The 144,179-nt window shown below is 38.8% G+C and overlaps 2 protein-coding genes and 1 pseudogene across 5 annotated transcripts; 2 read left to right on the top strand and 1 right to left on the bottom strand.

Annotated features, from left to right (window-relative positions):
• Positions 1 to 34,785: 34,785 nt before the first annotated feature.
• On the top strand, positions 34,786 to 34,887 carry LOC112799497 (small nucleolar RNA R71; annotated as a pseudogene).
• Positions 34,888 to 58,168: 23,281 nt separating this feature from the next.
• Positions 58,169 to 66,547, top strand: LOC112796738 (transcription factor TGA3). Of its 4 annotated transcripts, none has more exons than XM_025839323.3 (9): positions 58,169 to 58,309; positions 58,825 to 58,988; positions 59,237 to 59,311; positions 60,525 to 60,584; positions 60,664 to 60,741; positions 60,818 to 60,881; positions 62,433 to 62,704; positions 63,301 to 63,528; positions 66,117 to 66,547. In XM_025839323.3, exons 2-9 carry the CDS (start codon positions 58,866 to 58,868, stop codon positions 66,159 to 66,161), a joined length of 945 nt encoding a protein of 314 aa, XP_025695108.1. In that variant the 5' UTR covers positions 58,169 to 58,309; positions 58,825 to 58,865; the 3' UTR covers positions 66,162 to 66,547. The 4 variants fall into 4 exon arrangements, with proteins under 4 accessions (XP_025695108.1, XP_025695107.1, XP_072091624.1 ...); XM_025839322.3 differs by having other exon boundaries at positions 66,113 to 66,547; XM_072235523.1 differs by having other exon boundaries at positions 58,180 to 58,324; positions 66,113 to 66,547.
• Positions 66,548 to 97,577: 31,030 nt separating this feature from the next.
• LOC112794848 (uncharacterized) lies at positions 97,578 to 98,039 on the bottom strand. The gene has a single exon (XM_025836822.1). The coding sequence runs from the start codon at positions 98,037 to 98,039 to the stop codon at positions 97,578 to 97,580; it is 462 nt and encodes a 153-aa protein (XP_025692607.1).
• Between the last annotated feature and the right edge of the window lie 46,140 nt (positions 98,040 to 144,179).

Here is a 144,179-nt window from a genome sequence, read left to right as displayed (position 1 = left end):
CGCCCAGAATGGTGCACATTCTGGCGTTTAACGCCCAAAACTATACCTCTTTGGGCGTTAAACGCCCAACCAGGTACCCTGGCTGGCGTTTAAACGCCAGTCTGTCCTTCTTCACTGGGCGTTTTGAACGCCCAGCTTTTTCTGTGTAATTCCTCTGCTGTATGTTCTGAATCTTCAATTCTCTGTATTATTGACTTGAAAAGACACAAACTAAAAATATTTTTGGATTTTTAATAATCAAAATGCAACAAGAATCAAATAACAATGCATGCAAGACACCAAACTTAGCAGTTTGTATACTACTGACACTAACAAAATGAAAATGCATATGAGACACACAAAACACTCAAGTCAATTGAATTCAAAGATCAGAGCACGAAAATTATCAAGAATTACTTGAAAGTCCTTAAGACACATGAATGAATGCATGCAAGACACCAAACTTAAGATGAGACACTAGATTCAAACAAGAAATATTTTTGGGTTTTATGACTTTGTAAATTTTTTTTGTGTTTTTCGAAAATTAAGTGGAAAAAGGTATCAAAATTCTTAATGAGAATTCCAGGAATCAGTGCAATGTTAGTCTAAGACTCCGGTCCAGGAATTAGACATGGCTTCACAGCCAGCCAAGCTTTCAAAGAAAGCTTCGGTCCAAAACACTAGACATGGCCAATGGCCAGCCAAGCCTTAGCAGATCACTGCTCCAAAAGCAAGATTGATAAAAATCAAAAAGCTCTTGTGATGATAAGTTGAAACCTCGGTCCAATGAAATTAGACATGGCTTCTCAGCCAGCCAGATTTCAACAATTCATCATGAAACTCTAGAATTCCTCTTCAAGAATTTCGAAAAAATAAATACCTAATCTAAGCAACAAGATGAACCTTCAGTTGTCCAAACTGAACAATCCCCGGCAACGGCGCCAAAAACTTGGTGCTGTTGCCGGATCTTGGCACTGATGTTACCGGACCAAAAGCTTGCTCAAAACTTGAACAATCCCCGGCAACGGCGCCAAAAACTTGGTGCGTGAAATTGTGAACAATACTTTTCACAACTCTCATAATCCCCGGTCATGAACCCCAAGAACTTGGTGTTCAATACCATGGCATTACACAACTTCGCACAACTAACCAGCAAGTGCACTGGGTCGTCCAAGTAATAAACCTTACGCGAGTAAGGGTCGATCCCACGGAGATTGTTAGTGTTCCGGGGGTTACCTGAAGCGTGCAGCTCGGTCGCCTTAGAGTGGCCCGAGGTGGGGGGATTGATGACCCGAGCTTGATATGCAGAATGGTTGGTGGTTGTACCTGCAATGACACTCCGATGCTTAAGTTAGCATGGGTCCAAGCAGATATTGAGTAGAATTAGAGTATGAGTTATACCTGGGTGCTCCAGTGTATTTATAGTAGTTGGCCGTGATCTTCCCTGGATAAGATATTCTTATCTTATCTTATCTTTTGGGAGTTTTATCTATATCTTTGTGGAACCGCCTTTCCTAGGCCTTTTCGGCCTTTAGGTTTTGGGTCGCGTTTCCTTTTGATGGGCCTTTTTAGCTTTATAGTCCGAGGTCCGACCTCAGGCGTGGGCCTTGGGACGAGGTCGGACCTTTCATGGATTTCGCCGAGTTGGAGGAGCCCGGTCAGGGTATGAACAGTGCCCCTGCCCGAGTTCGTTCTTTTTGGGAGGTCGAGCTCGGGCATAGTAGTTTTTCAAAATTCGAAAATGGCCGTTCCTGCATTTATTGCATTTTACCGTTTCTCCTCGATTTCCGTTCGGGCTTTTGTGAAGGCATTATTTATTTGCCCCTTTCTTCCTTTTCTTCGTTTATTCTGTTCCCTTCCAGTTTTCTGAGTTTTCGCCATCTCTTTTTCGAGCACTGCTTCTTCTTTTCTCTTTGTTCTTCTTCCCCGAATCTTTCCGTGCGTTTTTCCGGGGTTTCCTCTGCGCCGCCGTTCCGTTCTCCTTGTTTCGGAGCTTGTCGTCCTCGTTTCTTTCTTCCAGGTTTGTTCCCCTCTTTTTTCTTGTGCACATATGCTTCTGTTTCCTTTGTGTGGCTCTTTGTTTGTTTCTTTTTCTCTATGCTTGGGTTGCCCCGAAAAGAGGCGCCGCCAGTTGTTTGTACATGGGGGGGACTCTTTTTTGTTCTCTGGTATTTTGCTCCGGGTTGCTGTATTTTCTTCTAAGAGATCTTTGTTTTTTGCTTTGCTGAATGGGTTTTTGCTGTCTGCTTTTATGTGATTTTGCTTGCTGTTGTATCCTTCTTTGTAGGCAAGAATTTTATGTCTCGAAAGGTTCTTCAAGCGATGTCGACCAAGATTCCAAGTGGTCTTGGTTGGGTAGATCCTGTTCCTCTAAGAGTCCCTTCTGTGGTAGATTCTGAGTATTTAGCTAGGTTTCGTAGGCAATGTAGCATATGTGAAGATAGAGAGTCTGAGAGGGATTATGAACTAGTAGCCCCGGACTCCGAGGAGAGAGTGTGCTTCCCGCCCTTAGATAGTTCCGAGAAGCTCTTCTTTTATGCTTATGATTGCTTTTTCTCTAAGCTGAGTGTCCGACTTCCTTTTACCGACCTGGAGTCCGAGGTGTTATGGTCTTGTAACCTTGCCCCTACGCAGCTCCATCCAAATTCTTGGGCATTTTTAAAGCTGTTCCAACTTTTGTGTCAGTTTTTGGGTGTCTCTCCCTCTATTTCTCTTTTTTCCTATTTGTTTGTGTTGACGAAGCCGGGGTCGGGTGGAGGGAAGGTATCCTGGGTCTCTTTTAGGGCTAACCAGGGAAGAAAGTTTTGTACCCTGTATGATGAGTCCTTTCATGATTTTAAGAACTTTTATTTCAAGGTCTGGGCTACTGGAGACGTCCGACCTTTCTTTCTAGATGAGAGTGGGGAGCCTTCTTTTCCTCTTTGTTGGCAGGAGAATGTAGTGTCTGTTAAGTATACCTTTGAGAGTCTAGATGAGGTGGAGCAGGCTTTTGTGGGTGTGGTGAGCAGTTTATGGGGTCGGGCACCTCACTTGGACACGAAGAAAATGTTGGGAGATCCAAGCCTTCTCCGTTCCGAGTTAGGTAGTTCCCGACCTCTTCCGAAATTCATCTTTTTTAGTATTTTGGTTTTGCTTGTTTTTGGTAGAATTTCTGTTGTGGTAATCCTTTTCTTTATTTCTTGCAGAGATGTCTTCTCAGGCGGATTCCATGAAATTCCTTCGTCGGACGAAGAAGTCTGTGGCTGCTCGGAATATTGAGGCCGGGGAGGCTTCTGCCCGATCTTCTCCGCAGAAGACTACTGTGGGTCTTCAGACTCGGTCGAAGACTATTCCGACTCCCCAGTTTCGAGCTATAAGTCAGGATCCTCCGACCTCTGGGCCTGCTACTTCTTCTCCTCCTCCGTTCTCGGGTCCTCCTCCCAAGAAGCAGAAGACCTCTCAAGATCTTGCCGGTTTCAATGATAAGGACTTTGATGCTCTTGGTTGGATTGAGCAGCATATTCTCCCTCAGACCTTTATTTCTACTGATGATGTGTCTATGGAGCATCATTTTCAGTATATGGCACGGAGCTGTGTCCGGATGGCTAGTCTTCATGCCGCTATTGCCCGGGAATTCAAGAAATCCCCCATTGGTGCGACCAGCTCCCGACTTGAGAAGGCTCAGTCTGAGCTTGATAAGATTAGTCAACTGAAGGCTGCCAGGATTACTGAGCTGGAGGCCTCCTTGGAGAAAGAGAAAACTAAAGCTACCGCGGCTGTGGCGGCAGCGAAGACATCTGAGGAGATGGCGAAGGTGGCGACGGAGAATTATACTCGGTTATATGCCGAGCTTGTGGAGACAAAGGAGAAGTTGCAATCTGCTCGGGATGATTTTTACGAGCTAGAAGGTCATGTGGCCAAGGGTATGGATGCTATGTTTGAGAATTTGAAGGCTCAGGTCCGAGTTCTTGCTCCCGACCTAGATCTGAGCTTATTCAGTACGGATAACGTCGTTGTGGAGGGAAAGATTGTTCCTGCTCCTACCGAGGATGAGGTTCCGATGTCCGACCCCAAAGTTCCGGTTGAGAACCCGACTTCACCTTTGGTCGGGGATGGATCTGGTGTGGAGGTTTCAAACCGGGATGACGTTGCTGTCGATGCAGTCCCGATATCTATGTTTCCTCCGCAGCCTGCTGTTGATGTGGAGTCCGGAAAGGACCTTGATCCTCTGTAATCTTTTTGGTGTTTTGCCCGGCCTGTGGGCTTTTTTGTTTTTGGATGCTTTGGACACCTTTTGCTTTATTTAGCTACTTGTAGTAACTTTATTATGCGGTGTTTTTGTTCGCGTTTTGACTTTTTGTTTCCGCTTTTGTGCTTTTTAGTTGTTTTCGGATAACAACTTTTTAGCTAGCGTTTTGAAACTTCCTTTGATTTCGTTCTTTCGCTTTGTACTTTTTAGTTGTTTTTTGCAAAGCAACTTTTTAGTAAGCGTTTTCTGGACTTCCTTTGATTTCGTTCTTTCGCTTTGTACTTTTTAGTTGTTTTTTGCAAAGCAACTTTTTAGTAAGCGTTTTTCGAAATCTTGGTTCTTGCCGTTTTAAGGCTTCTTTCTTGGGTCCGAGCTTTTTCTCGGACCTCGGGTGCTCGAGTACCTCCTTTTTGTTGGGTCCGACTTTGTCGTTGGTCGGCTTTTTTAAGTTATTTCTGTAATCTCTTTTTATTTGGCTTTTCGAGCCATTTCAGAGTTACTTTATAACTTTCCCTTTGTTGGGTCCGACCTTGTCGTTTGTCGGCCTTCTAAGTTATTTTTGTAATCTCTTTTTATTTGGCCTTTTGAGCCTTTTCAGAGTTACTTTATAACTTCTCACATTAATTTGAACCTCGTCGCTTTATCTTTGCCGACCTCGTATGGTCTTTTGGCAAATGATTTTTTGCGTTTTGCCGAGCATAAATTAATGTGCCTTGGTGGGGTACTTTCTAGGATTTGTTTTATCATGAGGAAGAAGAAAAGAAAATAGAGAAATTTGATTAGTATTTAAAAAGAAAGAATATTTACAGAGTGTTTACCCTTTGACTAGGTTGGGTGTCTTACTTAACCGGGTGTCTCATTAAAAAACCCTTGTAGGGAAAAAGAGTACACCTCGGGTTAAGTTTTCTAGCTGTAGTACCGCCTTAGATTACAGGCGTGCCAGGCCCTGGGCAGCTCATTGCCTTCTAGGTCGGATACTTTGTAGTAGCCTGTCCCTAAGACTTCTGTTACCTTGTAGGGTCCTTTCCAATTTGCAGCTAGCTTTCCTTCTCCCGACTTTTGTGTTCCGATGTCATTTCGGATTAGAATCAGGTCGTGAATGGAGAAGCTTCGCTTTATTACTTTCTGATTGTATCTGAGGGCCGTTCGCCGTTTTAAGGCTTCTTCTCGGATTCGGGCTCTTTCTCGGACCTCGGGGAGGAGGTCGAGTTCTTCCCTTTGTGCCTGTGGGTTGCCTCCTTCGTTGTAGAAGATGACTCTGGGCGACCCTTCATCTATTTCGATAGGAATCATTGCCTCCATCCCGTAAGCTAGTCGGAATGGGGATTCTCCCATTGTAGAGTGTGGGGTTGTCCGATATGCCCATAGTACCTGGGGGAGTTCCTCGGCCCATGCCCCTTTGGCCTCTTGGAGTCTTCGTTTTAGCCCGGCCAAGATGACTTTATTTGCAGCCTCTGCTTGTCCATTGGCTTGTGGGTGCTCGACTGATGTGAATTGCTGTTTGATTTTTAGTTCGGCCACCAAGTTCTGGAAACTTGTGTCTGTGAACTGTGTTCCATTGTCTGTTGTGATGGAGTAGGGGACTCCGAACCTTATGACAATGTTTTTGCATAGGAACTTGCGGCTTTTCTGAGCCGTAATGGTGGCTAAGGGTTCAGCTTCGATCCACTTTGTGAAGTAGTCGACCCCTACTATGAGGTATTTGACTTGCCCTGGTCCTTGTGGGAACGGGACGAGTAGGTCGAGTCCCCATTTTGCGAAGGGCCATGGTGCGGTGATGCTGATAAGGTCTTCGGGTGGTGCCTTGTGAAAATTGGCGTGTTTTTGGCAGGGGGGCATATTTTCACAAACTCCGTTGCGTCTCTTTGCAAGGTCGGCCAGTAGAACCCGGCTCTGACTACTTTCTTGGATAGTGCCCGAGCTCCGAGATGGTTCCCACACATGCCTCCGTGGACTTCTTCGAGGACGCTTTTTGTTTCTGAGGTTGGGACGCACCTAAGGAGGGGGTTTGAGAATCCTCTTCTGTATAATACGCCGTGAATTAGTGTATAATTCTGGGCGTCTTTCGTGAGTCTTTTAGCTTCCTTTCTTTCGGCGGGGAGAGTTCCCGACTTCAGGTAGTTGAGTATGGGGGTCATCCACCCTTGCTGTTGGTTGGATATATTTAGCGTTTCTTCCTCTCTTAGCACGGAGGGAGATTGTAAGGTTTCTTGGAGGAGACTTCTGTTGTTGCCTCCGGGCTTGGTGCTGGCGAGCTTTGAGAGGGCGTCTGCCCGGGCGTTTTGTCCCCGAGGTATGTGCTGGATTTGTATTTCTGAAAAGTGGCGCAATTGTGCCTGTGTTTGGTCCAGGTATTTTTTCATAGTTGGGTCTTTGGCCTGGTAGCTTCCATTTACTTGTGACGTGACGACCTGGGAGTCACTGAAGATTGTGATTCTCTGGGCTCCGACTTCCTCGGCTAGCTTTAGACTTGCTAGTAGGGCCTCGTATTCGGCTTGGTTGTTCGAAGCCCTGAACTCGAATTTTAGGGATAGTTCTATCCGCGTTCCTTGGTCGCTTTCGAGTATAACACCGGCTCCGCTTCCTGTTTTGTTTGAGGACCCGTCGACATACAGGTTCCATGAGAGTGGGGTTCCAGGGGTCTCAGTGTATTCTGCGATGAAGTCGGCTAGATAGATTTTATGGCAGTCCAGGCTTCATAGTGGAGGTCGAACTCGGATAGTTCCACCGCCCATTGTAGGATCCGTCCTGCCAGGTCTGTTTTTTGTAGGATGTGTCTCATGGGTTGGTTTGTCCGGACTTTGATGGTGTGGGCTTGAAAGTAGGGACGGAGCCTCCGAGCTGTGAACACTAGGGCGTAGGCGAATTTTTCTATTTTCTGATAGTTTAATTCGGCCCCTTGTAGTGCCTTGCTTACAAAGTATATGGGGTGTTGTCCTTGGTCATTTTCTCGTATTAATGCTGAAGCGACTGCTCGATGTCCGACCGAGAGGTATAGTACGAGCTCTTCCCCTTTTAAAGGTCGGGTTAGGATTGGTGGCTGCCCGAGGAATTCCTTGAACTCTTGAAAGGCTTTTTCGCACTCCGGGGTCCACGAGAAGGGTTTCCCTTTCTTTAGGAGTGAGTAGAGAGGTAGTGATTTTATCGCTGATCCTGCCAAGAATCTTGATAGGGCGGCCAGCCTTCCATTCAGTTGTTGTACTTCTTTGACACACGTTGGGCTCTTCATATTGAGTATCGCTTGGCATTTGTCCGGATTCGCTTCGATGCCCCTTTGAGTCAGCATGAAGCCTAGGAACTTTCCGGCTTCTGCGGCGAAGGTGCACTTCGTCGGGTTAAGTCTCATGTTGTGTTTTCTGAGGGTGCTGAAGACACTGGCGAGGTCGGTCAGCAAGTTTCTGTCTTCTTGTGTCTTTACCAGCATGTCGTCGACGTACACCTCCAGTTGTAGTCCGATGTGCTCTGAGAACACTTTGTTCATTAGCCTCTGGTAGGTTGCCCCTGCGTTCTTCAGCCCGAAGGGCATTACTACGTAGCAGTAGTTTGCCCTTGGGGTTATGAACGAGGTCTTTTCTTGGTCGGGTCCGTACATCGGGATTTGATTGTATCCCGAGTAGGCGTCCATGAAGGAGAGATATCTATAGCCTGAGGCTGCGTCTACTAGGGCGTCGATGTTTGGTAGTGGATATGGGTCTTTGGGGCAGGCTTTGTTGAGATCCGTGTAGTCGACGCACATCCTCCATTTTCCGTTGGGCTTTTTTACCAGGACCACGTTTGCGAGCCATAGGGGGTATTTTACTTCCCGAATGAACCCTGCATCTAGTAGTGCTTGTACCTGTTCTTCTATTGCTTGCATGCGTTCGGGTCCGAGCTTCCTGCGTCTTTGTTGGACAGGTCGGGATCCTGGGTACACTGATAGCTTATGGCACATCAGGTCGGGGCTTATGCCTGGCATGTCGGAGGCTTTCCAGGCGAAGAGGTCGGAGTTTTCTTTTAGGAGGGTTATGAGTTCCTCTTTTAGGCTTGCTTCGAGGTTTGCTCCTATGTTTGTTACTTTTTCAGATGTGTTCCCGATCTGGACTCTCTCGGTTTCTCCCTCTGGTTGTGGCCGAAGATCTTCTCGGGCTTGAACTCGCCCGAGTTCTATTGTGTTGATCTCTTTTCCTTTTAGGCTCAGGCTTTCGTTGTAACATCGCCGTGCTAGTTTTTGGTCGCCTTTTAGGGTGGCGATTCCTTTTGCGGTAGGGAACTTCATACAGAGGTGTGGGGTCGAGACTATAGCTGCCAGTCTGTTTAGGGTTGGTCGCCCGATGAGGGCGTTGTATGCTGAAGTGACGTCGACTATAATGTAGTCGATGCTTAATGTTTTAGATTGCTCGCCTCTTCCAAAGGTAGTGTGTAGCGAGACGTATCCTAAGGGATGGATTGGGGTATCCCCTAGCCCAAATAGGTCGGTGGGATAGGCCTTTAGTTCTTTTTCTTCGAGTCCGAGCTTGTCGAAGGCTGTTTTGAACAGGATATCTGCTGAGCTTCCCTGGTCGATCAGGGTTCGATGTAAGTTGGCGTTTGCTAGGATAATGGTGATTACCATTGGATCGTCGTGCCCGGGTATTATCCCTTGAGCGTCTTCTCGGGTAAATGAGATAGGAGGTAACTCGGGTAGGGGACTGTCTTCTCGGACATGATAGACTTCTTTGAGGTGTCTTTTTCGCGAGGATCTGGATGTTCCTCCGCCTGCAAAACCTCCATTTATCATGTGAACGTGCCTCTCAGGGGTTCGCGGGATTTGTTCGGCCCGATCTTCGTTATCTCCCCGCCTTCTCTTCTTGGTCTCTTCTCCTTTCTCTGCTATGTATCTGTCGAGTTTTCCTTCTCTGGCTAGCTTTTCTATAACATTTTTTAGGTCAAAGCAGTCGTTAGTAGAATGACCGTAGAGCTTGTGGTATTCACAGTATTCGGACCGATCTCTCCCCGCTCTCTTGTGTTTTAGAGGTCGGGGCGGTGGGATTTTTTCGGTGTGGCATACTTCTCTGTAGACGTCTACTAGGGAAACTCGGAGGGGAGTGTAGCTATGGTACTTCCGTGGCTTGTCCGAGTTGGATTCTTCTTTCTTTTTCTGTTCCCGATCTCGATCTCGGAGCGGGTAGGTTGATTCCTTCCTAGAAGAGTCTCTTAGCTGGGAGGTTTCCTCCATGTTGATATATTTTTCTGCCCGTTCCTGCACCTCGTATAGGGAGGTCGGGTATCGTTTGGATAGGGATTGGCTAAACGGTCCCTCCTTTAGGCCGTTTGCTAGTCCCATGATGGCTGCTTCAGTGGGCAAGTGTTGTATGTCCAGGCAGGCTTTGTTGAATCGCTCCATGTATTCTCGGAGAGTTTCTTGGTTGCTTTGTTTGATCCCGAGTAGACTAGGGGCATGTTTTGCCTTGTCCTTTTGAATGGAGAACCTTGTTAGGAATTTTTTGGTTAGGTCTTCGAAGCTGGTGATTGATCTTGGTGGCAGGTTGTCGAACCACTTCATGGCTGACTTGGTGAGAGTGGTGGGGAAGGCTTTGCACCGAATCGCGTCGGAGGCGTCGACTAGGTACATTCTGCTTCTGAAGTTGCTGAGGTGGTGACTTGGATCGGTGGTGCTGTCGTAGAGATCCATATCGGGTGGTTTAAAGTTTCGCGGTACCTTCTCCTTCATGATCTCTTGCGTGAAGGGATCATGGTTGCCTTCGGGGGTGGGGCCGCGATCTGTCCGATCTTTCAGGTTGTCCTCTATTTTCCGCAGTTTTTCTTCTAATTCTCTGCGCTTGCGAGCCTCCCTTCTTAGATCTTGTTCAGTTTCTTTTTGCTTCTTTATGTCCTCTTCGAGTTGTTTCAGTCGGTTTTGTTGTGCCCGGACTGCTTCTAGAATTTCCGAGCTCTTTTCTTTTTTCGGGATTTTGTGGGTCTTTGTTTGGGAGTGACGTCTTTGGGCGATTCTGTTTGTTTCCTCCTAGAGTGCGTGGTGATAGAGGGCTGTCCGGTCGTTCTCCGGTGTCAACTTCCTCCTCTTGTTCTGATGCAGCGTGGTCATTGTTGAGAGGGTCGTCTGCCATGGTAGAGGGATGACTTCCAGGTCCCCGGCAACGGCGCCAATGTTCCGGGGGTTACCTGAAGCGTGCAGCTCGGTCGCCTTAGAGTGGCCCGAGGTGGGGGATTGATGACCCGAGCTTGATATGCAGAATGGTTGGTGGTTGTACCTGCAATGACACTCCGATGCTTAAGTTAGCATGGGTCCAAGCAGATATTGAGTAGAATTAGAGTATGAGTTATACCTGGGTGCTCCAGTGTATTTATAGTAGTTGGCCGTGATCTTCCCTGGATAAGATATTCTTATCTTATCCTATCTTTTGGGAGTTTTATCTCTATCTTTGTGGAACCGCCTTTCCTAGGCCTTTTCGGCCTTTAGGTTTTGGGCCGCGTTTCCTTTTGATGGGTCTTTTTAGCTTTATAGTCCGAGGTCCGACCTCAGGCGTGGGCCTTGGGACGAGGTCGGACCTTTCATGGATTTCGCCGAGTTGGAGGAGCCCGGTTAGGGTATGAACAGTTAGTATGAAGCAAGCTATGGTCATCTTGTAAATCTTAGTTAGGCAAACTCAAATGGATGTATGATGATGAACGAAATAAACATAAAGGTAAAGATAGAGATACTTATGTAATTCATTGGTAGGAACTTCAGATAAGCGCATGAAGATGCCTTCCCTTCCGTCTCTCTGCTTTCCTACTGTCTTCATCCAATCCTTCTTACTCCTTTCCATGGCAAGCTCATGTAGGGTTTCACCATTGTCAGTGGCTACCTCCCATCCTCTCAGTGAAAACGTCGCCTATGCTCTGTCACAGCATGGGTAATCAGCTGTCGGTTCTCGGTCAGGCCGGAATAGAATCCATCGATTCTTTTGCGTCTGTCACTAACGCCCCGCCTGCTAGGAGTTTGAAGCACGTCACAGTCATTCAATCATTGAATCCTACTCAGAATACCACAGACAAGGTTAGACCTTCCGGATTCTCTTGAATGCCGCCATCAGTTCTAGCCTATACCACGAAGACTCTGATCTCACGGAATGGTTGGCTCGTTTGTCAGACGAGCACTCGGTTGTCAGGCGATCAACCATGCATCGTGCAATCAGGAATCCAAGAGATATTCACCCAATCGAATGTAGAACGGAGGTGGTTGTCAGTCACACGTTCATAGGTGAGAATGATGATGAGTGTCACGGATCATCACATTCATCAAGTTGAAGAACAAGTGATATCTTAGAACAAGAACAAGCGGAATTGAATGGAAGAACAATAGTAATTGCATTAATACTCGAGGTACAGCAGAGCTCCACACCTTAATCTATGGTGTGTAGAAACTCCACCGTTGAAAATACATAAGAACAAGGTCTAGGCATGGCCGAATGGCCAGCCTCCCAATGATCTAAGAACTAAATGTCCAAAGATGATCTAGAGATCTAAAGTGATCAAAAGATTTCTAATACAATAGTAAAAGGTCCTACTTATAGAGAACTAGTAGCCTAGGGTGTACAGAGATGAGTAAATGACATAAAAATCCACTTCCGGGCCCACTTGGTGTGTGCTTGGGCTGAGCAATGAAGCTTTTTCGTGTAGAGACTCTTCTTGGAGTTAAACGCCAGCTTTAGTGCCAGTTTGGGCGTTTAACTCCCATTTTGGTGCCAGTTCCGGCGTTTAACGCTGGGATTTCTGAGGGTGACTTTGAACGCCGGTTTGGGCCATCAAATCTTGGGCAAAGTATGGACTATCACATATTGCTGGAAAGCCCAGGATGTCTACTTTCCAACGCCGTTGAGAGCGCGCCAATTGGATTTCTGTAGCTCCAGAAAATCCACTTCGAGTGCAGGGAGGTCAGAATCCAACAGCATCTGCAGTCCTTTTCAGTCTCTGAATCAGATTTTTGCTCAGGTCCCTCAATTTCAGCCAGAAAATACCTGAAATCATAGAAAAACACACAAACTCATAGTAAAGTCCAGAAAAGTGAATTTTAACTAAAAACTAATAAAAATATACTAAAATCTAACTAGATCCTACCAAAAACATACTAAAAACAATGCCAAAAAGCGTACAAATTATCCGCTCACCACCATGTAGTGCTATATATGCTTGGAAAGCTCTGGAATCCTACTTTTCAATGTTTTTAGAATTACCTCATTTGGAGTTTTGTGGCTCAAGTTATTCTTGTTTGAAGAAGGCATGGTCAGGCTGCCAGGTGAGACTTTTGCCTACGTTAACTTCCACGTTAATGTAGTTAATGTGGCCATTAACGTGGGTCTTTTTTGCTTCGCAAATGTTAGTGGAGTTCCCCTTTTTCACTAACATTGGCATCTCCCTTTTCTTCCACGTTAACTACCACGTTAATGTAGTTAACGTGGCTATTAACGTGGGTCTTTTTTCTTCGCAAACGTTAGTGGCACTCACTTTTTCCACTAACGTTGGCGTTTCCCTTTCCTTCCACGTTAACTGCCATGTTAATGTAGTTAACATGGAAGCTAACGTAGGCCTTCTTTGCTTCACAATCATTAGTGGCATTCACTTTTACCACTAACGTTCCATGCTCTCCTTCTTCAAAGTTAATGCCACTAACTTTCTCACTAACTTTGGGGCTTCTCTTTTTCTTCCACGTTAATGGCCACGTTAGTGGCACTAACGTAGCCACTAACGTGGCTCTTCTCTACTTCTTATTACCTGAAATCAATCAAACAAAGTGCATCAAAGTCTTGCTCTTAATCATGGGATCATGTATCATCCAATTTATCATTCAATTCATGTATAATTCTCATAAAATCATTCAAAATTCACAATGTTTGCTTGAATCATGGTATGATTGCATTTTTAACCAAATACTTCCTTATTTCCTAAGAAAATGCATGAAACCAACCTAAAGCATACAAAAAATGGCTAGTAAAACTAGCCAAGTTGCCCTGGCATCATGGGGCCGGAATTGAGAGAAAGCTTCAATTGGCGGAGTTAGAATGTTTGAGATTAGAAGCCTATGACAATTCTAGGCTTTATATGGAAAAGATGAAGGCTATCCATGATAAGAACATTAGGATAAGAGAATTTAGACCCGGTGAACAATTCCTTCTTTACAACTCAAGGTTGAGGTTATTACCCGAAAAGCTTAGATCAAGATGGGAAGGACCTTATCAAGTAGAGAAAGTAGAACCCTACGGAGTCTACCATTTGCGCTATCCCTCAAGTCCGGATATTTTCAAGGTAAACGGGCACCGTCTCAAACTGTACCATGGTGAGCAAAGAAAGAACACCAAGGAGATTGAGGTATTCCTTTTGGAAGATGTACCTCTTGACAAAGAGCATTGAGCTAGTGGAAGTCCAACTTAAGGACGTTAAACAAAAGTGCTAGGTGGGAGACACCCCACCATGGTAAGATCTACTTTTGCACCCCATTTGTATATAGCCATTGAACTCTTCTTTGATTGGTGACTGCTTGGCCCTTGACTTGGTTAGTTAGAGTTGATTTTATTGCCCCTAGAAGTTTGCACTATGAACCACTTGAATGATAGAAAGCACCTCCTTTCTAGGTCTTTGATGAAATTTTTTTTAGGTGTTCTATTCAGCATTTATCTAAATACCTGCTAAAGTTGTGCATTCTTCTTTAAAAAAAAGAAAAGAAAAGAAGGGGGGAGAGACGCGAGCGTACACTTTGCGCACACGCGTCCCTAGCATGAATGCAGGTCCATATATTTTTCAGAGAGTTGGGCCACTCTCGAGCCAACGTTAGGCCCCCAGCATACCATCACGCACGCGTGCGCACACCATACGCCTGTGCGTCCCTCTGCTACGAACAAAATAGACGGGACCGTGCACAGGCCACTCCCGTATCGATGATCCTGCCGCAACCTCTGGCATATTTTCCAGAGAGTTATGCCAAATCTAGGCCTATTTTGTGCCCGAGGCATCAAACTACTATCGTGCGTGCGCACTTTTTGCTGTGCGCGCGCCAACCTGATTAACGTAGTCACATGCGCGTCCGCACACTGTACGCGCACGCGCCGCCACCACTGCAGCCAACTTCTTATACATTCTCCAGAGAGTTATGCAACTCTTGGGATAGCATTGTGCTACTGGCACAACCACACGCACGCATGCGCACACCTGGCACGCCCGCGTCCCTGCGGCCCCTCTTTCCTCCGCGCGAGCGCGCACAGCGCGCGCACGCGTCGACCTGCAGCGTCAAATATAAGTCCGCGCACCCACATTCCCTCCCCCCACCTCTTCTACCATTCTCCCTCCCCTTTCTTCCAACCCCTCTCTGCACCACTCCAACCACCGCCTAGCGCCACTTCCGGCGACCACCTACCTCCGGCGGCCCCCACATTTTTTCTCTCATCTAACTCTCCACTTCCTTTCACTCCCTTCTCTCACTTACATCTCCATCTCCTTTCTTTCTCTCGCAAGGTACTCTGACCTACTTCCCCCTCTTGTTCTACTTCTGTCATCCCTTCCTTAGGTAGATGATTTTGCTTTCTTTTAGGTAGCTTCTTTTCTTTTTAAGTTCTTCATTACTTAGTTGTCTTTGTTCTTCTTTTTACACTTCTTTATGGGTGTTGTGATTATGACTTCTTTTGCATTGGTGGATTAAATTGTTTTGCATGATTTCTTTGCAATCACAATGAATTATGATAACTAATGTTGCTTTGTGGGATGTTACATTGCCCTTCTCTACTCATTTGCTCACCACAAAATGAATGCACGCCAAGTGTTTGATGCAAAGCACACATGACCTTTTAAGCTCATTTTGACTCACTACTTTTCAATTAAGTGCTTTTCTCACTAATTTGCATATTTTTAAGTGCATCGGGCATAACACTTCTCATATCTCACATTTCATTCACTCACCTCACTATGACTTGCTTTCCATCATGGACATTTGGGTGTACACTTCTCATGCCTCTTACTTGCATGCCTATACCGCCCTTATATCACATGCTAGTGATTTGCCTTGTTTATAAATGTTGCCTTAATTACATGTTGCAGTTGTCATGTAGTGAGGACACTTACCCCCTACGGCATACTCTTTCACTCGCATGCCTTCCATTTATTTGTGTTTCTTTGGGTTTGATGTTTCCCTCCCTTTCACTTTTACAGGATGGTTATCAAGAAGGACAAAGGGAACCAACCGCCAACATAGCGTGCCAAGAACCCACGGCCAAGCCCCTCTGGAAGAAGGTTAAGGGCCCCTCCAACATTGATGTTTTAGAGAAGGACAAACCTCCAAAAGACCCAAACAAGTTCCCTAACCGCTATTGCGAACTTGTTTACCCCGGAATGACTGAGCAAAACTATCACCCGGAGCCCCTTCTAGTCCTACCGGCTCACATCGCTCCGATGGTGATGCCCCGCATTGAGTGGAGGCACTGGAGGTTTCTCATGAGGTAACCAAAGGAGGTCAACCTATCATAGGTGGTGGAGTTCTACTCCAACTACCACTCACCCCTTCTCACATCAATTTTTGTGCGCCGAAAGTAAGTACCGGTCATGGTGGAAGCCATCCAAGGAGTACTTAAGACCGGATCATTAGCGGACGGGCATGACGCCTATCAAGAAGTTCTGTCGGCACGTTGCAAACGTGGGTTCGATTGGAATGCGATTCTCCAAGTAATAGCTTTACCCGAAGCCTCTTGGATTCGAGGGACTATAAAGCAAAGACCAAAAGGTTTGGATGCACATTTTCTCACTTAAGAAGCCGCAGCATGGGCCCAAATCCTAGCTCACTACGTGCTTCCAAGCACTCATGGGTCATCCATCACCGCCGAGCTTGTCTTATTGGTTTGGTGCATCCTAACCGAGAAGCCGATCGACATCCCACATGCCATCCGACAATCTATGGGGCGCATTCATGCCAAGGAAAACTTGCCCTTCCCCGCCATGGTAACCGAATTAGTCGTAGCCGCCGGCGTTCACCGCGAGACCAAGGATCGGAGGGCCTTAATCTTGGTCGAAGGTGATGTTGTTCTGATCAAGAGGTGCCTTAAACCTTCGGTGGTTACCAAGGACCTTGGCATGGCCACTCCTACTTGCAACCCTACCACTTCATCTGCACCACCAAAATCATCCATCCAACGCCTTGAAGACCTTCACAAGAAACTGGATCGTTATGAGCGGCGCAACCAACGCTGATATGCTCACATGAAGAAGCTTCTAAGTATCGTCACCCCACCTATGGAGGAATTAGATATTTCTACATCCACCGCAACATCAAGCGGAAATAGCACTAACGAAGGAGATGACGGACATTCCGGAACCGGCCACCCATTGCGCATCACTTATAGCATGGAGGACCGTGCTAAGTTTTAAGTGTGGGGAGGTCGGCCGACCGATCTCCGTAGGTAACACCTGAATAAACTTTTGAATCTCTTTGTAATTAGGATAGGTCACATGATTAGGTTTCCTTTGACACCATTTGCATGATAAGTCCACTTGGTTGAAACAATGAATTCTTTCCTAGGACACCAAGAAATTAGGGCAACCGCACCTTACCAATTTTGAAAATTTTGATGCTAAGCTTGTTTGAAGATTGTACTTTGGAACATGGATTTTGAGTTAAGAACACAAGCTAGTGAGTTTTAAGCCTTATTGCGTGGCTACATCTTATAGTCACTTATCTCCCTTCTTGTGTGCATTGTTCTCTCTCTATGATTGTGATCCTCACTTTGTTTGACTCTATATATCCATTGTTGTATGTGTGAATGCATGTATAGGATTAAGGCCATTAATTCACTTAGCCACTACCCAAATAGCCTTACCCTACGAAACCCTTGCAACCAACTTTGAGCCTATGCTTAACCCACTTATTCTTAACTTTAGCACATTACAAGCCACGAAGCGAAAAACCATGAATGCCCCTATGTGGATCTTTGATTGGCTTAGACTAGTGTGTGTATCATTCAAGTGTGGGGAAAATAGGGTGGGACATCGGTTGAGGGAAAAGGATGTTTGCATTCTATATTTCCATATTTGGGAATTGAGTACATACTCGTGTATTGATCAAATGATAGACCTTATGCATTGATGTTCTTGTACAAAGATGAAAGAAAAGAAAATGGAAGAGTTGAAAATAATAATAATAATAATAATAATAATAATAATAATAATAATATGAAAAAAATAATATGAAAAAAAAGAAAAGTATGTGAAAAAGAAAAAAAAAAGAAAAAAAAGGGGGACAAAATGCTCCAAGGAAAAGAAGTAAGGAATCAATGCATAAGTGTTATGAAAGGAAAAGGAAATGCAAGAGTATGTGGAAAAGTGAGGAATGGTAGCTAGATTAGCGTATAATTGTATAGGAGATTATATAGGTTGGGTGGGAAGTTTAGGTTAATCAAAAGATCCCATTTTAGCCACTTAGCCAAATATATATATATATCCACCTTGACCCTAGTCCCATTACAACCAAAGAAAGACTTCATGATACATGTGCATATGCATGTAACAATTGTTGATTGTTAGAGAAAGAACAAATGTTGAAAAAGCATGAAATAGGGGAGAATAGTGATTAGCCCGATACACCGAGCAGATAGAGTGCAAACACTTCCAGTGAGGGTTCGACACTCAAATCCTTGTCCCTGGCTCTCACGAGCATTCTTCATGCAAGTCGCATAGATTTCACTTGATGATCAAAATTGGTAAGTTCGTGCATTACCTACCATCTCGCCCATGTGCTCGAAAGTATCTTAGGAAGACCGATTTGCTCTTAACCAAGTGGATAATACCACCCATCTTAGTTGCATTCATGTAAATAGATTGCTTGTCATGAATCTCTTGCCTTTGTGATGCTTTGCTCTTTTACTTTTCCCTAAGCATGAGGACATTCTATAATTCAAGTGTGGGGAGGTTGATAAACCCCATTTTTAGGATTTATCCGGTATTGATTTTGAGGGTTTTATTAATGATTCAACACAATTTTCATATGAAAATACATGACTTTGTGTTCCTTTCCCAATTTTTGCCTCATGGATGAAAACATGCTTCTTTTGCACTAAATTAGATATATTTCTAATCCTTATCTATGCCATTTGATGTCATGACCCGTGTGTTAAGTGGTTTCAGAGTTTATAGGGCACAGATGACTTGGAGAAGAGAATGGAAGCATATACAAAGGAAAGGAGCATGGGAAATTAAGCTTTGGAAAGTTCAGCACCGACGCGTGCGTGCACGTGACGCGTCCGCGCAGGTCTACGCCATTAAAGCCAAAGCTATGAGCCAAGCTACGAGCCAGCGTGTGTAGCGGCTAAATCATGAGCCTCATGGACGCGTCCGCACAGATTGCGCCTACACGTAGATTGCAGTTTTCCCAGGGGTACGTGCGCGTGCTGTGCGCGTACGCGCCGGTGGTCACACATGATTTTTTTAAGAGAGCACGTGATCAGAGCGTGAAGACAGTTAGAGACCCTATTTTGGGGAAGTGCATTGGCGGGAAAAGCTTAAAGAGGCAAAGGGTTGAAGGGTTAAGGGACTTTTAGCTCATTTACATGTTCTTAGATATTTTTCTTAGAATTGATTACGTTTTGGGTAGGGAGAGAGACTCCAACCTCTCTCTAGGGTTTCATTCTCCACATTCTCCACTACAATTCTCCTTTGATTTCTCTTGGTGAGATCCATTGTAATACACTTTTACTTTGATGCAATTAGCAGATCTACTCTTCTCACATTCTCAATTAGTGTTCTTTGATCCTCTCACTTTGGATCTACCTTTTGCCTTTGTTACCTGGATTTAGAACTAGTGAATTAAGGTACTTTCATATCCATTACTTGTAATTGTTCAATTCTAGATAGTTGTGTGATTTAGATCTCTTCATTTCAATTCTTCATTCTAATTTCTTAATGCCTCTTATGAATGCTCATCATATGTTTGATAAAATGCCAACACTAGTTATGGAGTAAAAGTTTCTCACTTGGCTTAGGGTTTGGACCATTAGGAAAAGTTGAATAGTGGATGTCCATTGTTGATTGAGAATTAAGGATTGCTAATTGGCTTGGAATACACTAAAGCTAGATTCCCTTAGGGTGAAGCTAGGACTTGTGACTCAAGCTAGTCACTTTCACTTGACTCTCCTCTACACCTAGAGGTTGACTAAGTGGAGCAAGACTTAATTGTCATCATCATTGAAGGAAACTATAGTGAAAGAATTTCTAGTGCTAACCCTAGGCCAAGTCTTTTAATATTGATTACTTGTCACCTAACCTTTGTTAGTTTGAATTAGTGCACCGACCTTCAACAATTACAACAAGAGCTTCCTAATCGATAACATGCATTCTCTAGCAATTTCAAGGGAGGACGACTAGGGAGATTAATACTCTCGATTGTAGATTGTAGAATTGTTTGATGCAAGGTTTGAGTGTCGAGTAGACTATACTCATGATTGTATTCATTATTGAATTCTATATCGACATACAAAATCTCGTTTATCATGTGTATCATTCAAGTGTGAGAAAACTTGGGACATTGTTGTATCTTTGTTGGAAACATTGGGAATTGAGTACATACTCATATGTTGATTAAATGTTTGAACCATATGTATTGAAATTTGTATATAATCACATCAAAAAGAAAAAAAAGAGAAAAAAAGAAAAAAATATATATATATAATATATAGAAAAGAAAAGAAAAAAAGAAAAAAAGAAAAAGAAAAAGAAAAGCAATAAGAAGGGGACAAAAATGCCCCAAAGCAAAGTAGTAATAACAATGCATATGGGTTATGATCAAAAAGAGAATGCATGAGCATGTGATAAAGTGAAGAATGGGTAGTTAGGTTAGCACTTAATTTGTATAGGTTGTCATAGGTTAGGTGGGAAGCTTAAGCTAATCAAAGATTCAAATCTCAAGCTCACTTGACCATATGCATCCTCACCTTGGCCCTATCCCCATTACAACCAATGAAAAGACCTTATGATGATTGTATGCATGCATGAAATAATTGTTGATTGTTAGATGAAAAACAAATCTTGGAAAGCATGATTAGGGGAGAATTGAGTGAATCAACCCTATACACTTGAGCGACTAGAGCGGATACACATCCAATGAGGTTTCGATTGCTCAATTACATGTTTTCACCTAGAATCATCACTTTTCTTACAAGTTTGTAAAAATATTCAATAACTCAATTCAATTGTGGATTTGATTTGATTGCTATTGCTTTAGCCCTAGTGCTTATATATGTTCTCTTGGAAATTAATTTATTTTGACCAAGTAGTTACATTTTAAATAGATTGCATGCATATAGGTTGCATTTAATAAGTTTGCATTGAATAAATGTTGATACCCTTTGTTTCTTTCTTGATTCTAGCATGAGGACATGCTTAGTTTAAGTGTGGGGAGATTTGATGCACCACTATTTCGTGGTACATCTTGTGCTTAATTTGGGTGGATTTTATTCACTTTTTTCATATTTATTCAATAAAATAGCATGGTTTCATGACTTTCTCTTAATTCGTGCTTAAGTGTAAAAACATGCTTTTTAGGCCCTTAATGGTTTGATTTTAATTCACCTTTGATCCCACTAGATGTCTTGATATTTTTGTTAGTGATTTCAGGTTGAAAAGGCTAGGAGTGGATCAAAGGAGCAAAGAGAAAAGCATGCAAAGTGGAGAATCCATGAAGAAACGAGGATTTGGGATGCTGAGATCGACGCGCACACGCAGTAGACACGCACGCATGGAAAGTGAAGTCGCATGGCGACGCGTACGCGTGACATAATGCATACGCGTGGATAGAAAATGCCATCGATGCATACGCGTGACCCATGCGTACGCGTCGGTGCTCGCACGTGACCCACTCAAAGTGAATCTGCTGGGGGTGATTTCTAGGCTTTCCAGGCCTAGATCCAACTCATTTTTGAGCCTATTACATGCAGAATTCAAAGGGGGATCAACACACATTAGCACAGAGTTTAGTTTGGGATCATGCTTTCGTTAGTTTCTAGAGAGAGAAGCTCTGTCTTTTCTCTAGATTAGGGTTTTTAGTTTAGATCTAGATCTACTTCTTCTCTTTTGCTTTAATTCTCCTTTTTCATCTTTAATTGTTCTCTTATAGTTGTAGCATTCTACTTCTCTTGTAGTTCCTTTGTATTGTTAGTTATAGTTTATGAATTCCTTTGTAGGTCTTCATTTTCTTTCAATACAATTTTTGATTTCCTTGTCTTCTTATATTTGCTTTGGTTTTCTATTGTTAATTTCTTGCTTTTGTAGTTGTAGCTTCCTTTAATTCTTACAATTTATGATGTTTACCTTTATTGCCTTTTATGTGTTTGATGAAATGTCTCTTTTAGTCATAGCTTAGATTTTTCTTCTCTTGGCTTGAGTTGAGTAATTAGTGACACTTGAGTTATCAAACTCTCTTGTTGATTTATAATTGGAAGTTGTTAGTCAATTTGAATGCCACTAAAGCTAGTCTTTCCTAGGGATTTGACTAGGACTTGTGGACTCAAACTGATTATCTCCACTTGACTTTCCTTCATAGTTAGAGGTTAACTAAGTGGAGCAATGAACAATTCCTGTCACAATTGATAAGGATAATAAGGATAGGATTTCTAGTTCTCATGACTTGCTAAGAGCTTTCTTAGTTGTTAGTTTGTTTTCTTTTTCCATTTACTTTTCACGTTTCTTATTCCAAAAACCCCAAAATGTACTTCCTAACTAATAACAAGAACACTTCCCTGCAATTCCTTGAGAGATGACCCGAGGTTTGAATACTTCGGTTTATTTTTATTGAGATTTGTACTTGTGACAAACAAATTTTTGATTGAGGAATTGTTTGCTGGTTTAGAACTATACTTGCAACGAGATTCCATTTGTGGAATTCTTTACCGATAGACAATTTCCATTCATCAGCTATGTTGGAAGGTTTGAGGAAGAAGGCACTAGAGAGCTACACCCGTGTCATCGGGGAGAGGCTCAACCTCGTGTAGGAGCTGATTAAGGCCTGGGGCAAATATGCAAAACTCAAGGAATCTGTGGCTGATGGAACAAAAAAAATATTTGCAAATCTAAAGGCCCAGTTCCAAGTTATTGCTCCCGAGGCGAACTATTTTCTGATCATCCAAGATGTAAAACCCAGTTAATTAATGACTAATTAAACCATAAATTAGAATTTATTCTAGAAAGCCAAAAATATGATTTTTATGGCTTAATATGATAGAGGAGATTGAAACAAGAATTTCGATACAAATTTTATAGAAATCGGCCCAAGATTGGACCGAACGGGCCAAACCGGACCAACAGGACCCATATTGGGCCTTTGACCCAACCAAACTAAACCTAAAACCCTAAAAACAGAACTCTCTCTCCTCCCTAAACCCTCTCACACGTTGAAAATGGGAAATGATAGGGGAAGAACACTCTTCCTAAGTTCTACCCTTGCTTGATCTTCAAACTACCATAACTTTTGATCTGAAATTCCGATCGCCGTACCATTTGCGGCCATCCATTCACTGCGACGAGCTCTACAAAACCCACTACTTTGTTCTTGAGGTAAGCAACGATTTTAGTCCATTTTTCTCAGCCTTAAATTCAAATTTTTGGATGAAAAGTGTTAAGATTTTGGGCTCTTTGATGTTACAGGACCCAACTAGCTTGAAGGAGAGGCTTAATCTTGTCTCCCTGATCCTTGGGTGTGGTAAGATTCTCAACCTTAGTGAAATTTTTTTGTTTATGATGTTTGGGTATTGAGTTGTTGTGCGTGGATGTGATAATTGTGGCTTAGGTAGTGTGTATGTGAATATTGAAGCTTGATTGAGGTTTTGGAAAGCTTGGAAAAGGGCTTTGGTGTGTTAAAAATCTATTCTTGGAGGTGTTGAAACCTTGAGAGCTTGTTGAAAAGTGATTTGGAAGTGCTCCGGGTTGAGTGCAGAAATCGGCTAAGGTATGGTCTCGATTTCTTGTATCTAAAATGTAATGTAGTGTGAAAACTTAGGCTAGAGGCCCTAAAATAGGATTTGAATTGTTGATGTTGTTGAATGGTTGAAATAAATTGTGTGATCATAAATGTGATTATGAATATTGATGTTTTGATTGTATGATGCATGACAGATATGCATGTCTTGATATATGCTTGATGATTGGTTGAGGTTGAATTGTGGGTGAAACCATGTTGATGCTGAGGATGGTATTGATTGTATATAATGATGGTTGATTGGAAATGGTGTTGTTGGAAATTTTGATATGGAAGAATATATGACATGATAATGTGTTTGAAATTGAGTTATTCGATTAAGATGGGTTAAAATAGTGGGATGGTGGTTTGTGAATTTGATAAAAATGTTAATGTGTGAGTTGAGGAGGCTTGAGGTTGATTTTTGGCATATTTTGGTTGATTTTGAAAAGGGTTGGAATTGGTTTGTTTTGAAAATAGCACTTTGTGTTTTGTATGAAAATGTGATTTTTTGGCATACTTTGACGGAGCATAACTTCGACTCCGGATCCCCAATTTGTGCCGAACTTGCTTAGAAATAAAATTGGATCTGGGATGTTTGTACGGCTTGACGAACGGGTGAAAAATGATTTGAAATGGAGAAGTTATGCCTGTCGGAAGATTGGGGTTTGAAATTGTGAAATTCTGTAGCTTTTGACTTAGTAAAATTTTTGGCAGAACGCACTCCCACGCGTATATGATGAGTGGATAATTTATATGCTTTTTGTCATTGTTTTTAGGTAGTTTTTAGTATGTTTTAGTTACTTTTTAGCATATCTTTATTAGTTTTTATGAAAAAATCACATTTCTGGAACTTACTATGATTTTGTGTGTTTTTCTATGATTTCAGATATTTTCTAGCTGAAATTGAGGGACCTGAGCAAAAATCTTATTCAGAGGTTGAGAAAGGACTGCAGATGCTGTTGGATTCTGACCCTCCTGCACTCGAAGTGGGTTTTCTGGAGCTATATAAACGCAATTGGCACGTTCTTAATTGCGTTGGAAAGTAGACATCTTGGGCTTTCCAGCAATGTTTAATAGTATATACTTTACCCGAGATTTGATGGCCCAAACTGGCGTCCAAACGCCTACCAGAGACCCTTTTCTGGTGTAAAACACCGGAACTGGCACCAAAGCTGGAGTTAAACGCCCAAACTGGCACCCAAGCTGGCGTTTAACTCCAAGGATGGCTTATGCACGTGAAAGCTTCAAAGCTCAGCCCAAACACACACCAAGTAGGCCCCGGAAGTAGATTTCTGCACTATCTACTCATTTTCTATAAACCTTGGTTACTAGTTTAGTATAAATAGCACTTTTGACTATTGTACTTGAGATCTTTTGGGGGAATAGCTTTTTGATCACTTTAGATCATTTTGCACGTTTAGGGGAGGCTGGCCATTCGGCCATGCCTAGACCTTCTTCTCTTATGTATTTTCTACGATGGAGTTTCTACACCTCATAGATTAAGATGAGGAGCTCTGCTGTTCTTCATGAATTAATGCAAGTACTATTGTTTTTCTTTCAATTTACGCCTACTTCTTCTCCAAGATATACTCTCCTACTTAAGTCAATTAAGTCAGAATGAAGGGGGTGACCCGTGAAAATCACCCATTATCTTTATTACTCGCTTAGCCAAGATCTGCATGCCTAACAACCACAAGCGGTCTACATGATGTTCAATGTAGTCATTGGACGACAGCCGCAGTATATTCTCTTGGGTCTCTGATGCATGGGAATTTGTCTCTCAACAAATTTTCTTCGGTAAGCATACCGAATTGTCGTCAAGTAAAAACTCACAATAGAGTGAGGTCGAATCCCACAGGGATTGATTGGTCAAGCAATTTTAATAGGAAGAATGCTCTAGTTGAGCTAAGCAGAAAATGGATGTAGAATTACAGAAAATTAAATGGCGGAAAAGTAAATGACAGAAAATAAAGTTCAAAATCTTAAATTGGGAATTGGGGTGATTAGCATGAAAGTAATGATAGAAAGTAAAGAGAATAGGTAAGATCAGAAATGGGAAAATCATTGGGTTCAGGAGGTATTGCATTCTCCGAATCAAGTTCATTCTCATCTCTTCCTCAATCAATGTATTCATTGATCTCCTTGGCAATCTTAAGTGATTGAATCCCAATTCCTTGGCAATCCAATCTCTCTAAACATGAACAATTGCCCAATTCCTTGATTTAATTGCTCATGAGAAGAGATGATGTATGGTCACTGATTATACCACATGTATTTCCAAATCAAAGTGATGGTAGGGTTATATGTCACTATACCCATCCAAACCCCAATTTGGTCCAACATGAGAAAGTATTTCTACCATGATCTCCTCATCCCTTTTCCAAGGCTCAGAGGAGATCCCATTATGGAGAGTTTCTTTCCCAAGATAACAATCCAATTAGATGAAGATCGAAAGCTTTCTAGTAAGATCAAGAGAAAAGAAAGAAGAAGAATAATGAAAACTATGATTGATCCATCAAATTACAACAGTACTCCCTAACCCAATGAAAGGGGTTTAGTTGTTCATAGCTCTGGAAAATGGAAATGAAGAAGAAGAAAGATACATTCTAACTCTAGAAGTTGCAGAAAAGTAAAATATACAGAGTGTAATTTTCTCCAATATGCCAATCTCTTTTCTAGTTCAAAACTACTCCTATATATACTACTCTTCCTGGTCTTCTAGTCAATTCTGCAAGTCTTGGATATGGGCCTTTGATCTTAAGTTGTAGCAGTTGAGAATCTTCAGTGGGCTCAGCTTTAGTTGTAGAGAGAAAGTGATGTAAGCATGAACTTTGGCTTGGGGCGTTAGTGACGTTAACGCTGAGTGACATTGTAGGTTCGAGAACGTTAGTGGCAATCACTTTTCTCACTAACGTTCCCACCACATGGCCCACGTTAACACCAACGTTAGTGGTACTAACGTGACCACTAATGTTGCCTTACAAACCTTCGCAAGCGTTATTGGGACTTACCTTTCCCAATAACGTTGCCTTGTGCCCCTAGCCCCCACGTTAGAGCTCACATTAACTAAGTTAACGTGGCTCTTAATGTAGTTATGTCTCATCTTCACAAGCGTTATTGGGACTCACCTTTCCCAATAACGTTGCCTTGTGCCCCTAGTCCTCACGTTAGAGCTCACGTTAACTAAGTTAACATGGCTCTTAATGTAGTTATGTCGCATCTTCGCAAGCGTTATTGGGACTCACCTTTCCCAATAACGTTGCCTTGTACCCTTAGTCCTCACGTTAGAGCTCACGTTAACTAAGTTAACGTGGCTCTTAACGTGGTTATGAATTCCATCCCAACGTTAGTGACAAAGGTGAGTGTCACTAATGTTGGCTCATCAATTTCAACTCCACGTTAACTTTCACGTTAGTGGTCTTAACGTGACCACTAACGTGGGGAATGCAAGCTTGATCCAACGTTAGTGACAAAGGTGAGTGTCACTAACGTTGGCATTGTTCCTCTCTTCCACGTTAGAGTCCACGTTAACTTAGTTTACGTGGCTCTTAACGTGGTTCATTGCCACATCTTAGAGCGTTAGTGGTGTTCACAATTACCACTAACATTGGAGTCCTTTTTTGTCTCCACGTTAACTACCACGTTAACGTAGTTAACGTGGCAATTAACGTCGCTCATGATGGCTTCGAGGGCGTTACTCGTATTCACTTTTTTCATTAACGCTGCAAGCTTATCCCTATTCCATGTTAGTACCTACGTTAACTAGGTTAATGTGGATGCTAACGTGGCTCTTCCTTGCTTCCTTTGTCCTGAAATTACACAAATAAAGTGCATCAAAGCTCTAATCCAAGTCATGAAATCATGTATTATCCAATTTAACATTCATTCCTTGCATAATTCTCATGAAATAATGTAAAATTCACAATATTTGTCTAAATCAAGATGTAAGTGTTCTTTTACCCAAAACTTACTTATTTCCTAAGAAAATGCATGAAACTACCCTAAAACAATAAAGAAAAGGTCAGTGAAACTGGCCTAGATGCCCTGACATCACAACACCAAACTTAAAGCTTGCTTGTCCCTAAGCAAGTATTGAAACATGAATGATGAATGAAAAGGCAAGAGGAATGAATCATTATTGTGGAAGTCAAATCCTTAGTTTTATGGAGTTTCATGCATAGCAACTTAGGTTCGTTCCTTTACCAGGTTTCAAACCTTTATCATACCCTTGAACACTTGCTTGTTTACATCCCCTGAGACTTCCTAGTTATTGATCCTTCCTTCTTTTGTTTTCTCAAGATTTATTACATTCTTCCTTTGGCTAAATGCTCTGTAAGAGGGCGACTCTTTATGATAAGTTTTCAGTCAACACTCTCGAACCAGTTGGTTCAAGGTGCTAGGTGTTGAGACACCCCTAAGGACTTACTCCTTCAAGTCTCTTTCCCTCATACATACACACCACAGGCACATGGTTTGTTATTTTTCTTTCTTGAGACTTTGGTGTCCAGCACCTCTTTGGGTTACTAAGTGTTCTGTAGCAAGGGTTACTCTTGATAGTGGACTTTCAGCTGATAATCCTGAGTTAGTTAACCCAAGTTACCAAGTGATAAGGCACTCTTGAGAGCTTATTCATTCAAGTATATCCCCTATACATGAGCACCACAGACACATGCCTCCATCTTAAACCCTTGGTGCCTATAATTATTTCTTATTGTGTGCCCTTCCTTTTTTATTGCTCTTTTTCTTTTCTTATTGGGATCTTATTATTTAGTTAGTCTCATAGGATGTGTTTCTGATGCATGAAAACTTGTCTCTCAACAAATTTTCCTTCGGCAAGTATACTGAATTGTCGTCAAGTAAAACTTACAATAGAGTGAGGTCAAATCCCACAAGGATTGATTGGTCAAGCAACTTTAGTTAGAAAATTATGCTAGTTGAGCTAAATAGAATTTAGATTGAGATGCAGAAATTTAAATGACTGGAAAGTAAATAACAGAAATTAAAGTGCAGAATCTTAAATGGGTATTTGGGGTAATGAGCATGAAATTAAATGGCAGAAAGTAAAGAGAATGGGTAAGATCAGAAATGGGGAAATCATTGGGTTCAGGAGATGTTGCATTCTCCAGATTAAGTTTATTCTCATCTCTTCCTTAATCAATGCATTCATTGATCTCCTCGGCAATCTTAAGTGATTGAATCCCAATTCCTTGGCAATCCAATCTCTCTAAGCTTGAACAATTGCCCAATTCCTTGATTTAATTGTTCATGGGAAGAGATGAAGTGTGGTCACTGATTATACCACATGTATTTCCAAATCAAAGTGTTGGGAGGATTACATGTCACTATATCCGCCCAGACCCCAATTTGGTCCAACATGAGAAAGCATTTCTAGCATGATATCCTCATCCCTTTTCCAAGGCTCAAAGGAGATCCAATTATGGAGAGTTTCTTTTCCAAGACAACTAATCAATTGAATTAAGATCGAAAGCTTTCTAGTAAGATCAAGAGAAAAAAAAAAGAAGAAGAAGAATGAAAACTATAATTGATCCATCAAATTACAACAGAGCTCCCTAACCCAATGAAAGGGGTTTAGTTGTTCATAGCTCTAGAAATGAAAAATGGCAGAAAAGAAGAATCCATGCTAAAAGTGCAGAAAAGTAAATCTATAGAGAGTAGTTCCCAAAAGTTCCAAGCTTCCCTATTGTTCAAAACTACTCCAATATATACTACTCCTCTTGATCATCTAGTGAGTTCTTCAAGTCTTGGATGTGGGCTCTGGATCTTGAGTTAAAGCAGTTCTCATCTTTAGTGGGCCCAGCTTGCAGAGAAATATGAATTAGGCTTGGGTATTTAGTGAGATTAACGTTGAGTGCCATTGTGGGTTCGAGAACGTTAGTGGCATTCACTTTTTCGTTCCACCCTCATGTATCCATGTTAAATCCAATGTTAGTGGTTTTAACGTGACCACTAACGTTGCCTTTTCAATTTTTGGCCAACGTTATTGGGACTCACTTTTCCCAATAACGCTGGCTTGTACCCCTTCGCGAACGTTAGTGGGAATCACTTTTCCCATTAACGTTGCTTGATGCCTTTTTGTTCCTACATTAGAGTTCACGTTAGTGTAGCTAACGTGACTCTTACCATGGGTGTGTTTCACCTTCGAGAGCGTTAGTGACACTCACCTTTTTCACTAACGCTCCAAATGCCCAAATTCTCTACATTAGAACTCACGTTAACTAAGTTAACGTGACTCTTAATGTAGTAGTGATGCCATTTCCCAACGTTAGTGACAAAAGTGAGTGTCACTAACGTTGGCTCCTTGATCTCAACTCCACGTTAACTTTCACGTTAATGGTCTTAACGTGAAAGTTAACGCAGCCAATGCTAGTTGGTCCAACGTTAGTGACAAAAGTGAGTGTCACTAATGTTGGCTTTTGTTTTCCTATTCCACGTTAGAGTTCACGTTAACTAAGTTAACGTGACTCTTAACGTGGATCATTGTCAAATTCTCCAACGTTAGTGGTGTTCACGTTTTCTCTTAACCTTGGAGTTCCCTTTTGCTTCTACGTTAACTACCACGTTAACTTAGTTGACGTGGCAAGTAACGTGGGCTATGGATGGCTTCGCAGGCGTTATTGGTGATCACTTTTCTCATTAACGTTGCAAGCTTTACCATTCCACGTTAGTGTTCACGTTAACTAGGTTAACGTGAATACTAATGTGGTTCTTCCTTGCTTCCTTTGCCCTGAAATCAAGCAATTAAAGTGCATCAAAGCTCTAGCCAAAGTCATGAGATTATGCATCATCAATTTATCATGCAATTCTAGCAAAATACGCATGAAATCATGCAAAGTTCACAATAGTTTCTTGAATCAAGGTGTGAGTTTATTTTCATCCAAAACTTGCCTTATTCACTAAGAAAATGCATGAAACTACCCTAAAATAGTAAAGAAAATGTCAGTGAAACTGGCCTAGATGCCCTGGCATCACAACACCAAACTTAAAGCTTGCTTGTCCCTAAGCAAGTACTGAAGCATAAGAAGAATGAAATGAAAGAACAAGAAGATAAAATAGAAGTAGCATTCCTGGTTTATGGGGTTTCATGCATAGCAACTTAGGTTCTTTCCCTTTAGGTTTAAAGCCTTTATCAAATCCTTAGTCACTTTCTTGATTGCATCTTTGAGACTTCTTTCTTATTGATCCTTCCTTCTTTTTCAAAGTTTATTTTTCTTTTTGCTAAGTGCTTTGTAAGAGGGCGACTCTTTATGATAAGCTTTCAGCCAACACTCCCAAACCAGTTGGTTTTAAGGTGCTAGGTGTTAAGACACCCCTAAGGACTTACTCCCTCAAGTCTCTTTCCCTCATACATACACACCACAGGCACATGGTTTGTTATTTTCATTTCTTGAGACCTTGGTGTCCAGCACCTCTTTGGGTTACTAAATGTTTTGTAGCAAAGGTTACTCTTGATAGTGGACTTTTAGCTGATAATCCCGGATTAGTTAATCTAAGTTACCAAGTGATAAGGCACCCCTAAGAGCTTATTCATCCAAGTATATCCCTTGTACATAAACACCACAGATATATGCCTCAATTTTGAAACCCTTGGTGCCTAGCATTGTTTCTCTTCTTATTATGTTTCTTTCTTTTTCACTTTTATTGCTCTTTCTCTTTTCTTATTGGGATCTTATTGTTTAGCTATTCTCAACGGATGTGTTTCAAGTAAAGGACTTAGGATAGATAGTTGCTTTCTTTCCTTCTTTGGTGAACCAACTTAGCTTACTAATCATCCTACCACAAACATTCAGAATGCACTTCACAACATAACTCCACTCTTGTTCTTTTCATAACATTTTCTTTTTGATTAACTTAAAGAGACAAGCATACATGTAAGAAAGGTGAAAGTGAACAATCAAGACATTAAGCTAGCACACTTAACCTAAGCAACGAAACTTAAATGCAGAATTGAAAGTCCTAATTACTCATGGAAGCATGTTTTATTTCATACATGATTTTTCTTATTTAAAGCTTTGAAAAAGGTAAACTAAGAAGGAACTTCACCACCTTTCACTTATTGGTATGCTCATGTTCTTTTGCTCCCTTGGGATTCTCCTTGATTACTTGAGTCTCCATTCCCCTTGCGCTTCCCCATCAACTTTTTCCAGAAACCGGCATCCTCCATCTTCTTCTTTAATGCTTCCTTTTACTGTTTCACCTTCCCCTCTTCTTGTTCTATTAAGTTCTTGCGAACTGCCTCATAACTTGGGATGTCGGGGTGCAAGTGATGCATATGCTCAGTCATATAGTTTAACCTTGCCTGAGTGTTGACGCTGAATTCTTTTCAATGCAGTTGCCTTCCTTCATTGAGCACACTGAATTTATTGAATGCTTTCATCTGAGTCATCTGGCGTTGATTGAGTTCCTGGAGGCATTTATCTTGGCTTTCTTGCCTTTTAGACACTTGACTGATGGCTTGAGTGAGCTGAGAGTAGTGCTCTTGTTGCTGCTCCATTAGTTGTTTCTGCCATTCCGTTTGTTGATTCATCCAATTTGTTAGCATTTCCTCTTGACGATCCATTCTCTGAGATTGAAATTGCAACTGTTGTTCTTGTCCTTCATGTATATTCTTGATAAATTGTCAATGGCTCCTCGGATGTGACCCAAATTGATGTTGGTTGGGTCATAATACCCTTCTTGATGATGTTCTGTTGGTTGGGTTTCTTCTTGGATAGGTTCTTCCTCTTGTGCTTATTTTGATGTCCTCTTCCTTAGATAGGGTCTTTTCTGCTATTGAGCTGGAGTCACATGGGTTATGCGTTGGAGTGTAAGTGATCTCCCAAGACCTACCCAAGTTGGATTGCTGTCTTCAAAGACTACCTTGGCTTTAATGCATAATCTAAGGATGGTGCTGGGGTACCAAAGTCTAGCACCCGAATCACTCTTCTCTACTGACTCTTGAATTCCCTCAGCTATGATTTCGTGCACATTGATGCCTCCACCCCTTATTAAGCAATGTACCATAGTAGCTCTAGCGATGTTGACCTCAGAATTGTTTGCAGCTGGGAGGATAGATCGTCTCACAAGCTCAAACCATCCCTTGGCTTCCGGGATGAGGTCTCCTCTCCTGATGAACCGGGGCCTCTTATCCGAATACCTTTCCCAGTCAGATCCCACAATACATATGTCACCTACAATTTCTTCCAGTTCATCATTGTCGGGGCCATTGTTCATTCTTTCTTGGTACCCGAGCTCAACAAAATGTGGTGATTTCTGCTGGAGAGCCTTTGTTATGGCATTGGGGCTGAAATCCACCTCTGTTCCTCTTACGTAGCTCTTGAAGATGGGGGCCATGGTCTTGTCTTCTCTAACCACATTTGCATAGAATTCCTTGATGAGGGTTGCATTAATCCTTGTTTCTGAATTGGTGAGCTTTTGCCAACTCTTTTGCTCAATCTTCTCTCGAATTTGTGGACATTCATCTTCATTGAACTGGAATGTCAACTCAGGCAGTATCTTTTTGTTCTATATTCGTTCAAACTCGAGCTCATGGAAGGCCATTTTGAATCTCCCTCCATCAAAAGGAATGCTCTCCACTGGTTCCTTCCTCTTTTGCTTCTTAGAGCTTGATGATGCCATAAGTGAGAATTGGTTTGTGATTCACAAGATGATGCTTATGAGAGTGTGTATGACTCTTTAGAGGAAGAGGAAATGTATGGTGTGTATTTTGAAGGTGATAAATTGGAATGGAAAGTTATTGGGTGAAAAGGGTTATATAGAAGAGTAGTGAGTGCTTGAAGGGTGTAGATCAATAGTACGGTTTTGATAGTGGACGGTTGGGGTTTGGCACAAGGTGAGCACAAGGATCATCATATTTATGAACTGATTGCTTCGGTTTCCAAGATGACCCTTTTTCATCCTTGCATGGCAACATTTTCCAAGGGGTTCTCCTTGAAGACAAGTGTATAACCCCCCTAACTGAAGTGGCCGAACCTCCTTCAATTGGTTGTTCCATCAATCTACTCCAATCCCCCTTTTCTCATTTCCTATACAAGACAAAAGGAATACAAAAAGTTAATAGAATTTTTGGTGGGAAGATTTAAAATATGAACTAACTACCGTAAAAATTTATATATATATATATATATATATATTCACTATAGATATGATCTTTAGGAAGACAAAACAACTGACTTCTTTGATGCTCATATATGCACATTGGTGACACCAAACTTAGTTTGTGATCATGTGGTGTTTAAGGGTTTAATCAAGACTCTTAGCCCAAAATGACATAAGTTGTGTTCATGCTATCTTAATGTGCCTTGAACACCAAACTTGTTGTTCACTATATGTTGCATATAAGGGTTCTGTTAAAGGTTTTCAAAGTTGTTTTGAAATTCATGATCTTACTTTATTAACTAACACTAAAGAATTTAAAAGAAGGGATAAGAATCGTGGGTTGCCTCCCATGAAGCGCTTCTTTAACGTCATTAGCTTGACGGTTGACCCTTGTCAGGGTGGTTGGTGGTGCTTCAAATCCTCCCCTCTTACAGTGTGTTTGTCTCCAGTGGCTTTGTTGAGAAGCTCCACATGTTCCAAGGATAAGACTTTGTTGATGATGTACACTTGAGGTGGCTGAGATGGGATGGTAGGAAGATGAGGTGGGATGGTTGGATAGTGAGCAGAGATCACTTCATCTCCTAGGGAGAAATCCTCTGTAGGGATCTTCTTGTTTCTCCATCTTCTGGGTACTTTCCTCCTTGTTTCTCTTGATGCTGTCTTGCTTTCTATAGATTCTTTCTCTAAGGGATCCTTGTTGCTAGCTTTGCATGACTCTAGTGGGCTCAGCTCCCTTTGAGTTACCTTTGAATGTGGTTCTTCTTGAACATATGGCTTTCCAACCAATGAGGTTTCCAATTGTGTTGTTTGTGCTTCACTGCTTGTTTCTTGCATCAGTGCTTCATTATGCTCTTCTCTTGATTCTTTATTTTCTTGACTTGCTTCTTGCCATGATTTGAAGACATTGAAGGTGAGTTGTTCATCATGTATCCTTAAGATTAGCTCTCCCCGTTCCACATCTATAAATGCCCTAGCAGTGGCTAAGAATGGCCTCCCTAAGATGATTAGATGGATATGACTTTCTTCCATCTCTAGGATAACAAAGTCTGTGGGAAGATAGTAGCTCCCAACCTTCAGCAGCACATTTTCAACTACTCTTATTGCCTGTTTTTGAGTTTTGTCAGCCAATCTGATAATTACATCAGTAGGAGTTAGTTCATTGATTTGGAGCTTCTTCATGAGGGAGAGGGGCATTAAGTTGATGCTTGCTCCCAAGTCACAAAGCCCTTTCTCAATCTTTGTTTCGCCTATAGCACAAGGGATGTGGAAGCTCCCTAGGTCTTTTTTTTTATAGGTAGCTGTGGTTGGATGAGAGCACTGCACTCCTTGTGCATCAGTATTGGTTGCTCCTCTCAAAAGTATAGAAGTAGTCATTCTCAGCTACAGTCTCAATGACATCTATGGCTTCTTCAATGGTCTTCTTCTTGTTCAAGGATCCTTCGGATGAGTGGTCCACTGCCTTCTTTGATTCATACGAGAGTCCCTCATAGAAAATATGCAGCTGTACCCATTCATTGAACATGTCCGGTGGGCATCTTCTTGTAAAATCCTTAAACCTCTCCCACGCTTCGTAGAGAGTCTCACCATCTTGTTGCCTAAAAGTTTGTACCTCAGCTCTCAGCCTGTTGATCCTTTGAGGATGATAGAACCTTGCCAAGAATTTTTTCACTACATCTTCCCATACTGTTAAACTCTCCTTTGGGAAAGATTCCAACCATTTAGACGCCTTGTCCCTGAGTGAAAAGAGGAATAAGAGAATTCTGTAAACATCTGGGTGGATGCCATTAGACTTCACAGTGTTACATATTCTTAGGAAGGTGGTTAAATGTTGATTTGGGCCTTCTTGGGCACTTCCTCCGAATGAACAGTTGTTCTTAACAAGGGTGATGAGCTGGGGTTTTAGCCCAAAGTTGTTAGCATGTATGGTTGGCTTTTGGATGCTGCTTCCACAGTTGCTTGGGTCTGGGTTGATGTAAGATCCTAGAACTCTTCTTCCTGGCTCAGCATGATTCACATGGTCATCTTTGGGATGGTTATGAGCTTCTCCTTCATGGTTATCCTCCATGATTGTTTCAAAGAATTCCTCCTCTTCTTCTGCTCCAACAACTCTTTTGCCTCTTGCTTCTCTCCTTTTTCTAAGGAGAGTCCTCTCAGGTTCAGAATCAAAGGGTGTTAAAGCTCCACTTCTTTTACCTGTCATACAACCAGCACAGCTCACAGCAAGAAAGAAATTGCAGAAATTATAATGGTTAAAGTGGTAGTTAATGTGAGTGGTGCAAATTATCAAAAAGTTAGTGGGTTAGTGAACAGAACTGCAAATAATGCGGGAAGATAAAAGGGGAGATAAGGAAAGGGAAGAAGTAACTATAACTGAAAGTAAACAGCTAAACAAAATGAACAAAAGAAAGAAAAAAATGCTCAATCTAGTGATCTTCCAACTTAATCATTGTTGATTCAAAATCAATCCCCGGGAACGGCGCCATAAACTTGATGCATGGGAATTTGTCACTCAACAAATTTCCTTTGGCATGTATACCGAATTGTCGTCAAGTAAAAACTCATAATAGAGTGAGGACGAATCCCACAGGGATTGATTGGTCAAGAAATTTTAATTAGAAGAACGCTCTAGTTGAGCTAAGCAGAAAGTGGATGCAGAATTGCAGAAAATTAAATGGCGGGAAAGTAAATGACAGAAAATAAAGTTCAAAATCTTAAATGGGAAATTGGGGTGATTAGCATGAAAGTAAATGACAGAAAGTAAAGAGAATGGGTAAGATCAGAAATGGGGAAATCATTGGGTTCAGGAGGTATTGCATTCTCCGGATCAAGTTCATTCCCATCTCTTCCTCAATCAATGCATTCATTGATCTCCTTGGCAATCTTAAGTGATTGAATCCCAATTCCTTGGCAATCCAATCTCTCTAAACTTGAACAATTGCCCAATTCCTTGATTTAATTGCTCATGAGAAGAGATGAGGTATGGTCACTGATTATACCACATGTATTTCCAAATCAAAGTGTTGGTAGGGTTATATGTCACTATACCCATCCAAACCCCAATTTGGTCCAACATGAGAATGCATTTCTAGTATGATCTCCTCATCCTTTTTTCAAGGATCAGAGGAGATCCAATTATGGAGAGTTTCTTTCCCAAGATAACAATCCAATTAGATGAAGATCGAAAGCTTTCTATTAAGATCAAGAGAAAAGAAAGAAGAAGAATAATGAAAACTATGATTGATCCATCAAATTACAACAGAGCTACCTAACCCAATGAAAGGGGTTTAGTTGTTCATAGCTCTGGAAAATGGAAATGAAGAAGAAGAAAGATACATTCTAACCCTAGAAGTTGTAAAAAAGTAAAATATACAGAGTGTAGTTTTCTCCAATATGCCAATCTCTTTTCTAGTTCAAAACTACTCCTATATATACTACTCTTCCTGGCCATCTAGTCAATTCTGTAAGTCTTAGATATGGGCCTTTGATCTTAAGTTGAAGCAGTTGGGAATCTTCAGTGGGCTCAGCTTTAGTTGTAGAGAGAAAGTGATGTAAGCATGAACTTTGGCTTGGGGCGTTAGTGACATTAACGCTGAGTGACATTGTGGGTTCGAGAACGTTAGTGGCAATCACTTTTCTCACTAACGTTCTGACCACATGGCCCACATTAACTCCAACGTTAGTGGTACTAACATGACCACTAATGTTGCCTTACAAACCTTCGCAAGCGTTATTGGGACTCACCTTTCCCAATAACGTTGCATTGTGCCCCTAGCCCCCACGTTAGAGCTCACGTTAACTAAGTTAACGTGGATCTTAACGTAGTTATGTCTCATCTTCGTAAGCGTTATTAGGACTCACCTTTCCCAATAACGTTGTCTTGTGCCCCTAGTCCTCACGTTAGAGCTCACGTTAACTAAGTTAACGTGGCTCTTAACGTAGTTATATCTCATCTTTGCAAGCCTTATTGGGACTCACCTTTCCCAATAACGTTGCCTTGTGCCCCTAGTCCTCACATTACAGCTCACGTTAACTAAGTTAACGTGGCTCTTAACGTGGTTATGAATGCCATCCCAACGTTAGTGACAAAGATGAGTGTCACTAACGTTGGCTCATCAATTTCAACTCCACGTTAACTTTCACGTTAGTGGTCTTAACGTGACCACTAACGTGGGCCATGCAAGCTTGATCTAACGTTAGTCACAAAGGTGAGTGTCACTAACGTTGGCATTGTTCCTCTCTTCCACGTTAGAGTCCACGTTAACTTAGTTAACGTGGCTCTTAACGTGGTTCATTGCCACATCTTGGAGCGTTAGTGGTGTTCACAATTACCACTAACATTGGAGTCCTTTTTTGTCTCCACGTTAACTACCACGTTAATGTAGTTAACGTGGCAATTAACGTGGCTCATGATGTCTTCGAGGGCGTTACTGGTGTTCACTTTTCTCATTAACGCTGCAAGCTTATCCCTATTCCACGTTAGTACCTACGTTAACTAGGTTAACGTGAATGCTAACGTGGCTCTTCCTTGCTTCCTTTGTCCTGAAATTACACAAATAAAGTACATCAAAGCTCTAATCCAAGTCATGAAATCATGCATTATCCAATTTAACATTCATTCCTTGCATAATTCTCATGAAATAATGTAAAATTTACAATATTTGTCTAAATCAAGATGTAAGTGTTCTTTTACCCAAAACTTACTTATTTCCTAAGAAAATGCATGAAACTACCCTAAAACAGTAAAGAAAAGGTCAGTGAAATTGGCCTAGATGCCCTGGCATCAGTCTTTGATTCATGATTCGCATCGTCTCTCCTGACAACAGAGCATCTGAATTTGAGATTAGAACCTTCGTGGTATAGGCTAGAAATAATTGGCAGCATTCCTGAGATCTGGAAAGTCTAAACCTTGTCTGTGGTATTTCGAGTAAGATCTAGGATGGGATGACTGTGACGAGCTTCAAACTCACGACTGTTGGGCGCAGTGACAGTGTGCAAAAGGATCAAGGGATCCTATTCCGACACAAGTGAGAACCGACAGAGCCCTGCGGTAGCTGTGCCTGGTATTTTTCATCCGAAACGAGAAATTCGATAGTTGATTAGCCGTACAAAAACCGTAGCCAGACCATTTTCACTGAGAGGATCATACAGCTTGCCATGGAAGGGAGGACACATGATTGGATGAAGACAATAGGAAAGCAGAGGTTCAGAAGCAACAAAGCGTCTCCAAACGCTTATCTGAAATTCCCACCAATGAATTTCATAAGTATCTCTATGTTATCTTCCGTTTTATTTATCTTTTAATTATCAAAACTTCATAACCATTTGAATCCGTCTGACTGAGATTTACAAGATGACCATAGCTTGCTTCAAGCCGACAATCTCCATGGGATCGACCCTTACTCACGTAAGGTATTACTTGGATGACCTAGTGCACTTGCTGGTTAGTTGTGCGGAGTTGTGAAAAGTGTGATCACAATTTTGTGCACCAAGTTTTTGGCGCTTTTACTGGGGATTGTTCGAGTTTGGACAACTGACGGTTCATCTTGTCGCCTAGATTGGGTAATTTTATTTTATGTTTAAGCTTTTATTTTTATTTTCGAAAACTACAAAAAAATTAATAAAATCATAAAAACCAAAAAAATATGCATTGTGTTCTTCTCTGATATTCAAGTTGTTCTTGATAATTTCCTTTGTTCAATCTCGTGATTTTCTTGTTTTGTGTTTTATGTTGTTTTTCATATGCATTTTCAAAATCATAGTGTTTGAACATTCAAAATTTCTAAGTTTGATGTCTTGCATGTCTTTCTTTTCTTAAAAATTTTCAAAAATATGTCCTTGATGTTCATCATGATCTTCAAAGTGTTCTTGGTGTTCATCTTGACATTCATAGTGTCCTTGCATGCATTACTTGTTTTGATCTTGCATTTTTATGTTTTATTTCATTTTGTTATTTTTCTCTCTCTTCATTAAAAATTCAAAAATAAAAAAATATATATATATTCAAGTAAATAATACAGAGAAATGAAGGTTCAGAACATAAGGCAGAAGAATCACATAGAAAAAGTGCTTACTGGCATTAAAACGTCAGTAAAGAGGCAATTTGGGCGTTAAAAGCCAAAATGGCTATCATTCTGGGCGTTTAACACCAGTAAAGGTACCATTCTGGGCGTTAAATGCCAGAATGGGCAGCATTTTGGGCATTTAGAAAAACTCCCAGTAAAGAAAGATTTTTGGCGTTTAACGCCAGCCAGGGTATTTGGCTGGCCGTTAAACGCCTAAAGAGGCAGCCACATGGGCTTTAAATGCCAAAATGGATATCATTCTGGGCGTTTAACGCCAGGATGACATAAGGGAGGTAATTTCATTTCCAATTCAAATTTTTTCAAATTTTCATGTTTTAATTCATAATTTTAAAATCTTATCTTTCCACATTTTCAAAAATCCTTGCTAACAATTAATGTTTTGATTCAAAAATTTCAAGTTTGTTACTTTCTTGTTAAGAAAGATTCAATCTTTGAATTTTAGAAACATATCTTTTAGTTTCTTATTAGTCATGTAACAACTCCGTTTTTTGAGTACGTGAAATCTTTTCAAAAGGCACAGATTTCTCCGGAAGATCAGTAAAGGGAACACCTCTTATATATCATAAAGTATCTCAATCCTCATTGTTATTATGTCATTTTTAAGCTAGAACCTTTTTTAGGCAAGCTTGATAACGCAGTGATGAAAAACCTAGTTTTTGAACTGTATCGGTTAGGAGTTTTGATTCTAGTTTTCGTAAATAGTCTCAGTTTGATGAACCAGACTAGATTCATGAGATAAGAGAGATAATAGTATAATATTATCATTACATTAGTATTTAGAATATGCTTGAATGATATTATAAGGTTACCTGGTCTGTTTTAGTTAAAAACAGGAAATCGGTTTAACCGGGTTCACAGTTTACTGGTGCAGCTTAGCACCGGCACTCTATGATGACTTTAGCAATGCTAAGGCCTCATTATACTTGTTTTATTCTCATAATAAATATGTTACTAGTGTCATTTATGCTAGTAGCTCAGAAAATAATTTTTAGAGATGTTTTCACAAGTGTTCCGATACATCTAGTTTTAGTAGTTATATACCTGAGATATTTTAATATTATTTTAATCCACCTCCAAGCCAACCAATCACAACTCACCTTACACCCTCAAGACACTCCAAGTCTGGTCATTTACTCCCTTTGGCCGAAATTGAAAGGAGAGAAAAGAGAGAAAACTTCATGAACACTTAATCTTCAAAGCTTGATTTCTTCTTAACTAAAACTCAAATCAAAACTCCGATTTCACCAAAATGATCCTTTCTTCTTTCTCTACATGATCATATGACTTATCAAGGCTGGAAATAAGGTGATATGGCTTTCTCCCTCCCTCTTCAATTTAGTTTCAAGGAAACATGCTTAAACATGTATTTTCTTGATGTTCTTCCTTAGGAATCATGCTTAACTTGACTTGAGGGCTAAGAAATGTTAATTTCCAGCAAGTATAAGGTGATATATCCCTTCCTAATGTTCTGAGAGAGATTTGGTTAGTTGAGGGTTTTTGGATTTAAAGTTGTTCTTGATGTGATTTAGGAGGAAAAAGTGCTTAAGAACCACCTAAAAGTCTAACCAATTTTCGAGCAGCAAAACCAGGTAGGGTGTGACGAATTTAATCTTGATTGATTGTGTTTGAGATGTGTGATTATGATATGTTTTGGTTATGCTTGAAATTGATTGCTTATATGAGTTATTCTTGGTGAAAGTTTGTTGAAATTTTGATGAAATTTTATGATATTCAAGCTATGAATGTTGTTCTTGAGGGCTGCTGGAAAAATGAACCCTAGAGCTTAAATTGGGGATTAATTTATGTTAAAATCATGTAGAAAAGATGGGGTTTTAGTGACTGCTAATTTATTATGAATTATGGTAAAAATCGGTTGCTGAAAAGACTGAAAAACGGGTAAAAATAGAGAAAGAATCTAAAGAATTTACGAAGAACACTTTGAGTGTGGTGAAGAACATTGAAGAACACCCTTTAGATCTTAGAAAGGGCAAGGAAGTAAATATTTTGGTGTTTGAGGGGTTATTTTGTGATTTCTGAAAGTTAGGGTGGTTAAAGTAGAAATATAAAAAGTTATGTGCGGTAAAAAGTGAATTTATAAAGTAAAAGGTTAAAGGAAGGTAATTTTCGAAAATATATTAATAAAATAATAAATAATAATAAAATATTAAATAATAATATTTAATTAAATATAATATTTTAATAAAAATAATAAAATAATGCAAAAAAAGGCAGTTTTCTATAAAAGCTTTAGAAAGACACCTTTAAGCACGGAATCTCATAATTACCTTCATAAAACACTTAGGGAGAGGTAAGAACATATTAGTGAGGCAAAGATAAAAGAAAGATAAAAAGTTGAAGAAAAGATAAAAATCGAAGAAAAAGTCTGTAAAGTTTTAATGACAGAAAAACAGACAGAGATTAGTGAACGAACTAGGGCAACATAGTTAGTTCTTGAGTTCCGACTAGGGTTAGGTATAATATGAAAAGTTAAACTGTTTCAGTATAGACTTAATGAACTTATACTTGGAACAGACAAACTATTCATACCGAAATTTACATAAGCTTTAAATACATATGTTAAGCATAGAAATCAAAGCAGAGTAAAGTAAGGAGGTAAAGAGAAAAAGAGTAATATCGATACAGAGAATAGAGTAATCAAAAAAGAGTAAAGAGACTAAGAGAAAAGAGTAAGCAGAGTAGAGTAAAGCGACTAAGAGAAAAGAGTAATTATAGCAGAGTAAAGAGACAAAGATAAAAGAGTAGCAAAACACACGAACTGATAATGTTAAATACGGGGAGTACCCACGAACTGAATGATCATTGGTCTCGGGGAAACCTATGAACTATTAACTATTTCATGTGCGGGAAAAACCCACGAACTGATAATCATTGATTATGGGAATAACCCATGAACTGATAATCTTTGATTACGGGAATAACCCACGAACTGTTGTATGTTGATCTCGGGTATAACCCACGAACTGAACATTACTGTATTGTTGAGTATTGATCTCGGGTATAGCCCACAAACTGAGGATCGTGTTTGTTGTTGTATGTTGATCTCGGGGAAACCCACGAACTGAGGATCATTGTTTTGTTTGTGAATTGATCTCGGGAAAACCCACGAACTGAGGATCATTGTTTCGTTTGTGAATTGATCTCGGGGACGCCCACGAACTGAGGATCACTGTTTCCCCTTGTCCGTATATTATGGGGTCGAGATTTGTGCCGACTGTCGGTAGTCACAAAGGAGTGGTATTCTTACCACCGACACGTATGCACTAAGGACACAAAGGGAAACCAAATCTGGGACTTGTTCCTAGGTAATGTCGGGCTGCAGGATGTAAACTGACACGTGAGCTCATGGCCTGCATAGGACAGACATGCATCATACTTGGTTGTGCATTTCCTTTGCTATGATTGTTGTATGAATGTATGCTCTGTTTGTTTGTATTATATTCCTTGTATTTGCGTTTTATTTTCTTGTATTTTTTCGTTTGTGTTATGCTTTTTTCTTTCTCTATTTTCTCTATTTATCTGTCTTATGTTTACTACTTCTCGGTATTCTGCTATTTGTCTGATAAACAACACGAAATTAACGAACTTAACTAATAACTCTGACCCTACTAAGAACTCCCCAGTTCTTACCCCTTCTCTTTCCCTTCCTCTTCCAGATGGAAGCAAGAGTATCCTTCCGTAATCCACTGATGATCGTTCTACAAAAGGGTTCTACTCTGGGTAGTTTTCTGAGTCTAGAGTGAATTCCATTATCTGTTTATATGTATATACTGTGAGGCCAACCAATGTCTGCACCCCGCTTATCTACAAACTTTAGCCTATGTCCTCCTTACGATGTTGCTGTTATGTGGCCACTCGATGAAGTACTTGAGAGTCGTCATATGGAAACGTCTGATCGTGCAGAGGAGTAACAGATGATGTTCTACTTTTTGATGACGTTCCACCTGACTTGAGTTTTGAAGACTTAGAACGTACTTTCCCTCGCTTTAGTACTTTAGAGGGACTAGGTGAGTATTGAGTCTACGCTAGCCTGGGCACCAGCTTAGGGACTTCTTGAACAGATCAGTGCCTAGGATGTTGTATGTATATATATGTATATAGTTATTATCTAGCTATATCTAGGGGTGTTCTAACTAAAAGTCTATACCTAAATAAAGGCTAGATCACTGAATGTTATTAACTGCCTGTGATGTATTTATGTGTGGTTGTTTATAACTGTTTTATCTGTTATCAGTTGTGGAATGATTATGAATGATTCCATCTATTAATCCAGACGTTTTCAAATAAAAAAATTCCTTGCAAATTAACTACATTTTTAAAAATGAATCAGGCTCATATAATAAATAATAGATCATAATTAGGAAGACAAGTTGGTAGCGCTCAGTTTCTAGTACGATCATGACGTACCAGAAATTAGGTCGTTACAAGTCAAGTCATCAATTTTAAAAAAATAAAATCTTTTTCAATCATATTTTTTCAATCATATCTTTTTAAAATCATATCTTTTTCAATCATATCTTTTTAAATTTTAATTTCAAAATCTTTTCCTATCTTCTTATCTTTTCAAAACTATTTTCAAATCTTTTTCAACTAATTACTATTTCTTATCTTTTTCAAAACCACCTAACCACTTTTCCACTTCCAATTTTCGAAAATCGCTAACCACTTTTTCAAAAATCTTTTTAATTAACTAACTGTTTTAGTTTTAATTTTCAAATACTCTCTTTCTCATCTCTTTCTATTTATTTGCTAACACTTCTCTTCTACTTATGATTCGAACCCTCTCTCTCCCTCTGTGTTCGAATTCTTCTTATCTTCTCTCTGCCTCATTCCTCTATTCTTCTTTTCCTCTGACACCTCAAGGAATCTCTATACTGTGACACAGAGGATTCCATACTCCCTTTTGTTCTCTTCTTTTTCATATGAGCAGAAACATGGATAAAAAAATTTTTGTTGAAGCTGATCCTGAACATGATAGGACTCTAAAGAAGAAGCTAAGAGAAGCTAAAGCACAACACTCCAGAAAGGACCTTACAGAAAATTTTGAAAAAGAAGCAGACATGGCAGCCGAACCCAACAACAATGCTAGAGATGCAAGGAAAATGCTTGGTGACTATATTGCACCAGCTTCCAACTTCTATGGAAGAAGCATCTCAATTCCTACCATTGAAGCAAACAACTTTGAGCTTAAGCCTCAATTAGTTTCTCTAATGCAGCAGAATTGCATGTTTCATGGACTTCCATCGGAAGATCCTCATCAGTTCACTACCCACGCGTGCGCCTGGCTGACGCCTACGCGTCGATGTCATAATTCATGTGCCCAGCCAAATTTCCCGAGAGTTGTGCGGGAATTGCACTGGTTTTGTGCGTGGCGCACAAAATGCACCCACGCGTACGCGTGGCTGACGCGCAAGCGTCACTTGGCTTTTCTCCCATCCACCATGCGCGTGGGCGACGTATACGTGTCACTATGACTTTTGGCTTTCCACGAATGCGCATGGGCGATGCGCACAGGTGACCCTGTTTTAACCCCAAGGTTGATTTTTGAGTTTTCAAAGCCAAATTTTATACTTCTAATTCTCCAATCTCACCCCTTATGTCATAAATCCTTATAAGATGCCTAGCAATTGGAAGTAGCTTGGAGATGTGGTAACCTGTGAATGAAAGAAAGGAGATAATTAATTATCAATGATGATCAAAGATGATTGTTTGAGATGCGGGGATAGTGGTGGAAGTACTTTATATGCCATGAGTTGAAGGGTTGTAATTGTTAATAAAATTGGTTGGTTATTTATTGAATTATGAGCCAGATGGCTGAGTTATTGCCAAATTATGGCTGAGCCATTATTGAATATGGCTGGGTATGATTGCATATATACTTATTGAATGAAATGTGAATGTTGCACTTCCACTATCTGGGATACGAGTTTCCCTGGGTGAAAGCAGTGGCTAGCCATCACGTGCTCCAGATGGAGACTCGATACTCTGCTGACCCTATGTCGTAAGTGTGGCTAGATACTGTGAAAGTTCCAGATGAGCTCGTCCCCGTGAATATACAGCAGTGAGGGTGTTGGATATGAATTATGAATTCTGTTGTCAATAACTCGAGTTGGGGATGCATGACAGAAGGACAGTCCAATGGTTAGCTACCAGGACTTGTCAGGTTGGCTTTATAACCGACAAATGAGACTCATCATCCATTATGACAGGCATACATCATATGCATATTACGTGAGATATTTGGAATTGTCTAATTGATTACATATTACTTGCTAATTGTCTAAATGTCATATCTGTTCCCTATTTGTATATCTCCTTGTCTAATATAATTGTGTTTGCCATATTATATTACTGCTGGTAGTTGGGAGGTTTGAAGGATTTGGAAAGGGAAGTATTAGCTAGACTGAAGATCTTTAGTCAGTTGCCATTTATGGTTTAGTCTATTTATAAGCTTTGATTTATCTGTTGGAAGTTCTAGGATTGCCTTCGACTTTCCTAGGACATTACATGTTAGAAATGTAGGCATTGTTACCATACTGAGAACCTCCCGGTTCTCACCCATGCGGATTTTGTGGTTTTCAGATGCAGGATGTGAGGCTCCTCACTGAGGCGTACTGGAGACTTCCGGATTAGCGAAGATCCTTGGTTCTCGGGATTTTATTTTGGTTTTATGTTTTTGCTTAGATATTTATTATCTCCACTAAATAATACTTACTGTGTTGACTCCTCTTAGAGGTTGTTTTGGAGAACAGGTTTCTGTATTTTCGTCCTTTGGGTTTTCCTTTGGGTTCCTTAACTTTATATATATGTATATACTTCTATGCTCGGACCGGTTATCTTCACAACCGGATCTTGAGTTTTGATATTCGTACTTTTAGCACTCTTTTGTATATATTCTTGGGTTAGCTTAACCTTTATCCATTACGTTATGTTACCGATCGGAGTGTTCCACTTTTCAATTTACGAATTTATTTTACCCCTTTTTCTTCAAAGGTTCCTAGTTATAAACATTTTTTTCACACTACTACATATACTAAATTTTAATCCTGAGGTCGTTGATGACAAGTCATCTTATGCTAGCTTTTCAAGCATTTTTCACTTGTTTCATTAGGTTTTATGCAAGTTCTTGCATTCTAAGTAAGTGATTTGGAGTGAATTTGCATGGTTATGTCAATTCAATCAACCATCATTTATTTGACACAAAATCATAAGGTTTAAGCTAGAATTAATTGGTTTTTGAATGATTTATGAATCTTGTGATTTTGGTGATGCTTTGTTTGGCTGGTTTGATTAATTGTAGGTGAAGAAAGGAAAGAAACAAAGAAAGCGTGCCCATAAAAGTGTGGCACTCACTCAAGGAAGCAAGCATAGCGCTAAAAAAAGTGAGCAGAGTGCTCAATAAGTGAACGCTAGCAATTGAAGACTAAGGCACAAAAGCACAAGGCCAAGGCGCTGCGTTGAGAGAACAAACGGAGCGCTACAAGGAAACAAAATTGACAACGCATCAGCAAGAGCGCTGAGTTAACTCTTTTAACTTTATCGTGGCTTGGCACAAAGAAAATCAAGATGCGACTTCCATAAATGAGGCAGCCAAGGTTCAAACCCATGTCCACAAAGGAGTGCCCCATGAAGAAAAGAAAAGCACGCTACAAGGCCTGGCAAGGATGTTGGCCAAAATGGCTTCACCAAGAATCGAACCATGCACACAAGGGAAGCAACAAGTAGCGCTACATTACTTTCACCAATTGAGCGCTATACAATTGAAGCTTGGCACAAGGAAATTGGTTCCAAATGGGAGAGCCAAGATTCAAAATTGGAAACCATGCTCAAAGGCAAAAGGGCACTGCGTTGTTTCTTTTAACTGAGTGCTAGTGCCTAAGGAATTGTTGGCACAAATAGAGCCAGCAGTGCTCGAAAGTGGAAGCCTCAAATCCAAGCAAGGGGCGCTCTGTTTCCTTACCTCACTGAGCGCTACCATGCACAAGGAAATGGGCTTAGCAAGAGACAAAAATTGGAAGCACACAAAGCCATTGAGCGCTGCGTTCAAATCCCAACGGAGCACTACAATTGAAGCCTGGTTCGAAGCCTAGGACAAGGCCAGTGAGCGCTACGTTTGCTCACTTAACCGAGCGCTCCACTAGAGGTGGTCTTGATTCACATTTTCAATCAAAAGCCAATTTGGATCCAATTCTTCACCAAATTGAAAAGCCCATTCCAAAGTCTGAAGATCAAAAATAGAAAGTGTATAAATAGGAGTTAATTTGATTTGTAGAGAAACTTTCTTTTTTTTTTTTTTACTTTCTTTTAGACTCTTTGCTTAATTTTAGTTTTCATGAGAGTTTTCACTTGGAATTTGGGAATTGAGATTGAGATCTGAGTTCTTTCTTTCTTTTTGTTTTTGCTTCTGCAACTTCATTCTTCTGTTTTTGAATTTTGGATTGAGATTGAAGGAATTCTGTTTCAATTCTTGATCTGAAATTCCTTTTTGTTCTTCTTCTGCATAATTCTGAGATTTGAAGAATTTGATCCAACTTTCACTTAATGCTTTCATCTACATTTCTTCTATAATTTATTTTCTATTTGATCAAGGAAGGAATTGAGATCTAGATCTACCTGCTAGTCTCATTGATCCCCTGAGATCATCAATTTCTCGTTTAGATTTCACAATTGAGCTAAGTTTACTTTCTGTTTTGTTCTTCAAGCAATTTTACCTTTCTATTTAGATTTTCTGCAACTTATTTCATCTTCTACTTCTCTGATTAATTGCTATTTACATTCTCTTGTTGAATTCTGAATCCCCCAGCTCCCACATCCCTTTACTATTCAAGCAATTTACATTTCTTACACTCTAAGCTTCAGCTATTTACATTTCTTGCAATCTAAATTTTAGTCATTTACATTACTTGCACTTTAAGATTCACCACTTTTATTTCTTCTACACCTTTAGATTCTGTCAAATTCCCTTCTCCCATCTATTTTCATGCAATTTATCTTCTGTTGGTCACGATTCACTCAAATTATCACTTGTTTGCTTGACTAAATCAACCACCTAACTAAAATTGCTCAATCCTTCAATCCCTGTGGGATCAACCTCACTCGTGTGAGTTATTAATTCTTGATGCGACCCGGTACACTTGTCGGTGAGTTTTGTGTTGGAATCTGATTTCCACACGTCAATCGTAATGCCTTGCCATCTTTGTTTTATGACTTAAGCATAAGACTCTGCATGGTAGGGTATTACATATAACAATATTGTGGTAGACAAGAAGATTGTCCCTATTCCCGAGGATGATTAGGAGGTTCCTTTGTCTGACCTGAAAACTTCTGGAGTAGAGGTCAGTCAGACTCCTTAGAATCCCGAGGTTCCTTCTGAGAGCGAGGTTGTTAATGGCGAGCTCCCTCCTTTTCCGACTGGTCCTACTCTAGCTATGCCGGTTTCTGAGTATGACCCGACCCCTTCAGTCTGAGCCAAGGATGCTGTCATGGGAGAGCAGCTCACTCCTTTGTAATTTTCTTTGTCTTTAGTAGTTTAAATGGCCCAATGTCTGGGTCAGTTATGCACAATCTTTATTTGTAATAGCTTGTTGTAAGAATCTGAAAATTAATTAAAGATTTAGATAAAATAAAATAATAATTTAATTATTCGAAATAGGTTGAAAAATATAGAAATATCAATTTGAAAATTTAAAGATGAGATTTAGATTCGGCAAATTTTTTCGAGTGAAAAAATATAATTTTCTATGGAAAAATGCGTAAAAGTGCATACCAGCTTAAATAGGTCTGGTACTGTAAATGCGAAAATTAAATTAATGAGTGAATATATTTAAAAAATTGAATTTTATAATTTCAAACGATAAAGATAATTTAGATTTGAAAATCGGACACTTATTTTAAAGGTTTTGTCCGGGGGTTGGGACAAACATACCAAAACGTAAATTAGGCCCAAGTTGGGCCCATACCCAATATATATATAAGTTCATTATGGGGAAACTCAGCCTTATTCACCACTAAGAGAGGGAGAGATCAACTGAGAATAGAGAAGAAGAAGAACCCTAGGAGGAATATTCACTTTCATCGTCTTTGGATTATAACTGTTGATCCGGAGCTCCAATTGACAAGTCGTTTGCGGTTACACGAAGCTCTTGTCGAGCTCTTCGATTCTAATAGGACAAAATGGTGAGTAACTTGAAGCCCATGATCCAGTTCACCCCAAGATTTATTTGACAAGGTAAAGTATCACTAAACCCTTGTGTTTAGTTGAATAATAAGATCTCTAGCATTAATTTTGGAACTTGTATGGTATTAGGTTGAGAATGTATGTTAATTGGAGTTGAATTGAAGAATTGGAGTGCTTGGATTATTATATTGTGGTTGGAGAGAATCGGCCAAAGAATGGTTTCGGTTTCCTTTAGTTAACATGTAACATTACGTGCAACTTAGGCTAGTAGCCCTTAAGATAGGTTTGATTTGTATGCATTGGTTGATTGAATGTGTATGGTATGTGATTTATCAGATGAGAATGTGGTATGAGCATGTTGAATGAGAATTTGATGTGTGATGATGAGATTGATAAATGATAAGAAGGATTGGGCTGGAGGCTGTGACTAGGTAAGTCGAAGACATGAAATGAATGAATATGGTAAGGATATGATTGTGACGATGATTATTATGGTGAATTATGTTTAGGTTGATGATTGTTGGAATTGTGAACTTATGAATTGTTGTTGGGATTGAATAGTTTATTGAAATGGGTTGAAATCAAATTGTTAGTTGTTGAATGTTTTAGATGGTTGGAATTTGATGGATGAGTACTTGAAAGTTTGTAGAAGTGCTTATGATTGAAATTTGGTATGTTTGAATTAAATTAGATTGAATGTTTTGGAGACAGAGGAGTTTAGTATATTTTGATAAAAACCTATTTTTAACCAAATTCAACGTGCCATAACTTGGTTTTCGGGCCCTCCAAATTTTATGAAACTTGTCTTAAATAAAAACCTGGTCCGTGTAGTTTATGATGTTTGAAGAACGGATGGAAAATGATTTTTAACGAACTATATATGATTTTTATTATCTCCAACTCTCAAGTAAACAAGTCGTCTTTGGACCTTCAATGGTTCAATATTCCATTCTTTCTTATTCCAGAGACACCAAATTCTCTTAAAAAACCTTCTGCTTCACTAATATACCAAGAGTCAAAATTAAGTTTGCGGATAATCCCCTTAGCTTTAGTTCCAAAAACATGAGTTTTTAGTAAAACACATAGCTTTATATTGTGACAAAAAAAATAGATCCTTAATAATAATAATGGAAAATCATTTAGCAGATGCTCCTACAGAATTCTATTTTAACATATTCATGAAAAACAATATGATAATAAAATAAAAGGACTCCTTGTAAATCATTAGGAATATTCAGCTGCGGTTAGCTCACTATTTGTGGACTGCACCACTTAACTAGACTTTGGGTATCAACTTCATCCATCTGACTTCTCGGGTGAACCATAGCAACTTTCGGAGTTAGTTTACCGCTGGTCTCCCCCGGGTCAGGGGGTTTATTTGTTTAATGCTCATTCTTCTCAATATTGTTATCCCCCCTGATGCTAGCAATTAGACTACTCGTAATATTATTTAAATTACCCCGAAATTGAAAGGGCAAGACATTATTTGCTATTTCAATCTGCTTGTTAAAACATGAGAATTGCCTCCAATAATTTTGGTGCTTCTTTTTATTTTGGTTCTTTTGTTGTTGCTTGTTACGGTCCTTATTTATTGGGATACTTTGGATAATTTCTTGATGCTAGTTGGTATGTTAACTGTCCTTGGTATTCTGTAATGTCTTCTTACTGATGACAGTATGCTTTGCTTTAAGAATTAGAATATGGTTCTTTTGCTCTTGTATGTTCTTTTGTGATGGATGAATTTTCCATTTATGAATGTCTGTTATCACATTGTATCTTCGCTGAACCCTTGCTGCGAATTCCCAACATTATTGCTCGCTTGATTTTTTCCAACCATGTTGGGGGCTTTTCCTTCATTCTTTTAAATAATTTCCTAATTTTTCTCCACAAGGAAATCCTCATTAGTTTTCTTTTCCAACACATCTGATTTGGTTTTTCTCCTCCTTTAATTATTTTTAACAATTATCCAAGAGCCAAAAAGATTGTCTCCTTAAGAGTCTTTAATGCTCTCTTGATTTGCATTCCTATTTTGAACTTGCCTATTTTGTTGAGATTCCTTAGCTGCATTAGATGTGTTTCCCTAATCCTCTACCATAAACTTAGATTTCCCTTTTTTATTCTTTTGTTATTTTTGGAATCTTTGATTATTTTCCTGTCCGTTGTTGTCTTCCCAACTGCCTAGGGATTCGCCATCCACCACGCCCAAAGCTGTGTTGTTAGTGATTCTTGTCATCTTCTCACTACAATTCTCCATTCTATGTCCATATCTACCACAGTTAAAACAAATTTGATGCAAATCTTCATATACAATATTAAACTCTTTTCCAAGGGCTGAAAATGTTGGAACCAGCTTCTTTCTTAAGTCAATTTTCACACATATTCTCATAAATTTTCTATGGGAATGAATAGAGGCCAGCTTGTCTACTTTGAGCATGGTTCCAAGTGCTTTACTCACTTTCCAAAGAAAGAACTTGTTGTAGAGCTCAACTAGTAGGTTAGATATTCTAATCTATACTGTTACTTTCTGAACATTTGTCTCTTGTGGTAGAAACAGTGGCCACCATCTTTATACATACCAACATGTAATGGTCTACTATCATCCACATGCCTTCAAAGAGAGCATAAGCATAGTCATTAGAATCAATGAATCTTACTAAGAAAAAATTTTCAGCAAGATTCGTAACTCTTAATAAGCCCTTTTAATTTTAACCCATCTTCTTTGTACATATCTATCCAAATAAAGCTTAAAGATTGAGAGTTTTTTTGAGAGGCTTTACTATTAGAGAGTGTTTCCATGGCCTACACCACTTGTCGTACTCCTCAAAGGATACTTTGAGCATAGGATTAAGGTTGAAGGGAGCTTGATCCTCTATCATTGCCTCCATATTTAGATCCTCCGGAATATAATCTTCCAATATCATTTCAACTATTTCTTGTGGATTCAATTTCCCTAACCCATCACGATAGGATCTCCTTGGCATCTTGTTTTTTCTATTCATCTTGATTTCCTTCTTGATTCTCACTGTCAAAGGCCTTCTTTTGATAAGATGCACCATTCTCCTTTTTAATACCTTCCATATTCTTTGTATCCATTTCTCCTTCATTCATTTTGCTATTTTGGATTTCTTGACACTAGATCTTCCTCCTCCAGCAACCGTTTGTCAGGATCGGCAAGAGAAGAGAGTCAGAGCCCCTTAAACATAGAATAGTTTTTATTCATTAAGAGTTGAGAGATCTTGCATAAGTAACTTTTTCAAAAATACTTTATATATTGAATTGAGCATAGAATAGTAGTCCTCGGATAAGAATAAATGAGTTTAATCCCTTAAAAGTTTGAGATATACATCGAATAAATTTACTGCACAAGAACAACACTAAAAGATAATCATACAAACAAATCACAATATATTCTTATTTAATAAAAGGTTTTGCTATTTCAACAACGTAAACTGATTATAACAACCAACAATTACGTATTTTTCTACATAATATATACAAATATTAGGGGGATTCGAATGCTTTCACTTTTTCCATCGTTTGTTTGTTTCTTTGTTATGTAGATATTCTCCTACACAAAATCTACTTTTTTATGCCTTTGTCTCTAATACAAACCGATAAAACTTATTTCTCCCATTCCATCAATTTCTCTCACTTTGCCACTCCCCCAAAACCCATAACCTCTACTTATTTTCGCCATTGGGTTAGGGTTGACAGTGGTGAATTGCGGTGGTAAGAGCGGGGGATAAGAGGTGATGATTAGATTTGGTTAGATTTGGGTGAGATGGGATTAAAAGTTAAGATAGGATGAATTTTATTTTGTTTAAATTCGGTAATTATTTATACTAGAGGCAAATTTATCAAAAAAAAATCTTAACGAAAAGATTGTTCAAAAAATTTATTGCAACATTAAAAAAGATTTTCTTAAGAAAAAAATTGAAAATAATTGTTATTTTATAAAAGGCAAATGCTCCCCTCAAGATGTTCCAAATATCTTTTTTTTAAAGATGCTGATATGGGACATGGTAATTGGTATTATTTATAAAATCGATTAATTTATTATTTAAATCTGGTCGACTCGGTCGGTTTACATAACTCGGATGGGGTTATGTTTTTTTTTTCTTTTTACCTTCGAAATGACATCATTCATCAAAACCCTGACCCTCACCCCTCACCATCTGCTCCAGTCCTCCCTCATTGTCACTCTCTCAATAAAGCCGAGCTCTCTATCTTTGTCATCGTGGCTTACTGGCTCTCGCACAAGCTCTCTTCCTCTCTCTACTCTGGTCTCTCTCACTGTTTTCGGTGTCGCACTCAAGCTCGTTGTCTCTCTCTATATCGTCAGTCGTCTCCGTTTCGCACTCAGTCACACTTGCATGCCTTTCTTGCTCTCGCCATCACCGGTGGTAGAAGCAGGGTCCCGAGACTGGTCGTCTTCATCACTCCCTGTCTTGTCATCGTCGCACACTTAATCGACTCCTTTGTTGTGCTCGTCATTGCCGGTGGCAGAAGCAGCATGTCCCGGGGTTGATTGTCGTTGTCGTCCTCTTGCTTCAACTCTCAAATATGTTTATACCATGGAGAATAGCTTGTACAACAAGAACAATATCCAAATTTCAAGGGTATGCACTAGCATTACTTATTATAGTGGAACTTAGGCATTGCTTTGGTGCTTCTTATTTTTGCACCAATCTTATTTGCTCGTTGCCTCAATTAATATATACATGAAACAACAAAAGTATATTATGTTTGGATTTTGTAATATAGTTTGATTTTTTGCTGATGCAATTTTATTGAAAAATGTTTAACTAGTGGAGTTGAAGAATTTCATAGTTTTTGCATGGTAATACTCTTAAAAACACTAGTTTGATACTGTGCCCTGTGCTGCTGTGTCTTATCAAAATAGAAATAAATGAAAAGAACTTTTGTATGACCAATGATTAGCACTTAGCAATGTTTTTATGTGTATTTGTTCGGAGTATTTTCGACATTCCAGCCTTGTTGTGATGTTGCTGTTGATTTTGTATGTTGCACAAAATAGTTTTTTCATCTGTCGTGCAGTTGTGTTTGTTACTATTTTATATATGTTTGTGCTGCTGCTGCTCATCTTGTGTCTTGTATGTTGTGATTTTAGTGGAAATTTCTATGAGAACTGTGACAGAAGTTGAAGTTTAAGGTGCAGGTCTCATGAAGACAGGAATGCTCTCCTCTATAATAGGCAACTTGTGTGCTGCGCCTCTCTTTTATACATTTTTGATTCTAAAGTCATACTAGCATTCTTTTAGTAAAATTTCATATAGTGTGCTCCAATTGATTTAAAAATCTAAAATGACATAATATTTTTGTAGTTGCTTCACTTTTACCCTTACCCCACAGGAAAAAAACTTCAGTCACTTCACTTAAATAGATTATTTCATGATTTAGTCAATGAAAAGTTAGGCCGATGACTAACTACCAAAAGAAAAGGACTTGTTTTACTTAAGGAAAATAAAGTGTTAAAAGTTAAGTAATCCTACCCAAACAACCAGTATGTACCTTTCCCTTACTACTACTTCAATGCATAGTGCATTTCCTGATCACTTTCAATCTTAAACAATTAGTAAAAATCATTTTGTGTGAGCCAACTTCAAATAAATAAAGCAATTTTAAACTTAATTTTCAAGGTCATTTTATTTGAATACTCTAGAGCTTTATATTTAGAATATAATTATTTATGGTTAGTTCAATAATCACTCTTGCTTTCATCCTGTGCGTGTAAAGATGCAAAGCTTCTTTCCTACAAACAAAAGAATAAACAAAGTAGGCTAAGATGAAGCCCAATGCTGACTGAAGTAATATTTAGTTCATTCACCTGATAAATAGATTCAAAATGAAGAAGCACTAATTGATAAATAAATTTTATTACTTAATTCAGATTGTGAGACTATTCCTATTACACTAGTGAATCATTGTTTTTACTTTAATACTTCAAAACCAAAATATCATAACATGTCACAAATTAGGCACACAAAAAAATGACGATGGAATAAATCAAAGGTACAAGTTTAGAAATACAAACTAGAAACAAAGTGCTATTCAATGCTTTCCTACAGTTAAAGAATATAGGAACTACAACCTACCTTCTTCATGCACTTCATCATAATAGACACAAGTTTTTAACAACAAGGGGCACTATCTTCCATCTTACACCAACTTGAAGGTAAAATATTAACTTTTTCCCTACTGACCACTAATGCCTACCGTGGTTCCATTCTCTCTGTTCTTACCACCACTAATGCCTGCTCTGTTTCCATTTCCTCAGCTCTTACCACCATAATAGCCAGTGGTTCCTTTTCCTTTTCTTTTTCCTATTTGGTTCAATTATAACAACAACATTAGTACTGGTGTTTTTTAAAAGAACGAACTAAAAAGAGAAAGGTGAATGCTACTATGCCCTCTCTAAAATAAAGGGTAAATTACCCTTTGTGATATATATAGTGCCTATAATTATAATTAAGTTGAATGTTAACCATAATGATTAGGTATATGTTCTCTATTTTTCTTTCTCTCTCTTGTGATTATTTAAATTTAGTTTAGCACCACCAGTCTATGGTGGTGGTGGCGGCTGTCACCGTTGGAAAATTTCTTTGTGGTGAACTCACAAACCCATCAACAAGGTGCAAGTACGTATTCAGCTCGTTACACGTGGCAACATTTGTGCTACCGAGGTACAGAGAATCTCTACTACATAGGCGCAACTCCTTCCCAACCTCAGCGTACACCCACTGTGCCCCCTCCACCCTCTTCTGTATGGTGATAACATTCTCGGAGTTCACTATCCGCAAAACTTTTGTACCATAAAAGTGACTAAATTCTTGTGCATAATTGTCACCTCATCTTGCAAATCCTATTTATCTCCACCTCATTGACAACAATGTCTTTAATCTCATGAGGATCCGAATTTACCATCCCTTGAAACTTGTATTTGACATCATCAATAACAATGTCTTTAACTGTGTTTATGACTTGAGGATCAAAATAATCTTTCCAAATGTCTTTATGACTTCTATCATCACGGACCATAAGCTCTCCTCTATCTTCAAGTGCATCAATTGCATTCGTAAAGATCTCTTCCATGTCATAAAACTCATCTGGTGAATCACTTTCAATATATATATATATATATATATATATATATATATATATATATATATATATATATATATATATTACAAGGGATAATTTACCCTTTATTTTAAAGAGGGTACGATAGAATTCCCAAAAAGAAAATATAACATAATTAAAATAAAGATATTAAAATGAGTCAATGCAGCACCAAATCATATAAATTGCTGCAAGTTCTTCTTTAATATCTACTTGCATATACAAAACTTCAAGATACAAATATGCATGACAACGATAAATTCAAATTCAACAATGGCACAAGATTAGTTGTTTACACAACAGTTCATGAATTTTGTATTCAAATTCAATGGCATAAGAGGCACACACACTGAGGCATGAGCCATTTTGTTAATCATCCTTAATTCTGTTTGAAAACAACACAAATAATAGTGCTTCTTCAGCAACAATACCCGCAATAATCTCATCATCATCATCATCATTAATCACTAAAACTAATCAGCACCCGCAATAACATTCTTGCTATAATAATGCTTCCAATCTTCTTCATCAGCATTCCTTGGTCTTCAATTACCACATTCCATCAAGGTCAGAAGACATATACACTGAATAAAATCACAGAAGACCACAGAAAGGAAAACCCACACAGGGTGAAGAGGCTGACGAACGAGCTGTAACTAAGACCAGCGAAGATGCTTCTGCAGTGGTGATGAAGACCAGGCTGGAGGCGGCGACGTTCAGGCTGCAACAAGGGAAAGCGACGATTCTACTTCATCCCTCAGATGCGAGAAGACGGCGATTTTGCGGTGAAACTGTCAGAGTGAGAGCCGGTGGCAGTAACAGAAAAAATCATAAAAAAAACTGTTTATGACCAAATAATAAAAACTGTTAAAGATGAACCGTATTTTAACCAATGCTACATGTCAAAAATTAATTAGTAGAATTAATGTGTCTTTAAAAGAAGTTGTTTTTTGTGTGTTTATGTAAGTGGCGCCCTTGATAAAAATCTTGAGAATAATCAACACCATATTTTACCTTAAATATTAAAACTAAGTAAACCTAATTCAACTCTAAAAAATATCGCAACAGATTATTTTACACATATAAACACTATAGAAACTGTAATTTTAATCGGCACCAGACTTGTAATAATATATATCTGCGTTTACCACTCATGTTAGCGTGATCAGTGTCATCTCAGCAATAAAAGCAGTAGTGAACTTGGTACTTTCTTCTGTGTTTCTTTCCTTTTGATCTTTAGTGCTGAGCTTTCCAAATTGCTTCTTTTGAAGTGGGAACATAAAAGGATTACCAAGTTGACACATCAAAATAAAGTTTCATAATCAAAAGGAGGAAAGGAAAAAAGTTGCTCTACTTAAAAAAATCAATGAGCAGGTATTTTTATTTTAAGTTGTATGTTTTAGTTGTTTTCTTCAATCATTCAGTCGCTTTCACAGCTTGTTTGCATGCAGCGAAGTAATGCTATTATTTATCTAAGTAATAGTTAGTGACTTTATCAATATATATATATATTCTTTGGTATATTCTTTAGCATCATTTTGCTGCTTCTGAATTCTGAAATGGGTTTGATACCACTTTCAGCTCAACATACCTGTAAATCGTTGTTTTGAGCAAAACCTATTACTCAGGTGATTTAAACACTGGTACTCAAACCGAACTCTTTGTCTCTTTCTGGAAATTTACAATGTCAATGCAAGATTCTATCATTTAATAAGCCCTCTGTCTTTTTTCTCTTTTTTTTTTTGTCTAACTTTTATTTTTGTGGGGTTTCTTATGGAGCAATTGAGCTTTATATTTGATACAAACAAACCGAAAATTATTCTATGCTTCTTCCTTTCTGATAAAAATTCATTTTTGTTACCAAAGTTTGCGTATAACAGCCATCAATAAAATGAATGTATTAAATGTTATTACTAAAATTATTATTCATAAAATTCTCACTTCCTTAAGTTGATCCAAGAGAAAGACGAGGAAAGAAGTAACTGATTAAAAATTCTCAACATTGCTGTTTCTTAATGTTGAGCTTGAGTTTGTTCATTTTTCCATTGTAAACCCTGCTTCTAGCTAGCTTTTAATCAATTGGCCGTTACATAATATGAATGAACTCTTAATATGATTCTTTTTTCATCTCATGATGCTTTAGTACATGAGCTCTCAGCCAACTCAACTATTAATTTGAAAAGGATGGGAATATATGATCCGTTCCATCAAGTTAGCATGTGGAGTGACAGCTTCAAAGTTGATGGCAGCCTGAATTCAGTTGCTTCCCCAATGTTAATGGTGAACACAAATATGGAGGAAAGTAAGGTTAGAACTTAAAACGAATATAATGTTTGATTTGTATCTTTATTTTCTATTTTCATTTCAATTTCAAGTTTTAATATTCTCTAAAGAAAAAAATGATAGCAAGAAATGAAAATAGAATTTTATTATTTTATAAATTTTTTTACAAAATCCTAAAAATAAAAAATATTAAAAATAAAAATAGAAAATACAACCATAAATTAAACTTACCTTGACAATGTTTTTGAATTTGATTTGACTCTTTTGTGCAGCCTGAGTTTATTCCTCATGAATCAGGGGATCCTTCCGGAGATGATCAAGAGATTACTGATAAAGAAGTCCGTAAGGTAATGAAATTTGAAATCTCTATATGTGTGTTCTATGTATTGCTATTTTGAGGAGTTTTCTTTTTTTTTTTTTTAAATGTGTTCTTGTATAATACTATAAACTGGTGATATTGTCCACTTTGAAGTTGGTTTTTCCCACTGTTTTAAAACACGTTATATATAAAGGAGAAAAAATAGACATCGATTGGAAAGGCAAAAGAAACAACAAGCTTTATAAGTTTTACGAGTTTGAATACCTTTTCCTTGTGACATGTTTTAAAACTATGCCATGAACTAGCCGCAAAACAGACAATATCTCTAGCAGCCGAGCTAGGTTGTTAAAAAAGAGGATTAAAAGTTTGAATGAGCTGAGGGTGTATTAGTCTACACAACTGAAAACTCTGCTAAATCAATTGAAGACTCACTTAACAAAAGTTCACTTACGTTACACAATATGACAAGCCCATCTGAGAAGGAAATATCTTTGATGATGATGATGATCCTTATGTTGATAATTATGAATTGTTGAACGGCGTACATATATTTTTCCAATAAAATATTTTACACGTAGCGTACCATGCATCTGTTCCTGTACCCAAACGTGTTGTATTCCATGTAACTATGACAATGATATAGGTTTTCTATTATCGTATTTAGAGCCTAATTGCTCCACCATGGCCAGAGGAAACATTTCCTCTGCTTCCAATCAACAACAACTGCCTCCTAAAATTAACCCACCCACGGACCATTCCCAAAATCCAACTTCTTATTATATTCATCCAAATGGGAACCCCATCCTTACTCTTGTATCTGTCACTCTCTCATCTAAAAAATAGAGCCGAATCATATTTCTAAGGCTTTCAAAGTTCCAGATTGGATTAATGTCATGTAAGATGAATGAGCTTGAAGCTGTTTGAGAAGAATCAGGTTTGGCGCCTAGTTCCGATGCAGTAATGGGTAGACAATTCATTTTGGTATGCAGTTCACTATTTTTTGTTAAATTAAAAGGGTTTCTTTAGAAAGAATTTATAGTATACGGTATTCAAAAAGGGAGATTTAGTAGGCAATACACAAGTAAATTAAAGAACCCAAGTAACTAGGGTCAACCTTTTAAAATGATGCTAAGTAACTGAAATGCTTCTTGGTGATTTATACTTTTGGAGTTATTATATCAAGAATGTAAAGTTTTTACATGAGTAAAGTGACATTACAGTTGCTCAATATTCATGTGTAGGTGAATCGACGACTGGCACAAAATCGTGAGGCTGCACGGAAAAGCCGGCTGCGGAAGAAGGTTGTTGAAGCTGAATCACTACGAGTTTAGGCAGTATTTATCATCTCTTCTGATTCGTACCTTTTTCTTTTACTTACAGGCTTATGTTCAACAATTAGAAACAAGCAGATTGAAGCTCATGCAATTGGAGCTGGAGATAGAGAAAGCAAGAAAACATGTAATGGTTTCGGGCTTTCAATGTTTGTTCTTCCTCTTGTCATGTTTATGCATACACTAAAATGTCTTTTTTGCAGGGTCTATATGTAGGGAGTGCATTAGATGATGGTTATACTGGCTCACCGGGAACAATAACCTCAGGTTTTTTATTCTTGAAGTTTAGTTTTAATCTTCATGAAACTGTTACTTTCTATGTATCATGCTTCTTGTTCTATGTTCAAATGAAATTGCAGAAATTGAACAGTTGCAGAAATTGAACTGTGGTGTTTGTATTGTGTGTAAATCCATGTCTTTCTTGTTTCATGTAGTGATCTATCCATGTCTTTAGGCATATGCGAATGTGATTATTTCAACCAAGATATTTTTCAATTAGGGTTAAGTACGATTTTAGTCTCTAAGGTAGAGGTCGAAATTTTTTTTGTCTCCGGTCTTTTTTTGCCTATAAAATGGACTCGAAGGTTTAACCTAATTTTAAAATTATCTTTTTTATCAAAATTTTAATTTTTATTACTAAATTACCCCTAATTAAAAAATATAAAAGAAAAAATAAAGAATAAGGGTTAAAGGGCTGGGGAACAGGAGAAGGGAATTACGCCCTGGGGGGGTCAGGGAAGAAGAGGGGAAGGGAAGGTGGAGAAGGAAAGGGGAAGGGAATCCGTCGCCGCTGCTCGTCGTCGTTCGGTCGCTGGATCCTGCTGCTGCTCCTCTGGGCTCGGCAGAGGTGCTCGATGGCGGTGGGTTTTGGTTCGAGGCAAGAACAGGAGAAGGTTTCGGTAGGTGTTTTGATGGTGGGTGGAGGAAACGCTGACGGTAATGGTGGAGCTCAAAAAAGATGGCGTGAACTGGAGGTGAGTCAAGGGAGGAGAAGAGGGTTTCGCGCTATGACGGTGGCGCTAGGGTAGCGCGAAGAGAGAAGAAGAAAAGGGTGGTGGCGTTGTGATGGTTTGCCGGCTTCTTCTTCTGCTTCCATTCTTCTTATGCTTCTGCTCTCATTATGTTGTTGATTTCTGATTATTGTTGCTTCTGGTTGCTTCTACTTCTGGTTGATTACATTATTCCATTGTTGTTGTTGTTCTGCTCCTGCTTCTGCTTGATTACATTATTTCATTGTTTCAATATACATATTTGTTGATCCATTATCCATTTTTTTAATGATTACATTGTTTTATTGTTGGTTCTTCTGGTTCTGCTTCTATTTCTGCTTGATTTTGGGAAAGATGGGGAAGGAATATATTGGTCCGAATGACGGTTTTAAAACTAAATTAAACCTTTAAGATCATTTTGTAGGCAAAAAAAGGCCAAGGACGAAAAAAATTTTCAACCTCTAAGTTAGGAACTAAAATCGTACTTAACCCTTCTGATTATCATAGTTAAAGGATGATTACTAAAATGATTTTATAAAATGGTTGGGCGATTTTGTGCTAGACTTCCTAATCTATTTCTTGAACTGCTATGTACACATTTTGAGCATTTAATAGTGCCATGAATTCAATCCGTGATAAATTGAAATCTATGAACAAAGTATTATGTGCTGATTTACACGTTGCTTGCATGACAAGAATAAAATCAAAAGATTATGAATCTTTTTGTTTTTTGTTTAGAATGGTTAAACTCCATTTACTTTGCATTTATTACTAGTCCTTCTTAGTGCAAGCCCCGTTGAGCTTATAGGTTTTGAGATTTACCAAGCAGGGTTAACGGTGTTTGAGATTGAATATGGACACTGGGTTGAACAACAGCATCGGCAGAACGATGAACTCAGAAATGCATTGCACACTCATGCATCTGATATAGAGCTTCATCTACTTGTTGAGAGCAACTTGAATCATTATGCAAATCTTTTCCAGATGAAAGCAGATATGGCAAAGATTGATGTATTTTATTTGATCTCTGGTGCGTGGAAAGCATCGGTTGAACGCCTTTTTCTTTGGATTGGAGGATCCCGTCCATCGCACCTTCTAAATGTAAATCCCTATACTATATTTCATTTTAACATTCAATTATTGTGGAAAAAGGAAGCTCTATACCATCTTCTCCTTTCTCTCTCTGTCTCCAGTTGTAATCCCTTTGAAGTTGTTAGTTTTTAAATTAGCACAAAATACCCGACATTCCTTGTAGGTGGTGAAATTTATGGCGACTCCTGTCTGTTTGTGTAGGTCACATTGACCTCTCTTACAGGAAGGATAAATATTATATTTTTAAGAGTGCTTAGTGTTATATTTAATTTACAATTATGTTACAAATATACCAAAAATTAGCTGCTAAATCAGCCACTTATATATAATATATGTTTAAATACAAAATCATATTAAAAATAGATTAAATAATATATATATTTTATACCCATATATAATAATTAATTTTGATGGTTGATTTTAGTTTATATACACAGTTACTTAGTGTATTATTTTCGAAATAACAAAAGAGGTCAAGGTATGGTTTTAGAATTAAAGGGAATCAAGTTAAATTTTACCAAACCTTACGAGGTGAAAGTATTTTCCCTTTAAATTATCGATCATTATTCAGTAAACTATATATTTTTTTTGGCCATTCTTCACAGATCATAGTGCCACAACTTGAGCCTTTGAGCGATCAACAAATCGCCAGTATTAACAACCTCCGTCTATCGTCCCAGCAAGCAGAAGATGCGCTTTCACTGGGGTTGGAGAAACTACAGCAGGGTCTGGTCCACAGCATAGCAGTTGATCCAATGCTTATAGGAAACTATGGATTTCAGATGGCTGCCGCCCTTGACAATATTGAGGCTCTAGAAGGTTTTGTGAGCCAGGTAAAGTAACATTAGATATTGAACTTTTTTTTTTTTCATTCCAAAAAAACCTTTACAAATCGCTATAGAAGTATAGACTATATTTGATTAAATGACGATGCAATGTCCAATACTCCAATCATAAATCTTTTCGTATTCTGACCAAAAAAAAAAAAAAATCATTTTCGTATTCATAGTTTCATACTATTGTAGTGAAAATCTCTAAGAGGTTTACTTATGAGTTGTCCATCAAAATATTAAGTGACAATCAATATTCAATCACAGTATACCATTTATCTTAATTTTAATATTTTATTTTATATTTTAATATATATTTTATACTAATAATTAATTTAATAACTAGTTTTTTATGCTCATATAACATGGTAAATCATTTTCATGTTCATAAAGCTATAATTCAAATCACTAGCAACCGTCTAGTGATAAAGGATTTGGGTAATATATTATCGATGTATTAAAATTAGGTTTAATTATTCTGTTAGTTAGTCTATAACATTTTATTAAATTTACAATTAAATTTTTATAATTTTTTTTATTGAATCCTTACATTATTTCAAATTTTATAATTAGGTTCTTATCAGTATAAAAAATATCAAAATTAATAGAATATTTTTTTACAAATTAAAAAATAGCTACAATTAAAAATTTAATTAAATCTTTGATCACATATTTTTTAAAAGAAATATTTCATTAATTTGAATATTTTTTATACTAACAAGAACCTAATTACAAAATTAAAAATAATGTAGTAATTCAATTTTAAAAAAATATATAAGTACTTAATTATAAATTTAATAAAACAATAACGACCAATAAAATAATTAAACCTTAAAATTATTATAGTGCAATTTTGTTTAACTCTTAATTTCATAGTTATGATATTGCTTGCTAGGTCTTCCATTACCTAAATCTATTTGGAATATCAATAAATTCTGATAGCTTTTTAATATTCTTCTATTTGTAATAACATAAAAAAGCACCATTAAAAATCTAACTAAAAATATTGACAATCACTATAGAATAATTAATTATTTTATTTTTTTCTCTTAACTCTTAGGTTTTTAAAGAATTAAAAAGATGATCTCTAATTCTTATCTAAATTATAATTGTTCTGAAAGTTTTAAATTGGTTATAGATGTACCACGATATCATTATCTTTTTTCCAAATTTAAGATCAAACTATGTAATGATTTGCAATAAAGTCCAATATTAAAAGAGTTCGACTAGAACATATTGTGAAAGAGACGTACGGTAAAATCTAGGTTACTTTTCGAGCATGAGAAATCTCAACAAGAAGATAGATTAGATGCAAGATATCCTAATACATTTAGGTAATAGAAGAGCTAATAATATAATAGCTAACAGTCTAAGACCATTAAAATAGAACTGCAGTATAACAATTTTAAAGTTTAATTATTTTGTTGGTTTTTATAATTTTATTAAATTTATATTTACATATTTATATTTTTTTAATTGAGTTCTTATACTATTTTTAATTTTATAATTAAATCATTGCTAATATAAAAAATATTAAAACTAATGGAACATTCGTTTTAAAAAATATGTTGTTAAAGATTTAATTAAATTCCTAATTGTAAGTATTTTCAGTAATCATTACATAGTCTAATCTTAAATCCAAATAAAAGATAATAATATTGTGGTACATCTAGAACCTATATAAAACTTTTTAGAAAAATTGTAACTTAGATAAGAATTGGAGATCACCTTTTTAATTCTTCTGTGGTAAAAAACCTAAGAGTTAAAGAGGAAAAATAAGAGTTAATTATTTCATGGTGATCATCAGTATTTATAGTTAGATTCTTAATTGTGCTTCTTTGCTACTATTACAAATAGAAGAATGTTAGAGGATCATCAAATTTTATTATTAAATAAAGTATTGTTTTTATTTTTAAAATTTAAGATAAATTCTATTTTAATCTTTAACGTTTTAAAATCGTCCTATTTTTATCCAATACATTTAAAATAAATCAATGTTATCTCACCATCAAATCTTTTACTAACACTTAACTAAATTAATGTACTATTAATAATGTTTTTGTTAAAATTATGTTTGCACAATTGTCTTCTCCCACTTTTACTTTTTCAACAAGCACAAATTCTATTTTTCTACTCTCTTATAGTGTAAAAAAGAAGAGGAAGAAGAGAATAGAAAAATAGAATTTGAGCTTGTTGAGAGGATAAAGATAGGAAAATGAAGTTGAGCAAACGTAGCTTCAACAAAAATATTATTAACAGTACATCAATTTCGTTAATTGTTAGTGAGAAATTTAACTGTGAAATAATATTGATTCTATTTTAAACGTTTTGAAATAAAAATAGAACGATTAAAACATTAGAAATCAAAATAGAATTCACTCCAAATATTGAGGACCAAAATAATTTTTTACTCTTTATTATTTTTAGCGAGTTAGCCATCAATATTTTAAAGTATAGACTAAAGTATGCTAATAAATTACTAGACTAAAAGAATTATATTTATAACTAGAAATAATATTAAAAAATATATTTAAATAGCCCTCTAATATTTGTCTTAATGAAAATGTGTGTATTCCCTTCTCTTCAGGCAGATCACCTCAGGCAACAAACTCTGCTGCACATGTCTCGAATCTTGACGACCGGCCAAGCCGCTCGAGGTTTGATGATAATGGGAGAATACTTACAACGCCTTCGCACTCTTAGCTCTTTATGGTCATCTCGTCCTTGAGATCCTTCCTAGCTAGCCCAATACTGTAGAATCACCTAATATTGAGAACCTTTTGAACATCACCTCTATGAACCTGATATTTGGTTTAATTGATAGAATAGTGCCTCAAGTTTTGTTATATAGTTGTTACGTGATATATATATATATATATATAAGAACCAAGCATTTGTATCATTTGTATCTCTTAAGATTATGCTTAGCCTGTAGTTGTTATCTTGTGCATAAACATTGTATGATCTATTTCATATTAAGTTAACGAGTGAGCAAGTATAGTATCTCTTATAAATAAAGAAAGGGAAATAGATAGCGAATGTTAATTAATATTTTTTTCTGTTTGAAAATTTAATAAATATTGTTACACTTTTACTATTAGAATGTTATGCTATTGATTATACTGTTCTAATAGCAAAAATATTACGACAACTTATCTATATATAAATAAATACATACATATATAAATAAATACAATGACATTATCATAATATTCTTTTATTTATAATAATAGTTTATAACAGTAATATACAAACGTACATGTAACAATTACGATCCTATCCCTCTTTATAAGATGTAAAATAATAAAGGCAAGAAAAAACATCTAAAATAACAAAACAAATCTTAATCCACAAATCTTATTAAGATATAGGGAATAAAAATCAAACCACATGATCTTCAGTAGAAAGAGGGAGTGCCACAAGAGTAATAGAAACAAGTACATGTGATCAATGCATACCTCAAAAAAGTTTACCTTCATAAAAGTTTGGTTCTTTATTACTTTATTTTTTAGACATTTTCATTTACTTATATAGAATTGCATATCTAAATACTTCTTAGTCATATGTGATTTGGAAATGTGAAATAAATCTTTAAATTTTTTTAGGGGTCAAAGACGCAGCTAAGGATTTTTTATCTAATAGATTACCATCTCTCTTTTCTATGCATAAATTAGAATTTAATGACAATCCTAAATTCAATCCGCCTCAACCTCTATCACCTCCGTATAATAGCAAACACAATCAAATCAAGCAAAACAAAACACACAAACAGACAAATAAGTGTAACAACCCGTATTTTTGAAACTTTTTGGGGCTTGAAATTGAACTCTGCACAACTGAACTGGCAAGTGCACCGGATCGTCCAAGTAATACCTCAGGTGAGTGAGGGTCGAATCCTACGGAGATTGTCGGATTGAGCAAACAAGGGCTATCTTGTCAATCTTAGTCAGGCGATTTAGAAAACATGGTTGTTTATTTAAGAAGCATAAATGAAATAGTAAAGGATACGAGATACCAGAGTAGTGTAAAAGTAATGATAGATATTGAGTTAAGGCTTCGGAGATGCGTACTCTTTCCAGATTAACTTTTTGTACTAAACGAATGACTCATTCAATGGTAGCCGTAATGGACTAACTCATGTAGCATTCTCATCAAGTTAGTCTCTTCTAAACCATATCATTCCACCATATCCAAGCAACTCATGTAGCATCTTTATCAAGTTAATTCATGGCTTCCCACTATAGTCGAAGGTGAAGAGATAAGCAATCCACTCTTCTTCACGATCGTACTCAAAACGCCACAGACAAGGTCGGATCTTCCGAATTAGGGAACACTGCTTCTCATGCTCTAGCCTTAACACCACAAAAACCTCAGTAACCCATAGTCAATGGGATTATATGTCACATATCCAAAGTTGCCTAGGCACGCTCTTGGAATTCACAGTGCACTCTCTAGCTGTGACGGAACCCATGTAGAACAAGGATGATTGTCACTGGTCATCCTCAATTTATGAGCTGAAGAACAAAAATTCACAAGAGAATGGAATCAAACGTGTATTGAAATAGAACAGTAATATTATTAATCCATGAGAATCAATAGAGCTCCTAACCCTAACTTAGGAGGTTTAGTTGCTCATGCTTTACAAAAAGTAATGTAGAACGTAAAGAAGGTAAAGATGAAGCTGAAGATCCTAAACATGGGTGATCTTCCCCTTTAAATACTAATCTAATAACTAAGAAGTACAAAAAGTATGACAGACTATAGTAGAGGTGCATAATTCATCCTTGGGCCCACTTTGGTTGAGTACTTAGGCTGAGCTTGGCGTCCAAATTTGAGGAATCGGCATTGAATGCCCATTAGGGGGTGATTGGAGCTGCCTTCTTCTTGGTGGGGCGTTGAGCACCCCAAAGGGGGTGGTTCTTGGGAGTTCAACGCTGGCTTGTCTCCTTGGGGCATTGAACGCCAGCCAGAGGGTAGCTCCTTGGCGTTCAACTCCCAATATGATCAGACTCCTTCAAAGAAAAATGTAGACTATTATATATTGTTGGAAAGCGTTGAAAGTTAGCTTTCCAACACCATTAAGAACGCGTTATTTGGACTTTTGTAGCTTCCAAAATTCTCATTTGAGTGCACAGAGGTCAGAATCTGACAACTGATGACTAGAATTTATTGTATTTCTACAATATCTCCTTCGGCAAGTGTACCGAAATATCGTCAAGTAAAAACTCACTGAGAGTAAGGTCGATCCCACAGGGATTGATTGATTAAACAACTTTAGTTACTGAGTATTTTAGTCAACCTAATTAAGAACAAGTGTTGAGTGTAGAAGATTAAATAACAGAATTATAAATGACTTGAAGATAAAGAAAGCTGTAGAGTGCTAGAATGTAAATGACTAAATTCTAAAAGGGAATGGGTTGATTGACAGAATTTAAACAAAGCTATAAAGAATAGGGAAGATAAGAATGGGAAAACATCATTGGGATTAGGAGATGTTGCCTTCTCTAGATTAATTTTAGATTATCTATTCTTCAATCATTCAACTCATTGACCTCTTGGCAATCATGATTGATTGAATACCAATTCCTTGGTAATTCAATCACTCAAATCTTGATAATCAGCCAATTCTTTGGTCTAATTGCTCATGAAGAGAGATAAGCTTGGTCCTTGATTTTACCACACATCCTTATAGATCCAAGTATTTGGGTAGATTTAATGTCACCGTATCCAATCCCAAAACCCATATCTACTCAATGTGAGAAGGGATTTCAAGTATGATTTCATGAATGCTAGGCATGAAGAACGAAATTTCTTCTAGCAAATCAAAGAGAGATGAAGAGAAAAAAAATTCACTAGCATTAATCATCAAGTACAACAGAGCTCCCTCCCTCAATGAGAGGGAGTTTAGCTACTCAGAGCTTAAGGGGTACAAGAGATGGAAGAATTACAAAAAGAAAAAGAAAAGTATAGTTGAAAAATTATAAAAATGAAAAATTACAAAAAGAAAAGAAAATTACAATTGAAAACTAAAGAGAATAACCACTCATTAGAGGCATGTGAGTGCCGTGTGATAAGCGAATATTTAATACGCTTTTTGACATCATTTTCATATAGTTTTTAGTAGTTTTTATTTAGTTTTATTACGTTTTTATAGGTTTTAGTGTTAAAATCACATTTTTGGATTCTACTATGAGTTTTTGTGTTTTGGGAAATTTCAGGTCATTTCTGGCTGAAATTGAGGAGCTGGAGCAGAAGTCTGATTCAGATACAAAGAAAGCACTACAGATGCTGTCCAGATATGACCTACCTACATTTGGAAGAGATTTTCTGGCGCTACAAAAGTCCAAATGGGACGCTCTCAATAGATATAAAAAGCTGACTTTCAGAGCTTTTCTGCAATATATAATAATTTATACTTTGCTTTGGATTAGAAGGCCCAAAACTGGCGTCCAACGCCAGCTTTCTGCCTCTTCTTGCCGTCCAGCGCCCAAAGAGCAGAGCTCAGCGTCCAAAGGCCCAGAGAGGACCCCCTAGCTAGTATTCCATGCCCAAGGAGCCTCATAGCACATGGATCTCATCAAGGCTTAGTCCAAACACTCACCAAGTGGGCTCCAGAAGTGGATTCTAGCACTAAATAGACTATTTTACCCTTACTAGTTATCTGTTTAGTATTTAAGGGATTAATTGTATGTAATTCAGAAGTCTTTGACCACTTTAAGTTCTTCAGAACCTTTTACACCTCTCGAAGAAGGAGATCTGCCATTATTTTTATTTTTCCATTGTTTTACTCTCAGTATGGGTTTCTAAACCTCCTAGGTTGAGGGGAGGAGCCCTGCTGAGTCCTATAAATTAATAAAAGTACTATTGTTTCTTCTTCGATCCATGTTTGATCTAGTTCTAAGATGTATATCCTGATCTTCATCGTGGTAAACAGGACGATATGACAAATTGGCTCTGTTCATCACATTATGGTGAACGTGCCTGACAAACACCCGCGTCTACTTGGGTTTGTGTGAGTACCTGGAAGAAAAGCACGAGTTTATGGCATTTATGTATCCGGTGGTAATACTGGAAAACAAAGTGCTTAGGGCCACGGCTAAGACTCATAAAGTAGCTGTGTTCAAGAATCAACATACTGAACTAGGAGAATCAATAACACTATCCAAAATTCTGAGTTTCTATAGATGCCAATCATTCTGAATTTCAAAGGAAAAAGTGAGATGGCAAAACTGTTCAGAAGCAAAAAGCTACAAGCCTCGCTCATCTAATTAGAACTAAGTTTCATTGATACTATGGGATTCATTGTATATTCTCTTCTTTTTATCCTATTTTGTTTTCAGTTACTTGGGGACAAGCAACAATTTAATTTTGGTATTGTGATGAGCGGATAATTTATACGCATTTTGGCATTGTTTTTAGGTAGTTTTTAGTAGGATCTAGCTACTTTTTGGGATGTTTTTATTAGTTTTTATGCAAAATTCACATTTCTGGACTTTACTATAAGTTTGTGCGTTTTTCTGTGATTTTAGGTATTTTCTGGCTGAAATTAAGGGACCTGAGCAAAAATCTAACTCAGAGGCTGACAAAGGACTGCAGATGTTGTTGGATTCTGACCTCCCTGTACCCAAAGTAGATTTTCTAGAGCTACAGAACTCCAAATGGCGCGCTATTAACTGCGTTAGAAAGTAGACATCTAGGGATTTCCAGCAATATATAATAGTCCATACTTTGCATGAGTTTTGACGACGTAAAATGGCGTCAAAACGCTAGCTCTCTACCCTTTTCTGGCGTCAACCTCGCTAGAGCTAGCATAAAAGTTAGAGTTAAACGCCCAAACTGGCACCAAAGCTGGTGTTTAACTCCGAGGAAGACCTCTATACATGTAAAGCTCAATGCTCAGCCCAAGCACACACCAAGTGGGCCCGGAAGTGAATTTCTGCATCATTTACCTATTTCTGTAAACCCTAGTAGCTAGTTTCCTTATAAATAGGACCTTTTACTATTGTATTTGAATCTCTGAAAACACCTCATGAAATTTTCACATTTTACGTTGTATCTCCACGGCATGAGTCTCTAAACTCCATTGTTGGGGATGAGGAGCTTTTTGTGTCTCGATAGATTATTGCAATTACCACTGTTTTCTATTCAATCACGCTTGCTTCCATTCTAAGATATTCATTCGCACTTAAACCTGATGAATGTGATGATCCGTGACACTCATCACCATTCTTAACTTATGAATGCGTGCTTAACAACCACCTCCGTTCTATCTTAGATTGAAGGTGTATCTCTTAGCCTCCATTCCGAAAGAAGGGAGTCTTCGTGGTATAAGCTAGGTTTATTGGCGGTCATTCCTGGGATCCAGAAAGTCTAAACCTTGTCTGTGGTATTCCGTGTAGTATTTGGGAAGGGATGACTGTGACGAGCTTCAAACTCGCGAGTGTTGGGCGTAGTGACAGACGCAAAAGGATCACTAGATTCTATTCCAACATGATCGAGAACCGACAGATGATTAGTCGTGCGATGACAGCGCACATAGACCATTTTCACTGAGAGGATGGGAAGTAGCGATTTTCAGATGACAGAGCATCTCCAAAATTCCAACCTGTTCTCCATTATTGAATCACAATTACCCTTTTATTTCATGCTCTTTTATTTTATTGCAAACAAAACTCTTTTCATTGATAATCTCATGACTAAGAGTTACAAGGTAACCATAGCTTGCTTCAAGCCGACAATCTCCGTGGGATCGACCCTTACTCACGTAAGGTATTACTTAGACGACCCAGTGCACTTGCTAGTTAGTTGTGCGAAATTGCAAGTGTGATTGCAATTTCGTGTACCACCAGGAACAGGGATAAAGAACCCCTCTTGACCCCTGATCCTGAACCTGAGAAGACTCTGAGGAGGCGTTTACAACAAGGTAAAGCACAACACTTCAGAAGATACCTCTCAAAAAGTTTTGAACAAGAACTTAAGGATATGGCCGAACCACAAAAGGAGCCTAGGAAGGTCCTTGGTGACTTCACCATGCCTACCTCTGACTTTATGGCAGAGGCATTGCTGTACCTGCCATTGTAGCTAACAATTTTGAGCTTAAGCCTCAGTTAGTCTTTCTTCTGCAGTAGAACTGCAAATTCAATGGATTTCCATTGGAAGATCCACATAAGTTCTTAGCAGAATTTTTACAGATCTGTGATACCGTAAAGACTAATGGAGTTAATCCTGAAGTCTACAAGCTGATACGTTTTCCCTTTGCCTTAAGAGACAGAGCTAAGTTCTGGTTGGATGGCCAGCTTTGAGAGAGTCTTGACTCTTGGAAAAAGCTGGGTCATGATTTTCTAGCTAAGTCCTTTCCCCTTCAAAGGATGAGCAAGATTAGAGTGGAAGTTCAGACCTTCATACAAAGAGAAGGTGAATCCCTCTGTGAAGCTTAGGAAAGATAGAAGAAACTGATAAGGAGATGTCCTCCTGACATGCTCTCAGAGTGGTCCATCATAGGCGTGTTCTTTGATGGCTTGTCTGAGATGTCCAAAATTTCATTAGACAGCTCTGTAGGTAGATCTTTCCACCTAAAGAAAACACCTGCAGAAGCTAGAGAACTCATTGAGATGGTTGCAAAGAACCAATTCATGTACACCTCTGAGAGGAATCTTCTAAAGCATGGTACCTCTCAGAAGAGAGGAGTTCATGAAGTTGAGACTCTGAATGCTATCTTGGCTCAGAATAAGATCTTGACTTAGCAAGTCAACATGATATCTCAACATCTCACTGGGATGCAAACTGCAGCTGGCAGTGCTCAGGAAGATTCTTTTAAAGAAGAAGCATATGATCCTGACCAACCTACCATGGAGGAGGTGAATTACATGGAAGAACGACGCTATGGAAACACCTACAATCCTTCATGGAGGAATTATCCTAATCTCTCATGGAAGGATCAACAGAAACCTTAGAAAGGTTTCAATCAAGATGGTAGGAACCAGAATAGGTTCAACAATAGACCATCATTCCCATCTTCTCAAGGGAATATGGAGACCTCTAAGCAGAGCCTTTTTTACTTAGCCCCTCTAGTCTCCAGCCTCACTAAGACCACTCATAGTTTCATTAATGAAATTAGGTCCTCAATTAGAAACTTGGAGGTACAAGTTGGTCAACTGAGCAAGAGGATCCCTGAGATCCCTCTTGACACTCTTCCTAGTAATACTGACGTTAATCTCAGAGAAGAGTTGATGACAAGTCATCTTATGCTAGTTGCACAAGAATTTTTTATCTGTTTCATTAGGTTTTATGCACTTTCTTGCACAATAAGTAAGTGATTGCAGTGGAATTCCATGTTTATCTTGATTTAATCAAACATCATTAATTTTATACAAAATCATGAGATTTATGCAAGAATTAAGTGACTATTATAAATGATGCAATTTCTTATGATTTTGGTGAGACTTTGATTTCTTGTTTGATTGATTTTAGGTGAGAAAGTGAAGAAAAGGAGAAGCACTCCAGAGTAACGTTGCGTTCAAAGAAAGAACGCCACGCTCACTTGCGACGCGCATGCCTACAGGACACCTACGTGTTAGGGGCAATTTTCGAAGACCCACACATACGCGTGCATGACGGGTACGCGTGGTAGTGGTTGGCACTCGTTTTCAAAGAGAATGCTACGTTCATTTACTCAGCGTTTTCAGGGAGATTGAAATTTGAAGGCAAAGTTCTACAATCAACGCGCACGCGTGTATGACGGGCACGCGTCGATGGAGCACCTGGGACAAAGCACGCGCACGCGTGACTGGCGCTGAAGCTTGGATTTGGCATTTAGCTACCCACGTGCACGCGCAGAGGACGCGCACGCGTGGGCAGCGTTCATTAAGCAAATGTAGAGCTCAATAAGAGAACGCTATTGAAGATGCGTGCGCGTGAAAGGGGCACACGAGCATGGTGGAAGCTGAAGACTGATAGTGACGCACACGCATAAGTGATGCGTATGCGTCGATGAGCAAAGTCGCAAAGGGACGCGCGCGCGCAAGGGACGTGCACGCGTGGATGAATGAATGCGTTGCTCACTTTGAGAACACAATGTTCTCCTGGAAGCAGCAACCAAGTGCCGTTTTGATCCACTTTTCCACAGGCCAAAAAGCCCACTCCAAGTGCTTGAGGACTGAAATAGAAAGTGTATAAATAGGAGCAAATTTGATTTCATAGGGGGCTCTCTTTTAATTTCTTTTTAGAATTTTACAATTAAGATCAGATCTGAGTTTTTCTTTCTATTTTGTTTTCTCTCTTCTGCAACTTTAACTTTTCTGTTTGGGTCTTGGACTTCGGATTGAAGAATTCTTCTGAAATCCTTCATCGTGGAGTTTTCTTTTATTTTTCCTTGGATAGTTATAGGAGTTAGAGATCTGATCATAGTTTACTTTCTGTTTTTCTTTGTTCTGCAATTTCTTCTTTTCTGTTTTTTAAGAGAGCAATTAAGAATTGAATTTTCTTTCTATTTTCGTTATTCTTCTGCAATTATCAATTTCTCTTTTAGGATTTTAAAGTGGATCTAAGTTTTCATTCTATTTTAATTCTTCTGCAATTTCACTTTTCTGTTTTGGTACTGAAGTCCTGATTAGAATTCTGTCATCTGAGAGTTCTTTTGTTTACTGCACTTTACATTTTTCCAGTTCTCTTTTGATTCCCATTACCCAAATCCTTTTATTTTTCATGCAATTTAAGTTTCCGAGCAATTTAGATTCAGTAATTTAAATTAGTTGCACTTTAAGTTTTAGTTATTTACTTTTCTTGCAATTTAAGTTTCAGCTCTTTTAATTTCTTGCACTTTAAGTTTTTGCAATTTACTCCTTCAGCAATTTAAGATTCTGCCTATTTACTTTCTGCATTTTATTTTCTGTACAATTTCACTTCTGTTAGTCGAATTTCACCCAAATATTCAAATATTCGCTTAACTAAATTTATCACCATACTAAAGTTGCTCAATCCATCAATCCTTGTGGGATCGACCTCACTCCCGTAAGTTATTACTACTTGATGCAACCTGGTATACTTGCCAGTGAGTTTGTGTGGAATTGTTTTTCCCTCAATAAGAGTGCAAGGCCATAACCATGGAGGTTGAGGCCGAATTGGAGGAGAACGCGAAGGCATTAAACGCCAGTGAAAAAGCCTTCACTGGGTGTTCAACGAATAGAATGCTAGAGGAACTGGCGTTAAAAGCTAGTCAAGGTGGACAGCAAGGGAGTTCAATGCCTAGTAAGCTGACAGAGCTGCCGTTGAATGCCAGCCCAAGCACACCCTTTGAGTGCCTGAATCCCACTCAAGAACCCTCTAGCCCAAAACCAAAGGAAACCACAAAGACAATAGAGGTTCCTTTGAATGCACTTATGCAGTCCATAAGTTCTGATGACTACTCATCCTCAAGTGAGGATGAAGACTGACGAACTAAATTCTTGCGTGGTCTAGAATTTTCACAAAATAAATCCTCGTTGCAAGTATAGCTTCTAAACCGGCAAGGAATCCCTTTCGTACAAAAGTTTGGTTGTCACAAGTAACAAAATCCAATAAAATTTATACCGAAGTATTTAAACCTCAGGTCGTCTTCTCAAGGAATTGCAGGGAATTTTGATTTATTATTGGTTATGAAAAAAGATATATTTTATTTTGGGTTTTTGAAATAAGGAACAAGTAATTTAAATGACAGGAAAAATAAATTAATAATTAAGAAAACTCTTGGCAAGCTATGAAAATTAGAAGTCCTATCCTAGTTATTCTTATCAATTGTGATGAGAATTGCTCATTGCTCCCACTTAGTCAACCTCTAACTATGAAGGTAAGTCAAGTGGATAAATTAATATGAATTCTCAAGTCCTAGTCAATTCCCAAAGAAAGACTAGTGTTAGTGGAATTCAAGTCAATTAGCAACTTCCAATTATCAATCAACAAAAGAGTTTGATAACTCAAAAGTCTTTAATTACTCAGCCAAAGCCAAGAATATAGAAAGCTAAATAAAAATCATATATCTGAAATACCTCAAATTGCATTAGTAAAAGAAATCAAATCTAACATGGAAAAGTTCATAAATTAAATTGGGAAAATAAATAAAAGGAACATTGAACCTGGATATTGAGAAGAAGAAATCCTAAATCCTAAGAGAGAGGAGAGAGCCTCTCTCTCTCTCTAAAAGTACATCTAAAAACTAAAGTTGTGAATTATGAATGAATGATAAGTATTGTCCCCCGAGTCTCTGCATGTTCCTTAGCTTTATTCTGTGTTTCTGTGCCGAAAACTGGATCAAAATGTGGCCCGAAATTTCCCCCAGCATTTTCTGAATTTTTTGTAGTTTGCGTAAGTCACGCGTACGCGTCCATCATGCGTACGCATCGTTTGACGATTTTCCTCTCCACGCGTGCGCGTCAGGCATGCGCTCGCGTCATTTGCGCGAACTCCAATCCACGCGTACACGTCGCTGTGATTTTGTCCAAATCGCGCGCACGTGTCATCCATGCGTGCGCGTCGCTGTTCGCTGGTTGTCTCCTTTATTTCTTGTGCTCCTTCCCTTTTTGCAAGCTTCCTCTCCATTCTCTAAGCCATTCCTGCCCTATGAAACCTGAAACATTTAACACACGGATCACGGCATCGAATGGTATAAAGGAGAATTAAAATACACAATAAAAAAGATCTCTAGGAAGCAGATTTTTAACCATGGAATAATTTTGGGAAGGAATTGTAAAATTATGCAAATTATATGAATAAGTGGCAAGAATTTGAGAAAAACCACTCAATTAAACACAATATAAACCATAAAATAGTAGTTTATCAACCTTCCCACACTTAAACATTAGCATGTCCTCATGCTTAGCCTAAAGAGATAAAACAAATGAGTAGGGAAAAGCAAGACTCATGCAATGAAACCTATGAATGTGAATGAAACTACATTCAAAATATTTCTACCTACTTGGTTAAAAACAAACAAGTTCTCCAAGACAAATACAAACCAAATTCCACTAATTCAAATTATACAGTGAAAACAAGTAAACTTGTAAGAAGATAGCTCATGAAAGCAGGAAACATATAATCAAGCATTGAACCCTTACTGGTAGTGTATATCACTCTAACTCTCAAGTGTCTAGGGTCAATCACTCTACTCTTCTCTAATTATGCTTTCTAAACTTTGTTCTTCATCTAACCAATCAACAAATATTTAGTATACCAATGCAAACATCATGAGGTCTTTTTAGGGTTGTAACGAGGCTAAGGTAAGGGTGAGGATTGTATGGCCAAGTGAGCTATAATATGAATCTTTGACTAACCTAAGCTTTCACCTAACATACACACACACTCTATGTAATTCTAAAAATCACACCCAGCTACCCATAATACCCACTTTTGTATAATTCCCATACTCATGCACCAAATTTTTTATATTTCTTTACTTTTATCACATGTGCATTAATCTTTATTAAAGCTTAACATTGGGGTAATTTTTATCCCCTTATTTTTTTGAAACATAACTTATCAATGCACATGGATTTTTAATTTTTTTGGGTTTTACATGAATAGGTTCCCAAATTCCTAATATTAAAATAAATTAGAAACATGATACATTCCCTTATTAACCCATGTTCCTACAGTTTCCCCACACTTAATTGATGCACAACCTCTATCTTAAGCTAACCAAAGATTTAATTGGGATATTTAATTTGTTTTTCTGCTTAAGGCTAGTGATGTGGTAAAATATTAAACAAATGGGGATAAAAGGCTCAAGGTGGCTAATAAGGGTGACATAAAAGGGTAGGCTTATTTGGGATAAGTGAGGTAATAATCAAATATGGCATCAATCATATGTAAGCATGTAAATACACTAAATAATGGATATATAGAATGGAACAAAGTAAAGATTGCAATCATAGAGAAGAAAATACACAAGAATAAATTTCATGGTTTAAATAGTGTAACCATGTAATTAAGCTCAAGTCTCACAGGTTGTGTGTTCTTAGCTTTTTCAACTATGTTCCAAATACAACTTCAAACAAATTTAACATAAAAGTTTTGATTTAAATTAGTGAAAATTTTCAAAAATATGGTCTTAAAAAGAAACTTATTATTTTTTAACCATGTAGTACTTAAATGCAAACAATCAACTGCACATGCAATCTATTATGCAATGCAACAATGAACTAATAAAGAAAATAAGACATTGGTGCTGAGAAGAGAATAACTAACCCATGGAGATCGGTATCGAGCTCCCCACACTTAAAGATTGCACCGTCCTCGGTGCATGCTGAGATGTGCAGGTGGACGGGCTGTTCTAACTGGCGCTTTTCCCCGAAGATTTTGCAGATAGACTTGTCTGTCTCCCCTTGTAAATGTCTTCCAGTTCCTTTCCGGGTGGCCATCCTGAAAGAAAAAAGGAAGAAAAGTAATCCATAAATAAAGATAAGAAAATAAATGAAGTATGGGTGGGTTAATGCCAAATGATAAGGGTCTCAATTACATGGAAGCTTCAATATATACGTGAGAAAACAATAGAAGCACATGGCATACCAGTGGTGCAAAATTTGCAACAATGGGAAGAGTGTGCATAATGCAAGATAGTGTATGTTCATGTCAATGCAAGAGGGTTACAAGTATCATATAAGATTAGCATTGACCTATAAATAATATTACCCAACAATGGAAACAAGTCACGAAGCATCAAAATAATATCAGAAAGATACAACAGTTGAATAAGAAAATTTAACACCAATAAAAAAATAATCGCGTTGTAGGTATAGTTTCTAAACCAACAGAGAATCCTTTCGTGCAAAAGTTTTGTTTGTCACTTAAGCAAACCCAATAAAAATAAATAACCGAAGTATTCAAACCTCGGGTCGTCTCTCAAGGAATTGCAGGGAGGTATGATTTATTATTGGTTATTGAAAAAGATATATTTTATTTTGGATTTTTGAAATAAGGAACAAGTAATTTAAATGACAGGAAAAATAAATTAATAATTAAGAAAATTCTTAGCAAGGTATGAAAATTAGAAGTCCTATCCTAGTTATCCTTATCAATTGTGATGAGAATTGCTCATTGTTCCCACTTAGTCAACCTCTAACTATGAAGGTAAGTCAAGTGGATAAATCAATATGAATCCTCAAGTCCTAGTCAATTCCCAAAGAAAGACTAGAGTTAGTGGAATTCAAGTCAATTAGCAAGTTCCAATTATCAATCAACAAAAGCGTTTGATAACTCAAGAGTCTCTAATTACTCAACCAAAGCCAAGAATATAGAAAGCTAAATAAAAATCATATATCTGAAATACCTCAAATTATATTAAACAGAAAATCAATCTAAACATAAAGAGTTCATAAACCAAATTGAGAAAATAAATAAAAGGAACATTGAACCTGGAAATTGAGAAGAAAAAATCCTAAATCCTTTAAGAGGAATCCTAATCCTAAAACCTAAGAGAGAGGAGAGCTCTTTCTCTAAAACTACATCTAAAAACTAAAATTGTAAATTATCAGCTTATGCTCATTATGAATTGTGTCTCTTCATGTTCCCTGGTTTTATTCTGTGTTTCTGGGCCAAAAACTGGGTCAAAACGCGGCCCAAAATTGTCCCTAGCATTTTCTAAATTTTTTGCAGTTCGCGCATGTCACGCGTACGCGTCGGTTACACGTACGTGTCGTTTAATGATTTTCCTCTCCACGCGTGCGTGTCAGGCACGTGCTTACGTCGTTACGTGAACTCCAACCACGCGTACGCATCAGGTACACGTACACGTCGCTGTGATTTTCTCTATTTCGCGTGGTCGCGTGAGCCATGCGTCCGCGTCGGTGTTCGCTGGTCATCTCCTTGGTTTCTTGTGTTCCTTCCATTTTTGCAAGCTTCCTCTCCATTCTCTAAGCCATTCCTGCCCTTTGAAGCCTGAAACATTTAAGACATGGATCATGATATCGAATGGTATAAAGGAGAATTAAAATACATAATTAAAAAATCTCTAGGAAGCAAGTTTTCAACCATGGAACTAAACTAGGAAGGAATTGTAAAATCATGCAAATCATATGAATACGTGGGCAAGAATTTGATAAAAACCACTCAATTAAACAAAATATAAACCATAAAATAGTGGTTTATCAACCTCCCCACACTTAAACATTGCACCGTCCTCGGTGCATGCTGAGATGTGCAAGTGGATGGGCTGCTACAACTGATGCTTTTCTCCAAAGATTGTGCAGATGGACTTGTTTGTTACCCCATATAGAAGCTTCTCATTTCCCTTCCTCGGTGGCCATCCTGAAAGAAGAGAAAAAGGAAGAAAAAGTAACCCAGAAATAAAGATAAGAAAATAAATAAAGTCTGGGTGGGTTAATGCCAAATAATGAGGGTCTCAATTACATGGTAGCTACAACTTGCAAGTTAGAAAACAATAGAAGCACATGGCATACCAGTGGTGCAAAATTTGCAACAAAGGGGAGGAGTGTGGGTAATGAAAGACAATATAAATTCATGTCAATGCAAAATTAATACAAGTATCATTAAAAAGTAGCATTGACTTAAATAATATTATCCAACAGTGTAAAATAAGTCACTGAGTACCAAAATAATACCAAAAAAGATGCAACAATTGAATATGAACAAGTAACACCAATGAAAAAATAATAAATTTTGAAAAGAAAAGAAAAATATGCACAAAATTAAAATGCAATGAATGAGATATGCAAATAAATTAAGTAAAATAGAATTGAAGTAAAGAGGGATGAGAAGTTAAAGAGATAACGTAAGAAAGAAAGAAGAAAGAAGAAAGGATAGAAGAAATTAGGATTAGAAAAGAAAAGATAAGATAATTGGCGCTGATTTGGATAAGTTGTGCGGCGCAGGCGACGCGGATGCGTGAGAGACGCGATCGCGTGGTGTGCGATAAGGTCAGGTGATGCGGACGTGTGGGTCACGCGATCGCGTGGCCTGATTTGTGCGATTGGCACGAGTGCAGCCTCGCGTTCGCGCAACTCTCTATTTCAAACTCATTTTGCGAAATTTTAGGGTGACGCGATCGCGTGAATGGCCATTTTTGAAAAACGATGCGGACGCGTGAGGCACGCGTTCGCATGGTAGGGCTTGTGCTTCTAGCACGAGTCCAGCCCTACTCCATCATAACTCTCTACCATGCACCCATTTACGTCGATTTTGCAGGGCCACGCATTCACGTGGGTGACGCGGACGCGTGGGGATGATATTTTGCAAATGACGCGAATGCGTCAATGACACGGTCGCGTGGGCGTATTTGTGTCTGAGGCACGCCTCCAGCCATGCTCTCGCGTGACTTTCTATTCACTTTTCTTTTCTTCTTAATGCACTTGTGATGCGGACTTGTCACCGATGCTTACGCGTCGCCTGCGTGTTTTTATATATATATATATGCAGGATGCAAAATGCAATGCTAATGTGGATGCTATGAATAATTCGAGGTTCAATAAAATAAAATAGAAGAAACCTCAAGAACAAGCAAAATGAAATAAAATTGAAAATGGAATGATCATACCACGGTAGGTTGTCTCCCATCTAGCAGTTTTGGTTAAAGTCTTTAAGTTGGACATTTGATGAGCTTCCTGTTATGGTAGCTTGTGCTTGTATTCATCCAAAAATCTCCACCAGTGTTTGGAATTCCAATAGCCTCTGGGGTCTCAAACAAGGCATGTAAAGCCCTTGAGCAGTTACAAACAGGTTCTCAGGCTTCCGGGGTGATGAATGTCAGAACAGATTCCAGGATTCCAAACCTTGCTTTTGCACTCGTCTTTGTCTCGATTTATATTTTTCCTGCCGGGTGGTTTGGAAGTTGTATTCTCACCAAGATGACCAAACATCTTCTGAGACCCAGTTAATCGAACTCTGTACCAATCCTTGCTTCTCAAATTGAAGTGTGAAACCTCATTGAATCTTACATACCAGCTCTGAGAGCAAGTCATTTCCCTTTTACTCTTAAAGCCGCAAGGAGCTCTAAGCTGGCCATCTGTTTCAAGTAAACCATATTCAAGTGGAAAAGTAAAGATAAAAGCTAAGGGTTTTACCCACTTGAAGTTTGTATTGGGCGGTAATGGCCTTGGGATAGGTATTTCCAGTGGTTTTGCAAGCTCTACTCCCTTGTAGTCTTCTGTGAATTCTTCCACTTTTTTGCAAATTTCTTCAACTGCAACCACGTCCTGATCAAAGTCTTCGATATCTTCCTCATCATTTGAGTCATAATTGGGAGGTTGAGAAAAGTCTACCTCTGCATTATCTTCGTATTCACTTGGGGAAGATTCTTCTTTCTCAAAGAATTCACTTGCGGATACAAGTTCATTACTAGGAGAACTTGACTTGTGATTATCATCATCAAGGAAACCTGCTTCTTGAGTTGTTCCATCCAGTTCTTCATAAGATACCTGCTTTGGGGGGTTGTGCACTCTCCTCCTTAGCATCGATCGCAAATTTCTTGACGGAATTCTCCTCAATTATGGATTACCATGGAGGTTCAGCGTCTCCTAAGTCTTCAACCAACTCTTCTTCTTTTATAATGACAGCTTCCTCCACTAGTTCCAGTACAAAGTCATGCTCCACACTGTCTACTGGAGTTTTTAGTATCTCCTTCATGCTACGTTCTTCATTAGATTGTCCACATGGAGCCATGGGAGTTCATTGAGTGTCCAAACGTCGGAGAGATAATCGATTTATCGCTTGATTCAATTGGTGAAGGGTTGCATGAAATTTTTCTACTGTTTCCTTGAGACGTTCCTTGATAGATTCCTGGGTTGATGGATATGGATATGGTGTATAGGGAAGTGGTGGTTCTTGGCAGTAATTGGATTGGAATTGGTATGGATATAGGTTAGGTCATATGGAGGTGAATGATGGTAGGGGGCTTCTGAGTGTGGTGGTTCAAAGCTGTGTTGAGAAGGTGGTTCGTAGGCATATGATGGGGCTTGTTGGTAGCCACAGGGGGTCCACTATATCTGTCATCTTGGTATACACCTCGGAATGGCTCTTGACCGTAGTAATTTGGTGGGTGTTGGTTGTCACGAAAAGGTCCACCATAACATACTGTCTTGACATGCATTCTGGAATGGTCGTGGTCCATGGTATCTTGGAGGGTGTTGTTGCCTAAAGGGTTAATCAGATCATCATTGCTCCATCCATCTTTGATTGTTTTGACCTTGATGCATGTTCCTGTTATAGCTTCCATTCCTTTCAACACTATTAGAACCAAACTCAAAGCGATGGGGTGAGAACTCATAGTAACTAGTAAAAATTAAAAATAAAAACAAAAATAATTAAACAAGAAAAAGAAAATATTTACAATAACAAATAATAAGGCACACGTTTGCGATTCCCCGGCAATGGCGCCATTTTTAACGAACTAAATTCCTGCGCGGTCTAGAATTTTCACAAATAAATCTTCGTTGCAAGTATAGCTTCTAAACCGGCAAGGAATCCCTTTCGTACAAAAGTATAGTTGTCACAAGTAACAAAACCCAATAAAATTTATAACCGAAGTATTTAAACCTCGGGTCGTCTTCTCAAGAAATTGTAGGGAAGTATGATTTATTATTGGTTATGGAAAAAGATATATTTTATTTTGGGTTTTTGAAATAAGGAACAAGTAATTTAAATGACAGGAAAAATAAATTAATAATTAAGAAAACTCTTGGCAAGGTATGAAAATTAGAAGTCCTATCCTAGTTATCTTTATCAATTGTGATGATAATTGCTCGTTGCTCCCACTTAGTCAACCTCTAACTATGAAGGTAAGTCAAGTGGATAAATCAATATGAATCCTCAAGTCCTAGTCAATTCCCAAAGAAAGACTAGAGTTAGTAGAATTCAAGTCAATTAGCAACTTCCAATTATCAATCAACAAAAGAGTTTGATAACTCAAAAGTCTTTAATTACTCAGCCAAAGCCGAGAATATAGAAAGCTAAATAAAAATCATATATCTGAAATACCTCAAATTGCATTAATAAAAGAAATAAAATCTAACATGAAAAAGTTCATAAATTAAATTGGGAAAATAAATAAAAGGAACATTGAACCTGGAAATTGAGAAGAAGAAATCCTAAATCCTTTAAGAGGAATCCTAATCCTAAATCCTAAGAGAGAGGAGAAAGCCCCTCTCTCTGTAAAACTACATCTAAAAACTAAAGTTGTGAATTATGAAGGAATGATAAGTATTGTCCCCCGAGTCTCTGCATGTTTCCTGGCTTTATTCTGTGTTTCTGGGCCGAAAATTGGGTCAAAACACGGCCCTAAATTGCCCCTAGCGTTTTCTGATTTTTTTGCAGATCGCGCATGTCACGTGTACGCGTCGATCACGCGTACGTGTCGTTTGACGATTTTCCTCTCCGCGCGTGCTCGTTAGGCATGCGCTTACGTCGTTTGCGCGTACTCCAATCCACGCGTACGCGTCAAGCACGCGTACGCGTCAAGCACGCGTACGCGTCGTTGTGATTTTGTCCAAATCGCGCGAACGCGTCATCCATGCGTACGCGTCACTGTTTGCTGGTTGTCTCCTTTATTTCTTGTGCTCCTTCCCTTTTTACAAGCTTCCTCTCCATTCTCTAAGCCATTCCTGCCCTATGAAGCATGAAACACTTAACACATGGATCACGACATCGAATGGTATAAAGGAGAACTAAAATACACAATAAAAAAAGATATATAGGAAGCAGGTTTTCAACCATGGAAATCATATGAATAAGTGGGCAAGAATTTGATAAAAACCAGTCAATTAAACACAATATAAACCATTAAATAGTGGTTTATCAAAGACACAAGGAAAGGGCAAGTTTCTCGGTACCTAGGAGCTCTTATAAGGCTGAATGCTAAGCTATTTGGTACAAAGCCTCTGGAGGAAAAACCTCCACTTCTTACCAAAGAGCTCCATGCTTTGGTTCAGCAAGAGCTACCTCAGAAGCTTCCAGATCCTGGACGCTTTCTGATTCCTTGCACCATAGGCACTATGACATTTGATAAGGCTCTGTGTTACCTAGGGTCAAGCATTAACATCATGCCACACTTTGTAATGGAGATGTTAGGCATACTTGAGGTACAAGCTGTACATGTCTCTTTAGAGATGGTAGACAAGACCATGAAGAAGCCATATGGCTTAGTGGAGGATGTATTGGTTAAAGTTGAAAACCATTACATCCTTGCAAACTTCATAGTCCTGGACATTGAAGATGATGAGGATGACTGTGTCATCCTTGGAAGACGTTTCCTAGCCACAGCCAATGTTATCATTGATGTGGCTAAAGGAGAACTAACCCTAAAGTTAGGAGAGGATCACATCTTAATCAAGATGCCTCACCCCCATTCTCCCTCTAAAAGAGAGACAACTGTGCAACACCTAGTGTGCCAACCCTCTCTTCCTGTGCAGAGCTCTACAAAGCACCCAAACATCAATTCTAAGTTTGGTGTTGGGTAGTCCTTAACAAGATCTAAGCACAAAGGTACTAAGAAGAAAGTACCTAAAGGCTGGAAGGATAAGAAAGTCCCAACCGAAGGCCTCTCACCTGGGTTGAGAGTTGTCTTCACCAAGAAGCTAGTCTTACCACACACAGTGAGCCGTCTCCTATCTCTAGAGCATGTAGAGCTCATTCATGAGAGGACAGGCAGAAAATTCACTGTCAAGGACGAAAATCTGAGCCTATACTCACCTCCATAAGGAGCTAAAGGTCAAGCTAGTGACTTTAAAAGAGCACTTGTTGGGAGGCAACCCAATTTTACTCAAACTTATTTATTTTATTTTCATTTTGTTTTTCCTTTTGGTTGTTAGAGTCATGATCATGTGCATCAGTCAAGAGACAGGATTCACAGTAGTGAAAACAGAACACTCCAAGTAAAGTGTCAAAGTTGAATGCTAGCCAGGAAGCCCTGCTGGGCATTCAACACCCCAAGAGGGGAGCATTGTTGGCGTTGAATGCCAGCCAGAGAGTAGCCCCTGGGCGTCCAAACGCCAGTGTAAGAAAGCAGGGAATCTGGAATTCCCTAGCCTCTCAAGACCAAGAGGTCCCACGGAAGCTCCACCTACCCCACTTTCTTCTTTCCCATTGATCATATTTGCTCGAGGATGAGAAAAACTCTTAAGTTTGGTTTTTTAAAAGATCTACTTTGTGACTTTTACCACTCTTAAGTTTAGTAGAAGAGGATGGAGCAAACTAGAGACCATGCACATACATGAGCCTGTGCAGCCGCCTCAACAAAGACAAAGGAGTGACATAGAAAAGACCAAGCATTACACTGGATCCTCAAGGAGGAGTAGTAGCAATCATCATTCAGGTGGATTCGTTCTCTTTTACACCTCTTTCTGTTTTATTTTTCTGTTTTCTGTCTGTTTATTATTTGTTCTCTTGTTCTAGTTGTTTGATCATTTGCATTTGATTTCTTCAAGTTGTAAAATATTTCTTATATCTCTCACCTTGTTTAAATAAAAACTTTAATTGAAAAGAACTGAGAGATACATGAATTTCAAGTTTAAAATAAGATTAGTTTCATTAGTTTGATATGGTGTCATTTGATTTTGTTTTCTGAGTTTTTGAAATAAACAGCGCATATTTGAAGTTGAAATTTATGAATGTTGGCTCTTGAAATAATAAAGAAAAAAGGAAAAGTATTATTGATAATCTGAAAAATCTAAAAATTGATTCTTGAAGCAAGAAAAAATAGCAAAAAGAAAAAGAAAAAGCTTGCATGCGGGAAAAAAAGTGGCGAAAATAGAAAGAAAGAAAAAATAAAAAGCATGCAATAAAAGCCAATAGCTCTTTAAACCAAAAGACAAGAGCAAAAAGACAATAACCCTTAAAACCAAAAGGCAAGGGTAAAAGGACCCAAGGCTTTGAGCATTAATGGTTAGAAGGGCCTAAAGGAATAAAATCCTGGCATAAGCAGCTAAACCAAGCTGTCCCTAACCATGTGCTTGTGGCGTGAAGGTGTGAAGTGAAAAACTTGAGACTGAGCGCTTAAAGTTGGGGTCCAAAGCAAATAGAGTGTGCTTAAGAACTCTGGACACCTCTATCTGGGGACTTTAGCAAAGCTGAGTTACAATTTGAAAAGGTTCACCCAGTTAAAGTGTCTGTGGCATTATTGTATCCGGTGGTAATATTGGAAAATAAGGTGCTTAGGGTCATGGCCAAGACTCTGAAAAGCTATGTTCAAGAATCAAAATAAGCTCAACTAGGAGAGTCAATGATATTATCTGGATTCTAAGTTCCTAAAGATGCCAACATCTCTGAATTTCAATGGATAGTGAGATGCCAAAACTATTTAGAAGCAAAAAGCTACTAAGACCCCATCATCTGATTTTAACTAAGTTTCTTTTGAAACTTAGAAACTGATTGTATCTTAATTTTCTTTTCTATTCTACTGTGTTTTTAGTTGCTTGGGGACAAGAAACGGTTTAAGTTTGGTGTTGTGATGAGCGGATATTTTATACGCTTTTTGACATCATTTTCATAAAGTTTTTAGTAGTTTTTATTTAGTTTTTATTAATTTTTATAGGTTTTAGTGTTAAAATCACATTTTTGGATTTTACTATGAGTTTTTGTGTTTTGGGAAATTTCAGGTAATTTCTGGCTAAAATTGAGGAGCTAGAGCAGAAGTCTAATTCAGAGACAGAGAAAGCATTGCAGATGTTGTCCAGATCTGACCTGCCTGCATTTGGAAGAGCTTTTCTGGAGCTACAAAAGTCCAAATGGGGCGCTCTCAATAGCTATGAAAAGCTGACTTTCGGCGCTTTCCAGGAATATGTAATAGTTTATACTTTGCTTCGGATTAGAAGGCCCAAAACTGGCATCCAAAGGCCTAGAGAGGACCCCCTAGCTGGCGTTCCACGCCCAAGGAGCCTTATAGCACATGTATCTCATCAAGGCTCAGCCCAAACACTCACCAAGTGGGCTCTAGAAGTGGATTTTAGCACTAAATAGACTGTTTTACGCTTACTAGTTATTTGTTTAGTATTTAAGGGATTAACTTTATGTAATTCAGAAGTCTTTGACCACTTGAAGTTCCTTGGAACCTTTTACACCTCTCGAAGAGGGAGGTCTGCCATTTTTTTTGTTTTTCCATTGTTTTACTTTCAGTATGAGTTTCTAAACCTTTTAGGTTGAGGTGAGGAGCCTAGCTGAGTCCTATGAATTAAAAAAAGTACCATTATTTCTTCTTCGATCCGTGTTTGATTTATCTATAAGATGTATATCCCGATCTTCATTGTGGTGAACAGGATGATCTGACATATTGGCTCTGTTCATCACATTAAGACTAACGTGCCTAACAAACACCCACGTCTACTTGGTTTCGTGTGAGTACCTGGAAGAAAAGCACAAGCCAACAGCTATGTTTATACATCTCTCAGACGGTTAATCCACGATTTCGTTGAAGACTTCTCGAGACACCAGTTCAGCCGATCTCCGGGGAGATTATAGTCTCTGTGGTATAGGCTAGATTCCAATGAAGAAGCGTTCTCAGATCCGGAAGATTAGACCTTGTTTGTGGCGTTTTGAGTAGGATCGCCAAGAGAATAGACTACTATGCACTTCACCCTTCGTCAGATTGAATATCACGACCACTGGCCACGGTTGTGTTCAACTTGTAGCAGAGGAGATCATTGACCACGTGCAATGGCTTTCATCACTTATAGCCTACCATAGAAGAAGATCATTCACAAGAAAAGAAGACAATAGTATCAGAGTTATTTCAGAAAAATATAGCAACTCCAACTCCCAACTCTATTCCCAGCATATAATTCCTAATAGCTAACTTCTTAACAACCTTTGATTCCGCCTGACTAAGACCTGCAAGACAACCATAGCTTGGTTCAAGCCACAATCCTTGTGGAATTGACCCTAACTCGCTCAGGTATTACTTGGACGACCTAGTGCACTTGTTGGTACTGCTGCTGTTGTACAAAATTGTGTGGGTTTTGCGTACACACGCACCAGCGTCCCACGCCGAGAGCATTGGCTTGGCTTGGCGTGCCACGCCCAGCTCTCAAGTGGCACACCCATGTTGGTGATTGGCTTGGTGTGCCACACCCAAAACTCAAGTTGCACGCCCATGATGTGAGTTGACTTGGCGTCCCACGCCCAAGTCTCAAGTGCCACGCCCTATGGTGCAGCCGTTCATCCTCTTCTCTGGTAATTTGAACTAGGGTGCCACGCCCAGACCTGGTGTGCCACGCCTATATTAAAACCTTCAATTTTCTTTTTTAGAGGGTTGGCCTGGTGTGCCACGCCCAGGTCTGGCGTGCCACGCCCCTTGTTGGTGCACAAACTTTCCCTTTTGGTCTAGTTAGATAGCGTGCCACGCCCCATACACCAAGTGACATGCCTATTGATAGTTGGCTTGGCATGCCACACCCAGAGTCTCAAGTGTCACACCTTCAATGAGGTCTTACCCTTATCTTCTGAGAAATTGGCCTGGCATGCCACGCCCATGATGGTAGTGTGGGCTCATAAGCTTGGCGTGCCATGCCCCTAGTACCATGTGGCACGCCCGTTGAAGTTGCTCCTTCCCTTCTCCTTTGGACCTTTGTACTGGTGTGCCACGCCTTTGACCTGGTGTGCCACGCCCAGCTTGGGAGATAGAACTAGTTTTGCACACCCAGCTTGGCCTACCACGCCCTTGATAACTCTTCAAAGATCCCTTCCAGGAAAACATCACTGGCGTGCCACGCACATTGTTGATCTTGAAGAACCTTCTTCTGGAAAATATGCCTGGCGTGCCATGCCCAGCAGTGGTGTGCCACGCCTATAGTGAAGCTTAGCCATCCTTCTTTTGGAGAATAGAGCTAGCGTGCCACGCCCAGCAGCGGCGTGCCACGCTTGATGTTGAGCTTGGAGTTCCCTCTCTGGACATCATAACTAGCATGCCACGTCCAGCAATGCATGTCATAGCCATGATAAACCTTCAACATCCTTCCCTAGAAAAAGATAACTGGCGTGCCAATCCTAGCCTTGGCGCGCCACGCCCATTGTAGTTCTTCAAGGATTCTCTTCTGGAAATTATAACTAGCATGCCACGTCTGACCTTGGCATACCACGCCCATTGAAACTCTTCAAAGACTCCTTCTTGGTTCATATGTATGGCATGCCATGCCTGGTCATAGATCTTGAAGTTTGCTTGAAGTGGCATGCCCCACTCACACCCCCAGCATCCTTGCTTGCTTTCTTCCTCTTTTGTTACTCTTTTCACCTGAAAATAAGCAAGAACTCATTTCAAGGCATATTCTTATAAACCTGTGATATAACTCTTATACATGTATCAAATGAATGAGAATTAATCACTTCAGTGGGCCTTTTTGATGAGAACAAGCGGTAAATAATGCAAGTCATCACAACACCAAACTTAATTTTTGCTTGTCCTCAAGCAAATAAATGCGAATTCTTTTAAATGATTGAAACTTGGCCCTTAAGAGGATGCAATCAACAATTAGAGATAAAGACTAAATATCAAATCATGCATGAGCTTGGTTATTTGCTTTCATCTTACAATGAAACCCTTAGACCCTTGAGGATCTCTTTATGTCCCTGTTTTTAGAGCCCTTTCTATTGATTGTCACCTTGAAGTAGTAACGTTTGTTATTTTTCTTTTGATTGCTCTTTTTCTTCTTTTATTATTCTTTTGTTTCCTTGATTGACCACGACTCTAAATGTTTTGTCTCATGACGAACTTTTAAAGTAAGCCTTCAATTAGCACTTCCAAACCAGTTGGTTTTAGGGTACCAAGTGTTGAGACACCCCTAAGAATTTACTTGCTCAGGTCTCTTTTCTTGGCACATATTTACCACAAGCATCTACTAGAATCTTGGCTCTTTGAGCCATTGGTTTCTTTAATTTCTTCCTAGTAGTTGATGCTCAGAGCCTTGGGTCATGCTTACTACTTCTTGGATCTATTTGTATTCAAGGGTCATCCTTAGCATCTACTTGTTATGTCCTCTATGTCTAGTTGTTTCATTATAAATTATTCACTTCCCAAACTTCATTCTATGGTTTTACACTTTACTCTTCATCTCTTACTTTGATTCCGCTCACTTAAGTCGTAGTTCCTTAATTTTGTTTTACAAGCAACTCATCATTAACTCCTTTTGGAAACAAACTAAATTTGTTGATATTGTAAAAAATTAACAATCAACATTTTCTTCCTCAAAATAAAACTAAAACTTATGAACTCATACAAGGACTATTAACTCATAAAAACTCATAAAAACAAACATCCAGCATATCAAAAGAAACTACTAAGCAATAAATTCAGAAAATAGCTTCCAAATGGGATTCAACAACCTTTACTTGTCATGATGCTTCTCCCTTGATCTGTGCATTGGTCCCTTCCCTTTATCCTTTTTCTTGTAGGACTCATCACCACTCTTCTTTGTAGAAGCTCCTTCTTGTGCTTGTGATACGTGGTCAGGAGAGCATTTTTGCCATCTTAGAGCTAAGGGACGGAATGGTAATCTTGTCATATTCAAGGATCTGAATACTAGAATAATTTTACCATGCCAGTCTTGGACATCACGAAGACCAAGAGTCTGTCTCAAAAACAGTAGTGCTGAAAGGGCGACAACTCACAAAGCCCATTGGGCTAAGTCAGGACAGCAAGAAGCCCAATAATGCTTTTCAAATTCAATGAGAGGCATAATTTATTATTAATTTTCGAATTTTTAGGCATTTAAGTTAGTTTGTTTTGTTGTTAGAGTTTGTTGAAAGATTTGAATTACTCCTGATTTGCTTAGTAGTATTTTTAGGGATTTTAAATTTAAATCAAATCTGATCTAATCTAATAAGATCACATCTGATTTAAATTAGTTATCATATCTTTAGGATTTTAAAATTTAAATCAAATATGATCTAATCCAATAAGATCAAATCTAATTTAAATTAGTTATCTTATCTTTTAGTTACTTTGTTAGGTGCCTATTTAAACACTTTTGGTGAGGCAATTTACATAACTTTTAATGAATAAAACTTCCTTAGTGCTTTATGCACGTTTTTATTGTGTGATTAAGTGAGGTGAGTGATTTGCTTCGCTTGTTGCATGGAGAAAATTGAGTGATTCAATTTTCATCCCTCTGATCTAGGTTGTCAAGGACAAGTTCTTTGAAGGTCTAGTAGGGAGCCCCTTCCGGTGACCTAGGTTGCTAAGAACAGGTAACTTAGAGGTCTAGTAGGAAACCCCGCCTTATCTATCCTGTTGTTTTTCCTTTATCTGTTTTTTTTCCTTATCATCTGGTATTAGTTCAGGTCGTAGGTAAATTCTTATTTATCTACACGTTCCATGGGTCTTGTTTAGTCTCTTTTTTTTTCTCTCTTTAATTTCTGTAAATTCACGTTAGAGTCAAAAAAAAAATTTCTTTTTTTAATTTTGTTTTTGCAATTATTCTATCTTTAAGTCAGTGTCTGGAAAAAAATAATAAAAAATGATTGAGTATTACGATAGTGATGATGAAGGAAGCTCATATGCGAAAAAGAGTTCTCAGTTTCAAATTCCTGCATTCAAAGGGAGGAATGATCCTGAAGCGTATTTCAGATGGGAAAGGAAGGTAGAATCGATTTTTGCAAATTGTATCCTATCAGAAGAAAAGAAGGTTCAACTAGTACAAGCCAATTTTTCCATTGCTGCCCGTATATGGTGGACTGAATTAGGAAGATCTAGAAGACGGTACGGAAAGTGCCCAATTAGTAGCTGAGAGAAGATAAAGAAAATCTTGAGGAGGCAGTTTGTGCCATCATCATACTACAATGCGTTTTTTGGAAAAAAATTTTACGTTACAACAAGGCTTAGAATCAGTGATGGAGTACCACAAGGAGTTTCTCTATTTGATGGACATGGCTAATATTAAAAGGAGTCCTGAGGTTCTTAAGGATCGCTTTTTCTTTGGATTACGTGAAGAACTTGCAGATGAAGTCCAACTTTACCGTTACATAACCATGGACAATTTGGTCAAATTGGCCATTGATTGGGAGCAGGTGCAACAAATGATAACTCGCCATAACAAGAGGAATTCTTCGACGTCTATCTCTCATTCTTCTTCAAAGCCAGAGATGGAAGAACTTGTTGAGTATGCTACAGAGGGTGATGTGTCCTTGGAAGATTTAACAGTGCAGAATTTCTCAACTGGGTCCTTGGGATGTGAGCAACTTGAAGAATATGAGAGAAAAGAAATTAAGAAAGAGATTGAGTGTTTGAGTGAAAAGAATCCATGTTTGATTGAAAGCAAGGGGTTTGAGAGAAAAGATGAGAATAGTGAGCGAGAGGAGTCAATGAATGAAAAAGAAATTGAGTTCAATAAACACACTTGTGAGAGAGATCTAGAAAGTTCTAGCTTAGATAAGAGTGCATTAGTCTCATTAAAATCCACAGAGTCCTTAGTTTCTCATACATCTAACCACAAAATTCCTAGTGTTATTATATCAAATTTTCCAGGCATTGTAGATTCACTGGTCAATTATGGAGGCATTAATATGAATGAAAAGGAAGAAAGACAAATTGCACACTTTGGACAAGATGGTGAAACCATGGTTGGAAAGATTGAACTTGCACACATGAGGGACATAGCTACAATTCAGTGGATAGAGAAAAGCCATCAAACAATGGTATTTAAACCTAGAGATTGGGTTTGGATTCCTTGGAGGGGCGAAGAGCATCTCATGCAAGATTCGAGGATGAATCTTTTTGAAGAGGGAGAGAATGATATGTGGTCATGAGGGCATTTTCGTCATCTTAAAGCTAAGGGACGGAATGGTAAGCTTGTCATATTCAAGGATCTGAATACTAGAAGAATTTTACGATGCCAGTCTTGGACATCAAGAAGACCAAGAGTCCGTCTCAAAAACAGTGGTGTTGAAAGGGCGACAACTCATAAAGCCCATTGGGCTAAGTCAGGACAGCAAGAAGCCCAATAATACTTTTCAAATTCAATAAGAGGCATAATTTATTATTAATTTTCAAATTTTTAGGCATTTAAGTTAGTTTGTTTTGTTGTTAGAGTTTGTTGAAAGATTTGAATTACTCCTGATTTGCTTAGTAGTATTTTTAGGGATTTTAAATTTAAATCAAATCTGATCTAATCTAATAAGATCAAGTCTGATTTAAATTAGTTATCATATCTTTAGGATTTTAAAATTTAAATCAAATATGATCTAATCCAATAAGATCAAATCTGATTTAAATTAGTTATCTTATCTTTTAGTTAGTTTGTTAGGTGCCTATTTAAACACCTTTGGTGAGATAATTTACATAACTTTTGATGAATCAAATTTCCTTAGTGCTTTATGCATGTTTTTATTGTGTGATTAAGTGAGGTGAGTGATTTGCTTCGCTTGTTGCATGGAGAAAATTGAGTGATTCAATTTTCATCCCTCTGATCTAGGTTGTCAAAGAGAAGTTCTTTGAAGGTCTAGTAGGGAGCCCCTTTCGGTGACCTAGGTTGCTAAGAACAGGTATGTTAGAGGTCTAGTAAGAAACCCCCCTTATCTATCTTGTTGTTTTTCCTTTATCTGTTTTTTTTCCTTATCAGCTTGGGTGTCCTTTGGCTTCCAAAAGCCTAGCCTCTTCACGAAAGTCCTCTCATCCTCCTTGTGCTTAGCCAAAATCTCTTCCTGCCTGGCACTAAGCTCTTCCATTCCATGCATAAATGTTATAAAGTTGGGGTTCAGGGTGGCTACCACATTATACAAGTGATTCAGCTTCGCTTGTGTGTTTATATCATATTGCCTTCTTGAAGTGGTTCTAGCCTCATAAAGGGACCTAAATTCAGCAAGATTCCTCTGTTAAACCATTTGTTGCTCCAGAATTTTGTTGAGGCTACCATACATTTCTCCCCAATGGAATTGGAATTGCCCTTGCTGCTCCTTAATTTGCTCCATGTTTCCTTGAAATTGCAGAATGCTCTCTTGCATTTGTTCCCAATGCTTCTGTTGCTACATGAGTTGGTTGTTGTCTCCATGAATGTGGTGGATATTCTACTGTATCTCTTCCCAATTGAATTCTTCTGGAAATTATGCTTGAACTTGTGGAATCGGTGCTTGGATATATGCCTCTTCTTGTTGTGGTGGCTCTTGTAGTGCTTGCATATGAACTCTATGCTCTCTGGCCCTTTGTAGTGGGTTGACAACCACCACTTTTTCCATCTTCTTGGCAGTTATTGGCTTGTCTTACACTAGCAATGTCTCGTCAATGATAGTTTCCACCCTAGCCTTATCACATAATCGTTGGATAATGCTTAGAAAAGCCAGCCTTGTACTGTCCTTGGTGCTTGTTAGCACCCTTTGAATGTTGTTTGCATTCATCTTTCCCACATTCACATTTTTCTCCTTCATGATACTATAGATTAGCACTACCCTTTCTGTAGTTACCTCTGAGCTGTTGAAGGTAGGGTTGAGGGATCTCCTCATAAAATCTAGCTATCCTCTAGCTTGAGGACATAAATCTCTCCTCCTCATTTGGCTTGGTCTCCCGTCTTTGTCCTTGATCCACTCAGTGTTGAGAACACAAATTTCATTCAGAATATCTTCAAATCTGGGATCAAGTTGCTTCACTCTTTCTTTATAGCTCTAGGAGGATCTTGTGCGCGTCACTTCCAACATGCTTTCTAGATTTTCAGGGCTGTAATATATTGTTTTCCCCTCACAAAACTTAGATAAGTGAGCTGTTGGCCTGGCTGCAAAATAGCATTGGCATAAAATTCTCTCACCAAGCTCACCACCACATTCTTTGGTGGATTGCAAAAGATTGCCCAGTCCCTATTATTAATCTCAATAGTGATTTCTCTATGCTCATCTCTTCCCAATTGGAAGCCAACCTCTGGAATGATTTGCCTCTCACTCACCCACCCAAAGAACTGGTTTTGGTGGAAGAATGAAAGAAACTTGTGCTCATTGTAGCTTGAAGAGGCAGAGGAGGTTTCTTTGGTCTTTCTTTTCTTTGATCCAAAGGCTATTGGTGGTGCCATTTGTGGAGCAAGAAACTGGTGAATAAAGAGATGGTAGAGGAAAGAAAGAGAATAGAGTAAAGCAAAAGGGATTTTGCTCAACACTAAACTTAGGAATTGATTATCCTAATCAAGAAAGAGAACAAGAAGGTACAGAAGGGAGAGTAGAGGTTTCAGATGAAAGAAGGAATGTATGAGTATGGTGTGATGAGGAGGGTTGGGTGAGTGCAATATATAAGGTGGGAAAAAAGAGTCTGGAAGGGTATGTAATTTATGGCAAACTTGAATTTTCATAATGGGAATTGGCGCATGGCGTGGGAGAAGCGCCACTTGAAAGTGGTTCAGCTTTTTTCAGATTGTAAGTTCCAAAGTGTGAAGTACACTTTGACTCCCTTACTTGATGAGTGATCAATATTTTGTGGGCCCTACCTCTTCCTGAAATTTCAGTTACAAAATTCTCATTAGTAATCAAAGGATTGCTTTATTTTCTTCTAATTAATTGCCATTTATATTGTGTGTCTTTTGGACACCAAACTTAAGTTCATTGCATCTGGTAACTGGTGCTCATGATTAAACTTTATTGTATATATTAGGAGTGGAAGAAATTTAATTCTGTATACCCTTCCACTTCCACTCTATGTGTAGACAATTTAAGTTACCTTTCATTTATCTCTCCAAATTACTTGGTGCATTAAGATACCAATTGATTGGGCTCAATTTGGATGCACGACTGGAATTTTTCATAATGGTGGCCACACCAAACTTAATTTTTGGCTTACTCTTAAGATCAATTAAATTATTGTCATGTAAGTTCCAAAATTAAGTGGGCTGGTGGCCACACCAAACTTAGTTCTTCAGCTAGTTTCTCAACCCAATTAAAGACATCACATAGCAAGGTATGCAAGGTTGATCTTCCAAAATAAAGTTAAGAACACTCTAAATCTTAAAAAGAAATCTAAGGCTACCAAAGTAAGCAGTTGACACTAGAAGCTAGAAAGCAATAAACTAGAGTAACAAACATGGAACAAGTTTAAAAACAGTAAACTAAAAGGATATGAATGTTGGGTTGCCTCCCAACTAGCGCTACTTTAACGTCATTAGCTTGACGGTTCTTCCTCTTCAGCTGAGGTTGTAGTTCACTTTTTGCTCATCCAGTGAGTCTCTCAAGTAATGCTTACGTTTATGGCCATTTACAGTGAATGTCCTCTGTGTTTTGTCATCCATAAGCTCCACATGACAATAATGGGAAACTTTGATGATTGTGAAGGGCCGTGACCATCTTGATTTCAGCTTTCCTGGGAAGAATTTGAGCCTTAAGTTGTATAAGAGATCCTTTTGGCTTTCTACAAACTCCCTTCTTAATATCTTTTGATCATGCCATTTCTTTGTTTTCTCCTTATAAATCTTCACATTTTCATAGGCTTGAGTTCTGAATTCTTCTAATTCATTCAGCTGCAGCCACCTTTTTTCCCCAGCAGCTTGAATATCAAAGTTTAACATCTTTAGAGCCCAAAATGCTCTATGCTCAAGTTCCACTAGTAGATGACAAGCTTTTCCAAACACCAATTGGTATGTAGACATGCCAATAGGTTTCTTAAAAGTTGTTCTATAGGCCTATAAAGCATCATCCAACTTCTTGGACCAATCTTTCCTTGAGTTCCCAATAGTCTTCTCAAGGATCCTCTTAAGCTCTCTATTTGAAATTTCAGCTTGACCATTGGTTTGTGGATGGTATGGGGTGGCTACTTTGTGCTTAACACCATATTTGAGGAGGAGTATCTCTAGTTGCTTGTTGCAAAAGTGACTTCCTCCATCACTTATAAAAGCTCTTGGAACCCCAAACCGGCTAAATATATTATTCCTCAAGAAATTGATCATCATTTTGTTGTCATTAGTTGATGTTGCTATGGCCTCTACCCATTTGAACACATAGTCCACAGCGACCAATATATAATTGTTTGAGTATGAGGGTGGAAAGTTCCCATGAAGTCAATCCCCCAAACATGAAGCTACTCTAACTCCATTATGAACCTCTGTGGAATCTCATTCTTTTTGGGTAGGTTGCCAACTTTTTGACACTCATTGCACCTTGTAACCAACTTCTTACATCGTTGAACATAGTGTGCCAGAAAAATCCATATTGCAAAACCTTGGCTGCAGTCCTCTCTCCACTAAAGTGTCCTCCATAGGTAGATCCATGGCAGTGCCAAAGAACCTTTTGTCCTTCCACATGAGAAATGCATCTTCTTTGAATTCCATCAGCACACTTCTTGAAGAGGTATGGTTCATCCCAAATAAAATGCTTGGCATCATTGATGAGCTTCCTTCATAAGGGCTTGTTGATGTTGGATGGTAGCTCTCCCCAAGTAAGCATACTTTAAGCTTGGAGGCATAATGCATGAAAACTTGTCTCTCAATAAATGTTCTACCGGCAAGTGCACCAGATTGTCGTCAAGTAAAAACTCATTGTGGAGTGAGGTCGAATCCCACAAGGATTGGTTGGTTGATCAACGTTAATTGGAGAATTATTCTAGTTGAACAAAATCCGAATTTAATTGGGGTTGCAGAATGTAAATTGGTGAGAAACTTAAATTGTAAGAAATTAAATGAACATAAATTAAATTACAGGAATGTAGGTGCAGAAACTTAAATTGCAAGAAATTAAAAGGGAATGAGGATTAAGCATTAAATTAAAGAACAGAATGTAAAGAGAATGGATAGATCAGAAGTGGGAAAGCTCATTGGGGTCCGGAGATGTTATAATTCTCCGGATCAAATTCATTTTCATCTCTTCCTTAATCAATGCATTCATTGATCTCCTTGGCAATCTTAAGTGATTAGATCCCAATTCCTTGGCAATCTAATCTCTCTAAGCATGAACAATTACCCAATTTCTTAATTTAAGTGCTCATGGGAAGAGATGAAGTATGATCACTGATTATACCACACATATTTATAGATCAAAGTGTTGGTAGGATTACATGTCACGATACCCATCCAAACCCCAATCAAATCCGATGTGAGAAAGCATTTCTAGCATGATCTCTACATTCCTCTTCCAAGGTTTAGAGGAGATCCAATTATGAATAGCTTATTTTCCAAGATAACTATCCAATTGGATGAAGACCGAAGCTTTCTAGCAAAATCAAAAGAAAAGAAAGAAGAAGAAGAATGAAAAACCAATATTGATCCATTGAATTACACAGAGCTCCCTAACTGATGAGCGGATAATTTGTATGCTTTTTGGCATTGTTTTTAGTGTGTTTTTAGTATAATCTAGTTAGTTTTTAGTATATTTTTATTAGTTTTTAGCTAAAATTCACTTTTCTGGACTTTACTATGAGTTTGTGTGTTTTTCTGTGATTTCAGGTATTTTCTGGCTGTAATTGAGGGTCCTGAGCAAAAATCTGATTCCGAGACCAAAAAGGACTGCGGATGCTGTTGGATTCTGACCTCCCTGCACTCAAAGCGGATTTTCTGGAGCTACAGAAGCCCAATTGACGCGCTCTCAACGGCGTTGGAAAGTAGACATCCTGGGCTTTCCAGCAATATATGATAGTTCATACTTTGCCCAAGATTTGATGGCCCAAACCGGCGTGGCAAATCAGCCTCAGAAATTCCAGCGTTAAACGCCGGAACTGGCATAAAACTTGGAGTTAAACGCCCAAACTGGCATGAAAGCTGGCGTTTAACTCCAGAAAAGGTCTCTACAGGAAAATGCTTCATTGCTCAGCCCAAGCACACACCAAGTGGACCCAGAAGTGGATTTTTACGTCATTTACTCATTTCTGTACACCCTAGGCTACTAGTTTACTATTAATAGGATCTTTTGACATTGTATTGAGGACCTTATGACCTCATGACACTTTACACCTTTCTTTGTGTATCTTCCACAGCATGAGTCTCTAAACCCCATGGTTGGGGGTGAGGAGCTCTGCTGTGTCTTGATGGATTAATGCAATTACTACTGTTTCTCATTCAATCATGCTTGCTTCCATTCTAAGATAATACATGTTCTTAACCCGGATGAATGTGATGATCCGTGACAATCATCATCATTCTCAACTATGAACGTGTGCCTGACAACCACCTCCGTTCTACCTTAGATTAAGTAGTTATCTCTTGGGTTCTTTAACCGGAATCTTCGTGGTATAAGCTAGAACTGATGGCGGCATTCAAGAGAATCCAGAAGGTCTAAACCTTGTCTGTGGTATTCTGAGTAGGATTCAATGATTGAATGACTGTGACATGCTTCAAACTCCTGAAGGCGGGGCGTTAGTGACAGACGCAAAAGAATCACTGGATTCTATTCCGGCCTGATTGAGAACCGACAGATGAATTCCGCTATGCTGTGACAGAGCATATGCAATCGCTTTCACTGAGAGGATGGGAGGTAGCCATTGACAACGGTGAAACCCTACATACAGCTTGCCATGGAAGGAGACTCGCGTGTTTGAAGAAGAAGACAGTAGGAAAGCAGAGATTCAGAAGATGGAGCATCTCCAAACCTCAACCTATTCTCCATTACTGCAAAACAAGTAATCATTTCATGTTCTTTTGCTTTTCACAATCAATCCTGATAATTTCTGATATCCTGACTAAGATTTACAAGATAACCATAGCTTGCTCCAAGCCGACAATCTCTGTGGGATCGACCCTTGCTCACGCAAGGTATTACTTGGACGACCCAGTACACTTGCTGGTTAGTTGTGCGGGATTGCAAAAGTGTGATTGCAATTTCGTGCACCAAGTTTTTGGCGCCGTTGCTGGGGATTGTTGAGTTTGGACAACTGACGGCTTACCTTGTTGCTTAGATTAGGACTGTTTTATTTTTGTTGGTTTAGAGTCTTTTAGTTGAGTCTAGTTTCATATTCTAAGTTTGGTGTCAATTGCATGCTTTTATTTTTCTTTTAATTTTCGATTTTTGCATGTTCTTAGTCCCTTTTTGATTTATAAAAATTCTAAGTTCGGTGTCCTCTTTGTGTTTTTCCCTTAAAAATTTTCGAAAACTGTGTGTTTGATTTTCTAAAAATTTTAAGTTTGGTGTCTTTTGTGTTTTTCTCTTTCCTCTTTTCAAAAATCAAATCTTTTTCATAAAAATTTTTCAATCATATCTTTTTAATTGCTGTTTTCAAAATCTTTTTCATTAACTAATTGATTCAGTTCTCAATTTGCTTTGATCTTATTTTCTTTTTGATTTTTGAATTTTTATTTTAATTTTCTTTTATTTTAATTTATTTTTTCGTTAATTCAAAAAAAAAAACAACAAAATTTATCTGTTTGCAATCATTATCATTTCCCTTTTGTCCATTATGGACCTAAATGGGATTAATCAGTCCAAAAGGACTCTGGGGTCATATGCTAACCCCATTACAGCTGCATATGGGAGTAGCATCTGTACACCTCCCATCAAAGCAAGCAGATTTGAACTAAATCCTCAACTCATTATCATAGTGCAGCAAAATTGCCAGTATTCCGGTCTTCCACAGGAAGAACCTACTGAGTTTCTGGCACAGTTTTTACAAATTGCTGACACAGTACATGATAAAGAGGTAGATCAGGATGTCTACAGACTATTACTGTTTCCATTTGCTGTAAAAGATCAAGCTAAAAGGTGGTTGAATAACCAACCTACAGCAAGCATAAAGACATGGAAACAGTTGTCAGACAAATCCCTGAATCATTTTTACCCTCCAAAAAGGATGACACAGTTAAGACTGGACATCCAAGGCTTTAAACAAGAGGATAATGAATCCCTTTATAATGCCTGTGAGAGGTATAGAGGTATGCTAAGGAAATGTCCCTCTGAAATGTTTTCAGAGTGGGTACAGTTAGACATTTTCTACTACGGGCTTACAGAAAAAGCTCAGATGTCTTTAGACCACTCAGCTGGTGGATCTATACACATGAGGAAGACAATTGAAGAAGCTCAAGAGCTTATAGACACTGTTGCTAGAAACCAATATTTGTACTCTAGCAATGAGTTCTCTCCAAAAGAGGAAGCCATGGCAGTAGTCACTGACCCTAGTCCTCAAGAACAGATAATTGAGCTTAATCAACAATTGCTCCTGATGACAGAACAGTTAGCAGACTTTAAAGAGATGCTCCATGAAACTAAAGTTGCTAACAAGAGCATAGAACTACAGTTGAATCAAGCAAAACAGCAGATATCTAAACAGATAACAGAGGAATGCCAAGCAGTTCAACTGAGGAGTGGGAAGACACTGAATAACACTGCTCAAAATAGCAAAAAGCCAAACAAGGAACAATTGACAGGGGATAACCAAACCACTGTTCAAAATCCCTCTGAGGACAGTAAGAGCCCAGAGAGGAATGTTATTGGCGTTCAAACGCCAGAGAGGGAGGGAAAGCTGGCGTTAAACGCCCATTCCCTGCCTAGTTCTGGCGTTCAAACGCCAGAAAAGGGGGAAAAGTTGGCGTTAAACGCCCATTTTCCACCCAATCCTGGCGTTCAGACGTCAAGGGAGGATCAGACACCTGAAAGTGCTGACAGTAATCCCTCTAAAAAGGCTTCTTCAACCACTTCTGTAAGGAATAAACCTGCATCATCTAAGGTTGAAGAATATAAAGCCAAGATGCCTTATCCTCAAAAACTCCGCCAAGCGGAATAGGATAAGCAATTTGCCCGCTTTGCAGACTATCTAAGGACTCTTGAAATAAAGATTCCGTTTGCAGAGGCACTTGAGCAAATACTTTCTTATGCTAAGTTCATGAAAGAAATCTTAAACCATAAGAAGGATTGGAGAGAAACTGAAAAAGTGTTTCTCACTGAAGAATGCAGTGCAGTCATATTAAAAAGCTTACCAGAAAAGCTTCAAGATCCAGGAAGCTTTATGATACCATGCACATTAGAAGGTGCCTGCACCAAGACAGCCCTATGTGATCTTGGAGCAAGCATCAATCTAATACCTGCATCCACTATCAGAAAGCTTGGGTTGACTGGAGAAGTCAAACCAACCCGGATATGCCTCCAACTTGCTGATGGCTCCATTAAATACCCATCAGGCATAATTGAGGACATGATTGTCAAGGTTGGGCCATTCGCCTTTCCCACTGACTTTGTGGTGCTGGAAATGGAGGAGCACAAGAGTGCAACTCTCATTCTAGGAAGACCCTTCCTAGCAACTGGACGAACTCTCATTGATGTACAAAAAGGGGAAGTAACCTTGAGGGTCAATGAGGATGAGTTCAAGTTGAATGCTGTAAAAGCCATGCAGCATCCAGACACACCAAATGACTGCATGGGCGCTGACATTATTGACTCTCTGGTAGAAGAGATCAATATGGCTGAAAGCCTGGAATCAGAGCTTGAGGACATCTTCAAAGATGCTCAACCTGATCAAGAAAAACTAGAGGAGGCAAAGGAATTTTCGAAAATTCCTCAAGAGGAGGATAAGCCTCCCAAGCCTGAACTCAAACCACTACCACCATCCCTGAAATATGCATTTCTAGGAGAGGGTGACACTTTTCCAGTGATTATAAGCTCTGCTTTAAATTCACAGGAAGAGGAAGCACTGATTCAAGTGCTAAGGACACACAAGACAGCTCTTGGGTGGTCCATAAGTGATCTTAAGGGTATTAGCCCAGCTAGATGCATGCACAAGATCCTATTGGAGGATAATGCCAAACCAGTGGTCCAACCACAGAGGAGGCTAAATCCTGCCATGAAGGAGGTGGTGCAGAAAGAGGTCACTAAATTACTAGAGGCTGGGATTATTTATCCTATTTCTGATAGCCCCTGGGTGAGCCCTGTCCAAGTTGTTCCCAAAAAGGGAGGCATGACAGTGGTTCATAATGAAAAAAATGAACTGGTTCCTACAAGGACAGTCACAGGGTGGCGCATGTGTATTGACTACAGAAGGCTCAATACAGCCACCAGAAAGGATCATTTTCCTTTACCATTCATAGACCAAATGCTAGAAAGACTAGCTGGCCATGATTATTACTGCTTTTTGGATGGCTATTCAGGCTACAACCAAATTGCAGTAGATCCTCAAGACCAAGAGAAAACAGCATTCACTTGCCCTTCTGGCGTGTTTGCTTATAGGAGGATGCCTTTTGGTCTGTGCAATGCACCTGCAACCTTTCAAAGATGCATGCTCTCTATCTTTTCAGATATGGTAGAGAAATTTCTGGAAGTCTTCATGGATGACTTTTCAGTATATGGAGACTCATTTAGCTCCTGTCTTAATCACCTAGCACTTGTCCTGAAAAGGTGCCAAGAGACTAACCTGGTTTTAAACTGGGAGAAATGTCACTTTATGGTGACTGAAGGAATTGTCCTTGGGCACAAAATTTCAAGCAAGGGAATAGAGGTGGATAAGGCAAAGGTAGAGGTAATTGAAAAATTACCACCACCTGCCAATGTTAAGGCAATCAGAAGCTTTCTGGGGCATGCAGGGTTCTACAGAAGGTTTATAAAGGATTTTTCAAAAATCGCAAAACCTCTGAGTAACCTGTTAGCTGCTGACACACCATTTGTGTTTGACACACAGTGTCTGCAGGCGTTTGAGACCCTGAAAGCTAAGCTGGTCACAGCACCAGTTATCTCTGCACCAGATTGGACATTGCCACTTGAACTAATGTGTGATGCCAGTGACCATGCCATTGGTGCAGTGTTGGGACAGAGGCATAACAAGCTTCTGCACGTCATTTACTATGCCAGCCGTGTTCTAAATGACGCACAGAAGAACTACACAACTACAGAAAAAGAGTTACTTGCAGTGGTCTATGCCATTGACAAGTTTAGATCCTATCTAGTGGGATCCAAGGTGGTTGTGTACACTGACCATGCTGCTCTTAAGTATCTACTCACAAAGCAGGATTCAAAACCCAGGCTCATCAGATGGGTGTTGCTTCTGCAAGAGTTTGATATAGAAATAAGAGACAGAAAAGGGACAGAGAACCAAGTAGCTGATCATCTGTCCCGAATAGAACCAGTAGCTGGGGCGTCCCTCCCTTCTACTGAGATTTCTGAGACTTTCCCAGATGAGCAACTATTTGCCATTCAGGAAGCTCCATGGTTTGCAGATATTGCAAATTTTAAAGCCGTGAGGTTCATTCCCAAAGAGTACAGCTACGTGCAGAGAAAGAAATTAATTTCAGATGCCAAGTACTACCTCTGGGATGAACCATATCTCTTTAAGAGATGTGCTGACGGAGTGATCCGCAGGTGTGTACCCAGAGAAGAAGCACAAAGGATCCTATGGCACTGCCATGGATCACAGTATGGAGGACATTTTGGAAGTGAGCGAACAGCCACTAAAGTCCTCCAATGTGGCTTCTACTGGCCTACTCTCTATAAAGATTCCCGAGAGTTTGTGCGTAACTGTGACAGTTGCCAAAGAGCTGGTAACCTGCCTCATGGATATGCCATGCCTCAACAAGGGATATTAGAGATAGAATTGTTTGATGTATGGGGAATTGACTTCATGGGGCCATTCCCACCGTCATACTCAAACACTTACATTCTGGTGGCAGTGGACTATGTATCTAAGTGGGTAGAAGCAATTGCTACACCCACTAATGATACAAAGACCGTACTGAAATTCCTCCAGAAAAACATTTTCAGCAGGTTTGGCGTTCCCAGAGTGCTAATCAGTGACGGGGGAACTCATTTCTGCAATAAACAGCTATACTCTGCTATGGTAAGATATGGAATTAGCCACAAAGTGGCAACTCCGTATCATCCACAGACAAATGGGCAAGCTGAAGTCTCTAACAGAGAGCTAAAGAGAATCCTGGAACGGACTGTGATAGCCCGAAGAAAGGATTGGGCAAAGAGCTTGGATGATGCTCTGTGGGCATACAGAACAGCATTCAAGACTCCTATAGGAACCTCCCCATACCAACTGGTGTATGGGAAGGCCTGTCATTTGCCTGTGGAACTGGAACATAAAGCCTACTGGGCAACCAGATTCCTAAACATGGATGCACAGTTAGCTGGTGAAAAAAGATTGCTCCAGTTAAATGAGCTAGAGGAGTTCAGACTCAATGCCTTTGAAAATGCAAAAATTTATAAGGAAAAGGCAAAGAAATGGCATGACAAGAAGTTGTCAACCAGGACAAAAAGTTCTGCTCTTCAACTCTAGGCTCAGACTGTTTCCAGGAAAACTCAAATCCCGTTGGAGGGGTCCGTATGTGATTACAGGAGTGTCACCATATGGATATGTTGAGCTTCAGGATATTGATTCTGACAAAAAGTTCATTGTTAATGGACAGAGAATCAAACATTATCTTGAAGGGAATTTTGAGCAGGAATGCTCAAAACTGAGACTTGAGTAATTCTCAGTAGAAGTCCAGCTAAAGACAGTAAAGAAGCGCTTGCTGGGAGGCAACCCAGTCATTAGGAGGTTATATGATTAGTTCTTACAGAGGCAAATATCAAAAATGAAGGAATTCACAGAATTACAGAAGGATTCAGCTCAAAAAGCAGAGAAAATGAGCTTACTGGCGAAAAAACGCCAGTAAGGGGCATTTTGGGCGTTAAACGCCAGAATGGGTACCATTCTGGGCGTTAAACGCCAGAATGGGTACCATTCTGGGCGTTTAACGCCAGGAATGGTGCCATTTTGGGCGTTAAACGCCAGAATGGGCACCATTCTGGGCGTTTAACGCCAGGTGTGCAGCATCCTGGGCGTTTTGAAAAACGCCCAGTGATAAAGGCTTTCTGGCATTTAATGCCACCCAGGGCACCTGGCTGGGCGTTAAACGCCCAAAAGGGGTAGCCATTGGGCGTTAAACGCCAGAATGGGTGCCATTCTGGGCGTTTAACGCCAGAAAGGTGGGGGGACCACATTTTTGTTTTCAACTCAAATTTTTTCAAACTTTCCTCTTTTTACCCATACTCTTCTACATAAATGCACTTCAACCTTTCATCATTCACTTTCAAATCTTCACAAATCAAAACCATTCTTCAAATCTATTTCAAATTGATCCCAAATCTTCTTCAAAAACTCACCCTTTTCTCAATTTCTTTCCATATCTTCTCAAATCTCCCTTCAAATCTCTCTTTTTTTTTTTCGAAAAAACTCTCCCCCTTACCTTATAAATTCATGTTTGGCTTCCTCTTTCCACCACACCATTCGAATTTCCTCTTCCTCTCTCTCTCTTCTCTTCTTTCTTCTCTTTTTGCTTGAGGACAAGCAAAACCTCTAAGTTTGGTGTGCTTTTCCGTGATCACTAAGCCAAGATTCATCAAGATCATGGCTCCTAAGGGAAAACAAACCAACTCAAGAGGAAAGAAAGAGACTAATCCAAAGAATCTTTGGAATCAAGAGAAGTTCTTAACCAAAGAACACGAAGACCATTATCACAAAATAATGGGTCTGAGGTTAGTGATCCCGGAAGTTAAATTTGATCTGAAAGAAGATGAATATCCGGAGATCCAAGAGCAAATTCGAAACAGAGGATGGGAAGTTCTGACCAATCCTGAAATAAAGGTTGGAAGGAACATGGTTCAGGAATTCTACTCTAATCTGTGGCTAATAGATAAGCAGAGAATGACTGGAACTGCTTACCATACCTACAGAACCATGGTCAGAGGGAAAGTTATGTACTTCCATCTGGACAAAATAAGAGAAATTTTCAAACTACCTCAACTGCAAGATGATCCTGACTCCTTCAATAGGAGGATGGTGAGAGTAGATAAAGGGTTGGATCAAGTTCTAGAGGACATATGCCTCCGTGGGACTAAGTGGATAACCAATTCAAAGGGTGTCCCAAACCAACTCAAGAGGGGAGACCTCAAGCCAATTGCAAGAGGGTGGCTAGACTTTATTGGGCGTTCCATATTGCCCACTAGCAACCGTTCTGAGGTCACCATCAAGAGGGCAGTGATGATCCATTGCATTATGCTTGGAAAAAAAGTGGAGGTTCATCATGTGATTGCTTGTGAGATCTACACAATTGCAAATAAAAATTCCACTATAACCAAACTGGCTTATCCAAGCTTGATCTCCTTGCTCTGTAAAGAGGCTGGGGTGAAGATGGAAGCAGATGAGTTCATACCCATTGAACACCCAATCACCAAGAAGTCAATGGAAGGAACAAGAGAAGCAGGGGCGTGAACTCCAAGAGTTGAAACGCCAAAAGCTCTCCTCTCAAGCTGAGGGAGCATCCACTTCTCAAAATCAAGGTTGTTGAGTCCTAACTCTGTGAAAACCTCTATCATTAGGAGCCTATGTTTTTGCGTTTTCTTTTTCTTTTGTTTTGTTTTCTATTTTTATTTTTTTAGTCTTATATCTATTTTTGAGTCTTTTTCTTACTTCATAGTTAATAAAATTGAAATTTTATGCCTTAAAGCTATGAATGTCCTATGAATCCATCACCTCTCTTAAATGAAAAATGCTTTAATCACAAAAGAACAAGAAGTACAGGATTTCGAAATTTATCCTTGAAACTAGTTGAATTAGTTTGATGTGGTGACAATACTTTTTGCTTTCTGAATGAATGCTTGAACAGTGCATATGTCTCTTGAATTTGTTGTTTTGAGAATGTTAAAAAAATTGTTGGCTCTTGAAAGAATGAGGAAAAAGAGAACTGTTATTGAGGATCTAAAATCATTAGACTGATTCTTGAAGCAAGAAAAAGCAGTGGATACAAATTTCTCAAAAAAAAAAAAAATAATTTTTCGAAAAAAAAGAGAAGAAGAAAAGAAAAAGAAAAAGAAAGAAATAAAGTTGTGATCCAAGGCAATAAGAGTGTGCTTAAGAACCTTGGACACCTCTAATTAGGGACTTTAGCAAAGCTGAGTCACAATCTGAAAAGGTTCACCCAATTATGTGTCTGTGGCATGTATGTATCCGGTGGTAATACTGGAAGACAGAGTGCTTTGGGCCACAGCCAAGACTCATACACTAGCTATGTTCAAGAATCATTATGCTCAACCAAGAGAATCAATAACACTATCTGAGTTCTGAGTTCTTATAGATGCTAATCATTCTGAACCTCAAAGGATAGAGTGAGATGCCAAAACTGTTCGGAGGCAAAAAGCTACTAGTCCCGCTCATCTAATTGGAACTATGTTTCCTTGATATTTTGGAGTCTATAGTATATTCTCTTCTTTTTATCCTATTTTGATTTTCAGTTGCTTGGGGACAAGCAACAATTTATGTTTGGTGTTGTGATGAGCGGATAATTTGTATGCTTTTTGGCATTGTTTTTAGTGTGTTTTTAGTATAATCTAGTTAGTTTTTAGTATATTTTTATTAGTTTTTAGCTAAAATTCACTTTTCTGGACTTTACTATGAGTTTGTGTGTTTTTCTGTGATTTCAGGTATTTTCTGGCTGAAATTGAGGGTCCTGAGCAAAAATCTGATTCCGAGACCAAAAAGGACTGCGGATGCTGTTGGATTCTGACCTCCCTGCACTCGAAGCGGATTTTCTGGAGCTACAGAAGCCCAATTGGCGCGCTCTCAACGGCGTTGGAAAGTAGACATCCTGGGCTTTCCAGCAATATATGATAGTTCATACTTTGTCCAAGATTTGATGGCCCAAACCGGCGTGGCAAATCAGCCTCAGAAATTCCAGCGTTAAACGCCGGAACTGGCATAAAACTTGGAGTTAAACGCCCAAACTGGCATGAAAGCTGGCGTTTAACTCCAGAAAAGGTCTCTACACGAAAATGCTTCATTTCTCAGCCCAAGCACACACCAAGTGGACCCAGAAGTGGATTTTTACGTCATTTACTCATTTCTGTACACCCTAGGCTACTAGTTTACTATTAATAGGATCTTTTGACATTGTATTGAGGACCTTATGACCTCATGACACTTTACACCTTTCTTTGTGTATCTTCCACAGCATGAGTCTCTAAACCCCATGGTTGGGGGTGAGGAGCTCTGCTGTGTCTTGATGGATTGATGCAATTACTACTGTTTCTCATTCAATCATGCTTGCTTCCATTCTAAGATAATACTTGTTCTTAACCCGGATGAATGTGATGATCCGTGACAATCATCATCATTCTCAACTATGAACGTGTGCCTGACAACCACCTCCGTTCTACCTTAGATTAAGTAGTTATCTCTTGGGTTCTTTAACCGGAATCTTCGTGGTATAAGCTAGAATTGATGGCGGCATTCAAGAGAATCCGGAAGGTCTAAACCTTGTCTGTGGTATTCTGAGTAGGATTCAATGATTGAATGACTGTGACATGCTTCAAACTCCTGAAGGCGGGGCGTTAGTGACAGACGCAAAAGAATCACTGGATTCTATTCCGGCCTGATTGAGAACCGACATATGAATTCCGCTATGCTGTGACAGAGCATATGCAATCGCTTTCACTGAGAGGATGGGAGGTAGCCATTGACAACGGTGAAACCCTACATATAGCTTGCCATGGAAGGAGACTCGCGTGTTTGAAGAAGAAGACAGTAGGAAAGCAGAGATTCAGAAGATGGAGCATCTCCAAACCTCAACCTATTCTCCATTACTGCAAAACAAGTAATCATTTCATGTTCTTTTGCTTTTCACAATCAATCCTGATAATTTCTAATATCCTGACTAAGATTTACAAGATAACCATAGCTTGCTCCAAGCCGACAATCTCTGTGGGATCGACCCTTGCTCACGCAAGGTATTACTTGGACGACCCAGTACACTTGCTGGTTAGTTGTGCGGGATTGCAAAAGTGTGATTGCAATTTCGTGCACCACTAACCCAATGAAAGGGGTTTAGTTGTTCATAGCTCTCAGAATGGAAAATGAAAATGAAAAGTACATTGCAGATGACAAGTAAAATTTTAGCAGAGTCTCAGTACAGTGTATCTGCCTCCCTGATGACAAGTCATCTTATGCTAGCTTTTCAAGTATTTTTTACTTGTTTCATTAGGTTTTATGCACTTTCTTGCACAATAAGTAAGTGATTTGGAGTGGATTTTCATGGTTACTTAGAATCAATCAACAATCATTTATTTAACACAAAATAATAGGGTTTAAGCAAGAATTAGTTGATTTTATGAATGATTTAGAAACCTTGTGAATTTAGTGATACTTTGATATGTTTGTTTGGTTACTTGTAGGTGAAGAAATGAAAAAAAAGAACCATGAAAGCGTGCTCAACCCAAGTGTTTCCCATGACATAAAAGCGTAGCACTCAAGGAACAAGGCCAAGCATAGCGCTCACTAATTGAGTGGAGCCTTCACAAATTGAATGCTAGTGAGAAGGGAAGAGGAAGCAAGGCCAAGCATAGCGCTCAAACTTCCCAACGGAGCGCTCAACACCAATACTCAAAAACAACGCCAACGCTCAAATCAGTGAGTGCTACGTTCACTTTTACAACATTTTCGGGCATGGCACAAAAGAAAAGCAAGGTGCAACACTTAAAGTGGGGTAGCCAAGGTTCGAAAAGGGAACCACACAAGCAAGGGAGCGCTACGTTGGAAGCTTCCAACTGAGCGCTATAAGGAAATTGAAGCCAAGAGAGGGCAGCCAAGGTTCGAAGAGGAGTCTAAGGCACGAAATGGGCGCTACATTGGAAATTTCCAACTGAGCGCTATGCATGGGCAAGGAGGCAAGGCTCGAAGGAGGACACAAGGAGCTAGTAGTGCTATGTTCATTCTCCTCACTAGGCGCTCCACTGGAGCTAGGACCCTTGGTCCATATTCAATCAAAATTTCCATCTTGGATACACTTCTACACCAACTTGAAAAGCCCACTCCAAGTTCTGAAAATCAAAAATAGAAAGTGTATAAATAAGAGTTAATTTGATTTGTAGAGGAACCTTTAGTTCATTTTTTAGTTTTCACTTTTAATTTTCATTTGTCTTTGAATTTGGGATTTGGGAATTAGATCTAGTTTTCTTTCTGTTTTCATTTTCTTTTCTTCTGCAACTTCTGATATCTGTTCTTGGAATTTGAATTGAGATTGAAGAGCTCCATTGATTCTAAATCTGAGAATCATCTTTCACCATTCTTCTCAATTGTTCTAAGAATTGGATCTGAGTTTAGTTTTTGTTTTCATTTTTCTTCTTCTGCAATTACTTTTCTGCTTGATCAAGAGAGAAATTGAGATTTAGATCTATTTTCAAATCTTATTTCTCTTCTTCGATCTTCAATTTCTCTTTTAGATTTTCACAATTGAACTAAGTTTTCTTACTGTTTGTTTCTTCTGCAAATTTTCATTTCTGTTTCAGCTTTTCTGCAATTCTCTTCATCTTACAGCTTTCTGATTTACTTTAGCTCGCATTTTCTTGTTCAATTCTAGAGCCCAGCCCCCAAATCCCTTTAATTTTCAAGCAATTGAAGTTTCTCAGCAATTTAGATTCAGTCATTTAGTTTTCTTGCACTTTAAGCTTCAGCCATTTACATTTCTTGCAATCTAAGTTTCTGTCATTTACATTACTTGCACTTTAAGTTTCAACTCAATTTACATTTTTTGCACTTTAGATTCTGTCAATTTCTCCTCTCCCTTTTATTTTCATGCAATTTAGCTTCTGTTAATCACAATTCACTCAAATCATCAACTATTTGCTTAACTAAATTCATCACCTAACTAAAATTGCTCAATCCATCAATCCCTATGGGATCGACCTCACTCTTGTGAGTAATTACTACTTGATGCGACCCAGTACACTTACTGGTGAGTTTTGTGTGGAATTGTTTTTCCCTCATCAAGTTTTTGGCACCGTTACCGGGGATTGATCTAGATTGACAATGATTAAGTAAGGTGGTGGTCTAGATTAAGCACTTTTTCTTTGTTTTTCTCTATTTTTGATAAGCACACTAACTATTTGAGACTTTGTCTCTACTAACTCTCACCGCACTCAAGCTACAGAGTGTGCTGTGTATTTCTTGTTATTTTAGTTGTATGACAGAAGCAAGGAGAGGGTTCTCCACCTCTGGTGACATTGATGAGAGAACTCTTTGAAGAATAAGGACAGAAGCCAGAGGAAAGGGAGTTATTGGTGGAGAGGAATTAGAGGAAGAGAACCAAGAAATGGAAGGAAATGCTCCAAATCCACCAGAGGGGGTGGCTACCAATAATGGCCAGCCTCAAAAGAGGGTTCTAGCCTCCTAAACTTTTCCTAATCCAAGGCACTATGGGAGTAGCATCCATACTCCCAAAGTCAATGCAAATAATTTTGAATTGAAGCCTCAACTTATCACTCTCATACAGAACAATTGTTCCTATGTAGGAGGCCCACTTGAAGATCCAAACCAACACTTATCTACCTTTTTGAGGATATGTGACACAGTAAAAACTAATGGTGTGCATCCTGACATTTATAAATGGTTGCTATTTCTATTTTCCCTGAGAGACAAAGCTACTCAATGGTTGGAGTCATTTCCAAGAGATAGCATCAACGATTGGGAAGATCTAGTGAACAAGTTCTTAGCCAAGTTCTATCCTCCCCACAGAATCATCAGGCTCAAAACAAAGGTCCAAACATTCACTCAGATGGATGGAGAGTCATTGTATGAAGCATGGGAGAGATACAAAGCTCTAATCAGGAAGTACCCACCAGAAATGTTCAGTGAATGGGATAGACTCTAGAACTTCTATGAAGGATTAACACTGAGAGCTCAAGAAGCACTTGATTACTCTGCTGGAGGCTCAGTACAACTCATGAAGACAGCTGAGGAGGCTCAAAATCTCATTGACACTGTAATAAATAACCAATTCTTCTATGGTCATCAGAGGCAATGCAACAAATCCAGTAGCAAATGGAGATGATGGCCAAGAGGATTGATGGCCTCCAAGTTGCAGCAGTGAATACAAGTCAACCATCACCCACATGGGGGCAAAATAAAGAAAACCAAGAGGATCAGCAACAGGAACTAGTTCAATATGTTCACAACAAGGTTCTGGATCAAATGACTTTCATGGAGACACTTACAACTCTTCCTGGAGGAACTAACCAAATCTTAGATGGGGAGATAACCAGAATAAAAACTAGCAGCCATGGAAAAGAAATTCAAACCAAAATAACTCAAGAAACATAAATCACCAAAACCATCAGCAAACTAACCAAAACCAATACAGAAAACCACAAAACAACTACCCTAATTCCAACTTCTATCCACCTAATAATCCATCAACTAACCAAAACACTTTTCACCAACCCCCAACATCTCATAATCAACTACAACCACCTCAAGACTCCTAAAGAATATCCAACTTGGAGATAATGATGGAATGGATGATGAAGCCCCAAGAGCTAACCATCAAGAACCATGAAGCCTCAATGAAAAATTTAGAAAGGCAAATTGGTCAATTGTCCAAGCAAGCAGTGATTGAAAGACCAACCAGCTCACTCCCAAGTGATACCATTCCGAACCCCAAAGAAGAATGTAAAGCCATCCAGTTAAGGAGTGGAAGAACCTTGGTGAATGACAAGGAAACTAACAAGAAGCTTATGGACAATCATAAAAGGCCAGTTGAAAAAGATGAGGCCAGCAGCAAGGAAGAAGACAAGCAAGATCAGGAGAAGCTTAAAGAGAAAGATGATCAGTCACAAGCTTCAAGGAAAGGGAAGCAAGTAATGGAGGAATCATCATAAGAACAAAGGAAGGTGGTGAAGGCATACACACCTCCTTTGCCGTATCCTCAAAGGCTACAAAAAGAGCTCAAGGACCAACAATTTCCCAAGTTCACTGAGGTCTTTAAAAAGCTCAAAATTAACATTCCACTTGCTGAAGTATTAGAGCAGATGCCTCTATATGCCAAGTTCTTGAAGGAGCTCATCAACAAAAAGAGAAGCTAGCAAGAGAAGGAAACCATTATGCTCACTGAAGAATGTAGTGCAGTAATCCGAAAAGGGCTTCCACCAAAACTCAAAGACCCTCGGAGCTTTTTCTTACCTTGCACCATTGGAAATATAACCATTGATAAGGCACTGTGTGACTTAGGAGCCAGCATCAATCTAATGCCTTATTCTATGATGAGAAATCTATGCATAAAGGAGGTAAAGCCCACACAGATGTCACTAGAGCTCGTGGACAAATCATTGGTATTTCCCAAAGGAGTGATTGAAAACCTTTTGGTCAAGGTGGATAAGTTTATATTCCCTACAGACTTTCTAATCCTAGTGACGTTGGGATTTCTTCTAGTAAAGAATTTTATAAAAATATAGTTGCGTTGTAAGCATAGATTCTAAACCAACAGAAAATTCCTTCGTACAAACATTTGGTTGTCACAAGTAACAAACCCCTTTAAAATTGATAACCAAGTATTTAAACCTCGGGTCGTCTTCTCAAGGAATTGCAGGGAGGTATGTTCTTGTTATTGGTTATGAGTCTTGTAAATTGGGGGTTTTGAAAGTGAGGAGGAAGTATGTTGAATGACAAGTAAAATAAATAAATAACTGTAAAATAAACTCTTGGCAAGATATGAGAAATTGGAAGTCCTATCCTAGTTATCCTTATCAGGTGTGATAAGAATTGGGTTTTAATCACACTTAGTTATCCTTTACTAAAGCAAAGGAAAGTCAAGTGGACTAATTAGTTTGATCCTCAAGTCCTAGTCAATCCCTGTGGGAAGACTAGCTTTAGAGCGATCTAGATCAATTAGAATCTGCCAATTTCAACCACTGCTGAGTTTGATAACTCAAGAGTTACCAATTAATCAAACAAAGCCAAAAGGGAATAAAATCTACTTGAATGAAAATAATTTGGATAGAGCCCAAGCATCAATAACATAAATTAGAGAAAATAATCATAAGTCTGAAATACCTCAAATTATATTAATTAAGAAAATCCTAACATGAATGGCTCATAAGCCAAATAGGCAACATAAGTAATACAAGCATTAAAGTATCTGAAAATAAAAGAGAAATATAAAGTAAAAGGAATATTGAACCTGATGAAGAGTTGAAATCCTAAATCCTAAGAGAGAGGAGAGAACCTTTCTCTCTAAAAGCTACATTTAAAACCTAAAATTGAATTATGATCTGATATGATTCCTCCATGAGTCTCTGCATGTTCCCTGACTTTAATATGTGTTTTTGGGCCAAAACTGGGTTGAAATGTGGCCCAGAATCTCTGCCAGCAACTTTTGTAATTCTGCAGATCGCGCACGTCAAGCGGCTGCGTCGTCCACGCGATCGCGTCACTCAGCATTTTTCGTACCACGCATGCGCGTCGTCCACGCATTCGCATCATTCGTGCAGCTCCAGTCCGCGGTCGCGTCAGGCACGCAAATGCGTCACTCTGATTTCTTCCATTTCGCGCAGTCGCGTGAGCCATGCGACCGCGTGACTTCTCACTGGTCATCTCCTCAATTCCTTGTGTTCCTTCCATTTCTGCACGCTTCCTCTTCATTCTCTAAGCCATTCTTACCCTTATGAATCTTAAAACACTTAACACACAGATCAAGGCATCGAATGGTACGAAGGAAGATAAAAATATACAAGAAAAAGGTCCTTAGGAAGCAAGTTATTAATCATAGGATAATTTTAGGAAGGAATTGTAAATACATGCAAATCATATGAATAGGTGGGTGAAAAGCTTGATAAAACCACTCAATAAAACACAATATAAACCATAAAATAGTGGTTTATCAACCTCCCCACACTTAAACATTAGCATGTCCTCATGCTAAACTCAAGGAGACTAAATAAATGAGCAGGGAAAGGCAAGACTCATGCAATGCAACCTATGAATGTGAATGCAACTACATGCTAAAATGATTCTACGTACTTGGTGAGAAAAGTAAATAAATCTTTCAAGAATAAATATGAGCTGGATTTCACTAATTCAAATCACAAAATAAAGTATAGATAACTTGCAAGAAGAAGATAGCTCATGAAAGCAGGGAACATAGAATTGAGCACTGAACCCTTACTGGTAGTGTATGTCTCACTCTAATCTCTCTAGTGTATAGGGTAATCACTCTATTCTTCTCTAATCATGCTTTCTAAACTTTGTTCTTCATCTAACCAATCAACAAATATTTAATGTACCAATGCAAACATCATGAGGTCTTTTCAAGGTTGTAATGGGGCCAAGGCAAGGGTGAGGGTATATGTTTGGCTAAGTGAGCTATAAATTGAACCCTGGATTAGTCTAAGATGTCACCTAACATATACATACTCTATATAATTTAGAAATCTTTCCTAGCTGCCCAATTTTTCCACTTGTGTGTTATATACTCATGCACCGATTTTTTTTTATTTTATCCCATGTGCATTGATTCTTTAATTTTTGCATTGGGGTAATTTTTGTCCCCTTATAATTTTTTTCTTTTTTTCTTTTTTTCTTATTTTTTTTGAAATATAAGAATAATATATCAATGCACGTAGTGTTTTCATTATTTTGATTTCACATGAGCATGCTCCTAAATTTCAAATAATTTATTCACTTTAATACCTTTTTCCTATCATCCCATGTTCCCATAAATTTCCTCACACTTAGTTGATACACAATTTCTATCTTAAGCTAACCAAGGATTCAATTTGGGATTTTTTATTTTTTTTTCTGCTTAAGGCTAGTAATGTGGTTATAAAATAGAAGGGAATTAAAAAGCTCAAAGCGGCTAACAAGGGTGACATAAAAGGGTAGGCTTTTGGGGATAAGTGAGCTAAAACAAGTAATGGCCTCAATCATATGCAAGCATGTAAATACACTAAATATTGGACATAGATTGGAACAAAATAAAGATTACAATCATAGAGAAGAAAACACACAAGAATAAAATATTTATGGTTAAATAATGTAACCATGTAAATAAGCTCAAATTCTCACAGGGTGTGTGTTCTTTAGCTCAAAAACCATGCTCCAATTTACAATATTCAAACAAATTTAAGACATAGAAAAATTTAATTTTTTTCATAATTTAAATTAGTGAATTACTAAAAAAATTCCTTGAAAAAGAAAATATTACTTCAACCAAGTAGTGACTAAATGCATAAAACCAAACAAACATGCAATCAAATATGCAAATGCAACAATGAACAAACAAAGAAAATTAAACATTGGTGTTGAGATAGAAATAGCTAACCCATGGAGATCGGTATCGACCTCCCCACACTTAAAGAATGCACCGTCCTCGGTGCATGATAAGATGTACAAGTGGACGGGCTGCTCCGACTGATGCCTTTCGCTATAGATTGTGTAGATTGACTTGTTTGTCTCCCCATTTAGAAGCTTTCCCTTTCCCTTCCTCGGTGGCCATCCTGAAAGAAGAGGAAAAGAAGGAAAGTAACCCAGAAGTAAAGATAAGAACATAAATGAAATATGGGTGTTAATGCCAAATAATAAAGGTCTCAATTACATGGTAGCTACAACATGCAAGGAGAAAATAGTGAAAGCAAATGGCATATCAATAGTGCAAAAATTGCAACAATGGGGAAGAGAGTGGGTAAAGAGAGATAATATAAATTCATGCCAATGCAAAAGTAATACAGGTATAAAAGATAGGCATTGATTTAATTAATATTACCTAACAAGAATAAAACAAGCCACTAAGCACCAAGATAATACTAGAAAAGATACAATAGTTGAATAAGAAAATTTAACACGAATGAAAAAGAAAAAGAAAGTAAGAAAGGAGGAAGAAAGAAGAAAAGATAGAAGAAATTAGGATTAGAGAAGAAAAGATAAGATAATTGGCGTTGGTATGGATAAGCTGTGCGTCGCATATGACGCGGAAGCGTGGTGCACGCGATCGCGTGGGGTGTGATAAATTCAAGTGACATGGACGTGTCAGGCACGCAGACGCGTGACTCGTTTTGTGCTAGTGGCGCGAGAGTAGCCTCGCGTACGCACAACTCTCTGTTTAAATGCATTTTTGCCAAAAATCTGGGTGATGCGGTCGCGTGGATGGCCTAAATTTGAAAATAGCACGGACGCGTGGAACACGCGTACGCGTGGCAGGGCTTGTGCTTCTAGCACGAGTCCAGCCCAATTCCAGCTCAACTTTCGGCAATACACCCTTTTTACGTCAATTTCAGGGCACGCATTCACGTGGGTGACGCGGACGCGTGGGAGGCATTTTTCTCACATGACGCGGACGCGTCAACGACGCGGTCACGTGGATCAATTTCTGCCAAAGGCACGCCTCCAGCCATGCTTTTGCGTGACTCTCTGTTCACTTTTCTTTTCTTCCCAATGCACATATGACGCGGATGCGTCAGCAGCGCTGTTGTGTCGCGTGCGATTTTTTTTATGCAGTATGTAAAATGCAAAATGCAATGAATGTTATGCAAAAATACCAGGTTCAAACGAAATTCAAAAACAAAGCAAAATGGAGAAGGAACGATCATACCATGGTGGGTTGTCTCTCACCTAGCACTTTTAGTTAAAGTCCTTAAGTTGGATGATGGTGTTTTTGCGGAAAAACGAATTTCCAACACACATAACTCACCGGCAAGTATACCGGGTCGCATCAAGTAGTAATAACTCACAAGAGTGAGGTCGATCCCACAGGGATTGATGGATCAAGCAACTTTAGTGGGTGATTAGTTTAGTCAAGCTAACATTGAGTGAATTGTGTGAAGTTGATCAACAGAAAGTAAAATTGCAGAAATCTTAAAGATGCAGAAAGTAAAGTTACAAGTAACTTAAATAACAAGAAAGTAAAATAGCTGAAACTTAAATTGCAAGAAAAGTAAATTGGCAAAATCTTAAATGACAAGAAATGTAAATTGCAGAAAATGTAAAGGGGGTTGGGTGCAGGGAATTTAAAATCCAACAAGAAAATGTAAAGAGCAATCAAGCAGAGAAGTAAAAGATGAAATAAGTGCAGCAGATTTAAACAGAAATGGAATATTGCTTGAAGAAGCAACACAGAATGTAACTCAGCTTGATTTTGAAATTTAAAGAGACAAGATCTCAGGGAATCAATGAGACTAGAAAACAAGTCTAGATCTCACTCCCTTCCTTGATCCAACCAAGAAACAGATTGAAGAAGAAATGAAGATGGAAGCAGTAAATGAAAACTCAGATTCAATTCTCAATTTTCTGAAATTATGCAGAAGAAGAACAAGAGATTTCAGATCAAGTGAAACAGAATTCCTTCAATTCTTGATCCTAAATTCAAACAGAAATGAAAACTAAGAGAGAGAACTCTCAATTCCTAATGCTCCCTAGTGGAGCTTGCCTCCCCATTCAGCTCCAATTGATGCCTTTATATAGGCTTTACTAAATGAAAAATGAAAATGAAATTAAAACAAATTACAAAAATGAAAATCCTAATTTAATTGATCCATGTGTCTTTGAGTGATGATGTGGGCTTTGCTTGCTTTTGGATTTGAGGAGAAATGGGTTTGGTTGGCCTTGATTCAATTTGGAGAGGAATTGAATTTAAATAGAATTTTGGTTGAATTTTGGCCCATGATGCTCCCAGGAGGCTGCCCTGCTCTTATGGAGGGCAGAGCAGGGAAGTTATGTGAGGAAGCATGTTACGTGCCAAGTGTGGGAGAGGCATCAGGATGCTGCCCTGCCCTTGTGGAGGGCAGGGCAGTGTTGTCATGGTGCGCCTTGCCTCCCTGCCCGTGCGTGCTTGCTGCTGGCCAAAGCTCCCTTGCTGTGCACCAATTGTGCGTGCTGGCCGTGCCAAGGATGTGCGTGCCATGCACCACAAAATGCTGCCTTGCCCTCATTGTGGGCAGCGCAAGCTTTCCTTGGGGAGTGCCAAGTTCGAATCCCATGGAGTGCATTGCTTGGCTTTTTCTTCTTGGCACCTAATTCACGCCTAAGGCTTGGCTTCCTAGAGGTCTTGTGTTCGAAACTAGGTGGAGGAAGTTGTTGCAATTTTTCCTTGAATTTTCATGAAGAAAACACGACATTGCCCTCCAAGAGGGCATTCTGCTCTCCTTGAGGGCAGACTTCCTTGGTTTCCTTGTGTCTCCCTCTTCGAGCTTTGGTGGAAGCATTTTGGTTTATTTTTGCTTATTTTTGGCCCCTAAAGATGCCTTTCACTCATGTCTCAATTTTACGCCAAATATGGATTGCTATATATCGTTGGAAAGCTCTGAATGTCATATTTCCAACGCAACTGGAAAGACATCAATCGGACGTCTGTAGCTCAAGTTATAGCCCTTTGAAGTAGGCATGGTCATGCTGTGAGCGGCCAGATTTTAACTTAGCGAAAATTTGCTCCAACCTCACTTTGTTTCATCATGATTCTGCCCTGCCCTTGGCAAGGGCAGGGCAGTGTGCGTGCTGGTTGTTTTCTTCTTTAATTTGGTCATGGGCCACGCTTTTAAAAGCGTGGCCTAAGCCTCCAAAGTGTGCTCCAACTTCAAAGTATGCTCCAAAGCTCTTTTTTTTTCCTCTTTTTTTTGCTTATTTGCTTCTTTTTCTTCTTATTTCCTACAAGATTTATAAAATTAAAAGATCAAGGAAATCTTCCAATTAAGCACAAAAGAATGCAATATTTAAGCACTAATCATCAATTTCTTGTATGAAAAAGCATAGAAACATAGATATATGATGACTTGTCATCACAACACCAAACTTAAACCTTGCTTGTCCCCAAGCAAGAAAAGAATCATGCAATAGAAATTGACAATCCAAGGTAAGAAGAGTAGCAAGTTAATGTTCATGGCAAGCTAGTTTTCTATGCATGCTACAATTACAAAAGAGATGTAAATGATTGATGCTTCTATCTAGCTTATTTTATGAAATCTTTTTCTTATAATTCTTCCTTGAAACAAGCTTTTGATTTTTTTTTTAGCTTCTCCTTTTGGGTGTTTTGTCCCATGAGTTAATAACAAAGCTACGACTTCTAAATGCTTTGTTTTCAAGTATTACCACTTGATACATAAGCACCACAAGCATTTAATTAGAGGACTTCATTAAGCTCATCATTTTTTTTCTTTTCTTGACTCTCTAATCATTGATGCTCAGAACCTTGAGCTTTGAAGCAGTGCTTTTGCACTTGAGCCTAGCCTTGACTTCTAAGTGTTTTGTTTTCAAGCATTTGGCTTGATACATAAACACCACAAGCACTTAGCAAATAAATTGCCATTGGTACTCAGAGCCTTCAGCTTTCTCATTCTTTCCCTTTTTCTTTTCTTGCTTTAATTGTATTTGCTTCTTCAAGGTTTTCATGATTTCAAAAGATTTCACAAAATGTACTAGATGAAGAACTTCAATTAAATAAAATCCAATGCAATTGAGCAACAATCAATCATACTAGCTTTCCAATACTTGTATGCACATGCTAAATTCTTCTTTAATTCATTGTTTGTTTATGATCATGATGATTTTTTTGCTTTTGAATTCATAGGATTCAAGTTGGTAGTTATAATGTCACAGCACCATGTTTCAATCAAAATTCAAGCTATGCTTAGTCATACCACACATGCATACAGAGAATATAAAGACAATCATGCAATTTAAAGTGCTGGAAACAAAGGAGAGAAAAAGGAACTTTACAACCTTGTAGTTCATCTTCATTATTGTTGTCCTTTTTCTCCAATTCTTCCCTTTCCCTTGCCAACTTAGAGTGCTTGCTCATCCTCAAGCAACAATTAGAACAATGGCTATGGGGCTAAGATGGATCATGAATGTCTTACACAATGAAATGTTAGTAGCACATGTGTTTTAAGCAAGCAAAATGAAAGATAACAATCAAGGCACAAGAGACAGAGACATTTTGATTGCATAGATAAGAAGGTGTGCACAATACATTGCACAAAAGATAAGTGGCACACCAAACTTAGTGTGACACTTTCACTTGGAATTAATGCAAGTATCTTGTAAGAATTAGAATAAAATTTTGTTGCATAGCAACACCAAACTTAGAATGCAACCATATGTCAATTTATTTGAACTAAAACTAAACAAAAGAAACTGTTATATGTTAAATACAATCACCAAATGAAGAGTCTGTCATGAATAAGGATGTTTTGGTGATGTATTAACGAAAACAGTTAATGAAATAAAGCATTAAAAATAAGTAAATAAATGAAACAAAGAGGAAACAAAAGTTATCCAACTAAGAAGAAGAAAAATAACACTGCAAAAGGCAATATGATTATGCAGACAAGTGATGTTGCTTGAATGAATTGCATAGAAAATAAGTGGCATACCAAACTTAGAATCTTGGTGTGTCACTTTCATTTTTGATTTGATGCAATCATCCAAAAAGATTGAAAATAATTTGTTGCAAGGCAACACCAAACTTAGAATGTAATCATATGCCAATTTATTGAAATTTAAACAAAGCATGGAGAAGAAATGTACCTACTGTCTACCTGTTCTTCATTTTCTTCCTCTTCTTCCAGTTTGTTAAGAGGAATGACCTCAAAGGAGGAGAAGTTCCAGCTATTGTCCCCTTTCTTGGTTTTCTCTCAGCAAGCTTTCTTTTGAAATTGGCTTGATTGAGCTTGCTTGCTTGATCAGGGGGAGGATTGTTTGCAGTTGACCTTCTCATGAATGTTGTCCTTGATATCTTGGTCACAATCCTCTTCTTGGTGTTTTTGTTAATTGCTTTCACTTCTTTGGATTCAAGTTTTGGTTGCTGTGTGATTGTTGGAGTGATTTCTTTATCAAGAGCCTCTTGCATTGGTGGTTCCATGAGCTTTTCCTTCATGTACTTCTCTACTTCAGTTGAGTGTGACTTCTCTTGAATGTCTTCCTCCCTTTCTTCTTCATAACTTTCCATTAATGCCTCTGGGAGGGAATCTTTGTGTTTCATTGTCACCTCAAGTGGCTCTTGTGAATGTAGAATCCTTGGCTCATGTCCAAATACTTCCACCACCTCTTCTTTTTTCACTTAAATTTCACTTGACACAGAGGCTTCCTCATCTTGCTTTTCCACTTCCTCACCCACAAATTGGTCTTCATCCTCTCTGTTTGATGGTTCTAAGTTCCTCCTTGTTTGCTCTAAGGGCTCATTCATCTTCTTGAGGATAATTTCTTTCCAGGATTGGGGTTGTGTGTATCTTTCCACGAGTTTTCTATGTATTTCAATGGCTTGAAGGTAATCCTCATCTGGTGGTTCAAGAGATGAAAGTTGAGAGCAATTTTGGTGACGTGGATATGTTGTGGTGAAGCTATGTTGAGGGGTGTGGAATGAGTTGTGTGATTGATGGGATGACTTGTATGGATTTTGGAGGAAACTTTGTGTTGAGGCATAATCAAGTGATGAAGAACTTTCAAATGAGAAATTGGGACGTGAGGGTGAATGCTCTTTCATTCCTTGGTGATACTCCCAGCAACCATTAGAATAATAACTTGAATCATTTTGTGGTGGTGGGAAGTATCCCATATGATTCTCTTGCTCATCTTGTGTCTCTGAAGCAAATCTCCATGAATTGGAGTGCTCAGACTCTGTTAATTCTTGGTGATATTCCCAGCCACCATTAGAGGGTGGTGATGGTGGGCAATATCCCGTAAAATTTTGTTTGACCATAAGATGAGTTGAACTCCATTTGTATTTTGTAAAATGCAACATCAATGGAAATTAAAATTCATGTCATAGAGACAGAATTTCTTAGTGAGGCAATAACTCAAACACCTTGGTTTCACTTTAAAGCAGAGAACAAAAATAAAAAAATACTTAATATAGACTTCTCACCCACTTAATCATTGTTGATCTAATCAATCCCCGGCAACGGCGCCAAAAACTTGATGGTGTTTTTGCGGAAAAACGAATTTCCAACACACATAACTCACCGGCAAGTATACCGGGTCGCATCAAGTAGTAATAACTCACAAGAGTGAGGTCGATCCCACAGGGATTGATGGATCAAGCAACTTTAGTGGGTGATTAGTTTAGTCAAGCTAACATTGAGTGAATTGTGTGAAGTTGATCAACAGAAAGTAAAATTGCAGAAATCTTAAAGATGCAGAAAGTAAAGTTACAAGTAACTTAAATAACAAGAAAGTAAAATAGCTGAAACTTAAATTGCAAGAAAAGTAAATTGGCAAAATCTTAAATGATAAGAAATATAAATTGCACAAAATGCAAAGGGGGTTGGGTGCAGGGAATTTAAAATCCAACAAGAAAATGTAAAGAGCAATCAAGCAGAGAAGTAAAAGATGAAATAAGTGCAGCAGATTTAAACAGAAATGGAAAATTGCTTGAAGAAGCAACACAGAATGTAACTCAGCTTGATTTTGAAATTTAAAGAGACAAGATCTTAGGGAATCAATGAGACTAGAAAACAAGTCTAGATCTCACTCCCTTCCTTAATCCAACCAAGAAACAGATTGAAGAAGAAATGAAGATGGAAGCAGTAAATGAAAACTCAGATTTAATTCTCAATTTTCTGAAATTATGCAGAAGAAGAACAAGAGATTTCAGATCAAGTGAAACAGAATTCCTTCAATTCTTGATCCTAAATTCAAACAGAAATGAAAACTAAGAGAGAGAACTCTCAATTCCTAATGCTCCCTAGTGGAGCTTGCCTTCCCATTCAGCTCCAATTGATGCCTTTATATAGGCTTTACTAAATGAAAAATGAAAATGAAATTAAAACAAATTACAAAAATGAAAATCCTAATTTAATTGATCTATGTGCCTTTGAGTGATGATGTGGGCTTTGCTTGCTTTTGGATTTGAGGAGAAATGGGTTTGGTTGGCCTTGATTCAATTTGGAGAGGAATTGAATTTAAATGGAATTTTGGTTGAATTTTGGCCCATGATGCTCCCAGGAGGCTGCCCTGCTCTTATGGAGGGCAGAGCAGGGAAGTTATGTGAGGAAGCATGTTGCGTGCCAAGTGTGGGAGAGGCATCAGGATGCTGCCCTGCCCTTGTGGAGGGCAGGGCAGTGTTGTCATGGTGCGCCTTGCCTCCCTGCCCGTGCGTGCTTGCTGCTGGCCGAAGCTCCCTTGCTGTGCACCAATTGTGCGTGCTGGCCGTGCCAAGGATGTGCGTGCCATGCACCACGAAATGCTGCCCTGCCCTCATTGTGGGCAGCGCAAGCTTTCCTTGGGGAGTGCCAAGTTCGAATCCCATGGAGTGCATTGCTTGGCTTTTTCTTCTTGGCACCTAATTCACGCCTAAGGCTTGGCTTCCTAGAGGTCTTGTGTTCGAAACTTGGTGGAGGAAGTTGTTGCAATTTTTCCTTGAATTTTCATGAAGAAAACACGACATTGCCCTCCAAGAGGGCATTCTGCTCTCCTTGAGGGCACACTTCCTTGGTTTCCTTGTGTCTTCTTCTTCGAGCTTTGGTGGAAGCATTTTGGTTTATTTTTGCTTGTTTTTGGCCCTTAAAGATGCCTTTCACTCATGCCTTAATTTTACGCCAAATATAGATTGCTATATATCGTTGGAAAGCTCTGAATGTCACCTTTCCAACGCAACTGGAAGCACATCAATCGGACATCTGTAGCTCAAGTTATAGCCCTTTGAAGTAGGCATCGTCATGCTATGAGCGGCCAGATTTTAACTTAGCGAAAATTTGCTCCAACCTCACTTTGTTTCATCATGATTCTGCCCTGCCCTTGTGCGTGCTGGTTGTTTTCTTCTTTAATTTGGTCATGGGCCACGCTTTTAAAAGCGTGGCCTAAGCCTCCAAAGTGTGCTCCAACTTCAAAGTATGCTCCAAAGCTCTTTTTTTCCTCTTTTTTTGTGCTTTTTTGCTTCTTTTTCTTCTTATTTCCTACAAGATTTATAAAATTAAAAGATCAAGGAAATCTTCCAATTAAGCACAAAGGAATGCAATATTTAAGCACTAATCATCAATTTCTTGTATGAAAAAGCATAGAAAAATAGGTATATGATGACTTGTCATCATTGGACATTTAATAAGCTTCCTGCTATGGTGGCTTGTGCTTGAATTCGTCCAAAAATCTCCACCAGTGCTTGGAATGCAAATATCCTCCGGGGTCCCAAACAAGGTACGTAAAGCCCTTAGGTGAGTTCAAACAGGCTTGCAGGCTCCCGGAGTGTTGAATGGTAGAATAGATTCCAAGATCCCAAACTCTACTTGTACACCCGTCTTTGTCTTGATCTACATTTTTTCAGCCGGGTGATAAGTAATCAGAATTCTCATTGCAGTGACCAAACAGCTTCCGAGATCCTTCCAATTGAGCTTGACACCAATTCTTGCACCTCAAATTGAAGTGCGAAACCTTATTGAATCTTGCATACCAGTGCTGAGTGTGAGTCATTTCTCTTTTGCTCTTAAAGCCGCAAAGAGCTCTAAGCTGGCCATCTCTTTCAAGTAAACCATATTCAAGTGGAAAAGTAAAGATATAGGTCAAGGATTTTACCCACTTGAAGTTTGTGTTGGGTGTTAATGGCCTTGGGATAGGTGTTTCTAGTGGTTCTGCAAGCTCTACTCCCTTGTGGTCTTCAGTGAATTCCTCCACCTCTTGGCAAATTTCTTCCATTTCAACCATGTCTTGTCGATGTCACCGATATCTTCATCATCACTTAAGTCATAATTGGGAGGTTGAGAAAAGTCGACCTCTGTATTATCTTCGTATTCACTTGGGGAAGATTCTTCTGTCTCAAAAAATTCACTTGCGGATGCAAGTTCGTTATTAAGAGAACTTGAGTGGTGACTATCATCATCAGGAAAACTTGAGTCTTGGGTAATTTCGTCTAATTCTTCATAAAATACCTGCTGGTAGGCAAAATTGTGATTCATACTCTTTATTGTTGTATGGAATTAATTCCCCGATAATGGCTCCAAAATCTTGGTGCTCAATATCATGGTGTCTAAAATTTAATTCACAACTTCGCACAACTAACCAGCAAGTGTACTGGGTCGTCCAAGTAATGCCTTACGTGAGTAAGGGTCGATCCCACAGAGATTGTTGGTATGAAGCAAGCTATGGTCATCTTGTAAATCTCAGTCAGGCTGAGTCAAATATGATTGGATTAGATATTCTAAAGATAAATAAAATAAACAGGAAATAAAGATAAAGTTACTCATGTAATCCAATGGTGGGAATTTCAGATAGGTGCTTGGAGGTGCTGTGTTCCTTCCGAATCTCTACTTTCTTATTACATTCATCCAATCCTTCTTACTCCTTTCCATGGCACGCTGTATGTAGGACATCACCGTTCAATGGCTACATCCCATCCTCTCAGTGAAAAAGGTCCAAATGCTCTGTCACAGCATGGCTAATCATTTGTTAGTTCTAAATCAGGTTGGAATAGAATCGAGTGATTCTTTTGCGTCTGTCACTAACGCCCAGCTTTCATGAGTTTGAAGCTCGTCACAGTCATTCAATCTCGGAATCCTACTCGGAATACCACATACAAGGTTAGACTTTCCAGATTCTCATGAATGCCGCCATCAATTCTAGCTTATACCACGAAGATTCTGATTAAGGAATCCAAGAGATATGCGCCCAGTCTAAGGTAGAACGGAAGTGGTTGTCAATCACGTGCGTTCATAAGTGAGAATGATGATGAGTGTCACAGATCATCACATTCATCAAGTTGAAGTACAACGAATATCTTAGAACAGGAATAAATCGAATTGGATAGAAAATAATAGTAATTGCATTGAAACTTGAGGTACAGCATAGCTCCACACCCTTAATCTATGGTGTGTAGAAACTCCACCGTTGAAAATACATAAGTGAAAGGTCCAGGCATGGCCGAATGGCCACCCCCCAAAAACGTGATCAATAGTCTCCTAAGATGAATAATAAAATAAAACTGAGACCAAAGATGTCTAATACAATAGTAAACTATCCTATTTATACTAGACTAGCTACTAGGGTTTACAAGAGTAAGTAATTGATGCATAAATCCACTTTCAGGGCCCACTTGGTGTATGTTTGGGCTGAGCTTGATCTATCCACGAGATGAGGCTTCTTTTGGAGTTGAACGCCAAGTTGTAACGTGTTTTGGGCGTTTAACTCGGTTTGTGACGTGTTCTGGCGTTTGACTCCAGATAGCAACATGGAACTGGAGTTGAGCGCCAATTTACGTCGTCTAATAACGAATAAAGTATGGACTATTATATATTACTGGAAAGCTCTGGATGTCTACTTTCCAAAGCCGTTGAGAGCGCTCCATTTGGAGTTCTGTAGCTCCAAAAAATCCATTTTGAGTGCAGGGAGGTCAGATTCCAACAGCATTAGCAGTCCTTTGTCAGCCTCTTATCAGAGTTTTGCTCAGGTCCCTCAATTTCAACCAGAAAAAACCTGAAATCATAGAAAAACACACAAACTCATAGTAAAGTCCAGAAATGTGAATTTAGCATAAAAGCTAATGAAAACATCCCTAAAAGTAGCTAGATCATACTAAAAACTACCTAAAAACAATGCCAAAAAGCGTATAAATTATCCGCTCATCACAACACCAAACTTAAATTGTTGCTTGTCCCCAAGCAACTGAAAATCAAATAGGATAAAAAGAAGAGAATATACTATAAATTCCAAAATATCAATGAATATTAATTCTAATTAGATGAGCGGGACTTGTAGCTTTTTGCTTCTGAACAGTTTTGGCATCTCACTTTTTCCTTTGAAGTTTAGAATGATTGGCTTCTCTAGGAACTTAGAATTTTGGATAGTGTTATTGATTCTCCTAGTTAAGTATGTTGATTCTTGAACACAGCTACTTTTATGAGTCTTGGCCGTGGCCCTAAGCATTTTGTTTTCCAGTATTACCACCGGATACATAAATGCCACAGACACATGACTGGGTGAACCTTTTCAGATTGTGACTCAGCTTTGCTAGAGTCCCCAGTTAGAGGTGTCCAGAGCTCTCAAGCACACTCTTTTTGCTTTGGATCACGACTTTAACCACTCAGCCTCAAGCTTTTCACTTGGACCTTCATGCCACAAGCACATGGTTAGGGACAACTTGATTTAGCCACTTAGGCCTGGATTTATTTCCTTGGGCCCTCCTATCCATTGATGCTCAAAGCCTTGGATCCTTTTTACCCTTGCATTTTGGTTTTAAGGGCTATTGGCTTTTTCTGCTTGCTTTTTCTTTTTCTTTCTATTTTTTTTTGCAAGCTTTTGTTTTTCACTGCTTTTTCTTGCTTCAAGAATCAATTTTATGATTTTTCAGATCATCAAAAACATTTCTCTTTGTTCATCATTCTTTCAAGAGCCAATAATTTTAACATTCATAAACAACAAGATCAAAAATATGCACTGTTCAAGCATTCATTCAGAAAACAGAAAGTATTGTCACTACATCAATATAATTAAACTAAATTCAAAGATAATTTCAAAATTCATGTACTTCTTGTTCTTTTGAATTAGAAACATTTTTCATTTAAGAGAGGTGAAGGATTAATGGATTTATTCATAGCTTTAAGACATAGTTACTAACTACTAATGATCATGAAGTAGAGACACAAAAGATAGATAAACATATGACATAAAGACCGAAAAGCAGAGAAAATAAGAACAAGGAATGAGTCCACCTTAGTGGCATCTTCTTCTTGAAGGACCAATGATGTCCTTAAGCTCTTCTATGTCCCTTCCTTGCCTTTATTGCTCTTCCCTCATTGCTCTTTGATCTTCTCTTATTTCACGGAGAATGATAGAGTGCTCTTGATGTTCCACCCTTAATTGTTCCACATTGTAATTCAAATCTTCTAAGGAAGTGTTGAGTTGTTCCCAATAGTTGTTGGGAGGAAAGTGCATCCCTTGAGGCATCTCCGGGATTTCTTGGTGATGAGCTTCCTCATGCATCCCTTGGGCTCCATGAGTGGGCTCTCTTGTTTGCTCCATCCTTTTTTAGTGATGGGCTTGTCCTCATCAATGAGGATGTCTCCTTCTATGATAACTCCAACTGAGTAACATATATGGCAAATAAGATGACGAAAAACTAGCCTTGCCAAAGTAGAGGACTTATCGGCTATTTTGTAGAATTCATGGGAGATGACTTCATGAACTTCTACTTCCTCTCTAATCATGATGCTATGAATCATGATGGCCCGATCCACAGTAACTTCAGATCGGTTGTTAGTGGGGATGATGGAGCGTTGAATGAACTCCAACCATCCTCTAGCCACAGGCTTGAGGTCCAGTCTTCTTAGTTGAACCGGCTTATTTTTGGAGTTTCTTTTCCATCGAGCTTTGATGATTGGATTTTTGACGGTATAGAATTTCACAAATGAATTCTCGTTGCAAGTATAGTTTCTAAACCAACAATAATCCTTTCATACAAAAAGTTGTTTGTCACTAGTACAAACCCCTAAAATTATAAACCGAAGTATTCAAACCTCGAGTCGTTCTCCCTAGGAATTGTAATGAAGTGTTTTGTTATTGGTTATGAGTTATTTTTGGGGTTTTGATAAGAGGCATGAAAGATAAATGGCAAGAAAGTAAACTAATGGCTAAAAAGGTCTTGGCAAGGGTTGGTAGTCAAGGGTCTCTATCCTAATCACTAACCACAATATGAGAATTGGCAAGGATTAATCTCATTAAATCATCCTCTAACTAGTAGTAAAGGAAAGTCAAATGAGCTATATCAATCCTAGTCCATAAGTCCTAACTCTCCACTAATTCAATTAGGGAGAACTAGAGTCAATGGATCCCAATCATCAATCACTTGGACATTAGTAACTCAAGAGTTCCTAAGTTACCTTTCCAAGCCAAGAACATAAAACTCTACTCTAAAATCCAACCAAGCATTTCATCAAACACTTGGAAGGCACAAAAGAAAAGCATAGTAAATCAACAACAAGAATTAATTCTAACAACAATCAAATGTAAAGAATTAACAACAACAATTAAAGGAAACAAGATCTATATGAATTACCTCTTATTGAATTGAAAGAAAATAGAAGGAACAATAGTAGATCTACAACAAAACATAAGAAGAATGAATGTTACAACAAAAGAATGGAAGAAGAATGAATGTAACTACAATGAATTGAAGAGTAGAAGTAGAAGAATGAATGAATGGAAACCTAGATCTAAGAACTAAACCTAATCATAATCCTAATCCTAGAGAGAAGTGAGAGCTTCTCTATCTAGAAACTACTTCTAAACTAATCCTAATGAGTGGGAATGAACTAATCTCTTCCCCCTTGAATCCTTGATCCTTTCATTCCTTTCTATCAGCAATTGGTGCCAAAATGGGTTCAGAAACCCTTCCAAATCGCCAGGCACGTGTTGCTTTAATGAAGTCATGTGCGGACTGCGACGCGTGCGTGCACGGTACGCGTGCGCGCCCTTGGCCAATCTGCAATGTGCGCGTGAGCGCCTTGTGCGCGTGCGCGGCTTGGCCGATTTCACTTCTTTGACTTTCTATGCTTCTCTCCACTTGTATGCTTCCTTCCTTGCTTCCTTTGATCCATGCCTAGCCCATTTCAATTCTGGAATTACTAGCAAACACATCAAGGCATCTTATGGAATCAAGGAGGAATTAGAATTCATCAAAATAAGGCTTAAAAAGCATGTTTTTACACTTAAGCATAAATACGGGAGAGATTACAAAACCATGCTAATTCATAGGTTAAATGCGAGAAAAGGTAATCAAAATACTCTAAATTCAATACAAGATAAACCCTAAAAATGGGGTTTATCAAGCTCCTTCCACACATATGTCCATAAGGACTTGGTCCAACCTTTGATTAAAGTTGACCCTTCTAGTGTAGGGGCGTACATCTTCTTGCATCATGGGCAAGTTGAATGCCAACCTCACATTTTCCGGACTAAAATCTAAGTATTTCCTCCGAACCATTGTAAGATAGTTCTTTGGATTCGGGTTCATACTTTGATCATGGTTCCTAATGATCCATGCATTGGCATAGAACTCTTGAACCATTAAAATTCCGACTTGTTGAATGGGGTTGGTTAGAACTTCCCAACCTCTTCTTTGGATCTCATGTCAGATTTCTGGATACTCATTTTTCTTGAGCTTGAAAGGGACCTCAGGGATCACCTTCTTCTTGGCCACAACATCATAGAAGTGGTCTTGTCGGCTTTGGAGATGAATCTTTCCATCTCCCATGACTCGGAGGTGGAAGCTTTTATCTTCCCTTTTCCTTTTCTAGAGGATTCTCCGGCCTTGGGTGCCATCAATGGTTATGGAAAAACAAAAAGCTTATGCTTTTACCACACCAAACTTAAGATATTGCTTGCCCTCGAGCAAGAGAAGAAAGAAAAGAAGAAGAAGAAGAAGAAGAAAATATAGAGGAGAATGGGAAGTGTAGGTTTCGGCCAAGGTATAGAAGAGGGGGTTGTGTTGTGTGAAAATGAAGTAGAATGGAGGGGTATATATAGGGAGGGGGGAGAGGGTAGGTTCGGCCATTTAGGGTGGGTTTGGGTAGGAAAGATTTTTGAATTTTGAAGGTAGTTGGGGTGTATGGGGAAGAGTGGAGGGATGTGAGTAGTGATGGGGGTAATTGGGAAGAGAGATTGAGGTGAATAGTGAAGGGTTTTGGGGAAGAGTGTTTATTGGAAAGAGAGAATGAATGTTAAGAAGAGGGGAGAATATGTTAGGTGGGAATCCTGTGGGGTCCACAGATCCTGAGATGATCCTGTGGGGTCCACAGATCCTGAGGTGTCAAGGATTTACATCCCCGCACCAATTAGGCATGTAAAATGCCTTAGCATACCATTCTGGCGTTTAAACGCCGAAGTGATGCACGTTCTGGGCGTTTAACGCCCATGTGTAGCATATTTCTGGCGTTGAACGCCAGTTTCATGCTTGTTACTGGAGTTCAGCGCCAGCTTTCCTCAGGGCACATTCCTGGCATCCAAACACTAGGATGCTGCTTGTTTCTGGCGTTCAACGCCAGATCCATGCTCTGTTCTGGTGTTGAACGCCAGCCAGATGTCCTTCCTCTAGGGTGTGATTTTTCCTCTGCTGTTTTTGATTCTGTTTTTAATTTTAATATTTTTTTCGTGACTTCTCATGATCATGAACCTACTAAAACATAAAATAATAATAAAATAAAAATAAAATTAGATAAATAAAAATTGGGTTGCCTCCCAACAAGCGCTCTTTTAATGTCACTAGCTTGACAGTGGGCTCTCATGGAGCCTTAGAGAAGTTCAGAGCATGATGAAGATTTCCCAACACCAAACTTAGAGTTTGAATGTGGGGTCTTCTCAATACCAAACTTAGAGTTTGGTTGTGGCCTCCCAACACCAAACTTAGAGTTTGATTGTGGGGGCTCTTGTTGACTCTGTACTGAGAGAAGCTCTACATGCTTACTCTCTTTTATTACAGAGGGATGGCCGTGTGCCTTAAACACAAGGTAGTCCCCATTCAATTGAAGGACTAATTCTCCTCTGTTAACATCTATTATAGCACCTACTGTGGCTAGGAAAGGTCTTCCAAGGATGATGCATTCATCCTCTTCCTTCCTAGTGTCTAGGATTATGAAATCAGCAGGGATGTAAAGGCCTTCAACCTTTACTAATACGTCCTATACTAATCCATAAGCTTGTCTTACTGACTTGTCTGCCAATTATAATGAGAATAAGGCAGGTTGTACCTCAATGATCCCTAGTTTCTCCATTATAGAGAGTGGCATAAGATTTATGCCTAACCCCAGGTCACACAGAGCTTTTTCAAAGGTCATGGTGCCTATGGTACAGGGTATTAGGAATTTCCCAGGATCTTGTTTGTTTTGAGGTAGAGTTTGCTGAACCCGTGTATCTAGTTCACTAATGAGCAAGGGAGGTTCACCTTCCCAAGTCTCATTACCAAACAACTTGGCATTCAGCTTCATGATAGCTCCTAGATATTGAGCAACTTGCTCTCCAGTCATATCTTCATCCTCTTCTGAGGAAGAATAGTCTTCAGAGCTTATGAATGGCAGAAGGAGATTTAGTGGAATCTCTATGGTCTCTATATGAGCCCCAGATTCCTTTAGGTCCTTAATAGGGAACTCCTTCTTGCTTGAGAGACGTCCTAGGAGGTCTTCCTCACTAGGATTTTCGTCCTTCTTCTCCTTTGTGCATTCGGCCATATTAATTACATCAATGGCCTTGCACTCTCCCTTTGGATTCTCTTATGTATTCCTTGGGAGAATACTGGGAGGAGTTTCAGTGATTTTCTTACTCAGCTGGCCTACATGTTGATGACAAGTCATCATATACCCATTTTTCAAGCTAATTTCACTTGTTTTATTAGTCTTTATGCAATTTCTTGCATCCTAAGTAAGTGATTTGGAGTGAAAATGCATAACTTCTTTAGATCAAGCAACTACCATTAAATTGATGCTAACTCATGAGGTTTAAGCTAATTTTAATTGAATTTTAATTGATTTATAAGCCTTGTGAATTTAGTGATACTTTGAGTAGTTGTTTTGGTTTATTATAGGTGAAGAAAAGAAGAAAAGAGGAAGCGTGGCTTAAGGAAGCGTGGCCCAAGGAGAAAAAGGCGTGGCACATAAAGGAGGAGTGCAAGCATTGCCCTCCACAAGGGCACACTGCCCTCTAGGAGGGCAATATAAGGAAACGAGTCTTGAGAGGCAACACTGCCCTGCCCACGACGAGGGCAGAGCACAAATTGATGCCATGGATCAAGGGGGACAAAAACATTGCCCTGCCCTCCTCAAGGGCAGTATCGGGCTCACCAAAGGGAGAAATTCGAAGAAAAACCTCACCATTGCTTGCCACAAGGATCGAACACGGCACCATGAGGAAGCAAGGAACTAAGCCTTACTTTGGTGCCAAGAAAATCAAAGAAAAGAGGTAGCGTGCGCGTCACACAAGGATCGAACACGGAGCTTCAACCTTGGCACATTGCCCTGCCCTCCACAAGGGCAGGGCAGCATTTTGGTGATGCACACACATGCACCATTCTGGCGCACCAAGGGAAAGCTCGGCAGCATCATTCTGGCGCACAGGCATCACTCGGCAGCACCAGCAGCACGCACAGGCATCATTCTGGCGCACCAAAAAGTTCTGCCCTGCCCTCCGCGAGGGCAGGGCAGCATCCTGCACGCACCAACGCACCACACGCACGCACCATGGGCCAGATGCACAATTTTCTGCCCTGCCCTCCACAAGGGCAGGACAGCCTCCTGGGAGCTATTTTTTTCATGGGCTAAAATTGGATTAAAAATCCAATAAAATTCATTTCTTCACCAAATCAAAAGCCCATCCAAATTCCAAAATTCAAGAATAGAAAGTGTATAAATAGGAGATAGTTTGATGTAATTAGGACCCTTTTCTTGACTTTTGAGTTTTTGAACTTTCCCTTTGAGCTTTGAATCCTTTTCTTTTATTTTTGACTTCTGAACCTTCTCTTAGAGATTTCCGAGAATTAGGGAGGAGAATTGATCTCTCTTCTTCCTCGTTCTTGCTTGAGTATTTTTACTTTTCTTGTTTTGAGTTTTGGGTGTGAAGAATTGAGGAAATTCTGTCTCAATCTCCATTCAAAATCTCTTTAAATCCTCTTCTGCATAATTGAGTTTAATTTCATTTCCTTTACTGCTTCTTCTTCAATTTCTTGTTAATTGCTTTGTGAACTTGGATCTGGGAAGGCAATTGAGATCTAGACTTTGCTATCTAGTCTCTTGAGTCCTGAGATCCCATATTCCTTTTTGGTTCTTCTGTGAACCCCTGCTGCAATTAAATTTCATTTCCTGTTTGAATTCTATTTACTCCCAATTCATCTTCTGCTTTATTAATTGTTGCAATTCACTTCCCCTTGCTGAAATTCTAAATTCCCAATCCTCAACTCCCATTTCCATTCAAGCAATTTACATTTCTTGCATTTTAAGTTACTGCAATTTACATTTCTTGCCCTTTAAGTTTCAGTCATTTAATTTCTTGTTCTTTAAGATTCAGCATCTTTACTTTCCGCTCTTTTTAATTTCTGCAATTCACCCCTCTCCCTTTACATTTCCTACTATTTACTTACTGTTGGCTACAAAATCACTCAACCAATTCTTGATTCGCTTGACTAAATCAACCACTAAACTAAAATTGCTCAATCCTTCAATCCCTGTGGGATCGACCTCACTCCCGTGAGTTTTATTACTTGATGCGACCCGGTACACTTGCCGGTGAGTTTTGTGTTGGATCGTTTTCCACACATCAAGTTTTTGGCGCCGTTGCCGGGGATTGAAATCGATTGACAATGATTAAGTGAAGTGGAGATCTAGATCAAGCACTTTTTCTTTTCTGTTGTTTTAATTTTGGCTAACACACTAACTGTTTGACTTTTTGCTTAAACTAACTAAAACTTCATTCTAGCTATAGATTGAAGTTTCATTGGTTTTCTGGATCTGTGTGTTTATTGTTGTGTGTTTGTATGTCAGGTACAGGAAGATCTTCCCCTATCCTCTCTGAAATTGACCAAAGAACTCTTCGAAGAATAAGAAGAGCTGAAAGAGGGAAGAACGTTGTTGGAGAGGAAGAATCTGAGGAGGAATTCCAAGAAATGGAAGGAGATCCATCAAATCTCAACCAACCAGGAGGAGGGGCCAACAATAACCCACAACAAAGAAGAGTCCTGGCTTCATACACATTTGCAAATGCTAGACACTGTGGAAGTAGCATTCTTACTCCTAATGTCAATGCTCTTTTGGACTAAAGCCACAACTCATCACTTTGGTCCAAAACAACTGCTCTTTTGGAGGAGGGCCATTGGAGGACCCAAATCAACACCTATCCACCTTCTTGAGGATTTGTGATACTGTGAAGACCAATGGTGTGCCTCCTGACAGCTACAAGTTATTGCTCTTTCCATTCTCTCTCAGAGACAAAGCCACTCAATGGCTAGAGACATTTCCAAAGGAGAGCATCAACACTTGGGATGACTTGGTAAGCAAGTTTCTTGCCAAATTTTACCCCCCTCAAAGGATCATAAGATTGAAGACTGAGGTGCAGACATTCACTCAAATGGAGGCTGAAAATTTATATGAAGCATGGGAAAGATATAAGGCACTATTGAGGAAATGTCCACCAGAGATGTTCACTGAGTGGGACAAGCTGCAGAACTTCTATGAGGGACTTACTCTGAAGGCTCAAGAAACACTTGATCATTCGGCTGGAGGCTCATTACAACTCATGAAAACTACAGAGGAAGCTCAAAATCTCATTGATATGGTGGCCAACAACCAATATTTCTTTGCTCACCAAAGGCAATGCCAACCATCACAAAGGAGAGGAGTAATGGAGTTGGAAGGAATGGATTCAATCTTAGCTCAAAATAAAATGATGCAGCAGCAGATTCAGCAACAATTTGAGCAAATGGCCAAAAGGATTGATGGCCTTCAAGTTGCATCAGTGACTGCCACAAACCAACCATCAACTACTTGGGGGCAAAATGAAGAAATCCAAGAGGAGCAACAGCAAGAGCAAGTCCAATACATGCACAACCAAAATCCTGAAACTAATGAAGTCTATGGAGATACTTACAATCCTTCTTGGAAGAACCATTCCAACCTCAGATGGGGAGACAACCACAATCAAATTCAGCAGCCATGGCAAAGGAACTCAACTCAAAACAATTGGAAAAACACAAACAACAACCAGCCAAACACTAACCAAAACACATACAGAAAACCACAAAACACTTATCCCAACTCTAACCATTATCCACCCAATAACCACCCAACTAACCAAAACACCTATCATCATCCATCAACACCCCAAAACTAACCAATCTTACAAGACTCTCAGAGGATTACTAATCTAGAGATGCTCATGGAGAAGATGATGAAGAACCAAGAATTGACAACAAAGAACCAGGAAGCTTCCATGAAGAACTTGGAGAGGCAGATTGGGCAAATCTCCAAACAAATTTCTGTTGAAAAACCATCAAGCTCACTACCAAGTGACACCATTCCTAATCCAAAAGAGGAATGCAAGGCAATACAGTTGAGGAGTGGAAAAATACTGCTGAAAGATGAAGAAGCCACCAAGAAGCCCAAGGAAAGTGACAAGAAACAAGTTGAAAAAGAGGCAGCCAATGACGAAGATGCAACAGCAAGCAAGTACTCTCAGAATCAACCTCAAGAGAAAGAAAATAGACCACAAAACGTGAAGAAGGGAAAGCAGATCATGGAAGAACCGATTCCAAGACAACTTCAAGGGGAGAAAAGTTTGACACCTCCACTGCCTTATCCCCAAAGATTCCACAAAGAGACAAAGGATCAACATTTCCACAAATTCCTTGAGACTTTCAAGAAGTTGGAAATCAACATACCGCTGGTTGAGGCATTAGAGGAAATGCCTCTGTATGCCAAGTTCTTAAAGGAACTCATCAACAAGAAAAGAGACTGGAATGAAAAGGAGACGGTAATGCTCAGTGAAGAATGTAGCGCTGTGTTACAAAAAGGAATCCCACCAAAGCTTAAAGATCCAGGGAGTTTTGTAGTATCATGCACCATAGGCAATTTAACTTTGGACAAAGCTCTCTGTGATCTTGGAGCTAGCATCAACTTAATGCCCCTGTCCATGATGAGGAAGCCTGCTATAGAAGAACTCAAACCCACCAGGATGTCACTAATCATGGCAGATAGATCAATCAAGACACCCAATGGAATTGTGGAAAATCTGTTAGTGAAGGTTGGGAAGTTTATCTTTCCTGCGGATTTTGTAATTTTGGACACCGACGAGGATGGAAACAATTCAATAATCTTGGGAAGACCGTTTCTAGCAACTGCAAGAGCCATTATAGATGTGGAAAAAGGAGAAATGATCTTCAGAGTACACAATGAGCAAATGATCATAAATGTTTTCAAGTCAATGCAACACATTCCTGAGCAAGAAGATTACTTGAGGGTGGATATGATAGAAAGCCTGGTGGAAGAAATATTAGACACTAATCAGCATGAGCAAGAAGGAGAAATTAATCAAGAGACAGCAAGGGAACACGCAGCTGAGATCTCTATTGACAAGGAGGAGAACCCAAGCAAGAAGAAAGAGATGCATAAACAATAACTGAAGCCATTACCTACTCATCTCAAATATGCATTCCTAGGCACATCAGAGAGCTTCCCAGTGATCATCAATTCATCCCTGACAAAAAAAGAAGAAGGAGAGCTTCTTGATGTACTCATAGCTCACAAGGATGCTTTAGGATGGACCATCGATGATTTGAAAGGCATTAGCCCAGCAATATGTATGCATAAAATCCTCTTTGAGGACAATTTCAAAGCAGTAGTTCAACCTCAGAGAAGGTTAAATCCTGCGATGAAGGAAGTTGTCCAGAAAGAAGTAATGAAATTGTGGAATGCTGGGATAATATATCCTATCTCTGATAGTCCATGGATAAGCCCAGTCCAAGTGGTACCAAAGAAGGGAGGAATGACAGTCGTTGTTAATGAGAAGAATGAACTCATTCCAACAAGAACTGTGACAAGATGGAGAATGTGTATTGATTATAGGAGGTTGAATGATGCCACACGCAAAGATCATTTTCCACTTCCTTTCATTGATCAGATGCTTGAAAGATTAGCCGGCCATGCATACTATTGCTTCCTGGATGGCTATTCTGGGTATAATCAGATAGTGGTAGATCCAAAGGACCAAGAAAAGACTTCATTCACTTGTCCATTTGGAGTTTTTGCTTATAGAAGAATGTCATTTGGACTATGCAATGCCCCAGCCACTTTTCAAAGGTGTATGCTCTCCATTTTTTCAGATATGGTAGAAAATTTTTTAGAGGTTTTCATGGATGACTTTTCTGTTTTTGGTGACAATTTCAGTACTTGCCTGAAACATCTAACTCTTGTTTTAAAACGGTGCCAAGAAACCAATTTGGTTTTAAACTGGGAAAAGTGCCATTTCATGGTGCCTGAGGGGATTGTTCTTGGTCATAAAGTTTCAAAAAAAGGGATAGAAGTTGATAAGGCAAAGGTGGAAATTATAGAGAAGCTTCCCCCACCAATTAATGGAAAATCTATTAGAAGTTTCTTGGGACATGCAGGATTTTATAGAAGGTTTATCAAGGATTTTTCGAAAATAGCTAAACCTTTGAGTAATCTATTAATGATTGATAACCCTTTTGTTTTTGATGAAAACTACCGGCATGCTTTTGAAACTTTAAAACATAAACTCACAACAGCACCAATTATCACACCCCCGGATTGGGAAATACCCTTTGAACTCATGTGTGATGCGAGTGATATTGCAATTGGTGCTGTGCTTGGACAAAAAAAGGGAAACCTGCATCATGCCATATATTATGCAAGTAAAGTGTTGAATGAGGCTCAAAAAAATTACACCACAACAGAGAAGGAATTGTTAGCTGTAGTTTATGCGTTTGATAAGTTTAGATCATACTTGATAGGATCTAAAATTGTGGTTTATACTGACCATGCTGCCCTCAAGTATTTGATGTCAAAGCAGGATGCTAAACCAAGACTTATCAGGTGGATACTACTTCTACAGGAGTTTGATATTGAGATAAGGGACAGGAAAGGTACTGAGAACCGAGTTGCTGACCATTTGTCAAGGTTGCCACAAGAGACAATTCAAGAAGCTTCACAACCTGTGAATGAAAGCTTCCCAGATGAACATCTTCTGCTGATCCAACAAACACCATGGTTCGCTGATATAGCTAACTACAAAGTGGGGAGGAAGATACCTCAAGAATTCACTAAGCAACAAGTGAAGAAGCTAATCAATGAAGCAAGGAAATTCTTGTGGGATGAACCTTATCTGTTCAAAAGATGTTCTGATGGAATAATTAGGAGATGTGTCCCTGAGAGTGAAATAAGAGATATATTATGGCATTGCCATGGCTCAGCTTATGGTGGACATTTTGGTCCAGAAAGAACAGCTGCAAAGATATTGCAAAGTGGTTTCTATTGGCCAACTATCTTCAAAGATGCCAGAGAGTTTGTCCACCAATGTAATGAATGCCAGAGAGCAGGAGGATTGACAAGAAGGAATGAGATGCCGCAGAATTTCATTTTGGAAGTAGAATTATTTGATCTATGGGGCATTGATTTCATGGGACCCTTTCCCCCTTCTTATTCTTTCAGATATATCTTGGTAGCAGTGGAGTATGTTTCAAAGTGGGTGGAAGCCATAGCCACAACTACCTGTGATGCACAAATTGTCCTTCAATTCCTAAAGAAGCACATTTTCACTAGATATGGAGTACCCAAGGGTCTTGTTAGTGATGGTGGTGGTCATTTTTGTAACAAACAAATGGAGAAACTTCTTCATAAATATGGAGTTATTCATAAAGTGGCCACACCATATCACCCTCAGACTAATGGGAAGGCTGAATTAGCAAACAAAGAACTAAAGAAAATCCTAGAGAAAACAGTAGGTAGCACAAGAAAGGATTGGGCTTGGAAGTTGGAAGATGCACTTTGGGCGTACAGAACAGCTTTCAAAACTCCCATTGGGAAGTCTCCCTTTCAGCTGTTATATGGCAAATCTTGTCATCTCCCTGTAGAGCTTGAACACAAAGCCTTTTGGGCTACTAAACTTCTAAACCATGATTCTGAAGCAGCAGGGGAGAAAAGGTTGTTGCAGCTAAATGAGCTGGATGAATTCAGGCTAGAAGCCTATGTAAATACCAAGATATACAAGGAAAAAGCCAAGAGATGGCATGACAGGAAGATTTTGAAGAAAGAATTCAAACCTGGACAACAAGTACTCTTATACAACTCACGACTCAAGATATTCCCTGGCAAGCTTAAGTCTAAATGGACTGGTCCATATTTGGTAACTAAGGTCTTTCCTTATGGGAGTATTGAATTGCTAGATGAAGCAACAAAGAGTCGGTTTACAGCAAATAGTCACAGATCAAAGCTATATCTAGGAGGACAATGGGACAAGGAAAAAGAGGTTCAGAACCTAAATCCTCCTTGAAGTAAAAGCAGAAGATGTCAAGCTAGTGACAATAAAAGAGCGCTTGTTGGGAGGCAACCCAACCTGAGGTAGTTTTCTTTCATAACTTTTTCAATAAAAATGTTGAATAATTGGTATGGATTGCAAGGAGCTAAGTTTGGTGTTGCACACCAAAACAATTTAAGGGAGAATGAAAGATTCTAAGTTTGGTGTTCCACCAAAAATATTATTTAAAAACACATTCTCACCTCTTGCATGATGCTAGCTCCAAGCAACCAAACACATTATTCAACTGTTTAACTTCTTTCTAGCTTTAATTTCATAACCTTTAGCAAGGACACAAGGTTTCACATATGGTTAACTGTTGCATTAAAAGCAGTGGCAAACAATTAAGTTTGGTGTTCTCACACCTAAATAAAACCAAGAGCCACACTCGATTTATGCATACTAACCAAATAATTAAGGGCTTGAGAACCAAGTAACTTTGAGAATTATGCAGGACATGAGTCAACAATTGAAGATATTGTGCATCTTAACTCAAAGAAAACACAACAGAAGGAAGAATCAAAGGGCTGCAAATTCAAAGGTTGTATCTAAACTTAATCCTTGCTGCTGTGAATTATTTTGAACATGGAAACCATTATATATCCTGCTAAAGTGTTTATCTAGTTGCAAGTGAAGTTCTTTGATTAAGTATGCTAAATCTGCATGTTGTTTGTTATCCATCACTTAGTTAAATTTTGTTTTGTTTCCCACATGCTTGAATAAAAGAGAATTGTTTGAATTGAAAAGTGAAATATCCAATGTTGCATAAGTAAGAATGGAAGTTAATGGTGGTATGTGTTTTTTATTAAATGCATAACTCATGAAATAATTGTTGCATAATATCATTTTCATTAAAGTGTGAGTTAGTTTGCTGTTATAAAGATTCTTATCAATAAAGAAAAAGCCCTTGAGAACAAAAACAGAAAGAAAAGGAAGAAGAAAAAGCCAAAGTGGCAAGAAAAACAAAGAATAAAGGTTGGACACCAATAGCTTGGACCCTAGGACATATGCCTGTGGTGTTCTTGTACTAAGATATGCTTGGATAAGTAAATTCTAAGGGGTATTTTAAAACCCGGTCACTTAGATCAACTGATTTGGGATGGCCAATTGA

The sequence above is a fragment of the Arachis hypogaea genome, chromosome 4 (assembly GCF_003086295.3).
Source record: "Arachis hypogaea cultivar Tifrunner chromosome 4, arahy.Tifrunner.gnm2.J5K5, whole genome shotgun sequence".
Taxonomy (NCBI): Eukaryota; Viridiplantae; Streptophyta; class Magnoliopsida; order Fabales; family Fabaceae; genus Arachis; species Arachis hypogaea.
This window is presented reverse-complemented; position numbering and strand designations above follow the sequence as displayed.

What these genes read in the sequence shown, in the direction of transcription:
- LOC112796738 (XM_025839322.3), top strand. Translation starts at nt 58,866, where the DNA reads ATGGGAATATATGATCCGTTCCATCAAGTTAGCATGTGGAGTGACAGC. An exon ending in TAGAGAAAGCAAGAAAACAT is followed by an intron (nt 60,742 to 60,817) that starts GTAATGGTTTCG and finishes TCTTTTTTGCAG; the next exon opens with GGTCTATATGTAGGGAGTGC. An exon ending in GTCCATCGCACCTTCTAAAT is followed by an intron (nt 62,705 to 63,300) that starts GTAAATCCCTAT and finishes CATTCTTCACAG; the next exon opens with ATCATAGTGCCACAACTTGA.
- LOC112794848 (XM_025836822.1), bottom strand. Translation starts at nt 98,039, where the DNA reads ATGTCTACATACCAATTGGTGTTTGGAAAAGCTTGTCATCTACTAGTG.